Source organism: Gopherus flavomarginatus, chromosome 3 (genome assembly GCF_025201925.1).
Source record: "Gopherus flavomarginatus isolate rGopFla2 chromosome 3, rGopFla2.mat.asm, whole genome shotgun sequence".
Classification (NCBI taxonomy): Eukaryota; Metazoa; Chordata; order Testudines; family Testudinidae; genus Gopherus; species Gopherus flavomarginatus.
This window is the reverse complement of record NC_066619.1, coordinates 287,536,561-287,671,876: the sequence shown is the minus strand read 5'-3', so window position 1 is coordinate 287,671,876 and position 135,316 is coordinate 287,536,561. Positions and strand designations below refer to the sequence as shown.

The 135,316-nt window shown below is 64.3% G+C and overlaps 6 protein-coding genes across 11 annotated transcripts; 3 read left to right on the top strand and 3 right to left on the bottom strand.

The window, feature by feature from the left end:
• Nucleotides 1-24,533: 24,533 nt before the first annotated feature.
• TTC31 (tetratricopeptide repeat domain 31) lies at nt 24,534-49,414 on the bottom strand. The gene is made up of 18 exons (XM_050944907.1): nt 49,299-49,414; nt 41,233-41,315; nt 39,610-39,700; nt 37,258-37,511; nt 35,562-35,645; nt 34,400-34,468; nt 33,969-34,148; nt 33,609-33,740; nt 30,819-30,873; nt 30,323-30,413; nt 29,775-29,916; nt 29,508-29,612; nt 28,866-28,953; nt 28,256-28,448; nt 27,671-27,745; nt 27,044-27,146; nt 26,484-26,593; nt 24,534-26,117 (listed from the first exon to the last, which is right to left on the bottom strand). Exons 1-18 carry the CDS (start codon nt 49,348-49,350, stop codon nt 25,985-25,987), a joined length of 2,040 nt encoding a protein of 679 aa, XP_050800864.1. The 5' UTR covers nt 49,351-49,414; the 3' UTR covers nt 24,534-25,984.
• Nucleotides 49,415-50,764: 1,350 nt separating this feature from the next.
• CCDC142 (coiled-coil domain containing 142) lies at nt 50,765-97,722 on the top strand. The gene is given in 14 exon segments (XM_050944955.1): nt 50,765-51,223; nt 51,395-51,481; nt 87,986-88,151; nt 88,326-88,330; nt 88,934-88,990; nt 88,993-90,523; nt 91,678-91,764; nt 92,011-92,172; nt 93,178-93,338; nt 93,620-93,772; nt 94,367-94,481; nt 95,693-95,870; nt 96,183-96,391; nt 97,387-97,722. Coding segments are annotated over 13 exon segments (3,132 nt in total). The 5' UTR covers nt 50,765-51,223; nt 51,395-51,430; the 3' UTR covers nt 97,644-97,722.
• A 7,385-nt stretch (nt 97,723-105,107) lies between these two features.
• LOC127047058 (programmed cell death protein 4-like) lies at nt 105,108-111,680 on the top strand. The gene is made up of 10 exons (XM_050944926.1): nt 105,108-105,925; nt 107,242-107,339; nt 107,569-107,682; nt 107,902-108,123; nt 108,455-108,552; nt 108,991-109,105; nt 109,213-109,320; nt 109,531-109,641; nt 109,917-110,056; nt 110,522-111,680. The coding sequence occupies exons 1-10, from the start codon at nt 105,700-105,702 to the stop codon at nt 110,571-110,573; spliced, it is 1,284 nt and encodes a 427-aa protein (XP_050800883.1). The 5' UTR covers nt 105,108-105,699; the 3' UTR covers nt 110,574-111,680.
• Nucleotides 111,681-112,567: 887 nt separating this feature from the next.
• Nucleotides 112,568-119,000, top strand: MOGS (mannosyl-oligosaccharide glucosidase). Of its 4 annotated transcripts, none has more exons than XM_050944901.1 (4): nt 112,568-112,585; nt 116,229-116,449; nt 116,861-117,051; nt 117,195-119,000. In XM_050944901.1, exons 2-4 carry the CDS (start codon nt 116,234-116,236, stop codon nt 118,930-118,932), a joined length of 2,145 nt encoding a protein of 714 aa, XP_050800858.1. In that variant the 5' UTR covers nt 112,568-112,585; nt 116,229-116,233; the 3' UTR covers nt 118,933-119,000. The 4 variants fall into 4 exon arrangements, with proteins under 4 accessions (XP_050800858.1, XP_050800857.1, XP_050800860.1 ...); XM_050944900.1 differs by lacking the exon at nt 112,568-112,585 and adding an exon at nt 112,735-112,752; XM_050944903.1 differs by lacking the exon at nt 112,568-112,585 and adding an exon at nt 112,944-113,133.
• A 1,444-nt stretch (nt 119,001-120,444) lies between these two features.
• Nucleotides 120,445-124,309, bottom strand: WBP1 (WW domain binding protein 1). The gene is made up of 4 exons (XM_050944934.1): nt 124,200-124,309; nt 122,314-122,416; nt 121,850-122,011; nt 120,445-121,335 (listed from the first exon to the last, which is right to left on the bottom strand). Exons 1-4 carry the CDS (start codon nt 124,260-124,262, stop codon nt 120,653-120,655), a joined length of 1,011 nt encoding a protein of 336 aa, XP_050800891.1. The 5' UTR covers nt 124,263-124,309; the 3' UTR covers nt 120,445-120,652.
• Nucleotides 124,310-126,447: 2,138 nt separating this feature from the next.
• Nucleotides 126,448-135,099, bottom strand: INO80B (INO80 complex subunit B). Of its 3 annotated transcripts, none has more exons than XM_050944932.1 (7): nt 134,909-135,099; nt 133,902-134,100; nt 133,425-133,543; nt 132,677-132,852; nt 131,618-132,283; nt 127,580-129,814; nt 126,448-126,762 (listed from the first exon to the last, which is right to left on the bottom strand). In XM_050944932.1, exons 1-5 carry the CDS (start codon nt 134,967-134,969, stop codon nt 131,819-131,821), a joined length of 1,020 nt encoding a protein of 339 aa, XP_050800889.1. In that variant the 5' UTR covers nt 134,970-135,099; the 3' UTR covers nt 126,448-126,762; nt 127,580-129,814; nt 131,618-131,818. The 3 variants fall into 3 exon arrangements, with proteins under 3 accessions (XP_050800889.1, XP_050800890.1, XP_050800888.1); XM_050944933.1 differs by having other exon boundaries at nt 126,448-128,128; nt 129,168-129,814; XM_050944931.1 differs by having other exon boundaries at nt 126,448-129,814.
• Nucleotides 135,100-135,316: the final 217 nt, after the last annotated feature.

The window sequence follows — 135,316 nt, the reverse complement described above, 5'->3', positions numbered from 1 at the left end:
TACAACCCCTCCCTGCCCAGCGCTACCCCCCAGCTCCTCATTGCTACCCCTCCCTCCTCAGCGCTACCCCCTGAGTTCCTCATCGCTACCCCTCCCTCCCCAGTGCTACCCCCCAGCTCATCGCTACCCCTCCCTCCTCAGCGCTACCCCCCCAGCTCCTCACCACAACCCCTCCCTCCCCAGCGCTACCTCCCAGCTCCTCACCACAACCCCTCCCTCCCCACCGCTACCCCCAGCTCCTCACCGCAACCCCTCCCTCCTCAGCGCTACCCCCCCCGCTCCTCACCGCAACCCCTCCCTCCCCAGCGCTACCCCCCAGCTCCTCACCGCAACCCCTCCCTCCTCAGCGCTACCCCCCCCGCTCCTCACCGCAACCCCTCCCTCCCCAGCGCTACCCCCCCAGCTACTCACTACAACCCCTCCCTGCCCAGCGCTACCCCCCAGCTCCTCACCACTACCCCTCCCTCCCCAGCGCTACCCCGCAGCTCCTCACCGCTACCCCTCCCTCCCCAGCGCTACCCCCCCGCTCCTCATCGTAACCCCTCCCTCCCCAGCGCTACCCCCCAGCTCCTCACCACTACCCCTCCCTCCTCAGCACTACCCCCCAGCTCCTCACCACTACCCCTCCCTCCCCAGCGCTACCCCCCAGCTCCTCACCACTACCCCTCCCTCCTCAGCACTACCCCCCAGCTCCTCACCACTACCCCTCCCTCCTCAGCACTACCCCCCAGCTCCTCAACACAACCCCTCCCTCCCCAGCGCTACCCCCCCAGCTCCTCACCACTACCCCTCCCTCCTCAGCTCCTCATCGCAACCCCTCCCACCACAGCTCCACACCGCTACCCCTCCCTCCCCAGCGCTACCCCCCCAGCTACTCACTACAACCCCTCCCTGCCCAGCGCTACCCCCCCAGCTCCTCACCACTACCCCTCCCTCCCCAGCGCTACCCCCCAGCTCCTCACCACTACTCCTCCCTCCCCAGCGCTACCCCCTGAGCTCATCGCTACCCCTCCCTCCCCAGCGCTACCCCCCAGCTCCTCATCGCTACCCCTCCCTCCCCAGCGCTACCCCCTGAGCTCCTCATCGCTACCCCTCCCTCCCCAGCGCTACCGCCCCAGCTCACCACTACCCCTCCCTCTCCAGCGCTACCCCCCCGGCTACTCACCACAACCCCTCCCTCCCCAGCGCTACCCCCCCAGCTCCTCACCACTACCCCTCCCTCCCCAGTGCTACCCCCCAGCTCCTCACCACTACCCCTTCCTCCTCAGCGCTACCCCCCAGCTCCTCATCGCTACCCCTCCCTCCCCAGCGCTACCCCCCAGCTCCTCACCGCAACCCCTCCCTCCCCAGCGCTACCCCCCAGCTCCTCACCACAACCCCTCCCTCCCCAGTGCTACCCCCCAGCTCCTCATCACTACCCCTTCCTCCTCAGCGCTACCCCCCAGCTCCTAACCACTACCCCTCCCTCCTCAGCGCTACCCCCTGAGCTCCTCATCGCTACCCCTCCCTCCCCAGCGCTACCCCCCAGCTCCTCATCGCAACCCCTCCCACCACAGCTCCACACCGCTACCCCTCCCTCCCCAGCGCTACCCCCCCAGCTACTCACTACAACCCCTCCCTCCCCAGCGCTACCCCCCCCAGCTCCTCAACACTACCCCTCCCTCCCCAGCACTACCCCCCCGCTCCTCATCGCAACCCCTCCCTCCCCAGCGCTACCCCCAGCTCCTCACGCTACCCTCCCTCCCCAGCGCTACCCCCTGAGCTCCTCATCGCTACCCCTCCCTCCCCAGCGCTACCCCCCCGCTCCTCATCGCAACCCCTCCCTCCTCAGCGCTACCGCCCCAGCTCACCACTACCCCCTCCCTCTCCAGCGCTACCCCCCCAGCTACTCACCACAACCCCTCCCTCCCCAGCGCTACCCCCCCAGCTCCTCACCACTACCCCTCCCTCCCCAGTGCTACCCCCCAGCTCCTCACCACAACCCCTCCCTCCCCAGCGCTACCCCCCCAGCTCCTCACCACTACCCCTCCCTCCCCAGTGCTACCCCCCAGCTCCTCACCACAACCCCTCCCTCCCCAGCGCTACCCCCCAGCTCCTCACCACTACCCCTTCCTCCTCAGCGCTACCCCCTGAGCTCCTCATCGCTACCCCTCCCTCCCCAGCGCTACCCCCCAGCTCCTCACCACTACCCCTTCCTCCTCAGCGCTACCCCCTGAGCTCCTCATCGCTACCCCTCCCTCCTCAGCGCTACCCCCCCAGCTCCTCATCGCAACCCCTCCCACCACAGCTCAACACCGCTACCCCTCCCTCCCCTGCGCTACCCCCCCAGCTACTCACCACAACCCCTCCCTCCCCTGCGCTACCCCCCAGCTCCTCATCACTACCCCTCCCTCCCCAGCTCCTCATCGCAACCCCTCCCACCACAGCTCCACACCGCTACCCCTCCCTCCCCAGCGCTACCCCCCCAGCTACTCACCACAACCCCTCCCTCCCCAGCGCTACCCCCCAGCTCCTCACCACTACTCCTCCCTCCCCAGCGCTACCCCCAGCTCCTCACCGCTACCCCTCCCTCCCCAGCGCTACCCCCCAGCTCCTCACCGCTACCCCTCCCTCCTCAGCGCTACCCCTCAGCTCCTCACCACTACCCCTCCCTCCTCAGCGCTACCGCCCCAGCTCACCACTACCCCTTCCTCTCCAGCGCTACCCCCCCCGGCTACTCACCACAACCCCTCCCTCCCCAGCGCTACCCCCCCCAGCTACTCACTACAACCCCTCCCTCCCCAGCGCTACCCCCCAGCTCACCACTACTCCTCCCTCCCCAGCGCTACCCCCTGAGCTCATCGCTACCCCTCCCTCCCCAGCGCTACCCCCCAGCTCCTCATCGCTACCCCTCCCTCCCCAGCGCTACCCCCTGAGCTCCTCATCGCTACCCCTCCCTCCCCAGCGCTACCCCCCAGCTCCTCACCACTACTCCTCCCTCCCCAGCGCTACCCCCCAGCTCCTCACCACTACCCCTCCCTCCCCAGCGCTACCCCCCAGCTCCTCACCACAACCCCTCCCTCCCCAGTGCTACCCCCCAGCTCCTCAACACTACCCCTCCCTCCCCAGCGCTACCCCCCAGCTCCTCATCGCTACCCCTCCCTCCCCAGCGCTACCCCCCCGCTCCTCATCGCAACCCCTCCCTCCTCAGCGCTACCGCCCCAGCTCACCACTACCCCTCCCTCTCCAGCGCTACCCCCCCGGCTACTCACCACAACCCCTCCCTCCCCAGCGCTACCCCCCCAGCTCCTCACCACTACCCCTCCCTCCCCAGTGCTACCCCCCAGCTCCTCACCACTACCCCTTCCTCCTCAGCGCTACCCCTGAGCTCCTCATCGCTACCCCTCCCTCCCCAGCGCTACCCCCCAGCTCCTCAACACTACCCCTCCCTCCTCAGCGCTACCCCCCCAGCTCCTCATCGCTACCCCTCCCTCCCCAGCGCTACCCCCCAGCTCCTCACCACTACCCCTCCCTCCCCAGCGCTACCCCCTGAGCTCTTCATCACTACCCCTCCCTCCCCAGCTCCTCATCGCAACCCCTCCCACCACAGCTCCACACCGCTACCCCTCCCTCCCCTGCGCTACCCCCCCAGCTACTCACCACAACCCCTCCCTCCCCTGCGCTACCCCCCAGCTCCTCATCACTACCCCTCCCTCCCCAGCTCCTCATCGCAACCCCTCCCACCACAGCTCCACACCGCTACCCCTCCCTCCCCAGCGCTACCCCCCCAGCTACTCACCACAACCCCTCCCTCCCCAGCGCTACCCCCCAGCTCCTCACCACTACTCCTCCCTCCCCAGCGCTACCCCCAGCTCCTCACCGCTACCCCTCCCTCCCCAGCGCTACCCCCTGAGCTCCTCATCGCTACCCCTCCCTCCTCAGCGCTACCCCCAGCTCCTCACCGCTACCCCTCCCTCCCCAGCGCTACCCCCAACTCCTCACCGCTACCCCTCCCTCCTCAGCGATACCGCCCCAGCTCACCACTACCCCTTCCTCTCCAGCGCTACCCCCCCCCGGCTACTCACCACAACCCCTCCCTCCCCAGCGCTACCCCCCCAGCTCCTCACCACTACCCCTCCATCCCCAGTGCTACCCCCCAGCTCCTCACCACAACCCCTCCCTCCCCAGCGCTACCCCCCCAGCTACTCACTACAACCCCTCCCTCCCCAGCGCTACCCCCCCAGCTCCTCACCACTACCCCTCCCTCCTCAGCGCTACCCCCTGAGCTCCTCATCGCTACCCCTCCCTCCCCAGCGCTACCCCCCAGCTCCTCAACACAACCCCTCCCTCCCCAGCTCCTCATCGCAACCCCTCCCACCACAGCTCCACACCGCTACCCCTCCCTCCGCAGCGCTACCCCCCCAGCTACTCACCACAACCCCTCCCTCCCCAGCGCTACCCCCCAGCTCCTCACCACTACTCCTCCCTCCCCAGCGCTACCCCCAGCTCCTCACCGCTACCCCTCCCTCCCCAGCGCTACCCCCAGCTCCTCACCGCTACCCCTCCCTCCCCAGCGCTACCCCCTGAGCTCCTCATCGCTACCCCTCCCTCCTCAGCGCTACCCCCAGCTCCTCACCGCTACCCCTCCCTCCCCAGCGCTACCCCCAACTCCTCACCGCTACCCCTCCCTCCTCAGCGATACCGCCCCAGCTCACCACTACCCCTTCCTCTCCAGCGCTACCCCCCCCCGGCTACTCACCACAACCCCTCCCTCCCCAGCGCTACCCCCCCAGCTCCTCACCACTACCCCTCCCTCCTCAGCGCTACCCCCTGAGCTCCTCATCGCTACCCCTCCCTCCCCAGCGCTACCCCCCAGCTCCTCAACACAACCCCTCCCTCCCCAGCTCCTCATCGCAACCCCTCCCACCACAGCTCCACACCGCTACCCCTCCCTCCGCAGCGCTACCCCCCCAGCTACTCACCACAACCCCTCCCTCCCCAGCGCTACCCCCCAGCTCCTCACCACTACTCCTCCCTCCCCAGCGCTACCCCCCAGCTCCTCACCACAACCCCTCCCTCCCCAGCGCTACCCCCCAGCTCCTCACCACTACCCCTCCCTCCCCAGCGCTACCCCCTGAGCTCCTCATCGCTACCCCTCCCTCCCCAGCGCTACCCCCCAGCTCCTCACCGCTACCCCTCCCTCCCCAGCGCTACCCCCTGAGCTCCTCATCGCTACCCCCTCCCTCCTCAGCGCTACCCCCAGCTCCTCACCGCTACCCCTCCCTCCTCAGCGCTACCGCCCCAGCTCACCACTACCCCTTCCTCTCCAGCGCTACCCCCCCCGGCTACTCACCACTACCCCTCCCTCCTCAGCGCTACCCCCTGAGCTCCTCATCGCTACCCCTCCCTCCCCAGCGCTACCCCCCAGCTCCTCAACACAACCCCTCCCTCCCCAGTGCTACCCCCCAGCTCCTCACCACAACCCCTCCCTCCCCAGCGCTACCCCCCAGCTCCTCACCACAACCCCTCCCTCCCCAGCGCTACCTCCCAGCTCCTCATCGCTACCCCTCCCTCCCCAGCGCTACCCCCCAGCTACTCACCACTACCCCTCCCTCCCCAGCGCTACCCCCAGCTCCTCATCGCTACCCCTCCCTCCTCAGCGCTACCGCCCCAGCTCACCACTACCCCTTCCTCTCCAGCGCTACCCCCCCCGGCTACTCACCACAACCCCTCCCTCCCCAGCGCTACCCCCCCAGCTACTCACTACAACCCCTCCCTCCCCAGCGCTACCCCCCAGCTCACCACTACTCCTCCCTCCCCAGCGCTACCCCCTGAGCTCATCGCTACCCCTCCCTCCCCAGCGCTACCCCCCAGCTCCTCATCGCTACCCCTCCCTCCCCAGCGCTACCCCCCCGCTCCTCATCGCAACCCCTCCCTCCCCAGTGCTACCCCCCAGCTCACCACTACCCCTTCCTCCTCAGCGCTACCCCCCAGCTCCTCACCACTACCCCTCCCTCCCCAGCGCTACCCCCCAGCTCCTCATCGCTACCCCTCCCTCCCCAGCGCTACCCCCTGAGCTCCTCATCGCTACCCCTCCCTCCCCAGCGCTACCCCCCAGCTCCTCACCACTACCCTCCCTCCCCAGCGCTACCCCCCCGCTCCTCACCACAACCCCTCCCTCCCCAGTGCTACCCCCCAGCTCCTCAACACTACCCCTCCCTCCCCAGCGCTACCCCCCAGCTCCTCATCGCTACCCCTCCCTCCCCAGCGCTACCCCCCCGCTCCTCATCGCAACCCCTCCCTCCTCAGCGCTACCGCCCCAGCTCACCACTACCCCTCCCTCTCCAGCGCTACCCCCCCAGCTCCTCACCACAACCCCTCCCTCCCCAGCGCTACCCCCCCCGCTCCTCACCACTACCCCTCCCTCCCCAGTGCTACCCCCCAGCTCCTCACCACAACCCCTCCCTCCCCAGCGCTACCCCCCCAGCTCCTCACAACAACCCCTCCCTCCCCAGCGCTACCCCCCCAGCTCCTCACCACTACCCCTCCCTCCCCAGCGCTACCCCCCCAGCTCCTCACAACAACCCCTCCCTCCCCAGCGCTACCCCCCCAGCTCCTCACCACTACCCCTCCCTCCCCAGTGCTACCCCCCAGCTCCTCACCACAACCCCTCCCTCCCCAGCGCTACCCCCTGAGCTCCTCATCGCTACCCCTCCCTCCCCAGCGCTACCCCCCCAGCTCCTCACCACTACCCCTCCCTCCCCAGCGCTACCCCCCCAGCTCCTCACAACAACCCCTCCCTCCCCAGCGCTACCCCCCCCGCTCCTCACCACTACCCCTCCCTCCCCAGTGCTACCCCCCAGCTCCTCACCACAACCCCTCCCTCCTCAGCGCTACCCCCTGAGCTCCTCATCGCTACCCCTCCCTCCCCAGCTCCTCATCGCAACCCCTCCCACCACAGCTCCACACCGCTACCCCTCCCTCCCCAGCGCTACCCCCCCAGCTACTCACCACAACCCCTCCCTCCTCAGCGCTACCCCCCCAGCTACTCACCACAACCCCTCCCTCCCCAGCGCTACCCCCCCAGCTACTCACCACTACTCCTCCCTCCCCAGCGCTACCCCCTGAGCTCCTCATCGCTACCCCTCCCTCCCCAGCGCTACCCCCCAGCTCCTCAACACAACCCCTCCCTCCCCAGCTCCTCATCGCAACCCCTCCCACCACAGCTCCACACCGCTACCCCTCCCTCCCCAGCGCTACCCCCCCCGCTACTCACCACAACCCCTCCCTCCTCAGCGCTACCCCCCCAGCTACTCACTACAACCCCTCCCTCCCCAGCGTTCCCCCTCAGCTCACCACAACCCCTCCCTCCTCAGCGCTACCCCCTGAGCTCCTCATCGCTACCCCTCCCTCCCCAGCTCCTCAACACAACCCCTCCCTCCCCAGCTCCTCATCGCAACCCCTCCCACCACAGCTCCACACCGCTACCCCTCCCTCCCCAGCGCTACCCCCCAGCTCCTCACCACTACTCCTCCCTCCCCAGCGCTACCCCCTGAGCTCCTCATCGCTACCCCTCCCTCCCCAGCGCTACCCCCCAGCTCCTCACCACTACTCCTCCCTCCCCAGCGCTACCCCCAGCTCCTCACCGCTACCCCTCCCTCCCCAGCGCTACCCCCCAGCTCCTCACCGCTACCCCTCCCTCCTCAGCGCTACCCCCTGAGCTCCTCATCGCTACCCCTCCCTCCTCAGCGCTACCCCCCAGCTCCTCACCGCTACCCCTCCCTCCTCAGCGCTACCGCCCCAGCTCACCACTACCCCTTCCTCTCCAGCGCTACCCCCCCCCGGCTACTCACCACAACCCCTCCCTCCCCAGCGCTACCCCCCCAGCTCCTCACCACTACCCCTCCCTCCTCAGCGCTACCCCCCTGAGCTCCTCATCGCTACCCCTCCCTCCCCAGCGCTACCCCCCAGCTCCTCAACACAACCCCTCCCTCCCCAGCTCCTCATCGCAACCCCTCCCACCACAGCTCCACACCGCTACCCCTCCCTCCGCAGCGCTACCCCCCCCAGCTACTCACCACAACCCCTCCCTCCCCAGCGCTACCCCCCAGCTCCTCACCACAACCCCTCCCTCCCCACCGCTACCCCCAGCTCCTCACCGCAACCCCTCCCTCCCCAGCGCTACCCCCCAGCTCCTCACCACTACTCCTCCCTCCCCAGCGCTACCCCCAGCTCCTCACCGCTACCCCTCCCTCCCCAGCGCTACCCCCTGAGCTCCTCATCGCTACCCCTCCCTCCTCAGCGCTACCCCCAGCTCCTCACCGCTACCCCTCCCTCCTCAGCGCTACCGCCCCAGCTCACCACTACCCCTTCCTCTCCAGCGCTACCCCCCAGCTCCTCACCACTACCCCTCCCTCCTCAGCGCTACCCCCTGAGCTCCTCATCGCTACCCCTCCCTCCCCAGCGCTACCCCCCAGCTCCTCAACACAACCCCTCCCTCCCCAGCTCCTCATCGCAACCCCTCCCACCACAGCTCCACACCGCTACCCCTCCCTCCCCAGCGCTACCCCCCCAGCTACTCACCACAACCCCTCCCTCCCCAGCTCCTCATCGCAACCCCTCCCACCACAGCTCCACACCGCTACCCCTCCCTCCCCAGCGCTACCCCCCCAGCTACTCACCACAACCCCTCCCTCCCCAGCGCTACCTCCCAGCTCCTCATCGCTACCCCTCCCTCCCCAGCGCTACCCCCAGCTCCTCATCGCTACCCCTCCCTCCTCAGCGCTACCTCCCCAGCTCACCACTACCCCTTCCTCTCCAGCGCTACCCCCCCCGGCTACTCACCACAACCCCTCCCTCCCCAGCGCTACCCCCCCAGCTACTCACTACAACCCCTCCCTCCCCAGCGCTACCCCCCAGCTCACCACTACTCCTCCCTCCCCAGCGCTACCCCCTGAGCTCATCGCTACCCCTCCCTCCCCAGCGCTACCCCCCAGCTCCTCATCGCTACCCCTCCCTCCCCAGCGCTACCCCCCCGCTCCTCATCGCAACCCCTCCCTCCCCAGTGCTACCCCCCAGCTCACCACTACCCCTTCCTCCTCAGCGCTACCCCCCAGCTCCTCACCACTACCCCTCCCTCCCCAGCGCTACCCCCCAGCTCCTCATCGCTACCCCTCCCTCCCCAGCGCTACCCCCTGAGCTCCTCATCGCTACCCCTCCCTCCCCAGCGCTACCCCCCAGCTCCTCACCACTACTCCTCCCTCCCCAGCGCTACCCCCCAGCTCCTCACCACTACCCCTCCCTCCCCAGCGCTACCCCCCAGCTCCTCACCGCAACCCCTCCCTCCCCAGTGCTACCCCCCAGCTCCTCAACACTACCCCTCCCTCCCCAGCGCTACCCCCCAGCTCCTCATCGCTACCCCTCCCTCCCCAGCGCTACCCCCCCGCTCCTCATCGCAACCCCTCCCTCCTCAGCGCTACCGCCCCAGCTCACCACTACCCCTCCCTCTCCAGCGCTACCCCCCCGGCTACTCACCACAACCCCTCCCTCCCCAGCGCTGCCCCCCCAGCTCCTCACCACTACCCCTCCCTCCCCAGTGCTACCCCCCAGCTCCTCACCACAACCCCTCCCTCCCCAGCGCTACCCCCCCAGCTCCTCACAACAACCCCTCCCTCCCCAGCGCTACCCCCCCAGCTCCTCACCACTACCCCTCCCTCCCCAGCGCTACCCCCCCAGCTCCTCACCACAACCCCTCCCTCCCCAGCGCTACCCCCCCAGCTCCTCACCACTACCCCTCCCTCCCCAGTGCTACCCCCCAGCTCCTCACCACAACCCCTTCCTCCTCAGCGCTACCCCCTGAGCTCCTCATCGCTACCCCTCCCTCCCCAGCGCTACCCCCAGCTCCTCAACACAACCCCTCCCTCCCCAGCTCCTCATCGCAACCCCTCCCACCACAGCTCCACACCGCTACCCCTCCCTCCCCAGCGCTACCCCCCCAGCTACTCACCACTACTCCTCCCTCCCCAGCGCTACCCCCTGAGCTCCTCATCGCTACCCCTCCCTCCCCAGCGCTACCCCCCAGCTCCTCAACACAACCCCTCCCTCCCCAGCTCCTCATCGCAACCCCTCCCACCACAGCTCCACACCGCTACCCCTCCCTCCCCAGCGCTACCCCCCCAGCTACTCACCACAACCCCTCCCTCCTCAGCGCTACCCCCCCAGCTACTCACTACAACCCCTCCCTCCCCAGCGTTCCCCCTCAGCTCACCACTACCCCTCCCTCCCCTGCGCTACCCCCTGAGCTCCTCATCGCTACCCCTCCCTCCCCAGCGCTACCCCCAGCTCCTCACCACTACCCCTCCCTCCTCAGCGCTACCCCCAGCTCCTCACCGCTACCCCTCCCTCCCCAGCGCTACCCCCCAGCTCATCGCTACCTCTCCCTCCCCAGCGCTACCCCCCTGAGCTCCTCATCGCTACCCCTCCCTCCCCAGCGCTACCCCCCAGCTCATCGCTACCCCTCCCTCCTCAGCGCTACCCCTCAGCTCCTCACCACTACCCCTCCCTCCCCAGCGCTACCCCCCCAGCTACTCACTACAACCCCTCCCTGCCCAGCGCTACCCCCCCAGCTCCTCACCACTACTCCTCCCTCCCCAGCGCTACCCCCTGAGCTCATCGCTACCCCTCCCTCCCCAGCGCTACCCCCTGAGCTCATCGCTACCCCTCCCTCCCCAGCGCTACCCCCCAGCTCCTCATCGCTACCCCTCCCTCCCCAGCGCTACCCCCTGAGCTCCTCATCGCTACCCCTCCCTCCCCAGCGCTACCCCCCAGCTCACCACTACCCCTCCCTCTCCAGCGCTACCCCCCCGGCTACTCACCACAACCCCTCCCTCCCCAGCGCTACCCCCCCAGCTCCTCACCACTACCCCTCCCTCCCCAGTGCTACCCCCCAGCTCCTCACCACTACCCCTTCCTCCTCAGCGCTACCCCCTGAGCTCCTCATCGCTACCCCTCCCTCCCCAGCGCTACCCCCCAGCTCCTCACCACTACCCCTCCCTCCCCAGCGCTACCCCCCAGCTCCTCACCACAACCCCTCCCTCCCCAGTGCTACCCCCCAGCTCCTCATCACTACCCCTTCCTCCTCAGCGCTACCCCCTGAGCTCCTCATCGCTACCCCTCCCTCCCCAGCGCTACCCCCCCAGCTCCTCAACACTACCCCTCCCTCCCCAGCGCTACCCCCCAGCTCCTCATCGCTACCCCTCCCTCCCCAGCGCTACCCCCCCGCTCCTCATCGCAACCCCTCCCTCCTCAGCGCTACCGCCCCAGCTCACCACTACCCCTCCCTCTCCAGCGCTACCCCCCCGGCTACTCACCACAACCCCTCCCTCCCCAGCGCTACCCCCCCAGCTCCTCACCACTACCCCTCCCTCCCCAGTGCTACCCCCCAGCTCCTCACCACAACCCCTCCCTCCCCAGCGCTACCCCCCCAGCTCCTCACCACTACCCCTCGCTCCCCAGTGCTACCCCCCAGCTCCTCACCACAACCCCTCCCTCCCCAGCGCTACCCCCCAGCTCCTCACCACAACCCCTCCCTCCTCAGCGCTACCCCCCCAGCTCCTCATCGCTACCCCTCCCTCCCCAGCGCTACCCCCCAGCTCCTCAACACAACCCCTCCCTCCCCAGCTCCTCATCGCAACCCCTCCCACCACAGCTCCACACCGCTACCCCTCCCTCCCCAGCGCTACCCCCCCAGCTACTCACAACCCCTCCCTCCCCAGCGCTACCCCCCAGCTCCTCACCACTACTCCTCCCTCCCCAGCGCTACCCCCAGCTCCTCATCGCTACCCCTCCCTCCTCAGCGCTACCGCCCCAGCTCACCACTACCCCTTCCTCTCCAGCGCTACCCCCCCGGCTACTCACCACAACCCCTCCCTCCCCAGCGCTACCCCCCCAGCTCCTCACCACTACCCCTCCCTCCTCAGCGCTACCCCCTGAGCTCCTCATCGCTACCCCTCCCTCCCCAGCGCTACCCCCCAGCTCAACACAACCCCTCCCTCTCCAGCTCCTCATCGCAACCCCTCCCACCACAGCTCCACACCGCTACCCCTCCCTCCCCAGCGCTACCCCCCCAGCTACTCACCACAACCCCTCCCTCCCCAGCGTTCTCCCTCAGCTCACCACTACCCCTCCCTCCCCAGCGCTACCCCCCAGCTCCTCACCACTACCCCTCCCTCCCCAGCGCTACCCCCTGAGCTCCTCATCGCTACCCCTCCCTCCCCAGCGCTACCCCCCAGCTCCTCACCGCAACCCCTCCCTCCTCAGCGCTACCCCCCCGCTCCTCACCGCAACCCCTCCCTCCCCAGCGCTACCCCCCAGCTCACTACTACCCCTTCCTCCCCAGCGCTACCCCCCAGCTCCTCACCACTACCCCTCCCTCCTCAGTGCTAACCACCCAGCTCCTCACCGCTACCCCTCCCTTCCCAGCGCTACCCCCTCACCCACTCCCCACAGAAATCCCTCCACTCTCTCTCCTGGTTCTGTCCATTGAATGACTCCACAACTGTACCTCCACTGGGAGAGGGGTGCAGAGTTGTGGCTGGGGGGCAGTGTGGGGAGGAGGAGGGGTGCAGAGTTGCAGCTGGGGGGTCAATGTGGGGTGGGGGAGGGGTGCAGGGTTGCGGCTGGGGGGTCAATGTGGGGTGTCGGAGGCGTGCAGGGTTGCGGCTGGGGAGGTCAGTTTGGGGCTGGGGGGGTTCAGAGTTGCAACTAGGCGGTCAATGTGGGGTGGGGGAGGCGTGCCAGGTTGTGGCTCGGGGGTCAATTTGGGGCTGGGGGAGGGGTGCAGAGTTGCAGCCGGGGGGTCAATGTGGGGTGGGGGAGGGGTGCAGAGTTGTGGCTGAGGGGGGTCAATGTGGGGTGGGGGAGGGGTGCAGAGTTGTGGCTGAGGGGGGTCAATGTGGGGTGGGGGAGGGGTGCAGAGTTGTGGCTGAGGGGGTCAATGTGGGGTGGGGGAAGGGTGCAGAGTTGTGGCTGGGGGGTCAATGTGGGGTGGGGGAGGGGTGCAGAGTTGTGGCTGAGGGGGTCTATGTGGGGTGGAGGAGGGGTGCAGAGTTGCAGCCGGGGGGTCAATGTGGTGTGGGGGAGGGGTGCGGAGTTGTGGCTGGGGGGGGTCAATGTGAGGTGGAGGAGGGGTGCAGAGTTGTGGCTGGGGGGGGGTCAATGTGAGGTGGAGGAGGGGTGCAGAGTTGTGGCTGGGGGGTCAATGTGGGGTGGGGGAGGGGTGCAGAGTTGCAGCCGGGGGGTCAATGTGGTGTGGGGGAGGGGTGCGGAGTTGTGGCTGGGGGGGGTCAATGTGAGGTGGAGGAGGGGTGCAGAGTTGTGGCTGGGGGGGGGTCAATGTGAGGTGGAGGAGGGGTGCAGAGTTGTGGCTGGGGGGTCAATGTGGGGTGGGGGAGAGGTGCAGAGTTGCAGCCAGGGGGTCAATGTGGGGTGGGGGAGGGGTGCAGAGTTGTGGCTGAGGGGGTCAATGTGGGGTGGGGGAGGGGTGCAGAGTTGTGGCTGGAGGGTCAATGTGGGGTGGGGGAGGGGTGCAGAGTTGTGGCTGTGGGGGTCAATGTGGGGTGGGAGAGGGCTGCAGAGTTGCAGCCGGGGGGTCAATGTGGGGTGGGGGAGGGGTGCAGAGTTGTGGCTGGGGGGGTCAATGTGGGGTGGGGGAGGGGTGCAGAGTTGTGGCTGGGGTCAATGTGGGGTGGGGGAGGAGTGCAGAGTTGCAGCCGGGGGGTCAATGTGGGGTGGGGGAGGGGTGCAGAGTTGTGGCTGGGGGGGTCAATGTGGGGTGGGGGAGGGGTGCAGAGTTGTGGCTGGAGGGGTCAATGTGGGGTGGGGGAGGGGTGCAGAGTTGCAGCCGGGGGGTCAATGTGGGGTGGGGGAGGGGTGCAGAGTTGCAGCCGGGGGGTCAATGTGGGGTGGGGGAGGGGTGCAGAGTTGCAGCCGGGGGGTCAATGTGGGGTGGGGGAGGGGTGCAGAGTTGCAGCCGGGGGGTCAATGTGGGGTGGGGGAGGGGTGCAGAGTTGTGGCTGGGGTGTCAATGTGGGGTGGGAGAGGGGTGCAGAGTTGCAGCCGGGGGGTCAATGTGGGGTGGGGGAGGGGTGCAGAGTTGCAGCCGGGGGGGTCAATGTGGGGTGGGGGAGGGGTGCACAACTGTAGTTTAGGGGATTGAGCTGGGCCACAGCATTAACGACTGTCAGGGGTGGTCGTGCCCAACACTCTGGGGAAGAAGTGGGCAAATCGGAGAGAGTCCAGAGAAGAGCGACAAGATGCTGACAGGTCTGGAGAACAGGGGCTGTGAGGGGAGCCGGAAAACACGGGGGCTGTTCAGGCTGGAGAAGAGAAGGCAGAAGGGGCCATGAGAAGTGTTTCAAGGGTGTAAAAGGTTGTTCTGAAGGAGGGTGAGAAATGGTTCTCCTTAGTCACTGAGGGCAGGACAAGGAGCAATGGGCTCAAAGCGCAGCAGGGCCGGTTTGGGTTGGACACTAGGAGAAGTTCCTCACTGGCCGGGTGGTTAAGTGCCAGGATAAATTGCCCAGGGAGGCTGTGGAGTCTCCGGCCGGGGGCAGGGGCGGGGGTGTTTAAGAGCAGGTCAGACAAACCTGCCAGGGCTGCTCTAGGTAATATGGGGTCATAGGACTGGAAGGGACCTTGCGAGGTCACATAGTCCCGTCCTACCACGAGTGCAAACGCTGGCCTAGATGCCCTGCATTTCTAGGACTGTTTCACACCGTACAGGCAGGGCTAATTCTCACAGCAGCAGGGGGACCTCACCCCCCTCATCTTTAATGCATTTTGGATTTCCTCCCTTTCGGGTTGCTGGGATTGGCAGCACAGCCCCACCCCCCACCACCACCCCCCAGCTGTACCCACTCATGCCTTGCAATGCTGAATCCAAGCCCCATCCTTTCTGGAGGTCACAGCCACTGTCAGATCCCCAGCCGATGTTTGGGTTGGTTTCTCGGCTGCTGCCCGCTCTGGGGCTGTGTGGCCCATTCCACACCTCAGAAGGAGATGCAGCTCTCCTAGGAAGGCAGCTGGGTTACTGGGGTGCAGCACCTCCCAACTCCTCCCTATGTTGGAGGAGCCCCCAACTTGCCTGAGGTGAAGAGGAGCAGCAGCCCCACCTCATGCTCTACAGAGCCACTGAGGCAGAGCAATGGCTCACCTGATGGAGACCTGGTTGCTTGGCTTCTTCTCCTCAAGGTCTGCGGGCCTGGCACCTGAGATAAGCCTGGGTGCTGGCCCCAGGTACCCTTTCCCTCTCCAGCTAACGGAACCCAGGGCCCCCCAACCAAGGGTGTTTTTAATGGAGCAGATTGCAGCCACCTTATGGAGGTGCAGCCCTTGGACACTCCAAGCACCGGGCAGGAGACCCCAGCATGCCATGCTTCACCAGCCAGACTGCTCAGATCCAGCCTGAGCCCGCCCTCTCCTTAAACATCACTCAGCCAAGCCAGTCACATTTGGTTCCTTTAAATCTCTACCCAAAGTTGAGCCCCGCAGGCCCCCAGAGCATCTCTGGAGCTGCTCTAACCCTCCTCTGCCTTGTCCACACTGTCCCAGCAAGGAGGGGCCCAGGACCAAACGTTGTACCCAGCTGCAGTCATGCCAGATCAGGGCAGAGAGGAGGTCTCCCCTCGCTGCTGCTCCAAGATGGGAACCTCGGGGCTCAGAGTTGAGGAACTTCCTCCTCCCTCACAGCTGCCAACCAGTGGCCTATTCCCCACCCTCTCCTATTACATAGGTAGGTCCCACTGCTGTGCCCTCCACCCTCCCATGGCCTTGGCCATCCCTGTTCCCTCATGCAGGGTGTCTGGTTATTTCCCCCACGTGGATTAGCTGCATTTTTCTTGCTGGGTTCTGCCCTGCCCCTGGGTAGTTCTCTGTCCTGACGGAGCCTGGGGCCTTCTCCCACTCTGACTTCACTGAGAAGTTCATCCACGTGCCCTGCTCGCCTCTTTCACTTCCTTAAAAAGGACAGGAAACCCAACAGGGGCTCTCAGGGCCCCGCGTGGCTCCCCCAGCTCACGCTAAGGCCGGTCGGGAGTGTGAAAGCCACATCCCCCCGAGCGAGGACGCTCCGCTCAGCTCCCCCGGCAGATGGCAGGATTCTTCTGTTGCCCCCGCGAGTCCCGCTCGGGGAGGAGGCTGAACCCCAGCGCTGGAGCGAGTGGCTTTGCTGAAGCGCTGCAGCTCTGCCGCAGGTCAAGTGGAGACGTAGCCCAGTCGCCCCTTCGTTCACACCCCGTCAGCCTGCTGTCAGCACACACAACGAGGGCACGACCAAGCCACGGCAATGAATGTTTGTTACAATTCCAGGAGCCGCAGCATCAGCTCGGTTACTGAACTCCAGCTCCCCGCCCTCGCCTGCGAGCCCTGTGGCCTCTCATCTCATTGTTTGACTTTCCGAGGCCCGGCTGTCTGCCGAGATCGACTCTTTCACACGGTGCCTGAGCTGCGACGGCTCACGCCCATTACCATTCAAGAGAGCGAATGGGATTTTCCACTTCTTCAGCCGGCTCTGCACACGCTGCTGCAGCAGCTTTGCACGTAAAGGTGCGAGGTGGGACCGGCTGAAGTGCAGCTCTACATGAACAGGTGCAAGCGAACCCCCCTCTCCCTGCCCCAGCCTGGTTTTGCACTGGCGGAAGAGCATCCATGCACGTTTCACTGGAACATCACCCCTCTGCGTAAACCAGCCCCACCTGTGTGACCAGCCAGTGGCAGCTGCTGGCCGGTTTCCAAGGAGGGGCTGGGCAGCTGGGTTAGCAACTACCAAGGTCAATTCTTTTCAGGGCAGACTCCAAAAGCAGGGAACTGCCAGAGCTTTCCGACGCCTCGTCCCGTCCCCTCCTACCCTGGACCCACTCTAGTCTCCGCTTTGAAGGCCAGAAGTGACCACTGTGACCATTGACTCTGACTCCACTACACTGCAGGCCAGTGTGCCGGAGCAGGGAGCAGGGCGGGTTTGACCTGGGAAGGTTGCAGGGGGGTTACATTGGAGAGGGGAAGGAAGCTCCCTGAGCTGTAACCTGAGCCAGGAGGGGGGGTGGGGAGAAGTGACACCTCCTGCCCCAGAGACTGAACAAAGGGGAGGAGGAGCTGGGGGAGGGGGAAGAGAGCTGCTGGAGGAGGTTTTGTTGCCAGTCTTGGGCTCGGGGGTGCAACGCAGGGAACTGGGGTCTAAGCTCCTTGCCCCCCCACCGAGGGGCCTGGCTGAGGGGTCCTGGTTGTACCTACACGCTCCGCTTGGGACTGTGCTCCTGTCGACTAATAAACCTTCTGTGTTACCGGCTGGCTGAGAATCCCGGGGAATCGCAGGAAGAGGGGTGCCGGGCCCGGACTCCCCCACACTGCGTGACAGCCAGCGACCCTCCCACAGGGACACCAGCCAGCCCAGAAGAGCAGGTTCAGCTAGAGCAGAGCTGCCAGACTCCCAGTCTGGCCAGAAACACTCCACGGGATGGAGCCTCCACCACCGCCCCAGTTCAGCCAGTCAAATGGTGAACCCAGGACCCAGCACCTCCTCCCCCTACTCAGGAGCTCCGGGACAGCCGTCCTCCCCCCGGCTCCCAGTCCTGTGGGAGAAGGGTGTAAGCTGGGTGGTTTGGGGGCCCTGCACAGGGACACCCATCCATCCGCACTGAAATCAGTCTCCCCTTCCAGCAGCCTGGGGAGAGCCAGGTGCCGGCAGTTCACTTCCTGAGGAGACCCAGGAACCAGAGGGGAGCCACGGCTCGGCCAACTACACACGGGGTGGGAGACAGGCTATAGGCAGCACCCCAGTGCCCCCCAGAGACCAGCTGACCATGCTGCTGGGGCAGAGCCAACCCCAGGCCCATTCATGCCTTAGCTCAGGGGAGTGGGGGGTGGATGGGGCAGGCAGCTGCACAACTAGCGCTGCTGACACCCAAAGCTGCTGCCTGCAGCCACTACAGCTCCTAGCCCGCCATGGGGCCCTGCACGCTAGACCCAGGGCCAGCTCCAGGCACCAGATGAGAAAAGCACATGCCTGGGGCAGCACATTGTAAGGGGCGGCATTCCAGCCAGTCTTGGGGCGGCCAGCCCAGCCCTGCAGGGACACGAACCCTGGGCTGGGGGTGAGGGCAGGAACTAGCACTCCCTGCCACTCATCGTGCCGCCGGGCTCCCCGGGATGCGGACGGGTGCTGCCCTTCACCCCCCTGCGAGCCACCTTGACCTCCCTCCACAAGCTCCCTGCGGCCACTTTTTTTTTTTGCCTGGGTCGGCAAAAAAGCTAGACACGGCCCTGGCTGGGCCCCGCAGCATCCTGGAGCTCCCTGGCCCCCTGCTCCATTTCACATGCACGGGGTGCAACCCTCCTGTCCCCTCACTCAGGAACTCCACCTCCCCCTTCAGCTTTGCCCTGGCTGCTATGGAGACTCTCCTGAGGCAGACCAGCCGCTCACGCAGGCAGAGCCCCTGGGGACCTGCTCAGCTCTAGAGCCGGAGTAGTGAAAAGCTGGCTGCACCCCCACAACCCCAGGAAGCAAGGTAGAGACATGCGGAGGTAGGGTAAGAGCTCCTGCTGGCTGCCCTCCCCCTCCCCCCGGAAGGAAGAGACACGTGGGGGTAGGGTAAGAGATCCTGGCATGGCTGGTGGTAGTGGGGGGGGGTAGTTCCTGGCTCCCGGGGCCAGGGGCAGATTGGCCAGGCGTTGCCGTTACAGGAGACGGGTCATCCTAGGGTCTCTGAAGGAATCAAGGAGTTTCACTGGAACCACAAACTCAGCTCTCGGCCCCTGCCTGCCTCGCTGGAACTGGGGGGGCAGGTGGGTGTCAGCTGCAAAGCAGGGGCCTCATAGGACAGCTACCAGAACGGGAAAGGAGCTGTGGGCAGGGGGTGGCCCCACAGAGAAGGCCCTGCTCGGATAGCTCACAGAACAATGGCCCGAGTCCAGGATGTTATCACCCATGGGGCTGGGAGGGATGAAGGGCAGGCCCAGCCGCATGGGGTGCACGTGATGCTCTGGCCCAGACCAGGGGAAGTGGGGCTCTGTGATGGCGGACCAGACAGTAAGTGTGAAAATTCATGATGGGGGTGGGGAGTAATAGGAGCCTATATAAGAAAAAGACCCCAAAATTGGGACTGTCTCTATAAAATCAGGACCTCTGGTCACCCTACTCTGTGGTGTCGGGGAACAGTCACTTCTGAAAGAGATTTTCTTTCACACCACAGGCCAGCGCGAGTCTGGTGGTGTGTGAGCCAGACCTGAAACGGAGGGGCAAGAACGTGGGGGCCTCTTCCCCCATCAGAAAAGACACTTGGTGGGATACCAAGCGCACAAGGCAGCAGAGCTGCTGCAGGAACCGGCTGTTAACTGCCTTCAAGGCCAAGCCCTTTGCAGAGCCAGCGAAACGCAGCGCTGGTCTCGCAGTCCCCAGCCCAGCCACACTGGGGATGCAGCCAGGTGGGGACCACTCCAACGATGCTTTTGATTTCCCATGTGGGGGGAGGCCCACAGGGCGGGAGCCGCAAAGGAGACAAACGTTGCGCCCGAGCCCCCAGCGAGGTGCAGGCTCCCTAGAGCACACCGGGAGCTCCCAAACCGCAGCGGGGAGCTGCCTGAACCAGCCAAGAGGAAACGCTGATGACAGTAAAGGGCAGAGCCTTGCGAGGGAGTTGGGGGCCCATGTCTGGGCCGCCCTCTGCTCAGGAACCACTCCTGTGAGCCTGGCCAATGGGTCTCAGCCTGGCACAGCCCCTCCGCTGCTTACCACCGCTCCCTGCAACTCCGGCTAGGGCTGTGCGCCTTCCCGGTGCTGGGGGAGCGGGAGGCCGTGCCCCGCCTGCCCTCCCAGTCCCAGTAGCTTGGCCTGGGCCTAGGCTGGTGGGGGACAGAAGGCACAGGATAGGAACAAGCCTTCCCTTGCCGGTGGGTCACACATGGCCCATGCCCATGAACCTGATCTTGGAGCCAGACCAGCCTGTTCTCACAGCCACCATGGCAGCCTGTGGTTGGAGCCTCAGGCTGTGGGTGGAAGAGAAGGGTCACATCCTCTTCTGCCTGATTCACAGCAGGACGGGGGGTCTGCCCCAGCCACGAGGCTAGTGTATGGGGGAGGAGGGTTCTCCAGCCCCCTTGCTGAACATGTGCCGCTGGATAAAATACTTCAGCCGGCATCTCCCATCAGCCTCTTTCTTGCCCCGGGGATTCCTGCCCAGCTGCTCTGGCCTACAGATCCCTCCCCAACCCGAGTGGCTGGGTAGGAAACCCACTACCCCCCACAGGGAGAAGGGCCTGGCCCCATTGCTGGGAAGACTCCAAGCCCCACACTGGCGATGTCCCCATGGTACCTGGAACGCTGCCGGAAGGGTCTGTATTGGGCTATGGAGAGGACAAGATGGGAGCTGCGGGGTCCATTCCAGCTACACATTTGGCACCAAAGTCAGCAGGGATACCCTACGGTGCCCAGCCCTGGGCGTCTGAAGGGAAAGAGGGAGGGGGGTACAACCCATGGAGCTGGGGCCAGAACAGACAGGCAGGTGCACATACACAGGGCGGAGAGAGAGATACAGGAAGGGGGGTATGACCCATGGAGCTGGGGCCAGAAGAGACAGGCAGGTGCACACACACAGGGCGGAGAGAGAGATACAGGGGGGGGGGGGGAAGAGACAGGCAGACACAGGGACAGATGCTGCCTGCAATGATCATTGCATCCATAATGTTGTCATGGCAACAAGCAATCCCAGCTGGTGTGGGAGGGGGAGAGCACTGAGCCTTGTGCTGGGGTGGGGTAGGGGAGGGGAGGGCCCCATGTTTGTTCCCCTTGGTTAACTGCTCTATGCCTGGGGCAGGATCAGTCTCTCGCTCGGCCCCCATGGGTCCAGCCCCACCTCTCCCCGGCCAGCACAGAGCTGGCCCTGCTGGAGCCCTCTCCTCGGCGATGCAGGACAGCCGCAGCTACCCCGGTCCTGGCACAAGCAGGTCCCACCAGTTACCGCTTCCCCCAACCCCATACCCATCTCTCAGTCTGAGCCCCTATGAGTTCACATGGCTCTGAGCTCAGCGGCGGGCACTAGCCAGCCAGGCTTTCTCGCTGGGCTGGTGCTGCAGGAATGGGAGGGGCCCGGAGCCTGAGGCAGATGTGACCCCAGAAGGGGGAGTGAGTTACTCCTTGTCTAAGTGTGTGGAAAGAGAAGTTGTGGTGCTCTGGTGGATTTCAATCTGAGGGAGACAGGCTGGAGATCTCATGCAGCCAGCAGTTAATTTTCAAAACTCTAATGATGATTTTAGAAAACTTTTTACCACAAGGAGCATTACATCCAACACGGGGAAATGTTGGACCTCATTATGATGGATAAAGCTGAACTGCAGATAATTGATCACAGAAGCTAAAAACACCAGGGGAAAAATCTCTGGCTGGCAGGGCTAAGTACATAAAGAAGTTTTAAAGTATATTAGGAGCAAACAAAATCCTAGCAATGGTACAGGGTCCCTGCTCGATGGAAATGCTCCAAGTGTTGTAAGGATGCAGAAAAGGCAGCTGCGTTCAGTAACTAGCTGTTTGTGTTTGTAAAGATGCAGGAAGAGCTGGGTAACTATAGGCTGGTTTGCCTGACATCAATCATAGCCAAAATCACGGAAAAGCGAAGGAAGACAGGCCAGGCGCATCACTAAGGCCAGTCAAGGTGATTTCATGGAAAACAGGGCTCGTCAACAAACCGAATTTCATTTTCTGATGAGATCACAGATTTGGTTGATGAAGGTGACTGCCTAAATGCAGTATCTTTAAACATCTGTAAGGCATTTGTCTTAGTATTGCATAGTATTCGGTCTGAAAAATCAGCTCTATCCCCTCTGAACAGAGCCCATGTTGACTGGTTTAAGAACTGGCTGACGTCTCTGTCACGGAGTCCCCGGCCGATGCTCTGGAACTGCTCCCCACCAAGCCAGTCAGGACTTTAGGGAGCCTCCTCTCCCTTGGAGCAGACTTGTTCAAGGCAAGCAGCTCACACGTTTTCACCTCCTGTGTCTCTCCTTGGAGCATTCAGCATCCTCTGCCCCTCCGTGCGCTTCCCACAGCGAGCCCGCCTCAGTGGGGTCCTGGGGAAGCCACAGGGTCCTGCACCCCCACTTCGCAGTCAGACGTGACTCTCAGCCAGCCAGTAAAACAGAGGTTTATTCGATAACAGGAACAGGGTCTAAAACAGAGCTTGTAGGTACAGAGAACCGGACCCCTCGGCCGGGTCCATTCTGGGGGGCAGTGAGCCAGACCCCCACGTCTGCCCTCAGCCAGCTCCAGACTAACCACCCCTTCCAGCCCCTCCTCTCTGCTCAGCTCCTTTCCCGGGCCAGGTCACCTGATCTCTTTGTCTCCAACACCTTCAGCTGGCACCTTTGCAGGGGAGGGGCCCAGGCCATCAGTTGCCAGGAGACAGAGGGTCAGGCATTTAGGTGCACTGGCCCTTGCTCTGCCAGACACTTAAGAACTGCCGTGGGGACACTGAGGCACCAACACAGTATTCAGAGAAAACATTAAGAACATTCCCAGTTCGTCACAGTCTCCAACAGCAGTCGGCCCTGGGGACTCCTCGCCGAGCGGGGGAGCAGTCAGTGCAGCAGCACAAGGGTTGGTAGCAGGCCCGAGACGTCAACACCTTCACCGATGATGTCGAAGTAAATATCAACTCTGCATGCGACACAGATTGGGGGAGCCGGGAATAACGAGGACTGTGTGGTCTGGATTGCTTGGTAAGCTGGGCCCATTCAACCAGAACATTTTCATACAGCAGCATTACCCACTTAGGAGCAAGGCAGGCACACCACACGGCCCGAGTAGGGGCTGGCTCCTGGAAAGCAGCGACAGAGAAAGATCCTGGGGTCCCTGCGGACAAGCAGCTCCAAAGAGGGATCCATGGGCGGATTTGCAGAGTGGGGGTGAGCAACAGCAGGGAGGTGATTTTCCCTCTGGTCCGGCACTGGGGAGAGAGACACCAGAATCCTGCATCCGGTCTGGTATCCACATTTTCAAAGGAAGGTGCACCAGAGGGTGCAGAAAAGGGCCACCAGCGTGACTCAAGAGCTGGAGAAAACACCTGCCAGCAGAAGTGCAACCTGCTTAGCTTGTCAGAAGGACACCTGAGGCGACCTGATCCATCGCAGAGGTACCGTCATGGGGAGAAAAGGCTGCAGAACAAGCCCTCCACGCTACTCCACAGGCACACTGTCCCCATGCACAAGTCAGCTGGCGCCAGCTCACAGCCCAGGCTGGACTCGACCTCATGCCCTAGCATCCTAGTTCAGAGGGGAAGGGGCAGGGCAGGGCCCTGGGGCCAGCCAGGTCACAATTACTCGCTTCGTCGTGGAACTCAGGACTGCCTCACGTTCACACTGCTGCTCAGTACTTCACCTCATCACTGCCTGTGGCCATGAGTTCCACAGGCTCCTCCCAGCTGAGGAGAAGCAGTTTCCCCTTTCTAAGCCTTGGCACCCCTCTAGCACATGGCTGGCTGCGCCCTAAGAGTTAGTGCCTCAGCCCCACCTCTGACCCTGGGGAGGGGCATTTCCTAAGGTCTCCACGCTTTTGCTCAGGATTACAGCTGTAGCCTGGTCTCCGCCCACCCCGCACAGCCGCAGCTGCCCTTGCCTCCTTCCTGTGGGTCTTGCCCCCAGGGGGCAGCAGTGCCTGGAAACACCTGTACCCCAGGTGGTGCCTGCTCCTCAGATGCAACCCAGCTGATCCAGGCCAGCGGTGCAGATCCATCTAGCACTGACCCCTCACCCAGCACAGCTCCATCTCCTGTGCAGAGCAGGGAGACAGGAGCGCTGCTTGGGGGCCCTGCACCAAGCTTGCCACGCAAGGCGGGCACCAAGCCAAGGGCCATGCTCACCAGTGCAATGGGAGAAGGCTCCTGGTGCAAGAGGTCCCAGCTGTGGGGCTCACAATGGCATGGGGCAGCAGGGGAGCCATGGGACTGAGCCACCAGGACTCTCGGGTTCCTTGCCCCACTCGTCCTCCAGACACGTCCCCATGGTGGGCAGCACCTGCAGACACTGCACCATAAGGGTTAAACAGCCCTACCCCACACTGGAGCTCGGGGGTCAGGACTGGAAGTGGAGTGCGCCCAGACTCCACCGCTTTGGGGAGACCGTGTTCAGAGTGCGGGGAAGCTCCTGGGAGACACCCTAGAGGCCGTTCCAGCCTATCCCGTTATTACTTTTGTCCCTTTTCACTTTGCTGTGGCGAGGGGGGAGGGCCGGGTGGGGGGGGGGGAGGCTGGTCCCCTGTGCTGGCTGCACCGTCCACAGCTCCTTCCACCAGGAGCACAGGAGAGGCAAACAGCCAGGGCAGGCTGCACCAGCTCTCCAGGAAGAGGTGCGGCTGGCTCTGCCATGCGTGCCATGGAGAACAGCGGCACCTGCTGGCACAACCCACACAGCATGCAGGGCGGCTCCACACACATACAGCTGCAGGAGGGCGCTGGGAGGCCGTGGTGGGGGAAGCCAGCAGGGCCAGAGTGGGAAGGCAGAAGGGAGAGGGTGGGTTCTTCCATGAGTTTTATTAAGAACAATCTGTAAATCTCCAGGCAGGTACAAATCCCTGAACAAATTCCCACTGGGTGCCGAGGCCACTGCAAACCTGGGGCAGGCCGGGGGAAGAGTCTGCAGAGCCCCACCAGGGCAGCGGCTCCCCTCCCCACAGCCCGGGAGCAAGGCCCACCCACTGAACACTCTCAGGGCCATAAGAGGTTAATTCGCATCATCTCCCGCAGGCAGATCCTGGCCCCTCAGCCACGCACAGCCCAGCACCTGCCCCCAGCAGCCAGCCGGTCTCTGATCAGCAAGGCAAGGCCGGGTCTTGGTACCCAGCTGGCTTTGCACTCAGGGCTGTGGGAGATAGGTGAGGCAGAGGACAGCCAGACTGGGCCAGAGTCGAAGAACAGAGCCGGCACTAGGGCAGAGCGCCCCAGGGACAGTGCTGCACATGAGCGAATGGGGATCGGGGACCTGCCTGCCTGGTGCCGAGAGCACCACGTGGCAGGGGAGCAAGGGCCTGGCCCAGGCCTGTGGGGCTCTGCATGGGGCGGCCCACGTTAGCCCCGAGGGCAGAGGGATGTTCCATGAACAAAAGGAACATGTTAAAAGCCCGAGTACGTGGAACCGGGGGCGGCTCTACGGACAGGCGCCACACTCCCCACCCAGCCAGCCCCCGCAAAGAGCTACAAAAGAGTGGGCAGACTGGGTCAGGCCAATGTCCATCTAGCCCAGTGTCCTGTCTGCCAACAGGGGCCAGTGCCCAGTGCTTTAGAGAGCGCAAAGCATCGCAGCACAGACAGGCCCGAGCTGGGCAGAGTCCGTGTAACAGGCCCGGGGCTCAGGCAATCAGAAGGCAGGAAGCAGAGAGCATGGCTGAGGGAGGAACCTGACCCGGGACAATTTTTGGTATGAAATAGCCATAGAAGTGCAGCCTGGGGGGTGCAGACTACAACTCCCAGCATGCCACACTGCCCTCATCCCAACAGCTTGGCTTCAGGGCATGCTGGGAGTCGTAGTACCCATAGGCCTCACTCCATAATAAGGCAAAGGGGGCTGCAGCCACCTCCAGTGCCCCCATAGGTGTGGGGCACAGAGCCCCCACTGGGCAATTCCAGCCCTCCATGTCAGGAGAGGCCCAGCAACCCCGAGGCTGCCCTACCCAGCTTGCATGGCTCCTTCCTAGGGGAGGGAAACCTGCAGCCCAGCCCAGCCCAGCCAGCCAGGGTCCCGATCCACAGAGCAGCGAGTCCAGCCCTACCCTGCGGGGTGATGCCTACTGGCTGGTGCTGGGTCATGGGGAGGCACCAGGCAGCAGCTGGAGGGACCTCGGGAAGGCCCAGCACCGTGGCCGTCCAGTCACTCGTGTGCCCACAAGGCAGCATGGCCAGGTGGGAGCCAGCTGTCAGCCTGGGGACATCTGGCCTCCAGGCTCCTGCAACGACGGGGCCAGGGCAGGGCGCTAGTGTTGAGCCAGCTTCTTGTCCAGCCCCTTGCTGTGGGGCAGGTGGCGGAAACGGCAGTCGGCCCCGTAGCTGCAGCCGGCGTTCCGCCAGAAGTGGCACTCCAGGGTGGGGGGCACTCGCACCGGCTCCCTGCGGGGGCACACAGAGGGTCCAGAGCCTGCACACACCTCACCAGCCCATCCCCCAAACATGCACAGCCCAGAGCTCCAGCCCCCCACCGGCAGACCTGGGGCTGGGGTGCCACTGGTGAAGGCATCATGACAAGCCAGTACCAGGCCACGGCTCCAAAGGGAAATAATCCAAGCTGGCACTGGAGGGGTGGGGTAGTTCCTCCGAGCCAGAGCCAAGCAGGGCCAGGGCACCTGGAGGGCGCTGGGCAGACCCCTCCTCAGGCCTGGGGACAGCCTTGTTTCGGCTCCTCAGCTCCACATCTCAGCAGTCCCACTCCTGCCCGCTGCAGGCCTCAGCACTCTCGTTCCCAAGGGCAGCACCTACCTCCCCACAGGCCACAGGGCGCTGCCAGGGCCAGCCCTACCAGGGGCCGGGGTGGCATGGTCAGGGTGCTTCAGCTGCAGCACAAACTTGGTTCCTTCCACTTCAGCACCCTGGGGAGAAAGGGGCTGGTCAGTACAGGCCACCCCATGGGCCGGGGCACTCGCAGGGAGGGCACCACGGCACAGCAGGAGACAGTCCAGCGAGGCAGGGGTCTGGGAGAACAAGGAGGCCCCAGGCTGCGGTGCAGAGGGGCCTGGGGAAAGCAGACAAGCCCAGGCTGGTGTCACCAAGCTGGTGTCGCTGTGCAGATGGCCCGGCCCGGCCCGAGCGCGGGGCACTGAGGGAAGGTTCTGCTCTGCCAGAGAGAGGCAGGATGAGTGGGTCCCTGGGCACAGCAGACCAGGCCCTAGGAGAGCCGAGCGCCTGCCATGACCGGTCCTGCCTGCTGCCCACCAGGCTGCATTGATGGCTGGCAGCAGTGGGGCCCTGCCAGCGCAGAGCAGCCTCTGCCAAGCCACATGGGCCAGTGCCCCCAGAGCCTCTCCCAGGCCTGGCCTGACCTGCAGGGCTGCGTAGGCCGCCTCCGCCGCCTCCTTCTTGGTGTAGTTGATGAAGGCGCAGTACTTCTCCGGGAGCATCCGCACCGAGTGGATGGGACCAAACCTGCCAAGCAGACAGGGGGCTCAGCCCTAGGCTCAGGGCAGCCGACAAGAACGGCTCTTGTGTCGGTAGGAGGGAGACAGCCAGCGAGGGGGCTGTGAATGGCCGGGTTTCTCCAGGGAGGGGAGGCTGACGTGCCTCAAGGCAGGCCTGGCTGCCGGCCCCACGCTGCAGGAAGGTGCAGCCAGAGCCAGACAGGAGAGGCTCTACTCCAGAAGGCAGCGCTCCTTGGATTGGGCAGCCCCCAGGCTGGCCCCGTGGCAACTCCAGAAACATGGCGCTTGCTAGCTAGGCAACGTGAGGGGGCACCAGTGGGACTGGGGCGAAGGGCCTGGAGGGGCAACAGTGTAGGAGCGGGGCCAGGGGACAAAGAGCCCCAGCAGGGGACGGATGGGCTGGCAGGAGACCCAAAGCAACAGGGCAGGGCAAGGTTTATGCCGCAGGGACCAGGCTCCAGCCCAGCCCCACTGTGCCCTGCCCCAGACAGCCAGGAGGATGGGTGTGTGTGGGAGTGGGGAATCACTCACTCCTCAAAACAGCGGCGCAGCAACTTCTGGGTGATCCTGGGGGTGACGTTCCCGACCCACACAGCGTACCACTCCCTGCCGAAGGCACACAGCACAGAGTCACCTAGTGAGCCAACAAGAGTATCGCCCCCACCCCACCACCCACTCCCCCACTGCACCCCCAGGCCCAGCGCCTGCCCCTCCCCACCTCCAGGCCCAACACCTGCTCCCCCGCTGCACCCCCAGGCCCAGCGCCTGCCCCTCCCCACCTCCAGGCCCAACACCTGCTCCCCCGCTGCACCCCCAGGCCCAGCGCCTGCCCCTCCCCGCCTCCAGGCCCAACATCTGCTCCCCCACTGCACCCTCAAGCTCACACCCCTGCCCCCCCAGCCACAGAGCCTCTCCGCCCCCACCCCCAATCCAGTATCTGCCCCCTTCCTGCCCCAGACCTCCACACCCCCAGGTCCATCTGGCTCTTTGCCCAGGGCCCAGCGCCTGCCCCACCCGCAGGCCCAAGTCCCAGATTGCTCCTCAAGCATAGCCAGAGATGCACCCAGGAGACTAGCCTGTTTCCCCCCACAGCCCATCTTCCAGGCGCCCCATTACCTGGCCTGATGCGCAGTGGCTACAGGGTGTCTGGTGCTAGCTGCGATCTCCCTGCCGCTAGCCCGTAGCTCCTGCTGGCCTGGGCCTTTCCCTCTGCTCCGTGAGTTAGTGATGGTCACAAACCCACTCTCCCCATCCTCGTCCCCCTCGCCACAGCCACTGCTGCCTGGGGACCAGCTCCTGGCCTGCTCACCTGGGGGGGACAGGCAGGCTGAGCACCCCCCGCTACGCAGGCACAGCGACGGTCGGTCAGAGACAGGGACAAGCGGGAGGCTGCTCACAAGCTGCACAGAAGACTCACCCCCCAGCACGGACACTGCAGAGGGGGCAAACAGGGCTGGGGGACTGGCAGTTCAACCCCGAGCTGCCCTTCAAGCCCAACCCGCAGCCCCCCTGCTATCCCAGACCTGGGCTCCCCATCCCCCCACAGCTCTGCCAGTGCCCCTCACTCCTGACCCGTAGCTCCTGCTCCCCCACCCAAGCTTTGCCAGTGCCCCTCAGTCCCAGCCTGCAGCATTACTGGTTCCCCAAGGAAGACGGGGCCCAAGCCAGGTCTCCGCAGGGAAGCAGAGCTCTGCACCCAGTGGTCCCCATGTCCCTGTGCCCTTACCAGAGCCTGCCGGCTGAGACTCCATGGCTCCCAGCGACGGCTCCGTGGGCAGGCTCCTCTCACCGCTAAAGCTGCTGAAGCCGTTCTCCTGTCGGGAGGGGAGCAGGTCAGCAGCCCAGCCCCACTCCCCTTTCCCCAGCCAGTGAGCTAGGGCTCTGATTCTGCTGACCATCACCCTGGTATCTGGGCACCTGCACATCAAATCAACCCGGGCTGGTGCAGGCGGCCTCGCAGGGAGAGGCCCCGGCACAGTTTTCCAGCCTTGCCAGACCCCCTCGGGGATCTCCTCCTGCAGCTGGGCTCCTGGCTGCCCTGGGCTGTCGCCAGGGGTCAGAGCACGGAGCCCCTTGCCTGGGGGGCAGATTGGACACCAGGGGCTCAGGGCACAGGCAGCTTAGAGCACGGAGGGTCCCAGCCTGAGAGGGGTGATCCTCGCAGAGATGACGCTGAGCCCCAGTGATGTCCCAGCATGCCCAGCAGGCAGAGATTATTCCTGCCTCACGCTCTGTGCCCGGCTGCTCCTGCCGTGTCCCGTGCAGGGTCCAAGCCAGCCAGCCCATCCCACACTCACTCAGGCCGTGCTGTGCCCATGGCTGGAGGGCCTGTCTCCCCACATCCCACATCAGCAGCAGGGCCACTCACCAGGAGGAGCTGCACCTGGCAGATTTCCAGCTGGGCGGCTGCGTCGGCATGGGAGCTGTCCAGCCGCAGCAGCTCCAGGAAGGTGCTTTTGGCCTCCGCATAGCGCTGGGGAAAGCCGGACAGACAGAGTCACTCACTGACACCCCCACCAGGCCCAGAGCCTCCCCACACCCCGTCACCCCCACCACCAGGGCTAGGCTCCCCCCTGCCCCACAGGGCCAGGCACCTGCCCCCTTCCCCCGGCTCCCACCCCCCACATCCAGGTACCTTCAGCCCCAAGAGGGCCTTGCCCTTGCGGAAAAAGCCTTTGGGCCAGCCGGGCAGGAGGCTCAAGGCCACGTGAGCATCACTCAGGGCCCTGTCGTACTGCTGCATCCTCTCATAGCAGTATGAGCGGTTCCCGAAGAGCCTGCAGAGAGAGCGCGGTCAGCGAGCCTGCCCCAGCTCTGGCTGCCTGCTCCTGCCCCAGCCCCAAAGCGCCCGGCAGCGCTGGGCCAGTCACACAGCCTGCACCAGAGCCTGCTGCCCACTCCTGCCCCTGCCCTGAAGCGCCCGGCAGCGCTGGGCCTGCGTGGGGCTGAGGCTGCAGCACACCCTGCAGGCCCAGAGGGAGTCAGGCTGGGGATACAGAGCCAGGGCTGGGAGGGAGCTACACGGGCTGCCAAAGAGAGCCCCCCACCACTCCCAATGAGAGAAACTCCCCCCAGCCCTGCCCCAAAGAGCACTCCCCAGAGAGAAACAAACACACTCCTCCCAGCTCCCCCGCCCCGAGAAACACTCCTCCCCCTGGCCAGAGAGCCCCTGAGCACTCCTACCTGTGCTCCCGAGGGTTGAGTTTGACAGCCTCAGTGAAGAAGAGCACGGCCTCCTGGAAGTAGCCCCGCGCCGCCGCCTCGTTCCCATAGCCTGTGAGAAGGAAACAGGGCCACCACGATAGGAGCTGCGTCGCTGCCCCCTGGCCAGCTCAGCCAGGCCTGCAGGGTGCCTACCAGAGATCATACTCCCCGCGAGACTAGCGGGCTGCAGCAGGGAATGGGCCATTTGCTCAGGGGCAGAGGTGGGAAAACAAGGCTGGGAAGCAAAGGGTTAATGCAGCCCTGATGTCAGGGCCCTGGGAAGGACTACGCCTGCTCAGGGCTCGGCTGTGGGTCGGGAGTGAGGGGCCAGTATACACAGCGAGACCAGCAGTGAGTGGGAGGGCAGGGCAGAGCCAGGCTGGCACAGGGAAGGCGGGGCCCTTTTCTGGCCTCGCAGCCCCGACCCCTTCTTTCTGGTGTGGGAAGGCCGGGCCTCTGAGGGGCGGACACTGACCTGCTAGCACTGTGCTGGGATCCACTGCGCTCACATCCTGCCCAGGCCTCGGCACCTGCACAGGGAGCCAAGTAACAGGGTGAGGGCCGGGGCTGTCGGGGCCAGGGCAGCTGGGCTCATGCCCCGCCCGAGAGCCCTGGCAGGAGGCGAGCGTGGTGATGGGGTCCTGCAGGGGAAGAGGCAGCAGCACACCTGCGGAGCTGCCAGGCCAGCCTCCCCTGGGAGCTGTGGGCAGTCTGGGAACCCACGCTCACCTGAGAGCCCAGTGGATGGGCTGGAGCTGGGCACAGACCATGTGGGAACTCAGCCCCTGGCGAGAGCAGGGACAGTTGCACCGTCCCAGCAGCACACGCTCCCCCAGGCCCAAGTCACCTGGCCCACCACTGCCACTGCACCACGCCTCAGGCCACGGCTGCTGACAGCGACTGGCACTGCCCATTGCCCTGGCCTCGCCCCCGGGAGGCTGCTTTCTTCTGGCACAGGCAGGGCAGCGGGAACTTTACAGCTCCTCCTGGGGACGCACCAGCTCCAGTTCAGACTGCAGCGATGGGGACCAGGTTACACCAACGCCCCCCTGCTGGTACCGGCCCCAGCATTCAAGGAACCCCTCTGACCAGTCAGTCTGAGGCTCCCCACCCACCTGCCCCAGGGAGCTCTCAGGCCGAGCAGTGCTGACCACCTTGGGGTGCAGCAGTGGGAGGAGGCGGGGGCCCTTCGGAGACCTGTCTCTGCCCGGCGAACGCAGGTGGTACCAGGCACCTCCAGGATGTTCTCAATGTCTCCAGCCCATGGCCGGAGAGCTGCCCGGGGTTGGGACACACAGCAAAGAACTGCTGTGCTCCCTACCAGGGACAGGAACAACGCAGGGGGACCCGCAAGGCTGGGGTACTGCAACTGCCACCCCCAGCAGGGCTGCCCCAGCAGAGCTTCTGGCTTGCAGGGGAAAACCTGAAGCCGGCTACTCCCCCTGCCCACACAGGCTGCCCGGCTCACCATGACCAGCCCGGGCAGCAGGGGACACAGACAGGGCTCTGAAGGGCAGTGTGGCTCTGGCCAGACTTGCGCCCACTGCCATGGCAGCTGTGGGCAGCAGGCTCACACCCTGGCCTTTCCCCTCAGCCAGAAGGGGAAGAGGATATTTCCTGCCCAAGCTGAAGGCTTTGTGCCCCATGCCCTGCTCCCCGGGGGACGACCCACCAAGCCCTTCCCCTACCTCTGGGCCTGTGACTCACACAGGGCCCCCACCTCTGAAAACCGGCAGTTCCCTGTACCCGCCACTTGAATGGCCGGCAGTTCCAGCCTCCCACCCCAGGCAGCCAGCAGGGACCAGCCAGCCCAGCCCGGTTCTGCTTCCAGAGCATGGGGGTGTCTGTGTGGGCAAGGTGGTGCCTCACAGCGGCCAGGGCCCCCCCAGGCAGGACAGCTCTGGGGAAGCGCGGGGCTGTGGCCACAAGGTGCCTTTAGAAGTCGTTCAGCTGTCACTTTCCAGCGCATCGCTACCCCATGCCGGACATCATGCAAACACACCAGCGGCTCCAGTGCTGTGCTGGGAGTCCCGGGGGTGGGGACACACGCTCACCCAGCTAGCCCAGCCCGCCCCCGAAGGCACAGTTTAGCCACCGAGTGAGATCAGCCAGGACACAATGCACACGACAGCCCAGCCCTTCCCGCCTCACCCAGCCCGCACCCAAAGCTCCCGTGCTGGGATTCTCGGCTGGCACCTGGGTACTGAGCCCAACATCACAGTACCCGGGCTGCTCTGGCACAGCGCTGCCAGCTCTGCTAACCATTCCCCACACGCCCACTGGCCGGGGCCGTCCCTCTGTGAATCCCTCCACTCGGATTGCCTGACCGGGATCTGCACACTCAATAGTTCTCACTCAGTCTCGGGCCCTTGCCATGAGGGGGGTGCCATGCGCCAGAACTAGGCACCTGTACAATTACATGCCACGGGACTGGCACCTTCCAGAGAGACACACAGACAGACCTGCTTCCCTCAGCCGCCACAGCGCTGCCAAGGACAACAGGCGCAGCCGGAACTGGCCCCTCCTCTCCCCCGGGGGGCGCCGCTACCCCAGCTGGGAGCCAAGCCCAGGAGGCTGCAGGACGAGGTGTCTGAGTGTGCTGGCCAGGGTGGGGACCCACCTTCTCCTTGGGCCAACAGAGCCAGCAACTGAGCAGCCTCCTGCCTACGCAGGGCCTCTGGCCTGTTCACTAGCCCAGGCTGCAGGCCGGGCTTAGAGCGACGCTGCCCCGTTAGCCTGCTCTTAGCGTTAGCCAGACTCCCCTGAGCCTTGGGTCTGCAGGGAGGTGTGGCTTGCTTGCATAGCAGCTTGCTATGGGGCTGCCTCACACCTTCCCCCATTCACTCTGCAGCCTGACGCCCCATCCTAGGCACACGTCCGTCGAGCCGCTCGCTGCTCCCAGCAGCAGCCCCGGCACACTCCAGCCTGGCCTTGACCCTGGCACAGGCCCCGGGAAGCTGCACGCCACCCAGGGTTCTGTCGGGGCACAGATGTCCTAGGCCAGGGTCCACACTGTGGATCACTCGCCTCTTTTCCCCGCTGGCTCCCTTGCGGTGCTCCCAGCTGGGTCATTGGGCAGAGCCTGCCCTGCCGCTGCTCCACCAGGCTAGGGGCAGATTACCTGCGCTTGTCCTGCTTTCCTTGCTCCTCCCTCTAGCCAGGGAGCTCCCTCCTCCCCTCCCTCCCATGGTTGAGGCATGCTAGGGGAGGCGCAGTCACCCGGCCCGCTCAGAGGGAGGCGTCAGCCCAGGACCCCAACACTCACCTCCTGCTGGGGCTTCCTGTCCGGCTCCTTGTGCTCAGCTCTGGGTGCCTTCTCCTTCCTGGGCGTCAGCGGCTTCAGACCCACCTTCCGCTGAGCTTTGCAGACAAAGGTGCTGCTCAAGTCCAGCTCGTCCTGGGGGAGGGGCACAGGTGGGCAGGGAGATCAATCCAACAGCACGCCTGCCCAGCGCCCTGTCGGGTGCATGACCAGCAGACACCTGGCCCCAGAGGCAGCGGGTCCCTGGCCCCCAGCCAACACCAAGCCAGCTGACCCCAACCATTCCATCTAGGCAGGCTGGGTGAGCGCCGGGCCCTGCACAAAAGCAGGACAGGGCCACAGCCCAGCACACCGAAGCCTCACCTCCATCTCCTCCTCGGTGCTCATGTGTTCACTCCTGACCTGGACCCTGACTCCCTCCCCTCTCCTAGGAGCTGAGGCCTTGCTGGGATCTCTCTGGGAGGGGCTGGAGTCCAGGGGCCCCTTCCGCAATGACATCACGGCACCTTCCTCCTCCGCGTCACCATTCAGACAAGGTTCATTCTGCAAGGAGAGCACCGGCCTGTGAGATCAGAGCTCCACTGGCAGCTTCCCCAGGATGGCAGGGCTCTGCCACCTGGCACCCGCCCACCCGACTCCCCTGGGAGGGGAGAGCCCAGCCCAGCACTTGCAGGTTACAGCCCCTCCTCTTCTCGGACACACAGGAACCAAGAACGCTGCCTCTCCAAGTCCCGCTCCCAAGCCCAGGGCGGCAGGGCAGGCTGCCCGGACAGCAAGGCACCCCAGCCACTTACCGACTTCATCTCGGGCTTGGGCTTCAATTTTTGTTCTAGTTTTTCTTGCCTCTTCCGGTCTTTCTGCCTCTGGAAGCCACAGAGCAACGAGTGAGCTCCAGAGAGGTGGCGCTTTCCCCAGCCAGGGGCTCTGGCCCCGCTCCCTCCTGGGGCAGGCTGCACCAGCTTCCAAATCACCGTGGACACAGCCACCCAGCAGCCACCCCCCCACCCCAGGGCAGGTTCTGCGGGGAGCAGGGCAGCCAGCCAGGGCAGCTCCTCTGGCAAGGGGAACGGGGCTGAGACAGGCTCTCCTGCAGAGGCTGGATGCAGGGCGGGCTGAGCTCCTGGCTTGGCAGCCTGGAGCTAGGAGCCTGGGCGTGAGAGGACGCCAGGGAAGGGAGTGCACGGTTACAGCCTGGCCAGCACTCCCTGTCCCACACTGACCAGAGAGTCCCTCCAATGCGCGCGATTGCTGCATGATCCGAGAGAGACTCCCCGCCCTGGCTCCTTAGCCCAGACCCCGTTCAATCTGCCCGCTCCAGCCGCCCCTCTCCTATGAGGCTGCTTGACACGAACCTCCTCAAGGAGTATAAGGAGGGGACTGCGCTCGACATGGCCCCTTCCCACAGGCTGAGAGATGGAGCTTGAGAGCTCAAAACACAGGGCAACTGGGTAGCAGAGAACCAGAAGTTTGCCCTCCAGAAGATCCATCAGGCTGTGCAGCACAGCTGGTTGGCTGGACAGGGAACAAGGAGAAGGTCTCCCCACAGCTGGAATCCCTGCACCCCCAGTCTGTCACGAGTCAGGCTGGGAGATCCCGGATTTGAGTGCCAGCGGAGGGCCCTTGCCTCGCTGACATGACAGAGGCTGAGTTTGCTGTCACGTCCATTTTGCCAACAGAGCTGGTATGGGCCCCAAACAAACCCATCTCCAGGCCACAGCCTCCCTGCCCGGGGGTGAGAGAACAGCACGTGCATTGCTGGGGGGAGGCAAGTGCTGTCACTGGTGTGGTGGGGTCTGTGCCACTGGCACTGTGGGTGAGATGCCCACCCTATCCCCTGGGGTCACTGGCCAGGAGAAGAACGCAGAGGAGGAAGCAGGCACGCCAGGCGGGCGGGAGAACGCAGAGGAGGAAGCAGGCACGCCAGGCGGGCAGGAGAATGCAGCCCTGGGCACTCACCTTCTTCTTAAGTCTTTTCTTCTCTGCTTTCCTTTTAACTCGCTCCTCCTCAGCTACCAGCTCCTTGGCGTTCTTCTCCGCTTCCTGGGGAGAGAACCACACCAGCTGGGCACAGCCCCACCCCAGCCAGCCCTGCCCAACTGGGGGTAGGGGCACACTGCTGGAACCCAGAGTTTCTACCCCCAAGGAGGTCACAGGTGATAATGAGAAGGACCCCTTCCCCCACAGGAAATCACACTGCAGGGACAGCAGAACCAAGGTCCAGAGCAGGGAGCCGTGGCAGATAGGCAGCTGAGCATGTGCTCCTGGTAGTGCCGTGCTGGATCTAATAGGGGAGCGTGGCCTGTAGCTGGGCAGGCAGAGGGGTGGTGAGCAGGAGCCAGGCGGTGTTAACACCTCTGTCTGCAGCATCAGTGCAACCTTCGCTGGGACAGCGGCTTATGGCTGGGTGACAAACTGGAAAGAGCTCTGAGGATGCTCTGAGCACTGACCTTCAGGAGAGGCTCAAGCAGCTCCGTCTATTCAGCTGAACCAAGAGCGAGCCCTGAGGGGACGAGGAGTACGTCCTCCCCAGGGAGGAGACTTCTGAGGACCCAAGGCGAGCACACAAGGGCAGGACCAATGGCTAGGAGCCAAAGCAAGCCCAGTTCAGACTAGCACCACGTGGGACGTGTTTCAGCAGGGATTTGGTGCACTCTGTGTTCTACGGGCACATCTATACTACCCGCCGGGTAGTGTTTTATGTATCGGGGATTGAGTCATCACGGCTCGTGTAGAAGCGATAAATCGATCCCCGAATTGACGCCTGTACTCCACCTCGGCAAGAGGAGTAAGCGGAGTCGACGGGGGAGCCGCAGCGGTCAACTCGCAGCCATGAGGACGGCCAGGTAAGTCGAACTAAGATACTTCGACTTCAGCTATGCAAATAGCATAGCCGAAGTTGCGTATCTTAGTTCGAACCCCCCTGATCCCCTCCTCCACCAGTGTAGCCCAGGCCAAAGAGAGGCTGCTGCTCAAATGCACAAATGCCTGGGGCTGGATGCAGGAATCCCTGGGTGGTTCTCAGGGCTGGATGGGCCAATGCTCCCCAAGTTCTGTCCACTCTGCTCTGCAGCCAGGATACTGCCAGCAGGTCCTCCTTGGCAGAGATACAGGAGAGACCACAGTGGACACAGCCCTTAGCAAATGCGTGGAGGGCCCCATCCTGCCCTGGCCAGAGTGGGTCTTCCAGGGGACTGTGACGGGGTGCTAGGCAGGAACTCCTAAGCCAGCCCTCTGCCACTAAGGTAGGTAAATTGGAGCTGGCTAGAGAAACCTGTGCATGACTGGCAAAGGGAAAACAACGGCCAGCTTGACTAGCCTGGGGCTGCACAAAAGCCTCAGAGGAAGGAAGCCAATGGGGGGGCAGACAAAAAGGGGGAAAGCCAGAGAGTGGACGCTCTTCTCTTTTGGCTGCAAAGGCTGGGGAGTCCTTCAGACTGAACCCCCAAGCTGTATATGGTGAGAAGGTGAGGGGTGGTGTCACACTGTAAATAAACTGCATCGGTGATTGCTGAGCCAGGTGGTCTCGGAGTGGTTTTTGGAGCAGAGCAGGGGCAGGAGCAAAGGGGTCCCTGTTACACGGACCCACTGCAGGAGAGGACAGACAGCCCAGGGGAACGGAAGGGAAAGAGGATGACCTTGGGGCTCTGCTCACCTCTGCGGTCACCCGCTGCCTCTGGGGCAGTTTCAGGTCCAGCAGTTGATAGTCCAGCGAGCTCTGGCGCGGGGGAGCTGGTGAAGTGTCCTTGCACAGGAAGGATTTCCTGAAGCCACAGAAGGTGCCAGGGACTGAGTCCTCGTCAGTCTTTGCATCGCATTCCTTGCTGGAATCATCCCATTTCTCATCATCATCATCCTCGTAATACTCCCCATCGTTGTCATAGTAATAGCAGAGCTCTTCGTCCGAGTCTGCATAGGGAGAGCACGGCAGGCGCTCACCCCCATGCAGCAATGGCCTGTGCTGTACCACCCCCCACCAGGTTCCAGCAACACTCCAGAGAGGGTCCCCAGTGCATGACTCCACCAGCCTATACCTCCCAGGGAGTGGGGTTCTCGATGCGCCCCCTCACTCCAAACCCCTTAGTCCCCAGCACTCCCCAAGCCTCGAGTGATCAGGACAGAGCAGCCCCATCCCAAAACCAAAACACGGAAATAAACCAACTCACCCCAAACCCCTCCCTGCCGAGGGAGGAGCCTGAGATTCCACAGACCCCCAAGGCCTTCCCTACTTCTGTCAATCTGCCATGGGAGCTGCCCAGACTCTGTGGTGAAGGACAGGGGGTGGGCTTGTCAGGATGGGGCCGGAGGGGATGGGAGATTCCTGGCAGTTCAAAATCCCAGCCTAGGAGGGGCTCTCACTCTGGGGAAACTTCGTTCACAAGTCCCCCAGGGGACCGCGGCACTGCAAAGAGAAACCTGCAAGGCCACATCACAGAGCCCAGTCAAAGGAGTCAGACTCGCAAGGCTAAAAATAGCAGTGCAAAGCTTCCCACTAGGGCTCTGAAACCCAGCCACTGGCTCGGATCCCAGCCTCCAGCCCAAGCAGGAACGTCTACATTGCTGGTTTCAGCCCTGTAGTGCAAGCCCAAATCAGTTGAGTTGGGCTCTGAGACTGGGTGCTGTGGGTTTTCTCTGGAGTGTAGACCTACTCCTAGAATGTGGATGAATTTCCTCCACCACTGGGTTTAGCAGGGACGGGATGATCTGCTGACAGGATCCTGCCCCATACATGCCTCCAGCCCATAGCTCTGGTCCTCTGTCTGTCTACCTCTTGTCCTGTACTTCAACTGTGAGGTCTCTGGGGCTGCGACTGGGGCTGTACGTACACAGTGCCCAGCGCAACCAAGTCCTGAGCCACAACTGGGGCTGCTCGGCTCTGCCGCGATACAGGTAATGTCATGATGCACGTGGCTGGGGAATGTCCAGGTCAGGGCGCTGACTAACAGGTCTTTGGATGGGTATTCACTCCCCAGCCCCACTCAGATTCGAACCACGACGGGATTGGTCACAAACTGAGAGGGGAAAGAGCACCCAGCTGAGTCCTCTGTCTGTACCCTGCCGCAGTGGCCCCAGAGGCTACTCTCCCAGCATGCAGTGCTCCAAGCAGCGTGAATTGCACACTGGGAAGTATAGTCTTCCAGGGCCTTGTGTACTGGAGAATTGAAAAAAAGCTACAACAGGTGCCCTTGTGGCAGCCTCATCAGAGGCAAAGGACTTCTCAGCCCATGGAGTCTGAACCCCACCCTCCACCGCAAACCTGATTCTCCCAGGGCAGGGTGAGGCACTTGGCAGAAGGCAGGGTGCATCGTTCGGAAAGAGCTTCTGGGCCAGGGCTGTGGGACTGGCCCCTCTCGGCAGCGCTGGCTTGTCCCCACGGGGTTCCTGAGCACTTTACCAAGAACATAAGACTGGCCAGACTGGGTCAGACCAAAGGTCCATCTAGCCCAGTATCCTGTCTGCCAACAGTGCCCAGTACCAGATGCCCCAGAGGGAATGAACAGAACAGGGAATCATCAAGTGATCCATCCCCTAACTGCTCATTCCCAGCTTCTGGCAACCAGAGGCTGAGGTCACCATCCCTGCCCATCCTGGCTATTAGCCATCGATAGACCCGTCCTCAATGAACTTATCCAGTTCTTTTCTGAAACCTGTTATGGTCTTGGCCTTCACATCATCCTCAGGCAAGGAGTTCCCCAGGTTCACTGTGCGTTGTGTGAAGCAAACAGGGCTCGCGAAGCAGGGGTGAGAACAAGTGAGGGGCGTGAAGCCTGCCTGCAGCAGGTATACACCAGGGCCCCAAGCCCTGGGCACGGCAGCGCCTCATACAAGCACCAGAAGCAGGTGGACTGTTAGCACCGCAAGGGTGGAGCCAGGAGGGGCTGGGGATTGCTCTGCCTGAGGAGACAGGCTGATTCCACAGGAACAGGAGACACGCTGCCTCCAAGAGCTTCTGATCCAACAAGGTCCACCCAGGAAAGCCTCTGGTCTCCCCTTCCACCCCGCATACCGGCTATCTCCTTGGCTTTACACTTCATGGCACTGTTGGGGGAGCCGTACAAGTTCTCCATCATCAGCTTCTCCATTAAGTTGTTGAGATCCTAGAAGAAGGAACACATTTAGTGACTCAAGGTCCCCAGCAGCCCCCACTGGGTCCCTTAGCAGCTCATTGGACTCACTGCTGCGCCCTCCAGTTACAACGGGACCCAGTGGGTCCCTTAGCTCAGCGCCGCGCACCCCTGTTACAGCAGCCCCTGCTGGGTCCCTAAGCACCTCCCCGGGCTCACTGCCGCCCCCCCATCTCCCCTGGTTACAGCAGCCCCCGCAGGGTCCCTTAGCACTGCCTCAGGCTCACTGCCGCGCCCCCCTGTTACAGCAGCCCCTGCCAGGTCCCTTAGTCCGCCTCCAGGCTCACTGCTGCGCGCACCCTCCCCATTACAGAAGCCCCCACCAGGTCCCTTAGCGCCGCCACGGGCTCACTGTCGCGCCCCCCCGGTTACAGCAGCCCCCGCCGGGTCCCTTAGTGCCGCCCCGGGCTCACTGCCTCACCCTCCCATTACAGCAGCCCACGCAGGGTCCCTTAGCGCCACCCTGGGATCATTGCCGCGCCGCCCCCCCCCCCCGTTACAGCAGCCCCCGCAAGGTCCCTTAGCCCCCGTCCAGGCTCACTGCCAAGCACCCCCGGTTACAGCAGCCCCCACCGGGTCCCTTAGCACCTCACTGAACTCACTGCTGCTCGTCCCCCCCCTTATAGCAGCCCCCTCTGGGTCCCTTAGCGCCGCCCCAGGCTCACTGCCATGTCCCCCCCATTACAGCAGCCCCCGCAGGGTCCCTTAGCACTGCCTCAGGCTCACTGCCGTGCTTCCCCCCATTACAGCAGCCCCCACTGGGTCCCTTAGCGCCGCCTCAGGCTCACTGCTGCGCCCCCCTGTTACAGCAGCCCCCGCAGGGTCCCTTAGCGCCCCCCCAGGCTCACAGCTGTGCCCCCCCGAGCGCACGGCGGCACCTCCCCATTACAGCAGCCCCCACCATGTTCCTTGGCACCTCACTGAACTCACTGCCGTGCTGCTGTTACAGCAGTCCCCACTGGGTCCCTCAGCGCCGCTCCTGGCTCACCACCGTGCCCCCCCCACTGTTTCAGCAGGCCTCCGCCGGGTCCCTTAGCACCACCCCGGGCTCACTGCCGCGCTCCCCCCCGTTACAGGAGCCCCCACCGGGTCCCTTAGCACCTCACTGAACTCACTGCCGCACGCCCCCCCCCCCTTATAGCAGCCCCCTCCAGGTCCCTTAGCGCTGCCCCGGGCTCACTGCCACGCCCTCCTGTTACAGCTGCCCCCGCAGGGTCCCTAAGCGCCTCCCCAAACTCACTGCCGCACACAACTTGAAGCTCTGGTCAAACCAGACAAAAGAGGCAGGAGTGAGATTCTCTCATAGCCCTGGCTCAGGCTCCCCATCCCCTCCTGCAAACCAGGCAGCCAGAGCACAGATGCCTTCCAGCCCAAGAGACTCAGCAGCCATGTCCAGTGGCCGTCCCCCACCTCAGGGTCTGGCTGGGAAGGTGGGAGCCCCATGATCCCCTTGCGGGATGCACCCCACGCACTCCCTTGAAGGCAAAGGGACAGCAGACACATACCTCTTCCTTGTGGTGCTCTGAGCTGGGGTCCCAGCCATACCTGGGGAGCAGGCTCTGGGGGAAGTGACCCGGCGGGAAGGGCCCTGTAAGACAGCAGCCAAGCGGGCCAGAACCGAAAGTGAATGCGCACAGAGTCAGGAAGGCAGGTAACACACCAACCCACCAGCTCCGCAGAGAGCTGCAGCCCAAGCACCCCCGTCCCCTGCAGCCTGGGCAAAGATCCCCATAACACCCCTGAATCAGGCCCAAACCATCTCCTCACCGCTCACTCACTGGGGGGAGCACCCCAGGTAGGCCAAGCCCCCAGGCAGCGGGGGCAACACTTCCTCCTCCCCACGCAGAGGGTGGGTGCTCTCTCCCACGCCCCCAGCAGAACAGCCTGGGGCTCGGGAGTTACTTTCTTCCTGCATGTCCCCAGACTCCCCACACCTCCCAACCCGCCCCTGCGCCCAGCCCATCGGACAGACTGCCCACTGCCTCAACCCGCCGTCCTCGTCCAGCCCCTCAGACCCCCCACACCTCCCCGCTGCACCCAGCCCCTCAGACCCCCCCCACCTCAACCCGCCCTCCTCGTCCAGCCCCTCAGACCCCCCGACACCTCCCCGCTGCACCCAGCCCCTCAGACCCCCCCACTGCCTCAACCCGCCCTCCTCGTCCAGCCCCTCAGACCCCCCGACACCTCCCCGCTGCACCCAGCCCCTCAGACCCCCCACTGCCTCAACCCGCCCTCCTCGTCCAGCCCCTCAGACCCCCCACACCTCCCCGCTGCACCCAGCCCCTCAGACCCCCCCCACCTCAACCCGCCCTCCTCGTCCAGCCCCTCAGACCCCCCGACACCTCCCCGCTGCACCCAGCCCCTCAGACCCCCCCACTGCCTCAACCCGCCCTCCTCGTCCAGCCCCTCAGACCCCCCAACACCTCCCCGCTGCACCCAGCCCCTCAGACCCCCCCACTGCCTCAACCCGCCCTCCTCGTCCAGCCCCTCAGACCCCCCGACACCTCCCCGCTGCACCCAGCCCCTCAGACCCCCCCACTGCCTCAACCCGCCCTCCTCGTCCAGCCCCTCAGACCCCTCCACACCTCCCCGCTGCACCCAGCCCCTCAGACCCCCCCCACCTCAACCCGCCGTCCTCGTCCAGCCCCTCAGACCCCCCACACCTCCCCGCTGCACCCAGCCCCTCAGACCCCCCCCCGCCTCAACCCGCCCTCCTCGTCCAGCCCCTCAGACCCCCCGACACCTCCCCCGCTGCAACCCAGCCCCTCAGACCCCCCCCGCCTCAACCCGCCCTCCTCGTCCAGCCCCTCAGACCCCCCGACACCTCCCCGCTGCACCCAGCCCCTCAGACCCCCCCCGCCTCAACCCGCCGTCCTCGTCCAGCCCCTCAGACCCCCCGACACCTCCCCGCTGCACCCAGCCCCTCAGACCCCCCCGCCTCAACCCGCCCTCCTCGTCCAGCCCCTCAGACCCCCCGACACCTCCCCGCTGCACCCAGCCCCTCAGACCCCCCCACTGCCTCAACCCGTCGTCCTCGTCCAGCCCCTCAGACCCCCCACACCTCCCCGCTGCACCCAGCCCCTCAGACCCCCCCACTGCCTCAACCCGCCGTCCTCGTCCAGCCCCTCAGACCCCCCGACACCTCCCCGCTGCACCCAGCCCCTCAGACCCCCCCCCTGCCTCAACCCGCCCTCCTCGTCCAGCCCCTCAGACCCCCCGACACCTCCCCGCTGCACCCAGCCCCTCAGACCCCCCCCGCCTCAACCCGCCCTCCTCGTCCAGCCCCTCAGACCCCCCGACACCTCCCCCCTGCACCCAGCCCCTCAGACCCCCCCACTGCCTCAACCCGCCCTCCTCGTCCAGCCCCTCAGACCCCCCGACACCTCCCCGCTGCACCCAGCCCCTCAGACCCCCCCACTGCCTCAACCCGCCCTCCTCGTCCAGCCCCTCAGACCCCCCGACACCTCCCCGCTGCACCCAGCCCCTGAGGACCCCCCCACCTCAACCCGCCCTCCTCATCCAGCCCCTCAGACCCCCCGACACCTCCCCGCTGCACCCAGCCCCTCAGACCCCCCCACTGCCTCAACCCGCCCTCCTCGTCCAGCCCCTCAGACCCCCCAACACCTCCCCGCTGCACCCAGCCCCTCAGACCCCCCCGCCTCAACCCGCCCTCCTCGTCCAGCCCCTCAGACCCCCCGACACCTCCCCGCTGCACCCAGCCCCTCAGACCCCCCCACCTCAACCCGCCCTCCTCGTCCAGCCCCTCAGACCCCCCGACACCTCCCCGCTGCACCCAGCCCCTCAGACCCCCCCCGCCTCAACCCGCCCTCCTCGTCCAGCCCCTCAGACCCCCCGACACCTCCCCGCTGCACCCAGCCCCTCAGACCCCCCCACTGCCTCAACCCGCCCTCCTCGTCCAGCCCCTCAGACCCCCCGACACCTCCCCGCTGCACCCAGCCCCTCAGACCCCCCCACTGCCTCAACCCGCCCTCCTCGTCCAGCCCCTCAGACCCCCCCGACACCTCCCCGCTGCACCCAGCCCCTCAGACCCCCCCACTGCCTCAACCCGCCCTCCTCGTCCAGCCCCTCAGACCCCCCGACACGTCCCCGCTGCACCCAGCCCCTCAGACCCCCCCACTGCCTCAACCCGCCCTCCTCGTCCAGCCCCTCAGACCCCCCGACACGTCCCCGCTGCACCCAGCCCCTCAGACCCCCCCACTGCCTCAACCCGCCCTCCTCGTCCAGCCCCTCAGACCCCCCGACACGTCCCCAGCTGCACCCAGCCCCTCAGACCCCCCCACTGCCTCAACCCGCCCTCCTCGTCCAGCCCCTCAGACCCCCCGACACCTCCCCGCTGCACCCAGCCCCTCAGACACCCCCACTGCCTCAACCCGCCCTCCTCATCCAGCCCCTCAGACCCCCCGACACCTCCCCGCTGCACCCAGCCCCTCAGACCCCCCCCACCTCAACCCGCCCTCCTCGTCCAGCCCCTCAGATCCCCCGACACCTCCCCGCTGCACCCAGCCCCTCAGACCCCCCCACTGCCTCAACCCGTCGTCCTCGTCCAGCCCCTCAGACCCCCCGACACCTCCCCGCTGCACTCAGCCCCTCAGACCCCCCCACTGCCTCAACCCGCCCTCCTCGTCCAGCCCCTCAGACCCCTCAACGCCTCCCCGCTGCACTCAGCCCCTCAGACCCCCCACTGCCTCAACCCGCCCTCCTCGTCCAGCCCCTCAGACCCCTCAACGCCTCCCCGCTGCACCCAGCCCCTCAGACCCCCCCACTGCCTCAACCCGTCGTCCTCGTCCAGCCCCTCAGACCCCCGACACCTCCCCCGCTGCACCCAGCCCCTCAGACCCCCCCCACCTCAACCCGCCCTCCTCGTCCAGCCCCTCAGACCCCCCGACACCTCCCCGCTGCACCCAGCCCCTCAGACCCCCCCCCCGCCTCAACCCGCCCTCCTCGTCCAGCCCCTCAGACCCCCCGACACCTCCCCGCTGCACCCAGCCCCTCAGACCCCCCACTGCCTCAACCCGCCCTCCTCGTCCAGCCCCTCTGACCCCCCCAACACCTCCCCGCTGCACCCAGCCCCTCAGACCCCCCCACTGCCTCAACCCGCCCTCCTCATCCAGCCCCTCAGACCCCCCGACACCTCCCCGCTGCACCCAGCCCCTCAGACCCCCCACTGCCTCAACCCGCCCTCCTCGTCCAGCCCCTCAGACCCCCCCGACACCTCCCCGCTGCACCCAGCCCCTCAGACCCCCCCACTGCCTCAACCCGCCCTCCTCGTCCAGCCCCTCAGACCCCCCGACACCTCCCCGCTGCACCCAGCCCCTCAGACCCCCCCACCTCAACCCGCCCTCCTCGTCCAGCCCCTCAGACCCCCCGACACCTCCCCGCTGCACTCAGCACCTCAGACCCCCCACTGCCTCAACCCGCCCTCCTCGTCCAGCCCCTCAGACCCCCCGACACCTCCCCGCTGCACCCAGCCCCTCAGACCCCCCCACTGCCTCAACCCCGCCCTCCTCGTCCAGCCCCTCAGACCCCTCAACACCTCCCCGCTGCACCCAGCCCCTCAGACCCCCCCACTGCCTCAACCCGTCGTCCTCGTCCAGCCCCTCAGACCCCCCGACACCTCCCTGCTGCACCCAGCCCCTCAGACCCCCCCACTGCCTCAACCCGCCCTCCTCGTCCAGCCCTCAGACCCCCCCGACACCTCCCCGCTGCACCCAGCCCCTCAGACCCCCCACTGCCTCAACCCGTCCGTCCTCGTCCAGCCCCTCAGACCCCCCGACACCTCCCCGCTGCACCCAGCCCCTCAGACCCCCCCACTGCCTCAACCCGTCGTCCTCGTCCAGCCCCTCAGACCCCCCGACACCTCCCCGCTGCACCCAGCCCCTCAGACCCCCCCACTGCCTCAACCCGCCCTCCTCGTCCAGCCCCTCAGACCCCTCAACGACTCCCCGCTGCACCCAGCCCCTCTGACCCCCCCACTGCCTCAACCCGCCGTCCTCGTTCAGCCCCTCAGACCCCCCGACACCTCCCCGCTGCACCCAGCCCCTCAGACCCCCCCCGCCTCAACCCGCCCTCCTCGTCCAGCCCCTCAGACCCCCGACACCTCCCCGCTGCACCCAGCCCCTCAGACCCCCCCCGCCTCAACGCGCCCTCCTCGTCCAGCTCCTCAGACCCCCCGACACCTCCCTGCTGCACCCAGCCCCTCAGACCCCCCCACTGCCTCAACCCGCCCTCCTCGTCCAGCTCCTCAGACCCCCCGACACCTCCCCGCTGCACCCAGCCCCTCAGACCCCCCCACTGCCTCAACCCGTCGTCCTCGTCCAGCCCCTCAGACCCCCCGACACCTCCCCGCTGCACCCAGCCCCTCAGACCCCCCACTGCCTCAACCCGCCCTCCTCGTCCAGCCCCTCAGACCCCCCGACACCTCCCGCTGCACTCAGCCCCTCAGACCCCCCCACTGCCTCAACCCGCCCTCCTCGTCCAGCCCCTCAGACCCCCCCACACCCTCCCCGCTGCACCCAGCCCCTCAGACCCCCCCACTGCCTCAACCCGCCCTCCTCGTCCAGCCCCTCAGACCCCCAACACCTCCCCGCTGCACCCAGCCCCTCAGACCCCCCCACTGCCTCAACCCGTCGTCCTCGTCCAGCCCCTCAGACCCCCCGACACCTCCCTGCTGCACCCAGCCCCTCAGACCCCCCCACTGCCTCAACCCGCCCTCCTCGTCCAACCCCTCAGACCCCCCGACACCTCCCCACTGTACCCAGCCCCTCAGACCCCCCCACTGCCTCAACCCGCCCTCCTCGTCCAGCCCCTCAGACCCCCCGACACCTCCCCGCTGCACTCAGCCCCTCAGACCCCCACCACTGCCTCAACCCCGCCCTCCTCGTCCAGCCCTCAGACCCCTCAACACCTCCCCGCTGCACCCAGCCCCTCTGACCCCCCCACTGCCTCAACCCGCCCTCCTCGTCCAGCCCCTCAGACCACCCGACACCTCCCCGCTGCACCCAGCCCCTCTGACCCCCCCCCCCTCAACCCGCCCTCCTCGTCCAGCCCCTCAGACCCCCCGACACCTCCCCGCTGCACCCAGCCCCTCAGACCCCCCCACTGCCTCAACCCGCCCTCCTCGTCCAGCCCCTCAGACCCCCCGACACCTCCCCGCTGCACCCAGCCCCTCAGACCCCCCCACTGCCTCAACCCCGCCCCTCCTCGTCCAGCCCCTCAGACCCCCCGACACCTCCCCGCTGCACCCAGCCCCTCTGACCCCCCCACTGCCTCAACCCGCCCTCCTCGTCCAGCCCCTCAGACCCCCCGACACCTCCCCGCTGCACCCAGCCCCTCAGACCCCCCCACTGCCTCAACCCGCCCTCCTCGTCCAGCCCCTCAGACCCCCCGACACCTCCCTGCTGCACCCAGCCCCTCAGACCCCCCACTGCCTCAACCTGCCCTCCTCGTCCAGCCCCTCAGACCCCCCGACACCTCCCCGCTGCACCCAGCCCCTCTGACCCCCCCCGCCTCAACCCGCCCTCCTCATCCAGCCCCTCAGACCCCCCGACACCTCCCTGCTGCACCCAGCCCCTCAGACCCCCCCACCTCAACCCGCCGTCCTCGTCCAGCCCCTCAGACCCCCCGACACCTCCCCGCTGCACCCAGCCCCTCAGACCCCCCCACTGCCTCAACCCGCCCTCCTCGTCCAGCCCCTCAGACCCCCCCCGACACCTCCCCGCTGCACCCAGCCCCTCTGACCCCCCCCGCCTCAACCCGCCCTCCTCATCCAGCCCCTCAGACCCCCCGACACCTCCCTGCTGCACCCAGCCCCTCAGACCCCCCCACCTCAACCCGCCCTCCTCGTCCAGCCCCTCAGACCCCTCAACACCTCCCCACTGCACCCAGCCCCTCAGACCCCCCCCCCCGCCTCAACCCGCCCTCCTCGTCCAGCCCCTCAGACCCCTCAACACCTCCCCGCTGCACCCAGCCCCTCTGACCCCCCCACTGCCTCAACCCGCCCTCCTCGTCCAGCCCCTCAGACCCCCCGACACCTCCCCGCTGCACCCAGCCCCTCAGACCCCCCCCACCTCAACCCGCCCTCCTCGTCCAGCCCCTCAGACCCCCCGACACCTCCCCGCTGCACCCAGCCCCTCAGACCCCCCCCACCTCAACCCGCCCTCCTCGTCCAGCTCCTCAGACCCCCCGACACCTCCCCGCTGCACCCAGCCCCTCAGACCCCCCCCGCCTCAACCCGCCCTCCTCGTCCAGCCCCTCAGACCCCCCCGCCTCAACCCGCCGTCCTCGTCCAGCCCCTCAGACCCCCCCGACACCTCCCCGCTGCACCCAGCCCCTCAGACCCCCCCCACCTCAACCCGCCCTCCTCGTCCAGCTCCTCAGACCCCCCGACACCTCCCCGCTGCACCCAGCCCCTCTGACCCCCCCACTGCCTCAACCCGCCCTCCTCGTCCAGCCCCTCAGACCCCTCAACGCCTCCCCGCTGCACCCAGCCCCTCAGACCCCCCCCACCTCAACCCGCCCTCCTCGTCCAGCTCCTCAGACCCCCCGACACCTCCCCGCTGCACCCAGCCCCTCAGACCCCCCCACTGCCTCAACCCGCCCTCCTCGTCCAGCCCCTCAGACCCCCCGACACCTCCCCGCTGCACCCAGCCCCTCTGACCCCCCCACTGCCTCAACCCGCCCTCCTCGTCCAGCCCCTCAGACCCCCCGACACCTCCCCGCTGCACCCAGCCCCTCAGACCCCCCCCACCTCAACCCGCCCTCCTCGTCCAGCCCCTCAGACCCCCCGACACCTCCCTGCTGCACCCAGCCCCTCAGACCCCCCCACCTCAACCCGCCGTCCTCGTCCAGCCCCTCAGACCCCCCGACACCTCCCCGCTGCACCCAGCCCCTCAGACCCCCCCACTGCCTCAACCCGCCCTCCTCGTCCAGCCCCTCAGACCCCCCGACACCTCCCCGCTGCACCCAGCCCCTCTGACCCCCCCACTGCCTCAACCCGCCCTCCTCGTCCAGCCCCTCAGACCCCCCCGACACCTCCCCGCTGCACCCAGCCCCTCAGACCCCCCCACTGCCTCAACCCGCCCTCCTCGTCCAACCCCTCTGACCCCCCCAACACCTCCCCGCTGCACCCAGCCCCTCAGACCCCCCCACTGCCTCAACCCGTCGTCCTCGTCCAGCCCCTCAGACCCCCCGACACCTCCCCGCTGCACCCAGCCCCTCAGACCCCCCCCACCTCAACCCGCCCTCCTCGTCCAGCCCCTCAGACCCCCCGACACCTCCCCGCTGCACCCAGCCCCTCTGACCCCCCCACTGCCTCAACCCGTCGTCCTCGTCCAGCCCCTCAGACCCCCCGACACCTCCCCGCTGCACCCAGCCCCTCAGACCCCCCCACTGCCTCAACCCGCCCTCCTCGTCCAGCCCCTCAGACCCCCCGACACCTCCCCGCTGCACCCAGCCCCTCAGACCCCCCCGCCTCAACCCGCCCTCCTCGTCCAGCCCCTCAGACCCCCCGACACCTCCCCGCTGCACCCAGCCCCTCAGACCCCCCACTGACCCTGCTCCGGCCCCCCGGGGGCTCCCGCCTCTCCGAGTCCCGCGTTCGGCATCAGCCCAAGGAGGGGTGGCCTCCCTCCCACACCGGAAACACCCCCCTCAGCGCACCCCACAATCCTCTGCGCCGCGCCCTGAACGGGAACAGCCACAGGACTCCGCCCTGCCAGCGGACCGGAATCTGTCATCTGCTGACGCCATCTTTGTTCGGGGCACGACGGCCCGTGAGCCCGGAGCCCGCCATCTTTGTTCGGGGCACGACGGCCCGTGAGCCCGGAGCCCGCCATGTTTGTTCGGGGCACGACGGCCCGTGAGCCCGGAGCCCGCCATCTTTGTTCGGGGCACGACGGCCCGTGAGCCCGGAGCCCGCCATCTTTGTTCGGGGCACGACGGCCCGTGAGCCCGGAGCCCGCCATCTTTGTTCGGGGCACGCGAGCACGCTGGTTCCTGGGGCTCCACGTGCGTTTGCCAACGGGCAGCCGAGGCTCCCGCAGCAGCGCTCACTGGCTCAGAGACCCCAATCCGCCAAGCTGCCAGGGCTCCCTGCAATGACAGGGCGAGTGGCCAGGCTGGGTCAGCCCCAGGGCCCATCCAGCCCAGCGCCCAGGGCATGAACTGAGCCAGCAATCCTCGAGTGATCCGGCTCCTGGCACACCGAGGCCAGGCCAGCGGTGCCCCAACGTTTCCTATGGGCCTATGGATTATTTCTAAATGGGCTTTTGGCAACTACAAGCTCACCTCTGCTATGTATCTGAACCTCAAGAATTGAATTCAAGTCTGTCTGTATATTGATCTTTTAACCAACACTCTCTCTCTTTTCTTTTTGAATAAATTTTAGCTTAGTTAATAAGAACTGGCTGTAGTGTGTATTTTGGGTAAGAGCTAAGTTATAATTAAACCTGGGTATGTGGCTGATCCTTTGGGATTGGAAGACCTTTTCTGTTATATGATGAAGTAAGATTTTCAGGAATCATCATCATATCTGACAGGTGTGTCTGGACGGAGGCCTGAGGCTGGGTACTTTAAGGGAACTGCGGTGTTTGAACATCTAAGTAACCAGTGAGGTGCTACAGAAGCTGTTCTGTGCTGGTTGGTAAATCTAAGTATTGGAATAACCACCAGCGTTTGGAGTTTATCTGTTTTGTTTGCAGTTCACCCTAACTGAGTGGCCTCAGCAGGCTCCCACGGGCAGCACCATCACAGTGAGTAGTTGTGCTAGAGCTAGAGATGCAGCTGGCCTGGGGCCGAGAGGGGCTGGGTGGTTCTCCCTCCCCACCCTCTATGGGGGCTGGCCTAGGTACTGTAGCGTATTCCGCATCCCCCATGTTTGGGGCATGCCCCACAGTTTGGGGACCACTGGACTAGGGACATTCAGAGCATGGGATTGCATCCCTGATGGCTAACAGCCATTGATGGACCCATCCTCCATTAACATATCTAGTTCTTTTTTGAACCCAGTTATACTTTTGTCCTTCACAGCATCCCCTGGCAAGGAGTTCCACAGGTTGACACTGTGTTGTGTGAAGAAATACTCTCTTTGGTTTGTTTTAAACCTGCTGCCTGTTAATGTCATTGGGTGACCCTGGTTCTTGTGTTCTGCCAAGGAGTAAATAACACTTCCTGATTTACTATCTCCATACCAGCTGTGATTTTATAGCCCTCTAATGTATCCCCCCTTAGTCATCTCTCTTCTAAGATGAACTGTCCCCGTCTGTTTAATCACCTGTCATATAGAAGCTGTTCCATCCCCACAATCACTTCGTTGCCCTCTGTACTTTCTCCCATTGTAATATTTTTTTTTCAGATGGTGTGGCCAAAACAGCACACAGTATTCAAGGTGTGGGCGAGCCCGGTGCCCGGGGGAACCCTACAATCATACACGGGATGGGGAACTGAGGACAACGCTGTGACTGCAGGCAGGAAGCTAATGTGGGTTTGCGGTTCCCCAGTACCCTGGCGGGATCCCCAGAGGGCTGGATGTGCTCAGAGGGCTGCTCCAGAGAGGAGGACTGCCTGCCTGCCCGCCCACCCCCTCTCCAGGACTGCCTGGATTAGTAGCTAATTAGAGCTGCTCTTAAGATCATTTCTCTCTGGCTTTAGCAGCAGGCAGCTGCGTGGGGCCATTGCTGACCCACCATGGACAAGGAGAGCAGCATGGAGAGAAGTCACAGGAAGGCCTACCTTGAGGTGAGGACTGCGGGGAGCACTGCGTCTGCGCTGGGTGTTTTTGGGGTGCCAGTGGGAGCAGGGGACTTAGGCCAGTCACTGGGGATTGGAGGGAAGGCTGAGCTAACCCCACAGCAGCCCTGTTACATGGGGCCCCAGCTGGCACACGGAGTTCTCCCCCTTGGGGGCTGAGTGTTTCTCAGGCCAGGCAAGGGGGTGAATGTCTCCAACACACCACAGCCCTATGGGTGGAATCATTGGTGAGCCCCAGGCACTGAGCTGACTATGGAGCCAAGAGGGTCCTTCCCCAGGGACAGACACATCTCTGACTGGACTTCAAGTAGCTTGACTTGCCATATAAGTAACTGTGGGGGACCCCAGGCTGGGACAACATGAACAAGGGAGAGTGGATTCCCAGCATCCTCCCCCCCAACCCTTCATCTGCCCAGGCACCCCCTGAAACTCTCCCCCCAACCCAGCAAGAGGAGACACAAGTCACTGTAGCCCGTCGCCAGCCCCAGCTGGCAATGGCTGTACGGGCAGAATGCCAGCCACCCAGAGAAGCAGTGTCCTCTGGAGAGAGGGGTGGGCTGGGAGCTAAGCCCTGGCGCTGGGATTCCAATGCACACCAATGGGCCTGGCCTGCGGCAGGCCAGCCCCCTGCCCCATGCCTCAGTTTCCCTCTGTAAAGTGGGAACAGTGCTGTTACCCTGGAGGTGGGAGGTTAGTTTGTTACCCTGGATTAACTGGTCTGCAAAGAGCTTTGAGAACTGCCACATGGGGCACATGGCCGGGGTTAGGGTTCTAATGGAGACAGACGCCCATGCCAAGCTCCGCAGAGCAGAGCGGCACTGAGTCACGACCAAAGCTGCGAGGAGTCCTGGCCCCCAGCCCGTGTGCACTATGCCCCTTTGGGGAACAGCTCCCCACAAGTGCCAGGAAAGCCAGGTGCAGCACCAGGTTCACCTCCATCCTGCCACAAACCCACCGTTCCTGCGCCTCCACACCGCCAGGGAAGGGACAGGGAGTGCGCAGCGAGGTCGTGCACCGGCCCATCTCCCCCAGCCCAAGTTGGGACCCAGGCTTCACACAGGTGTGTGCATGCGGGGGAGAGGGAGCACTAGGTGTGTGTGTGGCGGGGAGAGATGGATAATGGGGAAAGCCCAGCAGTTGGCCTCAGGGCTGAGCGACTGACTCCTGGCCCTCGCTGCCCAGCTGTGGAACCCAGTTCTCTGGCTCCCTGTTTGGTGCCCCCTACTCCCCTGCCAGGGGGAGCGCGGCCTGTCCTGGTTCCCTTGTTTCTTCTGACCAATAAGAAACTGCTTTCCTGTGCCCCTCCTCCCTGCTCCTCCTTTGCTGCACCCCTCTGTCCCTTCTCTGCTCCCCATCCCTTCTACCCTCCCTCATTGCAGCACCCCTCCACCCCCTTTCACTGCATCCCTCTGCCCCCTCTCCCCTCATCGCTGTATCCCTGTGCCCCTTCCCTGCACCCCTCGGCCCCTTCTCCCCTCCATTGCTGCACCCCTCCACCCCCTTTCACTGCCCCCCTCTGCCCCCCTCCCCTCATCGCTGTATCCCTGTGCCTCCCTGTGATGGAGTAGGGACTGTCTGTGTGGGGGATGGGAAAGCCGGGGAGGGCTTTAGGTGAGGGACAGGACCTAGGCCTGTAACCTGAGCCTGGCCAGGTGGGGGCGGGGGGGTCAGCACCTTTGCCCGGGAAGCTGGACAAAGGAAGGGGCTGTAGGAAGTGCAGTTCAGTTTCAGTTCTGGGCTGGGTGGTTGGAATTCAGGGAATCCTAAGCTGGGATCCAAAGACCCTGAACCCCCAGAAGGACTTGATTGAGGGGTCCTGGTTGGGCCTTCAAGCTCTGCTGTAGCCTGTGTTCCTGTTGTCCAATAAACCTTCTGTTTTACTGGCTGGCTGAGAGCCACTGTGAGTCCCAGGAAGAGGGGTGCAGGGCCGGACTCCCCCACACTCCGTGATGCCCCCTTCCCTGTGCGCCCTTTGCTGCACCCCTACTGTGGCACCCTTCCATCCCCTTTCACTGCACCCCTCTGCCCCTTCTCCCCCCATCGCTTTACCCCTGTGCCCCTTCCCTGCACCCTCTGCCCCCTCTCCCCACATCGCTGTACCCCTGTGCCCCCTTCCCTGCACCCTGCCTCTTCTCCCCTCCCCCATCGCTGTACCCTTCACCCCCTCTCACTGCATCCCTCAGCTCCCTCTCCCCCCATCACTGTACTGCTGTGCCCCTTCCCTGCAACCTGCCTCTTCTCCCCTCCTTCATCGCTGTACCCCTCCCCACTTCCCTGTGCCCCCTTTGCTGCACCCCCACTGCGGCACCCTTCCATCCCCTTTCACTGCACCCCTCTGTCCCCTCTTCCCCCATCGCTGTACCCCTGTGCCCCTTCCCTGCACCCCTCGGCCCCTTCTCCCCCCCATCGCTGTACCCCTCCCCCTTCCCTGTGCTCCCTTTGCTGCACCCCCACTGCGGCACCCTTGCATCCCCTTTCACTGCACCCCTCTCCCTCCATCGCTGTACGGCTATGCCCCCTTCCCTGCACCCTCTGCACCCTCTCCCCCCATCGCTGTACGGCTATGCCCCTTTCCCTGCACCCTCTGCCCCTCTCCCCGCATCGCTGTACCCCTGTGCCCCCTTCCCTGCACCCCTCTGTCCCCTCTCCCCGCATTGCTGCATCCCTCTGCCCCCTCTCCCCCATCGCTGTACCCCTGTGCCCCCTTCCCTGCACCCCTCTGCCCTCTCTCCCCACATCACTGTACCCCTGTGCCCCCTTCCCTGCACCCCTCTGCACCCTCTCCCCCCATCGCTGTACGGCTATGCCCCTTTCCCTGCACCCTCTGCCCCTCTCCCCGCATCACTGTACCCCTGTGCCCCTTCCCTGCATCCCTCGGCCCCTTCTCCCTTCCATTGCTGCACCCCTCCACCCTCCTCCACTGCACCCTTCTCCCCTCCCCCATTGTGGCACTCTCCCATCCCCCTTCACTGCACCCCACCCCTTCTCCTGTTCCCTAACCCCCCCCTTTCACTCTCTGCCCCTTCTCCTCTCCCCCATTGCTGTACCCCTCCGCCCCCCCTTCCCTGCACCTCTCTACCCCGTTCTCCCTGCTGCTCCCCTCTGCTCTCCTCCTGCATCCTGCCGAGCAGCCCCCTGAGCTCCAGCCAGGCCTGTGGGTTACACAAGCACCTTGAAGCACTGGGGTGGCTTCCCTAGGCGACAGGGTGAGTGCGCAGCCCTGTCCCTGGGCCGGATGCGCTCTGGGCTCAGGCAGGGAGACGTGCAGGCAGAGTGCAGCTGGCTGGCTTGTGGGAATGTGCCAGACCTGAAATCGGCAGCCAGGCCTGTTGTGCTGGCTGGAGGGGTGGGGGGGCACCAAACTAGGGAGCCAGAGAACTGGGTTCCGCAGCGAGGGCCAGGAGTCAGTTGCTCAGCCCTGGGGCCAGCTGCTGGGCTTTCCTCATTACCATCTCTCCTCCCCCATTAAAGCCAGGTTGGTCCCAGCTGAGGCGCTTCCCCCAGGGGGCAGCTGATAGACTGCAGCCCAGCAGGGACCAGTGTCACCTCTGTGGCCTCCTAGCAAAGTGCAGGTCTCTGACCTCTTCAGCTTCCTCGCCCGCTTCCCGGCCTGCCTGCCCCTTGCTGACGGGAAGGGGCAGGGAGAGTTCAGTTAGAAATTGGCAGAGTCCAGGCGTTTGCTGCTCCTGGGGAGCTGCGGGAGGGCAGTGCCGATGAAGCCAAGCCCGTCCAGCAGCTTTTCCTGGTGCAGGAGATGAGCGATCCCAGCACATGCACACCTGCCCTACCCCCACCCCGTTCTGCACGCACAAGCACCCACCCATGTGTGCATACACCCCAAGGCGCAGTGCATGCACCACCCCCGCCCAGCCTAGCATAGCCTTGACCACACCTTCCTATGCGTGCACCCCGCGCCCATCCTCCAATGTGCACGTGGACCCCCGACACACACGGCCGCTGGACCCCGCACTGCTTTGGAGAACTTCCCCAAAGAGCATAAAGCAAATCTTGTCAAGAACACGTCAGAAGCCCCAGCAGACCCAAGGCATGGCCCAACCCCGCTCGGGCTCTCTCTCCTTTCATCATTAGCCCCCTGTGCCAGCTGCCCCCCACACCCCAGCGCCTACTGAGTTCAGTACTAACTCAAGGGGAGGGTCAGCAACACTGAGCCTGGAGCCGGCTTGGGAGCAGGGGAGACTCAGGAATCCGTTCTTCCAGAACAATGCCCGGCTGGGGTTCCCAGGCGCCCCTGCTCTCTCAGAGGGTGGATCCTGTGTGTGTTCAGGGAGGCCTGGCTGGCTGGGCGAAGGAGGCCAAGCAACTGACCCAGTGGCACACACTAAACGAGGAGATTGGCAGGGATTAGACCTCAGGATACTCTTGGCTTTCAGTCCACTCCCTTCATGCATAAAGCAGCTGCTGAGACAAGGGGCCTGGGAGACCACTGGGCTCGGGTCAGCCCTCAGCCACATTAGAATGGGGAGCAGAAGTATAGACAGAGAGACACTCCTGTGCCAGATAAATCTGGGGGCCCTGCTAGCCTGATGCTCCCCCAGGCTGTGCTGGAGCAGATGAGTGGGCACCTACGTGGCAGGCCTGCCACCTGGTTGCCCCACATCAGGCTACTTGGCAAAGTGTAAAGGTCCCATAACACAGGCTGTGCAGGGAGGGAGGGGAGAGCCCCAGCTGAGGGCCAGCCCAGCCAACCTGACTTTTCGCCTCCCTCCCTGCTAAGTCCTTACCCAGCCCTTGGATGAGTTGTTTCTGGAAGGGCCTGGGGCATGCTAGGCAGAGAAGGCCTGACTGGTCTCTGCCCCAAAGAGCACACTATGGGGCAGGTAGCAGCACGGCTCCAGCACTCACTGGCTATACCAGCTTATCCAGGGGGCCCAGGCACAGATTCCGCCCAGCACCTTCTGCAGGGGGCATCAAAATTTATGGGGAACATGGGGTCCCTACCAGGGTGCTGCAGAGAGTTCTTCACGGGGAATCGGGGGTTTAGCCAGAGGCATCACAGGGGGAGCTGTACAGAGGGTGTTGCAGGGAGCTCTGTAGGGGGCATCATGGGGCTCTGTGGGGGGGGCATCGCAGGGGGTTCGGCTGGGGGTGATGCAGAGAGCTCTGTAGGGAGCTCTCTGGTGGGTGTCATGGGGGGCTCTAGGAAGTGTCGCAGGAGGCTCATGGGGACTGTTGTAGGGGGTTCAGTTGGAGTGTCATGGGGGCATTGTAGGCGCTCTGTAGGGAGTGTTGTGGAGACAACACGGGGTTTCAGTCAGGAGTGACACTGGGGGTGCACGGGAGCTCTGCGGGGGTGTCACAGGTTCAGTGGGGGTGTCATGGAGGATTCACTCAGGAGTGACATGGAGAGTTCATGGGGGGCTCTGCAGGGGCATCATAGGGGGTTCAGTGGGGGTGATATAGAGGGTTAATGGGGGCTCCGTGGGGGTGTCACAGGGGTTCAGTGGGGGTGACATAGGGGGTTCATGGGAGGTTCAGTGGGGATGACATAGGGCAGGCCTGCACAACTCGTAAAGCGGCAAGGGCCGCATTACTCCAGAGAAAACAGCTGAGGGCTGAAATCCCCCAGCCCCGTGGAATCACCCTGCCCCAGCACTGCCCAGCCCTGCAGAAACAAACCCTCCTTCCCCAGCGCCGCCCCACCAAAATAGCAGTGGGCCAAAAAGGAAGGTTGGGGGTGGGGAGGTGATACTTGATTTTAAATCAGCCAGGGGCTCCCAGCAGAAGAGGCAACTGGGAGCTGTCAGGGGCAAATTAAAGGGCCCAGGGCTCCGGCAGCTGGGGGAACTCGGAGCTTCGTGGGGCTGGGGCAGGGATTTAAAGGGCCCAGAGCTCCTGCTGCTGAGGGGAGCCGAAGCCCTTTAAATCCCAGCCACAGCCCATCTGCTGGAGCCGCGGCCGGGATTCAAAGGGCTCTGGGCTGCCCATGGCGGCGGGGAGCCCTGAGCCCTTTAAATCTCAGCTGTGGCCGGGAATCTCTGTGGGCAGCCCAGAGCCTTTTGAATCCCAGCTGCAGCTGAGATTTAAAGGGCTCAGGGCTCCGCGCCACTGCGGGCAGACCAGAGCCCTTTGAATCCTGGTCGCGGCTGGGATTTAAAGGGCTCTGGGCTGCCCGGCCCGCGGGCCGTATATTGTGTAGGCCTGTGTCATAAACAGATAGCTAAGGGTTAATGTCTCTTTCACCTGAAGCACCTGACCAGAGGACCAATCAGGAAACTGGATTTTGTCTATCTCCCACCGCTGCTACTCATATAATAACCTTAGTCCCAGATTTGGACCTTAGCGTCCAAAATATGGGGGTTAGCATGAAAACCTCCAAGCTTAGTTACCAGCTTGGACCTGGTACCTGCTGCCACCACCCAAAAAATTAAAGTGTTTTGGGGCACTCTGGTCCCCCTGAAAAACCTTCCCTGGGGACCCCAAGACCCAAATCCCTTGAGTCTCACAACAAAGGGAAATAATCCTTTTTCCCTTCCCCCCTTCAGGTGCTCCTGGAGAGATACACAGACACAAGCTCTGTGAATCCAAACAGAGTGAATCTCCCTCTCTGTTCCCAATCCTGGAAACAAAAAGTACTTTCCTCTTCACCCAGAGGGAATGCAAAATCAGGCTAGCCACTTCAACACACACAGATCTCCCCTGATTTCTTCCTCCCACCAATTCCCTGGTGAGTACAGACTCAATTTCCCTGCAGTAAAAAAAAACTCCAACAGGTCTTAAAAGAAAGCTTTATATAAAAAGAAAGAAAAATAAGTACAAATGTTCTCTCTGTATTTAGATGATACAACACAGGGTCAATTGCTTAAAAGAATATTGAATAAACAGCCTTATTCAAAAAGAATACAAATCAAAGCACTTCAGCACTTATATTCATGCAAATACCAAAAAAAAGAAACCATATAACTTACTATCTGATCTCTTTGTCCTTACACTTGGAAACAAAAGACTAGAAAATAGAACTACTTCTCCAAAGCTCAGAGAAAGCAGGCAGGCAGACAAAAAAAAAAAAAACAAAGACACAGACACTCAATTCCCTCCACCCAAAGTTAAAAAAATCCAGTTTCCTAATTGGTCCTCTGGTCAGGTGCTTCAGGTGAAAGAGACATTAACCCTTACCTGGGGCACCAGGTGGGTCGAGGAACCATAAACCCCCTACAGGCCAAGGGGGATGCTATCCAAAAGTGGCCTGTCCCACGGTCCAAGAAGCAGGTCCAATCCTTCTTAGGCTTGGCCGGATACTACAGGCGATTTGTACCCCACTACAGCCAAATCGCTGCCCCACTGACCGACCTGACCAAAAAGACCCAGCCAAATGCAGTTAAGTGGACTGATGAGTGTCAAAAGGCCTTTACCCAACTTAAGGCAATGCTCATGTCTGACCCTGTGCTCAGGGCCCCGGATTTTGACAAGCCATTCCTAGTAACCACAGATGCATCTGAGCGTGGTATAGGAGCAGTGCTCATGCAGGAAGCAACAGATCACAACTTCCATCCTGTCGTGTTTCTCAGCAAGAAACTGTCTGAGAGGGAAAGTCACTGGTCAGTCAGTGAAAAAGGAATGCTATGCCATTGTGTACGCCCTGGAAAAGCTACGCCCATATGTTTGGGGACGGCGGTTCCAACTACAAACTGACCATGCTGCACTAAAGTGGCTTCATACTGCCAAGGGGAACAACAAGAAACTTCTTCGTTGGAGTTTAGCTCTCCAAGATTTTGATTTTGAAATTCAACACATCACAGGAGCTTCTAACAAAGTAGCTGATGCACTCTCCCGTGAGAGTTTCCCAGAATTCAGTAGTTAAAAAGTTTTCTTAAAATGTACAAGTCTGTTAGTTATATACTTAGTAGTATATGTAAAGGTGCATGTGTTGTATTAATCTGTTTATTTTCAAGTTCTAGAAGGAAATCGCCGCCAGTGAGCTTCCCCACTGTCTGCAATTTGGGGGGCGTGTCATAAACAGATAGCTAAGGGTTAATGTCTCTTTCACCTGAAGCACCTGACCAGAGGACCAATCAGGAAACTGGATTTTTTCAACTTTGGGTGGAGGGAATTGAGTGTCTGTGTCTTTGTTTTTTTTCTTTTGTCTGCCTGCCTGCTTTCTCTGAGCTTTGGAGAAGTAGTTCTATTTTCTAGTCTTCTGTTTCCAAGTGTAAGGACAAAGAGATCAGATAGTAAGTTATATGGTTTCTTTTCTTTGGTATTTGCATGAATATAAGTGCTGAAGTGCTTTGATTTGTATTCTTTTTGAATAAGGCTGTTTATTCAATATTCTTTTAAGCAATTGACCCTGTGTTGTATCATCTAAATACAGAGAGAACATTTGTACTTATTTTTCTTTCTTTTTATATAAAGCTTTCTTTTAAGACCTGTTGGAGTTTTTCTTTACTGCAGGGAAATTGAGTCTGTACTCACCAGGGAATTGGTGGGAGGAAGAAATCAGGGGAGATCTGTGTGTGTTGAAGTGGCTAGCCTGATTTTGCATTCCCTCTGGGTGAAGAGGAAAGTACTTTTTGTTTCCAGGATTGGGAACAGAGAGGGAGATTCACTCTGTTTGGATTCACAGAGCTTGTGTCTGTGTATCTCTCCAGGAGCACCTGAAGGGGGGAAGGGAAAAAGGATTATTTCCCTTTGTTGTGAGACTCAAGGGATTTGGGTCTTGGGGTCCCCAGGGAAGGTTTTTCAGGGGGACCAGAGTGCCCCAAAACACTCTAATTTTTTGGGTGGTGGCAGCAGGTACCAGGTCCAAGCTGGTAACTAAGCTTGGAGGTTTTCATGCTAACCCCCATATTTTGGACGCTAAGGTCCAAATCTGGGACTAAGGTTATTATAGCCTGACATAGGGGGTTTATGGGGGCTCTGTGGGGGTGTCACAGGGTTTCAGTGGGGATGACATGGGGGGCTCTGTGGGGGTGTCAGGGGTTCAGTGGGGGCGACTTAGGAGGTTCATGGGGGTTCAGTGGGGATGACATAGGGGGTTAATGCGGGCTCTGTGGGGGTGTCACGGGTTCAGTGCGGATGACAGAGGGGGTTCATGGAGGCTCTGTGAGGGTGTCACAGGGGTTCAGTGGTGGTGACATAGGGGGTTCATGGGGGTTCAGTGGGGATGACATAGGGGGTTCATGGGGGCTCTGTGGAGAAGTCACAGGGGGTTCAGTGGTGGTGACATAGGGGGTTCATGGGGGTTCAGTGGGGGTGACATAGGGGGTTCATGGGGGGCTCTGTGTAGGTGTCAGAGGGGTTCAGTGGGGGTGACATAGGGGGTTCATGGGGGTTCAGTGGGGGTTACATGGGGTTCATGGGGGCCTCTGTGGGGGTGACATAGGGGGCTCATGGGGGGCTCTGTGGGGGTGTCACGGGTGTTCAGTCGGGGTGACATAGGGTGTTCATGGGCGGTTCAGTGGGGGTGACAGAGGGGGTTCATGGGGGCTCTGTGGGGGTGTCACGGGTTCAGTGGGGGTGACAGGGGGTTCAGGGGGGCTCTGTGGGGGTGACAGAGGGGGTTCATGGGGGGCTCTGTGGGGGTGTCACGGGTTCAGTGGGGGTGAAAGAGGCGGTTCATGGGGGTTCAGTGGGGGTGACAGAGGGGGTTCATGGGGGGCTCTGTGGGGGTGTCACAGGTTCAGTGGGGGTGACAGAGGGGGTTTGGGGGGGCTCTGGGAGGCTGACAGATGGGGTTCGGGGGGCTCTGTGGGGGTGAAAGAGGGGGGTCTGTGGGGGTGTCACGGGTTCAGTGGGGGTGACAGAGAGGGTTCGGGGGGCTCTGTGGGGGTGTCATGGGTTCAGTGGGGGTGACAGAGGTGGTTCATGGGGGTTCAGTGGGGGTGCCAGAGGGGGTTCTATGGGGGTGTCACAGGTTCAGTGGGGGTGACAGAGGGGGTTCATGGGGGTTCAGTGGGGGTGACAGAGGGGGTTCATGGGGGGCTTTCTGGGGGTGACAGAGGGGGCTCTGTGGGGGTGTCACGGGTTCAGTGGGGTGACAGAGGGGGTTCATGGGGGGCTCTGTGGGGATGTCTCAGGTTCAGTGGGGGTGACAGAGGGGGTTCATGGGGGCTCTGTGGGGGTGTCACGGGTTCAGTGGGGGTGACAGAGGTGGTTCATGGGGGTTCAGTGGGGGTGACAGAGGGGGTTCTATGGGGGTGTCACAGGTTCAGTCGGGGTGACAGAGGGGGTTCATGGGGGTTCAGTGGGGGTGACAGAGGGGGTTCATGGGGGGCTCTGTGGGGGTGTCACAGGTTCAGTGGAGGTGACAGAGAGGGTTCATGGGGGGCTCTGTGGGGGTGTCACATGTTCAGTAGGGGTGACAGAGGGAGTTCATGGGGGTTCAGTGGGGGTGACAGAGGGGGTTCATGGGGGGCTCTGTGGGGGTGACAGAGGAGGCTCTGTGGGGGTGTCACAGGTTCAGTGGGGGTGACAGAGGGAGTTCATGGGGGGCCCTGTGAGGGTGTCACGGGTTCAGTGGGGGTGACAGAGGGTGTTTGGGGGGGCTCTGTGGGGGTGACAGAGGAGGCTCTGTTGGGGTGTCACAGGTTCAGTGGGGGTGACAGAGGGAGTTCATGGGGGGCTCTGTGGGGATGTCTCAGGTTCAGTGGGGGTGACAGAGGGGGTTCATGGGGGCTCTGTGGGGGTGTCTCGGGTTCAGTGGGGGTGACAGAGGGGATTCATGGGGGGCTCTGTGGGGGTGTCACAGGTTCAGTGGAGGTGACAGAGAGGGTTCATGGGGGGCTCTGTGGGGGTGTCACGTGTTCAGTGGGGGTGACAGGGGGTTCATGGGGGGCTCTGTGGGGGTGTCACAGGTTCAGTGTGGGTGACAGAGGGGGTTCATGGGGGGCTCTGTGGGGGTGTCACGGGTTCAGTGGGGGTGACAGAGGTGGTTCATGGGGGTTCAGTGGGGGTGTCACGGGTTCAGTGGGGTGACAGAGGGGATTCATGGGGGGCTCTGTGGGGGTGACAGAGCAGGCTCTGTGGGGGTGTCACAGGTTCAGTGGGGGTAACAGAGGGTGTTTGGGGGGGGCTCTGTGGGGGTGACAGTGGAGGCTCTGTGGGGGTGTCACAGGTTCAGTGTGGGTGACAGAGGGGGTTCATGGGGGGCTCTGTGGGGGTGTCACGGGTTCAGTGGGGTGACAGAGGCAGTTCATGGGGGGCTCTGTGGGGTGTCACGGGTTCAGTGGGGTGACAGAGGGGGTTCATGGGGGGCTCTGTGGGGGTGTCACGGGTTCAGTGGGGTGACAGAGGGGGTTCATGGGGGGCTCTGTGGGGGTAACAGAGGGGGCTCTGTGGGGGTGTCACAGGTTCAGTGTGGGTGACAGAGGGGGTTCAGGGGGCTCTGTGGGGGTGTCACGGGTTCAGTGGGGGGTGACAGAGGTGGTTCATGGGGGTTCAGTCGGGGTGACAGAGGGGGTACATGGGGGGCTCTGTGGGGGTGTCACAGGTTCAGTGGAGGTGACAGAGAGGGTTCATGGGGGGCTCTGTGGGGGTGTCGCATGTTCAGTAGGGGTGAAAGAGGTAGTTCATGGGGGTTCAGTGGGGGTGACAGAGGGGGTTCATGGGGGGCTCTGTGGGGGTGACAGAGGAGGCTCTGTGGGGGTGTCACAGGTTCAGTGGGGGTGACAGAGGGAGTTCACGGGGGGCTCTGTGAGGGTGTCACGGGTTCAGTGGGGGTGACAGAGGGTGTTTGGGGAGGCTCTGTGGGGGTGACAGAGGGCGTTCTGTGGGGGGTGTCACAGGTTCAGTGGGGGTGAGAGAGGGGATTCATGGGGGGCTCTGTGGGGGTGACAGAGGGGGCTCTGTGGGGGTGTCACAGGTTCAGTGGGGGTGACAGAGGGGGTTCATGGGGGGCTCTGTGAGGGTGTCGCGGGTTCAGTGGGTGTGACAGAGGGTGTTCGGGGGGGCTCTCTGGGGGTAACAGAGGGGGCTCTGTGGGAGTGTCACAGGTTCAGTGGGGGTGACAGAGGGGGTTCATGGGGGTTCAGTGGGGTGACAGAGGGAGTTCATGGGGGGCTCTGTGGGGGTGTCACAGGTTCAGTGGGGGTGACAGGGGGTTCATGGGGGTTCAGTGGGGTGACAGAGGGGGTTCATGGGGGGCTCTGTGGGGGTGTCACGAGTTCAGTGGCGGTGACAGAGGGGGTTCATGGGGGTTCAGTGGGGTGACAGAGGGGGTTCATGGGGGGCTCTGTGGGGGAGTCACGGGTTCAGTGGGGGTGACAGAGGGTGTTTGGGGGGGCTCTGTGGGGGTGACAGAGGAGGCTCTGTAGGGGTGTCACAGGTTCAGTGGGGGTGACAGAGGGGGTTCATGGGGGGCTCTGTGGGGATGTCTCAGGTTCAGTGGGGGTGACTGAGAGGGTTCATGGGGGGCTCTGTGGGGGTGTCATGGGTTCAGTGGGGTGACAGAGGGGATTCATGGGGGGCTCTGTGGGGGTGTCACAGGTTCAGTGGAGGTGACAGAGAGGGTTCATGGGGGGCTCTGTGGGGGTGTCACGGGTTCAGTGGGGTGACAGAGGGGGTTCATGGGGGGCTCTGTGGGGGTGACAGAGGGGGCTCTGTGGGGGTGTCACAGGTTCAGTGAGGGTGACAGAGGGGGTTCAGGGGGCTCTGTGGGGGTGTCACGGGTTCAGTGGGGGTGACAGAGGTGGTTCATGGGGGTTCAGTCGGGGTGACAGAGGGGGTACATGGGGGGCTCTGTGGGGGTGTCACAGGTTCAGTGGAGGTGACAGAGAGGGTTCATGGGGGGCTCTGTGGGGGTGTCACATGTTCAGTAGGGGTGAAAGAGGTAGTTCATGGGGGTTCAGTGGGGGTGACAGAGGGGGTTCATGGGGGGCTCTGTGGGGGTGACAGAGGAGGCTCTGTGGGGGTGTCACAGGTTCAGTGGGGGTGACAGAGGGAGTTCACGGGGGGCTCTGTGAGGGTGTCACGGGTTCAGTGGGGGTGACAGAGGGTGTTTGGGGAGGCTCTGTGGGGGTGACAGAGGGCGTTCTGTGGGGGTGTCACAGGTTCAGTGGGGGTGACAGAGGGGATTCATGGGGGGCTCTGTGGGGGGTGACAGAGGGGGCTCTGTGGGGGTGTCACAGGTTCAGTGGGGGTGACAGAGGGGGTTCATGGGGGGCTCTGTGAGGGTGTGGCGGGTTCAGTGGTTGTGACAGAGGGTGTTCGGGGGGCTCTGTGGGGGTGACAGAGGGGGCTCTGTGGGGGTGTCACAGGTTCAGTGGGGTGACAGAGGGAGTTCATGGGGGGCTCTGTGGGGGTGTCACAGGTTCAGTGGGGGTGACAGAGGGGGTTCATGGGGGTTCAGTGGGGTGACAGAGGGGGTTCATGGCGGGCTCTGTGGGGGTGTCACGGGTTCAGTGGCGGTGACAGAGGGGGTTCATGGGGGTTCAGTGGGGTGACAGAGGGGGTTCATGGGGGCTCTGTGGGGGAGTCACGGGTTCAGTGGGGGTGACAGAGGGGGTTCATGGGGGGCTCTGTGGGGGTGACAGAGGGGGCTCTGTGGGAGTTTCACGGGTTCAGTGGGGGTGACAGAGGGGGTTCATGGGGGGCTCTGTGGGGGTGACAGAGGGGGCTCTGTGGGGTTCTCACGGGTTCAGTGGGCGTGACAGAGGGGATTCATGGGGGTTCAGTGGGGGTGACAGAGGGAGTTCATGGGGGGCTCTGTGGGGGTGACAGAGGGGGCTCTGTGGGGGTGTCACAGGTTCAGTGGTGTGACACAGGGGGTTCATGGGGGGCTCTGTGAGGGTGTCACAGGTTTAGTGGGGGTGACAGAGGGAGTTCATGGGGGGCTCTGTGGCCGTGACAGAGGGGGCTCTGTGGAGGTGTCATGGGTTCAGTGAGGGTGACAGAGGGGGTTCATGGGGGGCTCTGTGGGGGTGACAGAGGGGGCTCTGTGGGGGTGTCACGGGTTCAGTGGGGGTGACAGAGGAGGTTTATGGGGGGCTCTGTGGCGGTGACAGAGGGGGCTCTGTGGGGGTGTCATGGGTTCAGTGGGGGTGACAGAGAGGGTTGATGTGGGGCTCTGTGGGGGTGACACGGGTTCAGTGGGGGTGACAGAGGATGTTCATGGGGGGCTCTGTGGGGTTGAAAAAGGGGGCTCTGTGGGGTGTCACGGGTTCAGTGGGGTGATTGAGGGGGTTCATGGGGGGCTCTCTGGCGGTGACAGAGGGGGCTCTGTGGGGGTGTCACGGGTTCAGTGGGGGTGACAGAGGGTGTTCAGGGGGGGCTCTGTGGGGGTGACAGAGGGGGCTCTGTGGGGGTGTCACGGGTTCAGTGGGGGTGACAGAGTGGGTTCATGGGGGGCTCTGTGGCGGTGACAGAGGGGGCTCTGTGGGGGTGTCACGGGTTCAGTGGGGGTGACAGAGGGGGTTCATGGGGGGCTCTGTGGGGGTGTCATGAGTTCAGTGGGGGTGACAGAGGGGGTTCATGGGGGTTCAGTGGGGGTGACAGAGGGAGTTCATGGGGGGCTCTGTGGGGGTGTCACGGGTTCAGTGGGGGTGACAAAGGGGGTTCATGGGGGTTCAGTGGGGGTGACAGAGGGGGTTCATGGGGGGCTCTGTGGGGGTGACAGAGGGGGCTCTCTGGGGGTGTCACAGGTTCAGTGATGTGACAGAGGGGGTTCATGGGGGGCTCTGTGGGGGTGTCACGGGTTCAGTGGGGTGACAGAGAGGGTTCATGAGGGTCTGTGGGGGTTTCACAGGTTCAGTGGGGGTGACAGAGGGGGATCATGGGGGTTCAGTGGGGGTGACAGAGAGGGTTCATGGGGGTCTCTGTGGGGGTGTCACGGGTTCAGTGGGGTGACAGAGGGGGTTCATAGGGGGCTCTGTGGGGGTGTCACGGGTTCAATGGGGTGACAGAGGGGGTTCATGGGGGGCTCTGTGGGGGTGACAGAGGGGGCTCTGTGGGGGTGTCACAGGTTCAGTGGTGTGACAGAGGGAGTTCATGGGGGGCTCTGTGGGGGTGTCACGGGTTCAGTGGGGTGACAGAGGGGGTTCATGGGGGGCTCTGTGGGGGTGTCACGGGTTCAGCGGGGTGACAGAGGGGGTTCATGGGGGACTCTGTGGGGGTGTCACGGGTTTAGTGGGGTGACAGAGGGGGTTCATGGGGGTTCAGTGGGGTGACAGAGGGGATTCATGGGGGCTCTGTGGGGGTGTCACGGGTTCAGTGGGGGTGACAGAGGGGTTCATGGGGGTTCAGTGGGGGTGACAGAGGGGGTTCATGGGGGGCTCTGTGGGGGTGTCACGGGTTCAGTGGGATGACAGAGGGGGTTCATGGGGGTTCAGTGGGGTGACAGAGGGGGTTCATGGGGGGCTCTCTGGGGCTGTCACAGGTTCAGTGGTGTGACAGAGGGGGTTCATGGGGGGCTCTGTGGGGGTGTCACGGGTTCAGTGGGGTGACAGAGGGGGTTCATGGGAGGCTCTGTGGGGGTGTCGCGGGTTCAGTGGGGTGACAGAGGGGGTTCATGGGGGTTCAGTGGGGTGACAGAGGGGGTTCATAGGGGGCTCTGTGGGGGTGTCACGGGTTCAGTGGGGGTGACAGAGGGGGCTCATGGGGGGCTCTGTGGGGGTGTCACGGGTTCAGTGGGGTGACAGAGGGGGTTCATGGGGGCTCTGTGGGGGTGTCTCAGGTTCAGTGGGCTGACAGAGGGGGTTCATGGGGGCTCTGTGGGGGTGTCACGGGTTCAGTGGGGTGACAGAGGGGGTTCATGGGGGGCTCTGTGGGGGTGTCACGGGTTCAGTGGGGTGACAGAGGGGGTTCATGGGGGGCTCTATGGGGGTGTCACGGGTTCAGTGGGGTGACAGAGGGGGTTCATGGGTGTTCAGTTGGGGTGACAGAGGGGGTTCATGGGGGGCTCTGTGGGGGTGTCTGAGGTTCAGTGGGGTGACAGAGGGGGTTCATGGGGGCTCTGTGGGGGTGTCTTAGGTTCAGTGGGGGTGACAGAGGGGGTTCATGGGGGCTCTGTGGGGGTGTCACGGGTTCAGTGGGGTGACAGAGGGGATTCATGGGAGTTCAGTGGGGTGACAGAGGGGGTTCATGGGGGGCTCTGTGGGGGTGACAGAGGGGGTTCATAGGGGGCTCTGTGGGGGTGTCACGGGTTCAGTGGGTGACAGAGGGGGTTCATGGGGGACTCTGTGGGGGTGTCACGGGTTCAGTGGGTGTGACAGAGGGGGTTCATGGGGGGCTCTGTGGTGGTGTCATGGGTTCAGTGGGGTGACAGAGGGGGTTCATGGGGGTTCAGTGGGGTGACAGAGGGAGTTCATGGAGGGCTCTGTGGGGGTGTCACGGGTTCAGTGGGGGTGACAGAGGGGGTTCATGGGGGGCTCTGTGGGCGTGTCACGGGTTCAGTGGGGTGACAGAGGGGGTTCATGGGGGGCTCTGTGCGGGTGTCACAGGTTCAGTGGTGTGACAGAGGGGGTTGATGGGAGGCTCTGTGGGGGTGTCACGGGTTCAGTGGGGTGACAGAGGGGGTTCATGGGAGGCTCTGTGGGGGTGTCACGGGTTCAGTGGGGTGACAGAGGGGGTTCATGGGGGTTCAGTCGGGTGACAGAGGGGGTTCATAGGGGGCTCTGTGGGGGTGTCACGGGTTCAGTGGGGGTGACAGAGGGGGTTCATGGGGGCTCTGTGGGGGTGTCTCAGGTTCAGTGGGGGTGACAGAGGGGGTTCATGGGGGCTGTGTGGGGGTGTCACGGGTTCAGTGGGGGTGACAGAGGGGATTCATGGGTGGCTCTGTGGGGGTGTCACAGGTTCAGTGGAGGTGACAGAGAGGGTTCATGGGGGGCTCAGTGGGGGTGACAGAGGGGGCTCTGTGGGGGTGTCACGGGTTCAGTGGGGGTGACAGAGGGGGTTCATGGGGGGCTCTGTGGGGGTGACAGAGGGGGCTCTGTGGGGGTGTCACAGGTTCAGTGGTGTGACAGAGGGGGTTCATGGGGGGCTCTGTGGGGGTGTCACGGGTTCAGTGGGGTGACAGAGAGGGTTCATGGGGGCTCTGTGGGGGTGTCACAGGTTCTGTGGGGGTGACAGAGGGGGATCATGGGGGTTCAGTGGGGTGACAGAGGGGGTTCATGGGGGGCTCGGTGGGGGTGTCACGGGTTCAGTGGGGTGACAGAGGGGGTCCATGGGGGTTCAGTGTGGGTGACAGAGGTGGTTCATGGGGGGCTCTGTGGGGGTGTCACAGGTTCAGTGGAGGTGACACAGAGGGTTCATGGGGGGCTCTGTGGGGGTGTCACATGTTCAGTAGGGGTGACAGAGGGAGTTCATGGGGGTTCAGTGGGGGTGACAGAGGAGGTTCATGGGGGGCTCTGTGGGGGTGACAGAGCAGGCTCTGTGGGGGTGTCACAGGTTCAGTGGGGGTGACAGAGGGGGTTCATGGGGGGCTCTGTGGGGGTAACAGAGGGGGCTCTGTGGGGTTGTCACAGGTTCAGTGTGGGTGACAGAGGGGGTTCAGGGGGCTCTGTGGGGGTGTCACGGGTTCAGTGGGGGTGACAGAGGTGGTTCATGGGGGTTCAGTCGGGGTGACAGAGGGGGTACATGGGGGGCTCTGTGGGGGTGACAGAGGGGGCTCTGTGGGGGTGTCACAGGTTCAGTGGGGGTGACAGAGGGGATTCATGGGGGGCTCTGTGAGGGTGTCGCGGGTTCAGTGGGTGTGACAGAGGGTGTTCGGGGGGCTCTCTGGGGTAACAGAGGGGGCTCTGTGGGAGTGTCACAGGTTCAGTGGGGGTGACAGGGGGTTCATGGGGGTTCAGTGGGGTGACAGAGGGGGTTCATGGGGGGCTCTGTGGGGGTGTCACGAGTTCAGTGGCGGTGACAGAGGGGGTTCATGGGGGTTCAGTGGGGTGACAGAGGGGGTTCATGGGGGGCTCTGTGGGGGTGTCACGGGTTCAGTGGGGGTGACAGAGGGTGTTTGGGGGGGGCTCTGTGGGGGGTGACAGAGGAGGCTCTGTAGGGGTGTCACAGGTTCAGTGGGGGTGACAGAGGGGGTTCATGGGGGGCTCTGTGGGGATGTCTCAGGTTCAGTGGGGGTGACAGAGAGGGTTCATGGGGGGCTCTGTGGGGGTGTCATGGGTTCAGTGGGGTGACAGAGGGGATTCATGGGGGGCTCTGTGGGGGTGTCACAGGTTCAGTGGAGGTGACAGAGAGGGTTCATGGGGGGCTCTGTGGGGGTGTCACGGGTTCAGTGGGGTGACAGAGGGGGTTCATGGGGGGCTCTGTGGGGGTGACGGAGGGGGCTCTGTGGGGGTGTCACAGGTTCAGTGTGGGTGACAGAGGGGGTTCAGGGGGCTCTGTGGGGGTGTCACGGGTTCAGTGGGGGTGACAGAGGTGGTTCATGGGGGTTCAGTCGGGGTGACAGAGGGGGTACATGGGGGGCTCTGTGGGGGGTGTCACAGGTTCAGTGGAGGTGACAGAGAGGGTTCATGGGGGGCTCTGTGGGGGTGTCACATGTTCAGTAGGGTGAAAGAGGTAGTTCATGGGGGTTCAGTGGGGGTGACAGAGGGGGTTCATGGGGGGCTCTGTGGGGGTGACAGAGGAGGCTCTGTGGGGGTGTCACGGGTTCAGTGGGGGTGACAGAGGGTGTTTGGGGAGGCTCTGTGGGGGTGACAGAGGGCGTTCTGTGGGGGTGTCACAGGTTCAGTGGGGGTGACAGAGGGGATTCATGGGGGGCTCTGTGGGGGTGACAGAGGGGGCCTCTGTGGGGGTGTCACAGGTTCAGTGGGGGTGACAGAGGGGGTTCATGGGGGGCTCTGTGAGGGTGTGACGGGTTCAGTGGTTGTGACAGAGGGTGTTCGGGGGGCTCTGTGGGGGTGACAGAGGGGGCTCTGTGGGGGTGTCACAGGTTCAGTGGGGTGACAGAGGGAGTTCATGGGGGGCTCTGTGGGGGTGTCACAGGTTCAGTGGGGGTGACAGAGGGGGTTCGTGGGGGTTCAGTGGGGTGACAGAGGGGGTTCATGGCGGGCTCTGTGGGGGTGTCACGGGTTCAGTGGCGGTGACAGAGGGGGTTCATGGGGGTTCAGTGGGGTGACAGAGGGGGTTCATGGGGGCTCTGTGGGGGAGTCACGGGTTCAGTGGGGGTGACAGAGGGGGTTCATGGGGGGCTCTGTGGGGGTGACAGAGGGGGCTCTGTGGGAGTTTCACGGGTTCAGTGGGGGTGACAGAGGGGGTTCATGGGGGCTCTGTGGGGGTGACAGAGGGGGCTCTGTGGGGTTCTCACGGGTTCAGTGGGCATGACAGAGGGGGTTCATGGGGGTTCAGTGGGGGTGACAGAGGGAGTTCATGGGGGGCTCTGTGGTTGTGACAGAGGGGGCTCTGTGGGGGTGTCACAGGTTCAGTGGTGTGACAGAGGGGGTTCATGGGGGGCTCTGTGGGGGTGACAGAGGGGGCTCTGTGGGGGTGTCACAGGTTCAGTGGTGTGACACAGGGGGTTCATGGGGGGCTCTGTGAGGGTGTCACAGGTTTAGTGGGGGTGACAGAGGGAGTTCATGGGGGGCTCTGTGGCCGTGACAGAGGGGGCTCTGTGGAGGTGTCATGGGTTCAGTGAGGGTGACAGAGGGGTTCATGGGGGGCTCTGTGGGGGTGACAGAGGGGGCTCTGTGGGGGTGTCACGGGTTCAGTGGGGGTGACAGAGGAGGTTTATGGGGGGCTCTGTGGCGGTGACAGAGGGGGCTCTGTGGGGGTGTCATGGGTTCAGTGGGGGTGACAGAGAGGGGTGATAGGGGGCTCTGTGGGGGTGACACGGGTTCAGTGGGGGTGACAGAGGATGTTCATGGGGGGCTCTGTGGGGGTGAAAAAGGGGGCTCTGTGGGGTGTCACGGGTTCAGTGGGGGTGATTGAGGGGGTTCCTGGGGGGCTCTCTGGCGGTGACAGAGGGGGCTCTGTGGGGGTGTCACGGGTTCAGTGGGGGTGACAGAGGGTGTTCAGGGGGGGCTCTGTGGGGGTGACAGAGGGGGCTCTGTGGGGGTGTCACGGGTTCAGTGGGGGTGACAGAGTGGGTTCATGGGGGGCTGTGTGGCGGTGACAGAGGGGGCTCTGTGGGGGTGTCACGGGTTCAGTGGGGGTGACAGAGGGGGTTCATGGGGGGCTCTGTGGGGGTGTCACGAGTTCAGTGGGGGTGACAGAGGGGGTTCATGGGGGTTCAGTGGGGGTGACAGAGGGAGTTCATGGGGGGCTCTGTGGGGGTGTCACGGGTTCAGTGGGGGTGACAGAGGGGGTTCATGGGGGTTCAGTGGGGGTGACAGGGGGTTCATGGGGGGCTCTGTGGGGGTGACAGAGGGGGCTCTCTGGGGGTGTCACAGGTTCAGTGATGTGACAGAGGGGGTTCATGGGGGGCTCTGTGCGGGTGTCACGGGTTCAGTGGGGTGACAGAGAGGGTTCATGGGGGTCTGTGGGGGTTTCACAGGTTCACTGGGGGTGACAGAGGGGGATCATGTGGGTTCAGTGGGGGTGACAGAGAGGGTTCATGGGGGTCTCTGTGGGGGTGTCACGGGTTCAGTGGGGTGACAGAGGGGGTTCATAGGGGGCTCTGTGGGGGTGTCACGGGTTCAATGGGGTGACAGAGGGGGTTCATGGGGGGCTCTGTGGGGGTGACAGAGGGGGCTCTGTGGGGGTGTCACAGGTTCAGTGGTGTGACAGAGGGAGTTCATGGGGGGCTCTGTGGGGGTGTCACGGGTTCAGTGGGGTGACAGAGGGGTTCATGGGGGGCTCTGTGGGGGTGTCACGGGTTCAGCGGGGTGACAGAGGGGGTTCATGGGGGACTCTGTGGGGGTGTCACGGGTTTAGTGAGGTGACAGAGGGGGTTCATGGGGGTTCAGTGGGGTGACAGAGGGGGTTCATGGGGGCTCTGTGGGGGTGTCACGGGTTCAGTGGGGGTGACAGAGGGGTTCATGGGGGTTCAGTGGGGGTGACAGAGGGGGTTCATGGGGGGCTCTGTGGGGGTGTCACGGGTTCAGTGGGGTGACAGAGGGGGTTCATGGGGGTTCAGTGGGGTGACAGAGGGGGTTCATGGGGGCTCTCTGGGGGTGTCACAGGTTCAGTGGTGTGACAGAGGGGGTTCATGGGGGGCTCTGTGGGGGTGTCACGGGTTCAGTGGGGTGACAGAGGGGGTTCATGGGAGGCTCTGTGGGGGTGTCACGGGTTCAGTGGGGTGTCAGAGGGGGTTCATGGGGGTTCAGTGGGGTGACAGAGGGGGTTCATAGGGGCTCTGTGGGGGTGTCACGGGTTCAGTGGGGGTGACAGAGGGGGCTCATGGGGGACTCTGTGGGGGTGTCACGGGTTCAGTGGGGTGACAGAGGGGGTTCATGGGGGCTCTGTGGGGGTGTTTCAGGTTCAGTGGGCTGCCAGAGGGGGTTCATGGGGGCTCTGTGGGGGTGTCACGGGTTCAGTGGGGTGACAGAGGGGGTTCATGGGGGGCTCTGTGGGGGTGTCACGGGTTCAGTGGGGTGACAGAGGGCGTTCATGGGGGGCTCTATGGGGGTGTCACGGGTTCAGTGGGGTGACAGAGGGGGTTCATGGGTGTTCAGTTGGGGTGACAGAGGGGGTTCATGGGGGGCTCTGTGGGGGTGTCTCAGGTTCAGTGGGGTGACAGAGGGGGTTCATGGGGGCTCTGTGGGGGTGTCTTAGGTTCAGTGGGGGTGACAGAGGGGGTTCATGGGGGCTCTGTGGGGGTGTCACGGTTTCAGTGGGGTGACAGAGGGGGTTCATGGGGGGCTCTGTGGGGGTGTCACGGGTTCAGTGGGGTGACAGAGGGGGTTCATGGGGGGCTCTGTGGGGGTGACAGAGGGGGTTCATGGGGGGCTCTGTGGGGGTGTCACGGGTTCAGTGGGTGACAGAGGGGGTTCATGGGGGACTCTGTGGGGGTGTCACGGGTTCAGTGGGTGTGACAGAGGGGGTTCATGGGGGGCTCTGTGGGGGTGTCATGGGTTCAGTGGGGTGACAGAGGGGGTTCATGGGGGTTCAGTGAGGTGACAGAGGGAGTTGATGGAGGGCTCTGTGGGGGTGTCACGGGTTCAGTGGGGGTGACAGAGGGGGTTCATGGGGGGCTCTGTGGGTGTGTCACGGGTTCAGTGGGGTGACAGAGGGGGTTCATGGGGGGCTCTGTGGGGGTGTCACAGGTTCAGTGGTGTGACAGAGGGGGTTCATGGGAGGCTCTGTGGGGGTGTCACGGGTTCAGTGGGGTGACAGAGGGGGTTCATGGGAGGCTCTGTGGGGGTGTCACGGGTTCAGTGGGGTGACAGAGGGGGTTCATGGGGGTTCAGTCGGGTGACAGAGGGGGTTCATAGGGGGCTCTTTGGGGGTGTCACGGGTTCAGTGGGGGTGACAGAGGGGGTTCATGGGGGTTCAGTGGGGGTGACAGAGGGGGTTCATGGGGGGCTCTGTGGAGGTGTCACGGGTTCAGTGGGGTGACAGAGGGGGTTCATGGGGGCTCTGTGGGGGTGTCTCAGGTTCAGTGGGGGTGACAGAGGGGGTTCATGGGGGCTGTGTGGGGGTGTCACGGGTTCAGTGGGGGTGACAGAGGGGATTCATGGGTGGCTCTGTGGGGGTGTCACAGGTTCAGTGGAGGTGACAGAGAGGGTTCATGGGGGGCTCAGTGGGGGTGACAGAGGGGGCTCTGTGGGGGTGTCACGGGTTCAGTGGGGGTGACAGAGGGGGTTCATGGGGGGCTCTGTGGGGGTGACAGAGGGGGCTCTGTGGGGGTGTCACAGGTTCAGTGGTGTGACAGAGGGGGTTCATGGGGGGCTCTTGTGGGGGTGTCACGGGTTCAGTGGGGTGACAGAGAGGGTTCATGGGGGCTCTGTGGGGGTGTCACAGGTTCTGTGGGGGTGACAGAGGGGGATCATGGGGGTTCAGTGGGGTGACAGAGGGGGTTCATGGGGGGCTCGGTTGGGGTGTCACGGGTTCGGTGGAGGTGACACAGAGGGTTCATGGGGGGCTCTGTGGGGGTGTCACATGTTCAGTAGGGGTGACAGAGGGAGTTCATGGGGGTTCAGTGGGGGTGACAGAGGAGGTTCATGGGGGCTCTGTGGGGGTGACAGAGCAGGCTCTGTGGGGGTGTCACAGGTTCAGTGGGGGTGACAGAGGGAGTTCATGGGGGCTCTGTGGGGGTGTCACGGGTTCAGTGGGGGTGACAGAGGGTGTTTGGGGGGGCTCTGTGGGGGTGACAGAGGGGGCTCTGTGGGGATGTCACAGGTTCAGTGGGGGTGACAGAGGGGGTTCATGGGGGGCTCTGTGGGGGTGTCACGGGTTCAGTGGGGTGACAGAGGCAGTTCGTGGGGGGCTCTGTGGGGGTGTCACGGGTTCAGTGGGGTGACAGAGGGGGTTCATGGGGTCTCTGTGGGGGTGTCACGGGTTCAGTGGGGTGAGAGAGGGGGTTCATGGGGGGCTCTGTGGCGGTAACAGAGGGGGCTCTGTGGGGATGTCACAGGTTCAGTGTGGGTGACAGAGCGGGTTCAGGGGGCTCTGTGGGGGTGTCACGGGTTCAGTGGGGGTGACAGAGGTGGTTCATGGGGGTTCAGTCGGGGTGACAGAGGGGGTACATGGGGGGCTCTGTGGTGGGTGTCACAGGTTCAGTGGAGGTGACAGAGAGGGTTCATGGGGGGCTCTGTGGGGGTGTCACATGTTCAGTAGGGGTGAAAGAGGTAGTTCATGGGGGTTCAGTGGGGTGACAGAGGGTGTTCATGGGGGGCTCTGTGGGGGTGACAGAGGAGGCTCTGTGGGGGTGTCACAGGTTCAGTGGGGGTGACAGAGGGAGTTCACGGGGGGCTCTGTGAGGGTGTCACGGGTTCAGTGGGTGTGACAGAGGGTGTTCCGGGGGGCTCTGTGGGGGTGTCACAGGTTCAGTGGGGGTGACGGAAGGGGTTCATGGGGGTTCAGTGGGGTGACAGAGAGAGTTCATGGGGGGCTCTGTGGGGGTGTCACAGGTTCAGTGGGGGTGACAGAGGGGGTTCATGGGGGTTCAGTGGGGTGACAGAGGGAGTTCATGGGGGGCTCTGTGGGGGTGTCACGAGTTCAGTGTCGGTGACAGAGGGGGTTCATGGGGGTTCAGTGGGGTGACAGAGGGGGTTCATGGGGGGCTCTGTGGGAGAGTCACGGGTTCAGTGGGGGTGACAGAGGGTGTTTGGGGGGGCTCTGTGGGGGTGACAGAGGAGGCTCTGTGGGGGTGTCACAGGTTCAGTGGGGGTGACAGAGGGGGTTCATGGGGGGCTCTGTGGGGATGTCTCATGTTCAGTGGGGGTGACAGAGAGGGTTCATGGGGGGCTCTGTGGGGGTGTCACGGGTTCAGTGGGGTGACAGAGGGGATTCATGGGGGGCTCTGTGGGGGTGTCACAGGTTCAGTGGAGGTGACAGAGAGGGTTCATGGGGGGCTCTGTGGGGGTGTCACGGGTTCAGTGGTGTGACAGAGGCAGTTCATGGGGGGCTCTGTGGGGGTGTCACGGGTTCAGTGGGGTGACAGAGGGGGTTCATGGGGGGCTCTGTGGGGGTGTCACGGGTTCAGTGGGGTGACAGAGGGGGTTCATGGGGGGCTCTGTGGGGGTGACAGAGGGGGATCTGTGGGGTGTCACAGGTTCAGTGTGGGTGACAGAGGGGGTTCAGGGGGCTCTGTGCGGGTGTCACGGGTTCAGTGGGGGTGACAGAGGTGGTTCATGGGGGTTCAGTCGGGATGACAGAGGGGGTACATGGGGGGCTCTGTGGGGGTGTCACAGGTTCAGTGGAGGTTACAGAGAGGGTTCATGGGGGGCTCTGTGGGGGTGTCACATGTTCAGTAGGGGTGAAAGAGGTAGTTCATGGGGGTTCAGTGCGGGTGACACAGGTTCAGTGGGGGTGACAGAGCGGGTTCATGGGGGGCTCTGTGGGGGTGACAGAGGAGGCTCTGTGGCGGTGTCACAGGTTCAGTGGGGGTGACAGAGGGAGTTCACGGGGGGCTCTGTGAGGGTGTCACGGGTTCAGTGGGGGTGACAGAGGGTGTTTGGGGAGGCTCTGTGGGGGTGACAGAGGGCGTTCTGTGGGGGTGTCACAGGTTCAGTGGGGGTGACAGAGGGGATTCATGGGGGGCTCTGTGGGGGTGACAGAGGGGGCTCTGTGGGGGTGTCACAGGTTCAGTAGGGGTGACAGAGGGGGTTCATGGGGGGCTCTGTGAGTGTGTCGCGGGTTCAGTGGGTGTGACGGGTTCAGTGGGTGTGACAGAGGGTGTTCGGGGGGCTCTGTGGGGGTGACAGAGGGGGCTCTGTAGGGGTGTCACAGGTTCAGTGGGGGTGACAGAGGGGGTTCATGGGGGTTCAGTGGGGTGACAGAGGGAGTTCATGGGGGGCTCTGTGGGGGTGTCACAGGTTCAGTGGGGGTGACAGAGGGGGTTCATGGGGGTTCAGTGGGGTGACAGAGGGGGTTCATGGGGGGCTCTGTGGGGGTGTCACGGGTTCAGTGGCGGTGACAGAGGGGGTTCATGGGGGTTCAGTGGGGTGACAGAGGGGGTTCATGGGGGGCTCTGTGGGGGAGTCACGGGTTCAGTGGGGGTGACAGAGGGTGTTTGGGGGGGCTCTGTGGGGGTGACAGAGGAGGCTCTGTGGGGGTGTCACAGGTTCAGTGGGGGTGACAGAGGGGGTTCATGGGGGGGCTCTGTGGGGATGTCTCAGGTTCAGTGGGGGTGACAGAGAGGGTTCATGGGGGGCTCTGTGGGGGTGTCACGGGTTCAGTGGGGTGACAGAGGGGATTCATGTGGGGCTCTGTGGGGGTGTCACAGGTTCAGTGGAGGTGACAGAGAGGGTTCATGGGGGGCTCTGTGGGGGTGTCACGGGTTCAGTGGGGTGACAGAGGGGGTTCATGGGGGGCTCTGTGGGGGTGACAGAGGGCACTCTGTGGGGGTGTCACAGGTTCAGTGTGGGTGACAGAGGGGGTTCAGGGGGCTCTGTGGGGGTGTCACGGGTTCAGTGGGGGTGACAGAAGTGGTTCATGGGGGTTCAGTCGGGGTGACAGAGGGGGTACATGGGGGGCTCTGTGGGGGTGTCACAGGTTCAGTGGAGGTGACAGAGAGGGTTCATGGGGGCCTCTGTGGGGGTGTCACATGTTCAGTAGGTGTGAAAGAGATAGTTCATGGGGGTTCAGTGGGGGTGACACAGGTTCAGTGGGGGTGACAGAGGGGGTTCATGGGGGGCTCTGTGGGAGTGACAGAGGAGATTCTGTGGGGGTGTCACAGGTTCAGTGGGGGTGACAGAGGGAGTTCACGGGGGGCTCTGTGAGGGTGTCACGGGTTCAGTGGGGGTGACAGAGGGTGTTTGGGGAGGCTCTGTGGGGGTGACAGACGGCGTTCTGTGGGGGTGTCACAGGTTCAGTGGGGGTGACAGAGGGGATTCATGGGGGACTCTGTGGGGGTGACAGAGGGGGCTCTGTGGGGGTGTCACAGGTTCAGTAGGGGTGGCAGAGGGGGTTCCTGCGGGGCTCTGTGAGGGTGTCGCGGGTTCAGTGGGTGTGACAGAGGGTGTTCGGGGGGCTCTGTGGGGGTAACAGAGGGGGCTCTGTGGGGGTGTTACAGGTTCAGTGGGGGTGACAGAGGGGATTCATGGGGGTTCAGTGGGGTGATAGAGGGAGTTCATGGGGGCTCTGTGGGGGTGTCACAGGTTCAGTGGGGGTGACAGAGGGTGTTCATGGGGGTTCAGTGGGGTGACAGAGGGGGTTCATGGGGGCTCTGTGGGGGTGTCACGGGTTCAGTGGCGGTGACAGAGGGGGTTCATGGGGGTTCAGTGGGGTGACAGAGGGGGTTCATGGGGGTTCTGTGGGGGAATCACGGGTTCAGTGGGGGTGACAGAGGGGGTTCATGGGGGGCTCTGTGGGGGTGACAGAGGGGGCTCTGTGGGAGTGTCACGGGTTCAGTGGGGGTGACAGAGGGGGTTCATGGGGGGCTCTGTGGGGGTGACAGAGGGGGCTCTGTGGGGGTGTCACGGGTTCAGTGGGGGTGACAGAGGGGGTTCATGGGGGTTCAGTGGGGGTGACAGAGGGAGTTCATGGGGGGTTCTTTGGGGGTGACAGAGAGGGCTCTGTGGGGGTGTCACAGGTTCAGTGGTGTGACACAGGGGGTTCATGGGGGGCTCTGTGAGGGTATCACAGGTTTAGTGGGGGTGACAGAGGGGGTTCATGGGGGGCTCTGTGGCCGTGACAGAGGGGGCTCTGTGGGGGTGTCACGGGTTCAGTGGGGGTGACAGAGGGGGTTCATGGGGGGCTCTGTGGGGGTGACAGAGGGGGCTCTGCAGGGGTGTCACGGGTTCAGTGGGGGTGACAGAGGAGGTTTATGGGGGGCTCTGTGGCGGTGACAGAGGGGGCTCTGTGGGGGTGTCATGGGTTCAGTGGGGGTGACAGAGAGGGTTGATGGGGGGCTCTGTGGGGGTGACACGGGTTCAGTGGGGGTGACAGAGGAGGATCATGGGGGGCTCTGTGGGGGTGAAAAAGGGGGCTCTGTGGGGTGTCACGGGTTCAGTGGGGGTGATTGAGGGGGTTCATGGGGGGCTCTGTGGCGGTGACAGAGGGGGCTCTGTGGGGGTGTCACGGGTTCAGTGGGGGTGACAGAGGGTGTTCAGGGGGGGCTCTGTGGGGGTGACAGAGGGGTCTCTGTGGGGGTGTCACGGGTTCAGTGGGGGTGACAGAGTGGGTTCATGGGGGGCTCTGTGGCGGTGACAGAGGGGGCTCTGTGGGGGTGTCACGGGTTCAGTGGGGTGACAGAGGGGGTTCATGGGGGGCTCTGTGGGTGTGTCACGAGTTCAGTGGGGGTGATAGAGGGGGTTCATGGGGGTTCAGTGGGGGTGACAGAGGGGGTTCATGGGGGGCTCTGTGGGGTGTCACGGGTTCAGTGGGGGTCACAGAGGGGGTTCATGGGGGTTCAGTGGGGGTGACAGAGGGGGTTCATGGGGGGCTCTGTGGGGGTGACAGAGGGGGCTCTGTGGGGTGTCACAGGTTCAGTGATGTGACAGAGGGGGATCATGGGGGGCTCTGTGGGGGTGTCACGGGTTCAGTGGGGTGACAGAGAGGATTCATGGGGGTCTGTGGGGGTTTCACAGGTTCAGTGGGGGTGACAGAGGGGGATCATGGGGGTTCAGTGGGGGTGACAGAGAGGGTTCATGGGGGGCTCTGTGGGGCTGTCACGGGTTCAGTGGGGTGACAGAGGGGGTTCATGGGGGCTCTGTGGGGGTGTCACGGGTTCAATGGGGTGACAGAGGGGGTTCATGGGGGGCTCTGTGGGGGTGACAGAGGGGGCTCTGTGGGGGTGTCACGGGTTTAGTAGGGTGACAGAGGGGGTTCATGGGAGTTCAGTGGGGGTGACAGAGGGGGTTCATGGGGGGCTCTGTGGGGGTGTCACAGGTTCAGTGGTGTGACAGAGGGAGTTCATGGGGGGCTCTGTGGGGGTGTCACGGGTTCAGTGGGGTGACAGAGGGGGTTCATGGGGGGCTCTGTGTGGGTGTCACGGGTTCAGTGGGGTGACAGAGGGGGTTCATGGGGGTTCAGTGGGGTGACAGAGGGGGTTCATGGGGGCTCTGTGGGGTGTCACAGGTTCAGTGGGGGTGACAGAGGGGTTCATGGGGGTTCAGTGGGGGTGACAGAGGGGGTTCATGTGGGGCTCTGTGGGGGTGTCACGGGTTCAGTGGGATGACAGAGGGGGTTCATGGGGGTTCAGTGGGGTGACAGAGGGGGTTCATGGGGGGCTCTGTGGGGGTGTCACAGGTTCAGTGGTGTGACAGAGGGGGTTCATGGGGGGCTCTGTGGGGGTGTCACGGGTTCAGTGGGGTGACAGAGGGGGTTCATGGGAGGCTCTGTGGGGGTGTCACGGGTTCAGTGGGGTGACAGAGGGGGTTCATGGGGGTTCAGTGGGGTGACAGAGGGGGTTCATAGGGGGCTCTGTGGGGGTGTCACGGGTTCAGTGGGGGTGACAGAGGGGGTTCATGGGGGTTCAGTGGGGGTGACAGAGGGTGTTCATGGGGGGCTCTGTGGGGGTGTCACGGGTTCAGTGGGGTGACAGAGGGGGTTCATGGGGGCTCTGTGGGGGTGTCTCAGGTTCAGTGGGCTGACAGAGGGGGTTCATGGGGGCTCTGTGGGGGTGTCACGGGTTCAGTGGGGTGACAGAGGGGGTTCATGGGGGGCTCTGTGGGGGTGTCACGGGTTCAGTGGGGTGACAGAGGGGGTTCATGGGGGGCTGTGTGGGGGTGTCACGGGTTCAGTGGGGTGACAGAGGGGGTTCATGTGTGTTCAGTTGGGGTGACAGAGGGGGTTCATGGGGGCTCTGTGGGGGTGTCTCAGGTTCAGTGGGGTGACAGAGGGGGTTCATGGGGCTCTGTGGGGGTGTCTTAGGTTCAGTGGGGGTGACAGAGGGGGTTCATGGGGGCTCTGTGGGGGTGTCACGGGTTCAGTGGGGTGACAGAGGGGGTTCATGGGGAGCTCTGTGGGGGTGTCACGGGTTCAGTGGGGTGACAGAGGGGGTTCATGGGGGTTCAGTGGGGTGACAGAGGGAGTTCATGGGGGGCTCTGTGGGGGTGTCACGGGGGTTCAGTGGGGTGACAGAGGGGGTTCATGGGGGGCTCTGTGGGGGTGATAGAGGGGGTTCATGGGGGGCTCTGTGGGGGTGTCACGGGTTCAGTGGGTGACAGAGGGGGTTCATGGGGGGCTCTGTGGGGGTGTCACGGGTTCAGTGGGTGTGACAGAGGGGGTTCATGGGGGGCTCTGTGGGGGTGTCATGGGTTCAGTGTGGTGACAGAGGGGGTTCATGGGGGTTCAGTGGGGTGACAGAGGGAGTTCATGGAGGGCTCTGTGGGGGTGTCACGGGTTCAGTAGGGGTGACAGAGGGGGTTCATGGGGGCTCTGTGGGCGTGTCACGGGTTCAGTGGGGTGACAGAGGGGGTTCATGGGGGGCTCTGTGGGGGTGTCACAGGTTCAGTGGTGTGACAGAGGGGGTTTATGGGGGGCTCTTTGGGGGTGTCACGGGTTCAGTGGGGTGACAGAGGGGGTTCATGGGGGTTCAGTCGGGTGACAGAGGGGGTTCATAGGGGGCTCTGTGGGGGTGTCACGGGTTCAGTGGGGGTAACAGAGGGGGTTCATGGGGGTTCAGTGGGGGTGACAGAGGGGGTTCATGGGGGCTCTGTGGGGGTGTCTCAGGTTCAGTGGGGTGACAGAGGGGGTTCATGTGGGCTCTGTGGGGGTGTCACGGGTTCAGTTGGGTGACAGAGGGGGCTCATGGGGGGCTCTGTGGGGGTGTCACGGGTTCAGTGGGGTGACAGAGGGGGTTCATGGGGGGCTCTGTGGGGGTGTCACGGGTTCAGTGGCGGTGACAGAGGGGGTTTATGGGGGTTCAGTGGGGTGACAGAGGGGGTTCATGGGGGGCTCTGTGGGGGAGTCACGGGTTCAGTGGGGGTGACAGAGGGGGTTCATGGGGGGCTCTGTGGGGGTGTCTCAGGTTCAGTGGGGGTGACAGAGGGGGTTCATGGGGGCTGTGTGGGGGTGTCACGGGTTCAGTGGGGTGACAGAGGGGGTTCATGGGGGTTCAGTGGGGTGACAGAGGGGGTTCATGGGGGGCTCTGTGGGGGTATCACGGGTTTAGTGGGGTGACAGAGGGGGTTCATGGGGGTTCAGTGGGGTGACAGAGGGGGTTCATGGGGGGCTCTGTGGGGGTGTCACGGGGGTTCAGTGGGGTGACAGAGGGGGTTCATGGGGGGCTCTGTGGGGGTGACAGAGGGGGTTCATGGGGGGCTCTGTGGGGGTGTCACGGGTTCAGTGGGTGACAGAGGGGGTTCATGGGGGGCTCTGTAGGGGTGTCACGGGTTCAGTGGGAGTGACAGAGGGGGTTCATGGGGGCTCTGTGGGGGTGTCACGGGTTCAGTGGGTGACAGAGGGGGTTCATGGGGGTTCAGTGGGGTGACAGAGGGGGTTCATGGAGGGCTCTGTGGGGCTGTCACGGTTTCAGTGGGGGTGACAGAGGGGGTTCATGGGGGGCTCTGTGGGCCTGTCACGGGTTCAGTGGGGTGACAGAGGGGGTTCATGGGGGTTCAGTGGGGTGACAGAGGGGGTTCATGGGGGGCTCTGTGGGGGTGTCACGGGTTCAGTGGGGTGACAGAGGGGGTTCATGGGGGTTCAGTGGGGTGACAGAGGGGGTTCGGTGGGGGCTCTGTGGGGGTGTCACAGGTTCAGTGGGGTGACAGAGGGGGTTCATGGGGGGCTCTGTGGGGGTGTCACGGGTTCAGTGGGGTGACAGAGGGGGTTCATGGGAGGCTCTGTGGGGGTGTCACGGGTTCAGTGGGGTGACAGAGGGGGTTCATGGGGGTTCAGTGGGGTGACAGAGGGGTTCATAGGGGGCTCTGTGGGGGTGTCACGGGTTCAGTGGGGGTGACAGAGGGGTTCATGGGGGTTCAGTGGGGGTGACAGAGGGGTTCATGGGGGGTCTGTGGGGGTGTCACGGGTTCAGTGGGGTGACAGTGGGGGTTCATGGGGGCTCTGTGGGGGTGTCTCAGTTTCAGTGGGGTGACAGAGGGGGTTCATGGGGGGCTCTGTGGGGGTGTCACGGGTTCAGTGGGGTGACAGAGGGGGTTCATGGGGGCTCTGTGGGGGTGTCTCAGGTTCAGTGGGCTGACAGAGGGGGTTCATGGGGGCTCTGTGGGGGTGTCACGGGTTCAGTGGGGTGACAGAGGGGGTTCATGGGGGGCTCTGTGGGGGTGTCACGGTTCAGTGGGGTGACAGAGGGGGTTCATGGGTGTTCAGTTGGGGTGACAGAGGGGGTTCATGGGGGCTCTGTGGGGGTGTCTCAGGTTCAGTGGGGGTGACAGAGGGAGTTCATGGGGGCTGTGTGGGGGTGTCATGGGTTCAGTGGGGTGACAGAGGGGGTTCATGCGGGTTCAGTGGGGTGACAGAGGGGGTTCATGGGGGGCTCTGTGGGGGTGTCACGGGTTCAGTGGGGTGACAGAGGGGGTTCACGGGGGTTCAGTGGGGTGACAGAGGCCGTTCATGGGGGGCTCTGTGGGGGTGTCACGGGGGTTCAGTGGGGTGACAGAGGGGGTTCATGGGGGGCTCTGTGGGGGTGTCACAGGGGTTCAGTGGGGTGACAGAGGGGGTTCTATGGGGGTGTCACAGGTTCAGTGGGGTGACAGAGGGGGTTCATGGGGGGCTCTGTGGGGGTGTCACAGGTTCAGTGGGGTGACCGAGGGGGTTCATGGGGGTTCAGTGGGGTGACAGAGGGGGTTCATGGGGGCTCTGTGGGGGTGTCACGGGTTCAGTGGGGTGACAGAGGGGGTTCATGGGGGTTCAGTGGGGTGACAGAGGGGGTTCAGGAGGGTTCAGTGGGGGTGACAGAGGGGGTTCATGGGGGGCTCTGTGGCGGTGTCACAGGTTCAGTGGGGTGACAGAGGGGGTTCATGGGGGTTCAGTGGGGTGACAGAGGGGGTTCAGGAGGGTTCAGTGGGGGTGACAGAGGGGGTTCATGGGGGCTCTGTGGCGGTGTCACAGGTTCAGTGGGGTGACAGAGGGGGTTCATGGGGCGCTCTGTGGGGGTGTCACGGGTTCAGTGGGGTGACAGAGGGGGTTCAGGGGGGTTCAGTGGGGTGACAGAGAGGGTTCATGGGGGGCTCTGTGGGGGTGTCACGGTTTCAGTGGGGTGACACAGGGGGTTCATGGGGGGCTCTGTGGGGGTGTCACGGTTTCAGTGGGGTGACAGAGCGGGTTCATGGGGGTTCAGTGGGGTGACAGAGGGGGTTCATGGGGGCTCTGTGGGGGTGTCACGGGTTCAGTGGGGTGACAGAGGGGGTTCATGGGGGTTCAGTGGGGTGACAGAGGGAGTTCATGGGGGGCTCTGTGGGGGTGTCACAGGGGTTCAGTGGAGTGACAGAGGGGGTTCAGGAGGGTTCAGTGGGGTGACAGAGGGGGTTCATGGGGCGCTCTGTGGGGGTGTCACGGGTTCAGTGGGGTGACAGAGGGGGTTCAGGGGGGTTCAGTGGGGTGACAGAGAGGGTTCATGGGGGGCTCTGTGGGGGTGTCACGGTTTCAGTGGGGTGACACAGGGGGTTCATGGGGGGCTCTGTGGGGGTGTCACGGTTTCAGTGGGGTGACAGAGCGGGTTCATGGGGGTTCAGTGGGGTGACAGAGGGGGTTCATGGGGGCTCTGTGGGGGTGTCACGGGTTCAGTGGGGTGACAGAGGGGGTTCATGGGGGTTCAGTGGGGTGACAGAGGGGGTTCATGGGGGGCTCTGTGGGGGTGTCACAGGGGTTCAGTGGAGTGACAGAGGGGGTTCAGGAGGGTTCAGTGGGGTGACAGAGGGGGTTCATGGGGGGCTCTGTGGGGGTGTCACGGGTTCAGTGGGGTGACAGAGGGGTTTCAGGGGGGCTCTGTGGGGTGACAGAGGGGGTTCAGGAGGGTTCAGTGGGGTGACAGAGGGGGTTCGGGGGGGCTCTGTGGGGGTGTCACAGGGGTTCAGTGGGGGTGACAGAGGGGTTCATGGGGGTTCAGTGGGGGTGACAGAGGGGGTTCATGGGGGGCTCTGTGGGGGTGTCACGGGTTCAGTGGGGTGACAGAGGGGGTTCGGGGGGGTTCAGTGGGGTGACAGAGGGGGTTCGGGGGGGCTCTGTGGGGGTGTCACGGGTTCAGTGGGGTGACAGAGGGGGTTCGGGGGGCTCTGTGGGGGTGTCACGGGTTCAGTGGGGTGACAGAGGGGGTTCGGGGGGGCTCTGCAGGGATCACTGGGGTGACCCAGGGCAGTCAGGCGGACTCCCGGGGTGTGACGGGGGCTCATGGCAGGGCAGTGTCCTGCTGGCTGCCGAGGGCGCAGCGGGCAGTTCCGGAGGTGGCGATGGCGGGGAGCGGTGGGGCCCGCCCCGCCCCCTGCGCCCTGGGGCACCCCGGCGGGGGAGGGGCAGAGCCCACTTCTCGGCCCCGCCCATCATCGTCCTGACGTGGCGAGACCCCGACTTCCCTTATCACGTGACAGAGCGGGCGGGAACTGAAGCGCGGGATCCCCATCACGTGCCAGTTCCTAGTTCGCTGATTGGCTCTAAGCTCCCAGCGCCCTGTCCTGAGCTGGAGGCGGTTGGGCGCGCGGCGGTGGCCGGTGAGTGTCGGGGCCGGGGTGGGGCGGGGCTGGCGCGGCCGGCGCTCCGCGGCCACCAGAGCCGCCGGCACCAGGAGCCTCCGGGCGGCCTCGGAGGTGCCGGTTACCATGGCTACCGCGGGGCGTCCTGTGCCCGCTGAAGTGCCCGGATGGACACGGAGGTGTCCCGTGGGGGCGGGGCCAATCCCGATCGAGCCACGCCCCCTGCCGACGCCACGGCCCCTGGCCTCCCCCCGGGGCCCCCAGCGGGGAAGGGGGAGCCAGGCCGGTGCTGAAGGGGCTGACGGCCCCCCGCACCCCCAAAGTCTGGGATCTGCAGCCCCCCCCCGCCCTGCTCACCCCTCGGCATCAGCCCCTGCTGCCCCGGCCGGGCTGAGCCCGTGTGGGGACGTGTGTCCCTGCGCTGCCCCCCCCTCGTGCCCTGGGGGGCCCGTTCTGGGTCTGTCTCCACTGCAGCGTCAGCTCAGGTTCACACACCCTGGCCTTGAGCGTCTACACTCGTCCCTAAGCCCCGGTGTGGAGCTCTTACACCCTGGCCTTGAGCGTCTACACTCGTCCCTAAGCCCCGGTGTGGAGCTCTTACACCCTGGCCTTGAGCGTCTACACTCGTCCCTAAGCCCCGGTGTGGAGCTCTTACACCCTGGCCTTGAGCGTCTACACTCGTCCCTAAGCCCCGGTGTGGAGCTCTTACACCCTGGCCTTGAGCGTCTACACTCGTCCCTAAGCCCCGGTGTGGAGCTCTTACACCCTGGCCTTGAGCGTCTACACTCGTCCCTAAGCCCCGGTGTGGAGCTCTTGCACCCTGGCCTTGAGCGTCTACACTCGTCCCTAAGCCCCGGTGTGGAGCTCTTACACCCTGGCCTTGAGCGTCTACACTCGTCCCTAAGCCCCGGTGTGGAGCTCTTACACCCTGGCCTTGAGCGTCTACACTCGTCCCTAAGCCCCGGTGTGGAGCTCTTACACCCTGGCCTTGAGCGTCTACACTCGTCCCTAAGCCCCGGTGTGGAGCTCTTACACCCTGGCCTTGAGCGTCTACACTCGTCCCTAAGCCCCGGTGTGGAGCTCTTACACCCTGGCCTTGAGCGTCTACACTCGTCCCTAAGCCCCGGTGTGGAGCTCTTACACCCTGGCCTTGAGCGTCTACACTCGTCCCTAAGCCCCGGTGTGGAGCTCTTGCACCCTGGCCTTGAGCGTCTACACTCGTCCCTAAGCCCCGGTGTGGAGCTCTTACACCCTGGCCTTGAGCGTCTACACTCGTCCCTAAGCCCCGGTGTGGAGCTCTTACACCCTGGCCTTGAGCGTCTACACTCGTCCCTAAGCCCCGGTGTGGAGCTCTTACACCCTGGCCTTGAGCGTCTACACTCGTCCCTAAGCCCCGGTGTGGAGCTCTTACACCCTGGCCTTGAGCGTCTACACTCGTCCCTAAGCCCCGGTGTGGAGCTCTTGCACCCTGGCCTTGAGCGTCTACACTCGTCCCTAAGCCCCGGTGTGGAGCTCTTGCACCCTGGCCTTGAGCGTCTACACTCGTCCCTAAGCCCCGGTGTGGAGCTCTTGCACCCTGGCCTTGAGCGTCTACACTCGTCCCTAAGCCCCGGTGTGGAGCTCTTACACCCTGGTCTTGAGCGTCTACACTCGTCCCTAAGCCCCGGTGTGGAGCTCTTACACCCTGGCCTTGAGCGTCTACACTCGTCCCTAAGCCCGGTGTGGAGCTCTTACACCCTGGTCTTGAGCGTCTACACTCGTCCCTAAGCCCGGTGTGGAGCTCTTACACCCTGGTCTTGAGCGTCTACACTCGTCCCTAAGCCCGGTGTGGAGCTCTTACACCCTGGCCCCGCCTGCGGCTGCAGCATCTACACTGCGTTATGCGGGCCTGAGTCCAACCACCCAGAGCCCCGAGTTCTTGCACCCTCCCAAAGCGGGGCCACTCCAGTCCCTGTTCCTGGTGCAAGGTGGGGAAACCTGACTGGCCGCTCAAGCTGCCTGTCCGGAAGACAAAGAAAGTCAGGACTTGGGATTGTGGCTACGTTGGGCAGACTGCCAGAGCACAAGTTCACTGGGGCTGATGCATCTACATTGGGCTTGAACCCTGGCTCCAAGCTTGACTGAGGCTCAGGTTCTCCACCACCCCATGCCCCATGGGGCCCTGGGTCCAAACCCTGGGTTAGCTAGTGTGATTTGTGTGTAGGCAGAAGGGGGTTAGTCTTGAGGCTGAGTTCAAACCCTGGGCTCACACTGCAATGTGGACACCCTCTCAGTTTCTGGGTGCCTGTCCCCTGCACGTGGAGGTTGGGGGTTGGGGCACTGCTCTAAGGTGGCAGCTGAGGTCCGTGTGACTAGGCCTGTCGGTGCTGCTGTCCTCAGGAGGGGTCAGGGTCAGGGGTAACTAAGCTGGCAGCTGCCACTGCGAGCAATGCTGCGGTTGACCCTCCAGCCTTGTCTCTTGCAGATGATCGAAGTAGATGGCATTGGCCTGAACACTGTCTTCATCCTCATCATGTCGCGCATGTCGCAGGCCTCAGGCTCCATCCTGCCGCCGCTGAGCTCACTGGTGGGGCCCAAGAAGGTGTCTCCCACTGTTGGGCAAGGGGAGCAAGAGGAGTCAGCAGACTCAGGTGAGGACAGAAACTCGGTGGGGCTGGGCAGCACCGGTTCGGGCAGGAGGAGAGCTGGACACCAGAGCCTCCCATTGAAGGCAGAGACCGTGAGCCCCAATCGAGGGCTGTGACGACAACTCACTGGTGGCACAGGCTGCTTGCTGCGGGCCAGGGCATGCGTGGCTGCTGCAGCTCAGGTAGACACCTGGGGCTTGGGTGGCTGCTCTTTTTAGTCCCTTGATCCTTTAATTGCATTTGTGCCTCCTTCCTGCAGCTCCTTTTGTTCAGTCTGGGCCATTTAATCCATGGGAATTACAGGCAGGGGAAGGGCAGCTGAGGTCCCAGCGCAGCAGAGACAGGGATGGGGGAGGGTAAGAAGCAGGGCAGGCTGAGGAAGTGCAGGGAGCTGCAGATGGCAGAGGGGGACCTCCAGTCCCATGTCACAGCTCTGAGAGCAGCGGGAGGCAGGGGAGACAGAGCTATGCTGGAGCTGCTCCCTTGTCCCTCTGCAGCACAGGCACCATAGTGCTGGGGCCTCCAGCGAGGGGTCTCGCTCCTTTCCCCAGGGCAGGGCTGGCGGGGGGTCCCCGAAGAAGAGTGTGAGAGTGGTGGGTTGAGGGTGGGGTAATTATGGGGGGTCCAGGGGCTATAAAGCAGGTCCCCTGTGGTTCCCCACACCCCAGGCCACTGGAGCTGGGAGTGCCTAGGGAATGTTGGAGGCACAGCTGCAAGGGCATGACGGGCTGTGGGAGGGCATATCTCTGCTCCCCTACAGATTGTGCCCTCTCCGTTCAACCCAGTCTGGCTCTGCTTTCGCTGCTGGAGGAGGTTACAGGGGGCTCCCTGGGGCTGCAGCCGCCTCCTCCCTGAGACTCTGTGCCTTGCAGGCTGCAGCTCCCTGAGTGGCTTTGCCAAGTCTCTGCAGAAGGCGGAGGCCCTGCTGTGGAACTGTGTGAACCCCAGTGTGCGGCGCCTCCTGCAGCAGCATGCCAGCGCCAGTGCCTACAACAGCGACGAGGAGGACTCGCCCGGCGCCCTTGCCCGCCTGGCCCAGGTGGAGCACAGCTTCCTGGGACTCAGCCGCTGCCTCTGTGTGCAGGAGAACCCCCGCACGGAGACCTTCCAAGGCCACGTCAAGCCGGCGGCCAGTGACACGGCCCAGGGCACCTTCTCCTACCACCCTGTCCACCCCTGTGTAGCCAAGCACTGTGCCACCTTGCACGCCCTGCTGCAGCACCGCCACCGCCTCCGCCTCTCCCGTGAGTACAGCCACCGCCTCAAAGGGGCCTCGGATTTCGTCCGTCAGCTCCTGGCTCTCTTGGCGCTGAAGGACCGGGGAGGGGACCCTGGGGGGAGCAGGCAGCTCAGGGGACTCTGTGAGGAGCTGCGGACTCATACCAGCCACTGGAGCGGGCTGCAGCGCAAGATGCGCAGTGACCCCTGGCTGCGGGAGCTGCTGCTGCAGCCTCACGAGTCAGTGACACACATGAAGCAAGCACTGGATCTGCTGGCCCTGCACGCCATCCGCCTGGTAGAGCGCTACGTAGAGGTGCAGCTGCACTGCTTGGCACGAGCCAGCCCCGCCGCCGTCTCCCCTGCCCAGCTCTCCGACCTGTTCCAGGGCTTGGAGATCTACAACCACCTGCTGAGCGATCAGGCCCTGGAGCGAGCCTCTGGCGAGCCAGGGACTGATCCTGCCACTCCACTCCGGCGCAAAGGAGAGGTGGGGGTTGGCGCTCAGGCCTATCCCATTGGTCGGGTGTTGGGCGTGCTGGCAGCTGAGAGAGGCAGGCTGGCTGCCCACCGACTCCACCAGCTCCTCCTGCATCGGGCACAGGGGAACAGCCTGGAACAAGGGCACTGGGAGAATGCTGTGGTGCCTTGGTCCATGGACCACAGCAGCAGCGAGACAGATGTGGGGTCCCGTGGGCCTCCCACAGTGGAGGGGCTCCCGAGCCTCCCTGAGGAGCTGCAGGTGCTGTGCAGGGAGGACAAGGAGCTCCTGGACCTTGTTCTGGGAGTCTTGGTGGCCTCCAATGACACGCTCTGGCACCATGTGCTCAAGAGGCCCAAGCAGGAGAAGCCCCCGGCAGAGGAGGACCAGGAGCCCCTCATGGCGCCGGCCGCCAGCCTGGACCTGGACGAGAGGCTGAGCCCGGCCTCCCTGCCCAGCTGGAAGTCTGTGCGCTGGCTGGACGCGTTCTACTCGGAGGCTGCCGAGGTTCTGTATGCACAGTACCGCCCGCTCTTCTGGGAGGCCACCGCCACCTTGCTGGCCCATCACCTGGAGCTGCGGCAGGACCAGGCACAGCCCTGTGGAGGCCTGCCCCAGTGCACAGAAAGGGCAGCAGCTGCGCTGGCACAGGAGCTGAGCCAGGCACTGAGTCAGGGTGAGTGCAGTGGGGTGGGGACTGGGACGTGGGGCCTATCCCCTCTAGGGGGCGCTGGCTCCAATCCCGTCTCAGGGTGGTGGCCTGGTTGGTAATGGGGGGTGGGAATGGGGCACAGGGTCTTTTCTCTCCAGGGGGTGCTGGCTCTGATCCAGCCCTGGGGCAGGGATTGACTGGATCGGGGGGCAGGTAATAGGACATGAGGTCTTTCCTCTCCAAGGGATGCTGGCTCTGATCCGGACCCAGCTCAGGGACTGGCTGGCTCTTGGGGGAGGGTTTGGGACACGGTGTGTCTCCCCTCTGAGGGCGCTGGCTCCCATCCAGGTTAAGGTTTTGGTGCCCAGATATCCTTCCCATCAGGGCTGCGTCATGGTTCCTGGTGCAGGAGTTGGGGTCTCAGGCCAGGGGTCTGCCCTGGCCTGGCAGTATCTGGCTCCCTGGTTGGCACCAGCAGTGGGAAGCCAAAGGCTGACTGGCCTGATTCCCTCCTCCTCCGCCAGGGGCAGGGCCCGTCCTCAGGGCCAGCTTTAGGAAGTGCGGGGCCCCGACAGGGATCACTAAAAAAAAACAAAACGTAAAAAAAGTGCCTTTCACTTCTTCCATGTATTATTTACTTTCCATAACTATATAAATAATAACAAAATTATATATTACGTACATTGTGTCATATATTATAAATATCGAGTTGGTTAAGAGGAACTTTATTGTACACCTCAGGCAGGGCAGGGGGTGTGGGGCTGGCTGGAGACAGGCTGGCTGTGGGCCGGGCAAGGGGTGCAGCAGGGGCTGGCTGTGGGCAGGGGGTGTGGGTACAGGGGGTATAGCCCACCCTATATGGTGAGTGCTCCTCCACCTCCCTCCCTCCCCCACCAGGGTAGTAGCAGCAGCCATGGGCTTGGGGGCTATTTAAAGGGCCCTGCTTCCATTGCCCCAGCCCTTTAAATAGCCGTGGGAGCCCTGGGGAAGCGGTGGGGCTCAGATGGCTATTTAAAGGATCGGGGCAGCAGAGGCAGCTGGAACAGCAGCTGAGCCTGGGGCTCTTGCCCGTACGCCATACCGGGGCTTGGGCGTGGGGCCCGATTTAGGGGAATCAGGCGAATCAGCCTAAAGCCGGCCCTCCCTGTCGTGGTGCTCACCCCTGTGTTTGCTTGCAGCCCATGTGCCCCCGGAGTGCGAAGCGGCGCTACAGCGCCTGTGCCTGTGTCTGATCTCTCAGGCTGTCTTCCAGAGCTGGGACCGAGGTAAGGCCCAGGGGCTGCTGGCCTGGAGGCCCTGAGGCCGGCAGGAGTGCTGTGGGGAGACCTGGCTGCTGGCACTGGGACTGGAGGGGCTCTGGGAACAGGGAGCCCTGCGTGGGGTACTTTGGGGGCACGCTGGGAGTGGGGAGGCTCTGCGGTGACCTCGGGGGGACAGGGGTAGGGTGTTTCAGGGCCCCAGGTGGTGGCAGCATCTCCCTCCCCCACCGTGGTGCTCTCCCCTCTCCGCAGGGTTCTGCCAGGCCCTGGGTTCCAGCCTCAGCGATAAGTGCGTGCCTGGGCCTAGGACAGTGGGCACGGCGCACAGCAGGACTGCCCAGCTGCTCCGGGAGCTCCACCCTCCCCTGGCCTTCGCCCTCAAATGCCTGGAGCCTCCGCTCACTGCAAGGACTGGTGAGTGAGGGCTCTCTCGGCTGCAGGGCTGGAGACTCAGGGAGCCGGAGCAGGGTTCTGTATCAGCCAGAGGGGGCGCTCACCGTGGGGGCGGTTCCTCGTGGGGACATGTGCCCCAGTGCTCTGCTGAGAAATCAGCTTCTAGGGCCCTGGCACTGCCTGTTCCCCCCACCCCCAGGCCACCCCGGGTGCTGCCCGGCCCCACTTCCATGCCCCTAAGGCTGCCCCTGGCACTTCCCAGCTCTGAATCCCCACACCATCCCCCTTGCACCCCCAGGCCGCCCCTGGCACTGCCTGTTCCCCCCACCCCCAGCCCACCCCGGGTGCTGCCCGGCCCCACTCCCATGCCCCTAAGGCTGCCCCTGGCACTTCCCAGCTCCGAATCCCCACACCATCCCCCTTGCACCCCCAGGCCACCCCTGGCACTGCCTGTTCCCCCCACCCCCAGGCCACCCCGGGTGCTGCCCGGCCCCACTCCCATGCCCCTAAGGCTGCCCCTAGCACTTCCCGGCCCTGAATCCTCACACTATCCCCCTCGCACCCCCAGGCCGCCCCGTCACTGCCTGTTCTCCCCACCCCCAGGCCACCCCAGGTGCTGCCCAGCCCCACTGCCATGCCCCTAAGGCTGCCCCTGGCACTTCCAGCTCCGAATCCCCACACCATCCCCCTTGCACCTCCAGGCTGCCCCTGGCACTGCCTGTTCCCCCCACCCCCAGGCCACCCCGTGTGCTGCCCGGCCCCACTCCCATGCCCCTAAGGCTGCCCCTGGCACTTCCCGGCCCTGAATTCTCACACCATCCCCCTCGTGCCCCCAGGCCACCCCTGGCACTGCCCGACCCCACCACCCCAGCGCCAACCCCCGCACCCCCTCCAGGGCCACCCCTGGCACTGCCTTCCTCCCCCCCCCCGCGAGTCCTCATCCTGCTGGGCTGTCCCCTGTGCCAGCTCACTCTGTACCACGGGGTCTCCTGGCTTTGCCCATTAACCCATTGTCCCTCCTTGCAGCGAGCAGCAACCTCGTCTCCCCGAGCCTCCGGCTGGAGCTGCTGACTCGCTGTCTGGCCACGGGGCAGGCCTCCTGCTCCTGGCTCATGGCCAAGGCCTATCAGCACCTTGCGGCCTGGTCCCTCTGCCCATTCCTGCTCGTCACCCAGGGAGATCTCCAGGCAAGTATGGCTCCTGGGACACTTCCTCGGGCCGGGACCCGCAGCCAGGGAGCTGCTGGCTGGGCCTGCGGCCTCTCCCTCCGCCAGCCATAGGGAGTCATGGAGACAACCGACCCCCAGCACCAGCTGCTCCCAAGCCAGAGTCCCTCCCTGTAGTGTGCCGAGGCACAGCGGGGGTGGGGCTGGGATCCCAGGCCCGGGGGGGGCTGCAGCTGGCCCCCAGCCAGGCTCTCTTTGCCCATGGCTGAGCTCAGGGCTTCACGTCTTCCTCTCCTCGGCAGTTGTTAAAGGCAGAGACCACCAGGTTGGCGGAGCTTGTGAGTGGGGCCTTCCCTGAGGTGGGGGACAGCCCCAGGTGGGTGCGGCCGGCCCTTGGCTCCCACCAGGAGCGGCAACTGTGCCTACAGATCCACTCCACTGCTGCCAGAATCCAGGTAGGGGACCCTTCCCTGCCTCACGGTGGCTGCATAGGGTTCGGGTTTCAGGGCTTCAGGGGAGGGTCCCTGCCTTAGGCCAGCCCCTTCCTCTGTGAGCCGCAGCCCTTCTGGGAGAAGGGGCCAGGCTTGGCCGCACTCCTCTGGCGAGCCCGGGGAGCTGGGCCACAGAGCTGGGCCCGGGCTGGAAACCCCTGCACTTTCCTGTCCCTTGCCCTGTTCTGGGCCGCAGGGCAGGGCTGCGGGGGCGGGAGGGGACTGGCTGTGATCCAGGTGGGCAGGTTGTAGGGGGAACGGCTGGTGGCAGCTCTAGTCAGATGGGTGGTGTGGAGTGTGCGGTGCTGGGTAGGCAGGGGCGGGGCCGGCCGCATGGTGGCAGCGCTGGACGGAGGCTGGGAGTGGGGCCGGCTCCACATTGGCGGCGCTGAATGGAGGCTGGCTCTGTTCCATCTCCTGGCACACGTGCCCAGGACCCTGCTGCGTCCTGGCAGGGCGCTGTCGTGCTTGCTGGACTAAGCTGCCAGTTCCCAAGGGTGGGGGTGCCAAGCCGGGCTCTCCCGGGGGTGCCAGCCCAGCTCCCCCTCTGTTCCCCAGAGCTTCTCACAGGACGTGCTGCGGATGTTCTCCACAAACTGCAAGCGGATGTCGGCAGAGATCTTCGGCCAGACCATGCCGCTGGGCAAGCACTGGAGAGCAGGCCTCCGTGCAGGTACGTCCCTCCGTGTCCTGTGCCCAGCCCCTGCCTGACAACAGATCCAGTGGGCAGAGCTGCTCATAGCTGGCATGTCAAGCTGACAGCACCTTCCTTCTTGCCCAGGTCTGTCCTGGCCCGGCCCTGCCCTGCCCTGCCAAGGCAGCCCGGAGCACTGGCTCTGGGTCCAGCCCCTGCTAGCAGGCCGCTGACCCGGCTCTCCCTGCAGGGATCACTAACCCCAGCATGCTGGGCTGGCTGCAGCCTGAGTCTCTGGGCCTGGTGCTGCCCCACAAGGCCCAGGCCAGTCTTCCCCACTGGTCCCAGTGAGAACTGGAGGTACCTGCTGCTGGGGGCGTAGTGTGAGTGCTGCCCTCCTCCATCCCGCCCCTCCCTCCAGTGGGCAAGCGATTCGGCAGCCAGCGCCTTCTGGGGGCCGAGCTGGCACAGCAGGCTCTTTGGGGCCACAGTGGGTCACTGTAAAGTGTTGCCCTTCGGGGGTGGAGCGCAGGGGCGGCTCCAGGCCCCAGCACGCCAAGCGTGTGCTTGGGGCGGCATGCTGTGGGGGGCACTCTGCCGGTCACCAGGAGGGCGGCAGGCGGGTTGCCTTCGGCGGCATGCCTGCAGAGGGTCCGCTGGTCCCGCCTGCGGAAGGTCTACCGAAGCCACGGGACCGGTGACCGGCAGAGCGCCCACCGTGCTTGGGGCGGCGAAATGTCTAGAGCCGCCCCCGGCGGAGCGTCCCACAAACGGTCCATCGGCCTCACACTGAGTCCTTCCTCCCTCTCCCCAGGATTTGCCCACCTCCTTGCCGGCCCCACCCTCCTCTGGGCTCCAGCCGGGGACCTGGCAGGGTCTGCTTAGTCATACCCCCTCCCTGCTCTGCCTGTCAGCAGGCCCTTCCCACAGCTCCGGATCTGCTCCAGGCTCCCCAAGGTGGGAATTGAACTCCCTGCTGCCGCCCTCGTGTGGCCCTCTCAGCGCTCGCCTGGGAGATCTGGGCCCGGCCCCCTGGCCAGTGCTGCCAGCTCTCCCTGGGCACCTCCTGCCTGCAGCTGCCCAGCTGGCTGTCTGCATTGGGCCTACCACGCTGTGGAGTTGCACCTGGGTGCCCCGAAGAGCTCCCCAGCTCCCTGTAACCCTTGCAGTGCCAGTGTGGGGCATACACCCCTCACAGCTCCTTCCAGCCATGGCAGGGGTAATGTTGCCCCCTTCCCCACCTCTTTCAGACCTGCCCAGCACCCCAGGTGAGTACGCCTTGGCCGCCGCCCAGAGTGTCCTGGGCCAGGTCCTGCAGGGCATCCAGCTGCTCCCGCGCGAGTCCCAGGTGCCCGCGCTCACCCATGTCATGACAGCCTTCGTGGAAGCCTGGATGGATCACATCCTCACCCAGAAAATCAAGTTCAGGTAATGAAGCTCACGGGGTGGGGGGCTGCGAGTCCGGATTTGGGGGCACTAGCAGAGCTGGGGGGAGCCCAGGGCTGGGCTAGCAGGGGCTGCAGGTCAGGACTGAGGGGCACTAGCGGAGCTGGAGGGAGCCCAGGGCTGGGGTCCCAGGGGACTGTGGGTCGGGATTGGGGGACGCCCAGAGCTGGGGTACCAGGGGGCTGTGGGTCGGAATTGGGGGCGCCCAGGGCTCGGGTCCCAGGGGGCTGTGGGTCGGGATTGGGGGCGCCCAGGGCTGCGATCTCTTCCCCACTCTCACCCGGGGCTCCCCAGCCTGCAGGGTGCCTTGCAGCTGAAGCAGGACTTCGACACAGTGCGGCAGCTGGTGCAGTCGGAGTCCGGCCTGTCGCCTGAGATCAAGCAGTCGGTGCTGTCGCTGCGCATCTTCCAGCAGATGGACAACGCCATCGTCTGCCTCTTGCAGCAGCCCAGCAGCAAGGCCTGCCTGCCCTCCCACACCTGGGAGTCCTTCCGCAAGTGCTGTGAGTGCTGTGGGGCTGGGCTGCCCCAGCCAGGTGCCTGAGGGCGGGTCAGAGATCGGAGCCCGGACGTGCCCAGAGATGGGCTCTGTTGGGTGCTGTTCCCGGCACACAATCAGTGTGCATGTGCTGAGCACATGGAGTCCTGCTCCCAGGCCCGGGGACCAGCTGGACTTGCTCAGCTCTGCACCGGCTGGGGGGGAGCACTGGGGGGGACCGGCTCCACCCTGCACGGCACCCCTGGGCCCAGCGGTGGCAGGGAGGCTAGCAGGCGCCCGTCGAAGTGGAGGTGCCTGTCCTTGGCCCTTTCCCCAGCAGCCTGCTGACAGCCTTCCGTCCTGGACCAGCTGGGCACAGGGGAGCAGTATCCCCTGACTGAGGCCCTCCCGTAGGTGGTGGGGCTGGGTATGGGTGGCTGGGAGACAACCTGGGGTGGCTCAGCCAAGCTGAGGGCTACTCAGCCAGGGGGCAGTGGGCTGGGATCCCCCATGCTACTGGGTTTGGGCTCCTCCACAGATGGTAAGAGCCTGTCCAAGGGGCCACTGCCCAGCTCCCCAGATGAGCTCGCCCCAGACCCCTGCGCATGCGCTGAGTGATTCCAGGGGGAGCAGCTGTTCGTACGGAGCGGGCAGGAGTCTGCATGGTGCACCGCCTCCCCCGGCCTGGGGCATCACCTCCCCCAGCTCTGATCAGCCCCAGCAGGGCGGGGGACCAGGGCAGTCAGAGGATGGCCCAGGCTAACCACCCCTCACGACCCCCCCCCAACTAACCTCCCCTCACAAACCCCCACAGGCTAACTACCCCGACGAGCCCCCTGCCCCACAGCTAACCTCCCCTCTGCCCCTTGTCCCACAGCTAACCTGCCCTTGCCCCCCTCACCCCCCCCGGCTAACCTCTCCTAGCTTCGCCCCCCCGGCTAACCTCTCCTAGCCCCCCCCCCCCAACTAGCCTCCCCTCATGCCACCCCCCCCAGCTGACATCTCCTCTCCTTGGCCCAGGCTCACACAATGGCGTCCGCACTCAGGACTTCCCCACGGGCAGCCTGAACAGCCTGGAGAGCCTGGACGTGCAGGCCTTGCGCAACAGCACCGCCCTGGAGACCCAGAGCTCCGACCTCCTCAGCCACCTGCAAGGCAGCTGCACCCCGGAGTCCTACCTCCCGAGCACCCAGCAAGAGTGGCTCTCCCTGCGGCTGCACGGCACGCGGCGCTGGAAGGTGCCCAGCCTGCCCTGCACCAAGAGCGCAGAGCCCTGAGCGGCTGGGCTCCCCAGCTTGGGGATGGAGCCCAGCCACGTATTCGTGGTTAGAAACAGAGCAGCCAAGTAGCCTCAAAGCTCCATGGCTCTGTGGTTCTGTTCTACCCCCCCCCCCCCCGGCCTGGCCAGCCAAGGCGTGCCTGGCAGCAGGAGCGGCGCCAGGGGTTTTGGCACCCTAGGTGGGGGTCCTTCCGTGCTCCCAGTCTTCGGGGCACTTCAGTGGCGGGTCCCGGAGCGAGTGAAGGACCTGCCGCAGAATTGCCGCTGAAGACCCGGAGCGCAGAAGGACCCCCTGCTGCCGAATTGCCGCCGAGGGCGGCAAAATGCCCACCCCCAAATCCTGGTGCCCCGTTGCCTAAATGGAAGCACCGGCCCTGCCTGGCAGGATGGCACATTCCCTGACCTGCGTCCTGGAGCAAACCACAGCCAGTCTCCCCTTGGGACTACAGATCCCAGCATGCAGTGTGCCTCTGCGAGGACAGCTGGGCGCAGAACTCCCTGAGACAAGGCCCCCACAGCCATCAGCAGGAGAGGGCTGGGCCAGGCTCGGGCAGGTTGGCGGACAGCCTATGTGTTCTGGGGGGAGTCGCTGCCCCCCACAAACAGCTCAGCCCAGTGACTTTGGCCTGGCTGCATGGACCAGGCCCCTGCAGACTATGAACAGCCCCGTGCCCCTGGCCTGGCACTGGGGTCAGTGCCCCTACTGAGCCCCCACCCTGCTCCCTGCAGCACAGACCTTCTAGCACCATGCCGGGGCATTAGCACCCCCTACAGCCACCAGCCCTGCCGAGCTCCTGGGATCTGAGCTGGTAAGACACACCGGTGCTGTGGCTGCATGGAGCAGCTTTGACAGGCCTCACTTCATTGGGTGGTCTGGCTGTGGGCTCCAGGTGCTGGGGAGTCCTGGAAAGGGAACGGCCCTGGGGCTCTGAGCTGTGTTCTGCTCGCTGTGGGCACGCACAGGGCAGAAGTTGGTTCCTCAGTCCCACCTCCTTACAACTAAATCAGTGGCAGAGACCAGTGTGAGTTCACCAAAGGCACGTGCCTGGGTGTGGTGATGACTCCTTTCCATTTGGGGTTTGGTGGGTTGTACATGACACCCCGAGTGACAGCTCCCCACCACCGCCCAGCTGCCTGCCCACCTGCAGCTTCCTTCCTGAGCAGTAGGCTCTTACGGGGCACCCCCACCCCACTGCTACTTTGGTCGTGGAGTTTGACTAAGGAGCTGGGTTTTCACTGGCTCCGCATGACAGGATAAATCTCCCCACGCACCGCGTCTCTTCACCCTCTCAGCTGCTCTGATGTGGCTGAGCTGTGGAACTCCCAGACTTGCAAAGAAAAATGTTCACAAATCGGTGGCTCCTCCCCCAAAACACCCCCTTGGAAAGGTTCGGGAGTGGAAACGGGGTGTCAGTGAGCCCATGGGCTTGCAGGTAAAGGGACTTGGAAGTGTTGGTCGGTTGTTCTCTGTGAGGGCTGCATGGCTGGGCTGTGAGCCCTGGACTGACGAGAACATAAGAACAGCCAGACTGGGTCAGACCAATGCTCCTCTAGCCCAGTGTCCTGTCAGCCGTCTGGCCAGTGCCAGGCGCCCCAGAGGGAGTGAACAGAACAGGGAATCATCCAGTGATCCATCCCCTGTTGCCCACTCCCAGCTGCTAGCAAACAGGGAGAGGGGAGACAGGTCTGTATCTCAGGGAAGGCCCTTGTTGCTGGGACCCCTGGGGCTTTGAACAACACTTGTGTTTGACTCTGTGTATTCCTGCCCTGTTTGCGAGGGAGAGAGCTGAGCAGTGAGGCTTAATCCAGGTCACCTGCCAGGTAAACAGGAGGGGCAAACTGGGGAGAGGTCAGAGAGGCAGCTTGATCCTGTCTAAGGTGTGGCTCTATACCACGGATGAGGGAACTGCTGCTCTGCCCTGCCCTGCCCTGGCTGTGCTGGTTTTGTCTGCCAGAGGACAGAACAGATTTCCAGCTACACCAGAGGAGAAGATACCTGGTCTGGTACTGTACGTCACACTGTCCAAGAAGCTTTTGTTTTCCTGCATGCTGCAGAGCCAGATTCAGACATCATTGTCCCGCCGCCCCAAGGGAAAGGATCAGCAACGAGGGAAGTGGAGTGAGGAGGAACCAAAGCAGCAGACTGGCAACGTATGACCGAGGGCACAGAGCCGGGAGGCTCTCAGCCCAGCTAGACCGATCAAAATGTTTTCAGATACTCAGGAAATCAAGGACAGGAGAACCTGGAACAAAAATATACAGAGGACACACCCGGGGCTGGGGGTCGTTGTGGTCTGAAATAAGCAGCTACGGCTAGAGTTCGTTCCACCATTGCAAGAATGCAACCAGTCGTCAGTGGTGACTCCAAGAGGAGTGGAAGAGAATTCAGGCAGGGACACAAGCCCACGGGACAGTGCTGTCTGCCCGCGTGAAAACAGGAGCTGTAACCACGGGATTCGGAGGCTGGCTGGCAGGTCTCCTCCAGGGCTGCTGACGCACATTGGAACCGATGACACAGCAGCCCATGGAACCACACAGATTATAGGAGGCCTCGGGCAGCTTGGAAGGGAACAGAAGTAAAGGGAAGTCCAAGTGAGCGTCTTTGAGAGTCCACCAGCCCCTGTGTGGAAAGGCAGAAAGTGCTGGAGGTGATCTCTTGGCTACATGACTGGTGTGCGGCGGAAGGCTTTGGGTTGGTTGAACATGGTGTCCCTGGCTTCTGTTTGCCAGAAGCTGGGACTGGGCGACAGGATGGATCACTTGATGATTCCCTGTTCTGCTCATTCCCTCTGGGGCACCTGGCACTGGCCAGTCGGCAGACAGGACACTGGGCTAGATGGACCATTGGTCTGACCCAGTCTGGCCGTTCTTATGTAAGATTGGGCCGTGTTCCAGTGGGAGAGCACAGGGAAGTTGAAGGAAAACAAGATGGATTTTGGTCGTCAGATCAAAGTAGTGACCTTGGTCTTTTCCAGTCCCATTCATTGACTGCAGACAAAAGTGAGATGCTCCCACACTGCACAACTAGCTTTCAGCTGCCCTCTCTGCTGCAAAGGAGACACGAGCCACAGCCGGTATCCTCTGACTCCCATTAAAGTGTACGAGGCCACATTGCTGCTGTCTTGAGTCTCACAGCATCACTGAAGCCATGAACTGGTTCAACTACCAGCGGCATATAGGGACAGGGTGGGTTCCTCAGAAGGGTGTGGGGGTTCTGCTGGTGGCCTCCTTTTCTGTGTTGGAAGCAAGGGGGAGCAGCAGTGTGCGTTAAGCTAGGCCTGGCACATCCGTGTAGAGTTAATACACCTGATTATTTGGGAGCCAGCTGCCATGGGACAGGGCACCGCCCACAGCCACCACCCGCTACCCCACAGCCGCCCGCCGCAGGGTAGGGCACTGCCTGCCAGGAGCCCACAACTGCCATGGGGCAGAGCACTGCCCATAGCCACCACCCGCTACCCCACAGCCACCCGCTGCAGGGTAGGGCACTGCCTGCCAGGAGCCCACAACTGCCATGGGGCAGAGCACTGCTCATAGCCACCACCCGCTACCCCACAGCCGCCCGCTGCAGGGTAGGGCACTGCTTGCCAGGAGCCCACAACTGCCATGGGACAGGGCACTGCCCACAGCCACCACCCGCTACCCCACAGCCACCCGCCGCAGGGTAGGGCACTGCCTGCCAGGAGCCCACAACCGCCATGGGGCAGGGCACTGCCCATAGCCACCACCCATGAGCCCATCGCAAGCCCACAGCCGCACCACAGGTCAGGGCACCGCTCGCTGCAAGCCCACAGCACCCAAGAGCCAGCGGATGGGTGATGGATCAGCACAATGAGAGAGGCAACCCCTCAACTGGGCCCCAGGGCCAGCCTCTTCTTGCTGGGCAGGGGGTGAGGGGCAACAGCCATTGCTGGGCTGCCCACACTGCTCTGACTGCACCCCAGAAACGCCCCCTCTGCCAGCCCTGCCCGATGCAGGAGCCTGCTTCCCGAGAGCTCCCCTGGGAGCAGGAGGGGGGAGTGGAGGGCAACTGGACAAGCTGCCTGGTGTCAGTGCTCCGAGCCCGCGTGGATGTGCAGGGCGGCTATGCCCGTACCCCCAGGTCCCCAAGGACCCAGGAACAGCCTGAGAAGGTGCAGCATGGTGCAGCATTACCCTGCAGCGCTCCTGGCTGGGTCCATGCAGCCGGGCTGGGTGGACAGTGAGGGGTGGCGGGGAAGCAGAAAGGTGGTGGTGTAGGATGGGGGAAGCCGGGCATAGGAACTGGGGCAGGGTGATGGAGGAGGGGCTGGCAGGCACAGAAGCGCTTACAAAGGAATCCCAGAGCTGAGCTCAGCAGCCTCCTTTCAGCTTGGGGCTGGGCAAGGCCTGAGCTCCCCCCTGTGGTGGGTTGGTCCCCCAAGGGTTTGCCATGCCCCCTATTCCTTTGTCTCTGAGGAAGGGTTCTTAGGCCACTGCTCCCTTGTCATCCAGCCAAGCCCCATGCCCAGCCTCCATCAGGGGTCCCAGCTCCCTCTGGCTCCGGCACATCCCTTCCAGTTCTAGGAGATAGGTATATCTCCATATATTATATTACCTTCACCACGGTGAATTGCAGAGAGAGCCAAGGGGCAGCCCAGCCATGGGGCCATCGGCCCATTGCACTGGTGGAGAGGCCCACAGCAAGGGAGGGAGCAGCCGCAGGTTCCTAGGCAGAGCCCCGGGGTCTCCTTTGCCCCCTGAGGTGGCTGGAAGTTGGGGCCATACTTCCCCCACACCCTGTCAGCCAGAGGTTGGGGCCAAGGCAGATGTGGCCTCCAGCCCTCTGGTCTCCCTGTCCCCTACCTCCTCCAACTCTCCCAGCATGGGGCCTGCAGTGTTCTTGCCCCTCTGTGTGAGTGGTGGGCTTTAGCTGACAGCGGGGGCCTTGCAGGCAGTTTCCATCATGGGGAGAAAGGGCTGATTCAAGTCAGCCGGTATTGCTGTGGCACAATCCAGTTCATTTACAAACACCACACTAGGTCCTGGTTCCCTGGACACAGCAGAAGCACGCAGGTAGTTCCCTTACTAGTCCCATGTCTGCCCCTCCTGCCAGCCCTGAGCCTCCCTCTCCAGGCCATGGCCACCACTGCTTCTCTCGCTGCCTGCTCCTTTCTCTGGGCTTTCTCACACCCAGACAGAAGAGCTGCACCAGCCCGTGTGGCAATCAGTTCCCAGGAAATTCCATCAGCCGCAGGGCTTACCTCTGGGTCTGGCCTTGCCAGTACCTTGCGTAGTGGCTTTCCTTTCTTTCAGCTCTCACAACACAACAGGGCATTTAATTGCCCCTTAATTTTGCCCACGTGACGGACAGTTAGCGCACTCCTCACCCAGATCTGTCACTCTGGCTGCCCCCTTCCAAGACAACCCTGGTCAGTGCAAGGACCACGGGGGTTGGGCACAAGAGAGAGCACTGGGGTGTGATATTGGGGTCTCACCCCCCACCCACTGCCTGGGCTGGTGGGGTCCCCAGAAGAACCATGACTGAGCCCAGTCCTTGCCCCATCCCCTTCCCAGATCCATGGGTCAGTCCGCTCCCTCCCTCCCCCCCGAGCCATGGGTCAGTCCGCTCCCTGCCCCCCCCCCGGGAGTCCTGGGTCAGTCCGCTCCCCCCCCCCAGCCATGGGTCAGTCCGCTCCCTCCCCCCCCCCGGGAGTCCTGGGTCAGTCCGCTCCCTCCCCCCCCCCCGGGAGTCCTGGGTCAGTCCGCTCCCTCCCCCCCCCAGCCATGGGTCAGTCCGGGGGTTGTGGTGCCGTTGCTCCGGGGGCGGTTAGGGGGAGGTGCAGAGCGCCCATTGGTCCGTGCATCGGCCCCGCCCCCCGCGTCCCCGCTGGCGTGGGCGGGGCATTGGGCGCGCGGCTGGGGGCGGGGCCGGCCTGGGCTCTGCGGCTGCCAGGAGTTGTTTGGCGTCCTCGCCCCCCGAGTGCGTCACTTCCGCAAGGGGCGGGCGCGCGGAGCAGCGAGGCGCAGTGGAGCTTCGGGATCGGGATCGGGGTCGGGATCGCGCCCGGCTCGGAGCTGCCACCTGCGGCCATGTCGGGTTCGGTTAGCCCCGCCCGCGGCTCGGCCGCCCCCGCCCCGGCAAGTACCGCGCGAGCCCCCCCGGCCCCGCCCCCAATCTCCTCCCGAGCCCCCCGGCCCCGCCCCCTCGCGAGCCCCCCCGGCCCCTCCCCCCAATCTCCTCCCGAGCCCCCCGGCCCCGCCCCCTCGCGAGCCCCCCCGGCCCCGCCCCCAATCTCCTCCCGAGCCCCCCGGCCCCGCCCCCTCGCGAGCCCCCCCGGCCCCTCCCCCTAATCTCCTCTCGAGCCCCCCCGGCCCCGCCCCCTCGGCCCCTCCCCCCAATCTCCCGAGCCCCCCCGGCCCCGCACCCTCCCGAGCCCCCCCGGCCCCTCCCCCTAATCTCCTCCCGAGCCCCCCCGGCCCCGCCCCCTCGGCCCCTCCCCCCAATCTCCCGAGCCCCCCCGGCCCCGCACCCTCCCGAGCCCCCCCGGCCCCTCCCCCTAATCTCCTCCCGAGCCCCCCCGGCCCCGCCACCAATCTCCTCCCGAGCCCCCCTGGCCCCCTCGCGAGTCTGCCCCCGCCCCCAATCCCCTCCCGAGTCCCCCCAGTCCCCGCCTGCCCCCCAATCTCCTTCCAACCCCCCTGTGCCTGCCCCTGTGACCCTCAGTCACCTCCCGAGCCCCCCCATCCCTGCTCGAGCCCCCCTAAACCCCCCCCAATCTGCTCCTCGCCAGTTCCTGCTGGCCATGCCGGCCCTGCCCCCCCCCGTGGCTCCATTCCCGGCCCCCAGTGCCCCCCGGGCATCTTCTGCCATGTCACCATGTGCGCTGGGCCGAGCGCCACGGGGCACGAGCTCCCCCTGTGCTTCTGTCCGTCCTGGGGGCACTGGCGGGGGCTGGGGAGCCCTCGGAGCTGCGGGTCGGGAGTGGGGGGCACTGGTGGGGGTTGGGGAGCCCAGGGGGCTGTGGGTCGGGAGTGCTGGGCACTAGAGGTTGTGGGTTTGGGAGCCCAGGGGGCTGTGGGTCGGGAGTGGGGGGCACTGGCAGGGGTTGGGGAGCCCAGGGGGCTGTGGGTTGGGAGTGGGGGGCACTGGTGGAGGTTGGGGAGCCCGGGGGGCTGCGGGTCGGGAGTGGGGGGCACTGGTGGGGCTATGGGTTGGGGAGCCCAGGGGGCTGTGGGTCGGGAGTGGGGGGCACTGGCAGGGGTTGGGGAGCCCAGGGGGCTGTGGGTTGGGAGTGGGGGGCACTGGTGGAGGTTGGGGAGCCCGGGGGGCTGCAGGTCAGGAGTGGGGGGCACTGGTGGGGGTTGGGGAGCCCAGGGGGCTGCAGGTCAGGAGTGGGGGGCACTGGTGGGGGTTGGGGAGCCCAGGGGGCTGTGGGTTGGGAGTGAGGGGCACTGGCGGGGCTGTGGGTATCGGGAGCCCGGAGGGCTGTGGATTGGGAGTCGGGGGCAGTGGTGGGGCTTGCCCGGTCCTGCCTGGCTCTAGCCCGATTCTCCGTATTCTCTCCCAGCGGCGACCTCGGCCGTTCACATGGCCTGGGATGCCAGGAGCCGGGCCTGTCTGAGCGACTCTGCCCTCAGCCTGGGGGTGCAGCAGGAGGGTGCTACCCCCCATAGTGAGGTTGAGGGCACAGACCGGTCCTGGAGCTGGCTGCATCCCTGGGGGCGAGGAATGGGCCAGCTCCTCAGCTGCCCTCCAGCCTGCCGGCAAGGCCCCAGGCTGCTCCCCTGCTTGGCGTGACATTTGCGGTTGGGCCTTGGCTCTTCCACTTCCCCCTGGTGTGGGAGGTTGTGTGGAGCTGTGTGAAGTCACAGCCAGCTGCTCCCTAGAGCGCCCCTTGCTGGGCAAGGCCGGGACTGGACTCGGGGTGGGTGTGCATAGGAAGGGCTCTGTGGGGCAGCCCCTGGCTCCTCTGCCTCCCAGCGGGGCTCTGGGGAGCGGGCGTGGGGAGTCCACGGGGCGGCTCTGACACCACCGTGCCTTGCAGGCCACGGGCCAGGCAGGCTCAGAGGACGAGACTCTGGAGGAGGAGCTGATGGATGGCGACGGGTCCCGCCCCTGGACCCCACAGGAGAAGGCCCTGCACGAAGCCCGGCTCAAGGCCAAGGCCAAGCAGCGCCTGCGGCGCACCTCGTCCCGGGACTCCACCCGGGAGCCAGCACCCGAGGGGGGGGAGCCCAGCCCCGACCCCAGCAGCCCCAAGGGCAAGACCAACGACAGGAAGTCACGCATGGGCAAGGGCCGTGGGCTCCCCAAGAAAGGTGAGGTGCAGCTGCCCAGTGCAGGCCCCCGGCCCCTCTGCTGCCTTGGGGCACCCCCCTGCCTCACAGTGCAGGCTCCCTGCCCCCCCACTTCCCTCCCCGCATCCCCCTGGCCCCTCCTGCTGCCTTGGGGCACCCCCCTGCCTCACAGTGCAGGCTCCCTGCCCCCCCACTTCCCTCCCCGCATCCCCCTGGCCCCTCCTGCTGCCTTGGGGCACCCCCCTGCCTCACAGTGCAGGCTCCCTGCCCCCCCACTTCCCTCCCCGCATCCCCCTGGCCCCTCCTGCTGCCTTGGGGCACCCCCCTGCCTCACAGTGCAGGCTCCCTGCCCCCCCACTTCCCTCCCCGCATCCCCCTGGCCCCTCCTGCTGCCTTGGGGCACCCCCCTGCCTCACAGTGCAGGCTCCCTGCCCCCCCACTTCCCTCCCCGCATCCCCCTGGCCCCTCCTGCTGCCTTGGGGCACCCCCCTGCCTCACAGTTCAGGCTCCCTGCCCCCCCACTTCCTTCCCCGCATCCCCCTGGCCCCTCTGCTGCCTTGGGGCACCCCCCTGCCTCACAGTGCAGGCTCCCTGCCCCCCCACTTCCCTCCCCGCATCCCCCTGGCCCCTTCTGCTGCCTTGGGGCACCCCCCTGCCTCACAGTGCAGGCTCCCTGCCCCCTCCCGACTTCCCTCCCCGCATCCCCCTGGCCCCTCCTGCTGCCTTGGGGCACCCCCCTGCCTCACAGTGCAGGCTCCCTGCCCCCTCCCCACTTCCCCCTGGCCCCTCATGCTGCCTTGGGGCACCCCCCTGCATCACAGTGCAGGCTCCCTGCCCCCTCCCCACTTCCCTCCCCGCATCCCCCTGGCCCCTCATGCTGCCTTGGGGCACACCCCTGCCCCACGGTGCAGCCTGCAGTCCCTCCTAGCTCACTGCTGCCCCACACTGCAGCTCCCCAGTCCCCCCACCCGGCACAGTGTAGCCCCTGCTCCCTCCCCAGCACTCCCGCTGCCCCAAAGACACAGGGATCCTCCCCTCTACCTCTCTCAATCCCCACGCAGTCCCCTGCTCTTCCTGTGCTGGGTGGGAGCCGCTCCTTCCACGTGCTGTGGGTTTGCTGGGCCCCACTGAACTCACTACACTTGTGACATAGTCATGCCTGGGCTGAGAGCCTGCTGCTCTGGTGCCCAGCTCTGCCCTGGCCTGGGGGTGCTGAGCAGTGCACTTCCCTTGTCCAGAGCCCCCTAGTCCGTTTTCTGTAGCAGGCAGAGCTGAGTTGGTGCCCAGCTGGGATGCTGTGGGCCATGGGGGTGGCTGAACCAGTGTGTCTCCTGCAGGTGGCGCTGGGGGCAAGGGCGTGTGGGGTGCACCTGGCCTGGTGTACGGGTACCAGGAGCCCGACGCGCGGGACCCCAACTACGACGAGTCATCTCAGGTACGTTCCCAAGGGCAGTGCAGTGTGGCACAGTCCCGGGCCCCTTCCTCCCTCCCCCCAGAGCCCAGTGTCACAGAGCTCGGCCCTCAGCACCCATCCACTGCTGCCCCTGGCCTGCCTGCCTGCCCCCACTCAGCCATGCCAGCCACTCTGGACTGGTGCTCGTGTGGGTGGGGCCTGTCCCACTGGGGGTGCCGCTGGCCATGAGCCCCTCTGCCCCTCTCTACAGGGCGACACGGTCTATGCCACAGTGACGCCGGAGCTGGAGGAGGGGGAGCTGGAGAAGAATGTGCACCCCATGGTGCTTGAGTACTTTGAGCATGGGGACACCCTTGAGGTGATGGTGAGTCTGGAGAGTCAACCCCCCGCCCCTCCCCGCGGGCTTTTGGTCTGGGAGGGTTTCAGGGGCCACATCCCTCTGGCTAGGCCTGGGGGCCCCTGCAGTACCAGGGAAGGGCGCTGGGAGCCGTTGAGAGAGGAAGAGGATGGCGTGGGGGTGGGCTGGGAGCGGTCGAGGGTGGAGGCCGGAGCGGGGCTGGGCTGACGTGCCGTGCTGGTACAGGAGCTGCTGAGGGAGCTGAACCTGGGCAGCAGGAAGCATGCCGTCCCCTCACTGGCTGTGGCGCTGGCGCTGGAGGGCAAGGCCAGCCACCGGGAGCTGACCTCCCGCCTGCTCTCGGACCTCGTGGGCAAGGTCATGACCTCAGAGGACATCGCCAGGGCCTTTGACAAGATGCTCAAGGACCTGCCTGACCTTATACTGGACACTCCTGAGGCTCCGCAGGTGGGGGTGGGAATACCTCTGGGGGGTGGGGGTGGGGCTGGGGAGACAAGGGGGGCAGCTGGCTGGGGGGCAGGGCCAGGAATGGCATGAGGGGGGAGCTGGGAGGGGGGAATGCCTGGGGTAGGACTGGGAATACCCGGGGGGGGGCGAGGCATGGGAAGGAAGGAGCTGGGTATGCCCTTGGGAGGGTGGGGCTAGGCTGGGAATGCCATGGTGATGGGGGGCTGGCTGGGGTTGGGTGTGGGCTCTAGGACCTGGCCCTGCCAGGCAGAGGAGGTGCTGTGCCAGGCCCTGCTGTCTGCGCCCTGACCACACGCTCGTGCCTCTGCAGATGCTGGGCCAGTTTATTGCCCGGGCCGTGGCTGACCATGCCCTGCCCCTGGACTTCCTGGACCGCTACAAGGGGCGCGTGGACTGTGAGCACGCCCGGTAAGAGTCCCTCCCCCCACTGCCTTGGTCAGAGTGCTCCTGCCCTGGCACCAGCCTGGTCTGCTCTGCCCCTGCCCTTCACTGTCTGCTCCTTGCAGGGTTGCCCTGCCCCCAGCCCGGTCTGCTCTGCCCCCAGCCAGGAGCCCCCTGCCCCTCACAGTCTGCTCCTTGCAGGGCTGCCCTGGCACCAGCTTGGTCTGCTCTGCCCCCAGCCAGGAGCCCCCTGCCCCTCACTGTCTGCTCCTTGCAGGGCTGCCCTGCCTCCAGCCAGGAGCCCCCTGCCTCTCACTGTCTGCTCCTTGCAGGGCTGCCCTGCCTCCAGCCAGGAGCCCCCTGCCTCTCACTGTCTGCTCCTTGCAGGGCTGCTCTGCCCCCAGCCTGGTCTGCTCTGCCCCCAGCCAGGAGCCCCCCCTGCCCCTCACTGTCTGCTCCTTGCAGGGCTGCCCTGGACCGTGCCGCAGTGCTGCTCCGTATCAAGCGGGACGTGAACCAGTTGGACAACGTGTGGGGAGTGGGGGGTGGCCAGAGGCCCGTGAAGCATCTCATCAGAGAGGTGAGCGCCTCGCGCCCCCAGATGGCCGGCTGGGCCCCAGGGCTAGGTGAGGCCTGGGCGGGCGCCTGCCCGTCCCCGTGCTGAGCCCTCAGTACCTCTCCCCACAGATGAACCTGCTGCTGCGCGAGTACCTGCTGTCCGGGGAGGTGTCGGAGGCAGAGCACTGCCTGCGGGAGCTGGAGGTCCCTCACTTCCATCATGAGCTGGTCTATGAGGTAGGGCGCAGGCCTGGCCTGGGGTGTCCGTTTGGGGCTGCGCTGTGATCACCAGCGCTGGCCGGGGGCAGTACCCGTGGCACCCCCAGTGGCTGCTGCAGCCCAGCCATGGGAGCTGTGCTCGCTACCTGGATCCTGGGGTGTGCCCGTGATGCCAGCAGTGGCTGGTTCTGCAAACCCCATGCTGATGCCCCTCCTCCACCCTCGCAGGCTGTAGTGATGGTGCTGGAGTCCACGGGTGAGACTCCTGTCGTCATGATGGTAAAACTGCTCAAAGTGCTGTGGGAGACGGGCCTGGTGACCTTGGACCAGATGAACCGGGTGAGTGCCGGAGCTGGGACAGGAGCCTGGGGAGCAAGGGGCTGGGTTGGTGCCATGAATAGGGTGGGGGTGCCAGCCGTGAAGTCTTGGCAGACTGGCCGGCTGCCGCAGAGGGCGAGGAGGCCCTTGTGGGAGCAGATTCAGCCTCTAGGATTGACTGCAGCACAGGCTGCCATTCCCAGCCCAGGAAGCGAGGTCTCCTGGGGGCATCATGGCCCCTCCCTGCTCTGCCCCAGCATTCCTGGCTCTGATCCCAGTTCTCCTGATCCCCCCAGGGCTTTCAGCGAGTCTATGACGAGCTTGGAGACATCAGCCTGGATGTGCCCCTTGCTCACCGTATCCTGGAGCGGCTGGTGGATCTCTGCTTCGAGGAGGGAGTTATCACCAAGCAGCTGAGAGACACCTGCCCAGCCAGGTACCTGCAGCATGGGGGGCTACGGGTCAGGACTGAGGAGTACCAGTAGAACTGCAGAGGAGCCCAGGGCTAGGATAGAAGGAGCTTGTGGGTTGGAGGTGGGGGGAAGCCCAGTGCTGGGATAGCTGGGGTCTGCAGGTCAGGACTGAGGGGCACCAGCAGAGCTGTGTGGGGAGCCCTGGGCTGAGATGGCAGAGCTGTGGGGCGGGAGTGAGGGGCACCGGCAGAGCTGTGGGTTGGGATTGAGGGGCACCGGCAGAGCTGTGTGAGGAATCCTGGGCTGAGGTAGCAGGGACTGCAGGTCAGGATTGAGGGGCACTGGCAGAGCTGTAGGGGACTGGGTTGGGCTGGCAGGGGCTGTGGGTCGGGAGTGAGGGGCACCAGCAGAACTGTATGCAGGGAGAGCCCAGGGCTGGGCTGTCTAGGGTCTGGCTCACTGACATTCCTGTCTTTCCTCTCTTCAAGGGGCCGGAAGCGATTTGTGAGCGAGGGTGATGGGGGGCAGATCAAGCAGTAACTGGCCATCTCATCCGCCCCAGCCCGACAGTCCCCTGGAGGTGATTGATGTCCCCCAGCTCTGGAGTTCCTCCTTGTCTGTCTCCAACTGGGAATGGTGCCAGGGAACCACCCAGCCCCCAGAGGGGGTGGTGCAGAGGCTGTGATGGATCTTGGGGGGAGGTGGGGGAGGTAAGGTGGGGTCCAGGAGCAGGGAGGGGGCTGGTGGGCTGATCTCCCAGCTGGGGCTGCCCTGGAGCAGGAAGGGAGGGCTGGGCGCAGCTGCAGGACTCTTGCCCCCTCCATCTCCCTGCAGCCCTAGCTGGAAGATGCCCCTCCCTCGCCTAGTGGGGCTGTGTCTTAACAACCATGCTGTGTCTGTGCCCCCCCCCGTTCCCAGCTTGGCTCCATGCAGTGGGGTTAGGAAGGGGGCATTTCCTCTCTCCCTCGCCCCAGTCTCTTATGCTGGCTAGTGCAGGAAAGGGCTTGCTTCTCACTCTACCCCCAGGGGGGCGGGGGGAGCTCAGCTTGGGGGCTTTGGGATTCCTTCCTTCCCCACAATGGAGCAACTGAGGTCACCCCACGTCAGTCCAGCTGAAGGGGCCTGGAGGCGCAGGCCTGGCTGTAACTCCATCTGCAGCATTCTCCCTGGCGCCCCCCTTCCCACCCCAGGGCGTGGACTGCAGACTGGGCTGGGTAAAACCAGCCTGTCTTAGGGGAAGGCAGTGTGTCCTTACGCTGCCCCGGGAGCGGAGCTGGGGGCTTGCAAGAGACATGTCCAGGCCTCTCCCCTGGGCTGGGCACCTGGCCACACAGGACAAGCTGCTTCCTTGTATCTTATGCCAAGGGCCAGGAACAATCTCCAGAGCAAAGGATTCTGGGTCACACTGATCAGCTTGCATCATGGGCAGTGATACAGGTAAGGGGGCCACACCCAGCTCCCCACATCTCAGCTCTGCTCCTCTTCTAGGCAGAGATCCTGCTCTCCCCCTGGACCCACATAAGCACTGCCCCAGAGACTAGGCTCAGCTCTGCCCCTAAGGGGATTGGCTGAGTATTACCCACAATCCACTGCCTTGTGCCACCCTACGACTCATGACAGTGGAGCTGCCCTGGGCTGCAGCAGTGGGGGTTCTGCCTGGCCTGAGAGGGCCAGCTGACAAAGGGCAGCTATTTGAAGGGTCTGGAGCTGGGGGGCCTGTAGGCCTAGGGTGGCTGGGGGTATTTCGGGGAGGTGACGGGCTGGGCCTCATCTCCCAGGGCAGGGGCCGTGAACCCCAGCGCGTGAGCAAGGTGGGACGGGGGGGGGGGGCTACCCCAGCTCTGCCTTCCAGCGCCCGCAGGGGGCTGTGGCCCCGGTCCCCGCTGCTGGGCTTGGCGCAGGGAGGCAGCAGCTGGGGGCGGGCGGGGCGGGGCGGGGCTGCTCATCCCCACAATAAAGATGTGTCCCAAGGAACCGCTGGTCCGCTGGGTTTCTCTTCCCCGGGGGGGGGGGGGGGCAGCCCACCCAGCGCGGCCCCCAGGGCCCTGCTGCCAGCCCATCAGGTCGGGCTCAGCCGCTCGCTGGGAGCGGGGCCTGGCTGTGTCCTGTGCCCCGGACTACAGCTCCCAGCGTGCAGCGCGGCGGGCTCCCAGCCACGCGAGAGTCGGGCTACGGTGGCCGGTGCGCACCGCGCGGGGCATGCCGGCCCTTCCAGCCGCGCGCTCCTCAGGATGGTGACGTGCGAGGGACATTAGCGAGCGTCGGTGGAGGAGGGAGCGCGGGGGCGTGGCCTGGTTTGCTGACGTGACGAGCTGGGGCTCGGAGAGCTGCTGGGGGCGGGACCTGGCGGGCAGGGGCGGGGCTCGGCGTTCTGACGTGAGGGGACGGGGCAGCTGGTCCCTGTCTCGGAGAGGCGGGGGGGCTGACGTGGGCGGGGGGCGGGGCCGGTGTCCTGCTGTGGAGGCTGGGGGCGGGGCCGCCGGGCTGACGTAGAGCTGGGGGCGGGGCCGGTGTCCTGCTGTGGAGGCTGGGGGCGGGGCCGGCGGGCTGACGTGGGCGCGGGGGGCGGGGCAGCTGTTCTGACGTGAGGTTGGGGGCGGGGCCTATGTCCTGCTGTGGAGGCTGGGGGCGGGGCCGGTGTCCTGCTGTGGAGGCTGGGGGCGGGGCCCGGGGCCGGTGTCCTGCTGTGGCGGCTGGGGGGCGGGGCCGGCGGGCTGACGTAGGCGCGGGGGGCGGGGCCGGCGGTCCCTGTCTCGGGCGGCGGGGGCCATGGCCCGGGAGCGCAGGCGGCGCGGCCCGGAGAAGGGCGGGCGGGGCCCGCAGGCGGCGCGGCGGGAGCGCGGGGCTCCTCCAGGCCGGGGCCGGGCCTGGGCCTGGGCCTGGGCCTTGGCGCTGCTGGCGCTGGGCGCTGCCGGCCTGGCCTACGGGCTCTACGGGCGCTGGCGGCTGGGCCGCCGCGTGGTCACCCCGCACCCGGCGCCGCGCGTCCTGCCCGCCGGCAGCAGCGGCCCCCGCGCCGCGCCCGAGCGCTTCTGGGGCTCCTACCGCCCGCACGTCTACTTCGGCATGCGGCCCCGCAGCGCGCGCCCGCCCGTGGCAGGTAGGGGGGGCCGGCCCGGGGGGCGGGGCGGGGCCGGGCCCGGGGGGGCGGGGCTGTGCCGTGGTAGGTAGGGGGGCGGGGCTGTGGCAGGTAGGGGCGGGGCTGGGCCGGGGGGCGGGGGGGCGGGGCTGTTCCGTGGTAGGTAGGGGACGCCGGGCCGGGGGGCGGGGCCGGGCCGGGGCAGGTAGGGGGGGCCGGGCCGTGGCAGGTAGGGGCGGGGCTGGGCCGGGCCGGGCCGGGGGGCGGGGCTGTTCCGTGGTAGGTAGGGGGGGCCGGGCCGGGGGGGCGGGGCTGTTCCGTGGTAGGTAGGCGGGGCCGGGCCGGGGGGCGGGGCTGCCCGTGGCAGGTAGGGGCGGGGCTGGGCCGGGCCGGGGGGCGGGGCTGTTCCGTGGTAGGTAGGGGGGGCCGGGCCGGGGGGCGGGGCTGTTCCGTGGTAGGTAGGCGGGGCCGGGCCGGGAGGCGGGGCTGCCCGTGGCAGGTAGGGGCGGGGCGGGGCCAGGCCGGGCCGGGGGGCGGGGCTGTTCCGTGGCAGGTAGGCGGGGCCGGGCCGGGGGGCGGGGCTGTTCCGTGGCAGGTAGGGGCTGGGCTGGGCCGGGCCGGGCCGGGGGGCGGGGCTGTTCCGTGGTAGGTAGGCGGGGCCGGGCCGGGGGGCGGGGCTGCCCGTGGCAGGTAGGGGCGGGGCGGGGCCGGTACGGGCGGTCGGGGGGCTCCCCCCAGGGCCGTCCTTAGGATTTATGGTGCCCTAGGCGGGATGATTAAACTGGCGCCCCTGAGCCTGACTGGCTCGGAGCGACACACACAGCAGCTGACACTGTTGGAGAAGGTGCCACATGCCGGCTGTGACCTGTAACTAGCGCTCAAGAGGCCGCACTGCAGAAAACGTTCTGATTTGACAGAATGAGGCAAATAACATCATGTTTGTAATTTGTCAGCGTTTTACTGGAAACTTCTATGAAGAGGTCTTGAAACAAGGATTTGTTTTTAATTAAAAGCAACCTTTCTGGCTTTTTGGGCTGCAAAAAAACAGTTATAATGTCATCGTATGACAAAAACAAAGTGATGTCTTGTTCGACTGCAAGAATAGCAAGACCAGCCAAGCGTTCCTGACTCATGGTAGAGCGGAGATAGTTTTTAATGAGCTTTAGTTTTGAGAAACTCCGTTCTCCTGATGCTGCAGTTACAGGAATTGTCAGTAGAATACGAGTGGCAGCGTACCCATTAGGATATATGTCAACAAGTTTGCGGATATGAGTGAACTGTACAATGTCCATCCATTTTGCATGTGGCAACACTGATGACAGTGTACTCAATTCTTCATACAGTTCAAGTCCATTTAAATCAAAACAATTGCCGTGTTTCAGGAGGCTCTCTAGGTCAGGGGTCCCCAACGCGGTGCCTGCAGGTGCCATGGCGCCTGCAGGGGCCTCTCAGTGCACCCACGTACTGGCTGGCGGACGAGCATCCACCAAAATGCTGCCAAAATTCGGTGGCATTTTGTCGGCGACGCCTCTGGATGACACCACTTGCCACCAATAAGCAGCGTCATCCAAAGGCGTCGCTGCTGAAATGCTGCCAAATTTTGGCGGCATTTCAGCAGATGCTCGTTCACTGCCACAGTCCTTCATTTGGCGCCTGCCAGATGAAAAAGGTTTGGGACCACTGCTCTAGGTTCTTGCACTTTGTCATTAGTTGCTCTTGTTTTCCTATTTTGTTGAATTTATTCCTGCTCAGCCCGCTACCAGCTGAGTGAATGGAACCCCAGGCCGACAGCGGGTTGAGTGGCTCAGCCAGGGTATCAGCCGCTGGCCTGCTCAGCCCACTGCCAGCCTGGGTTTCCTTGGGGGTCCCCAGGCCAGCAGCGGGTGCTGAGGGGGGCTGGCACCTGGGACCCCATGTGGCAATGGGGCAGCAGCCGGAACCTCAGAGCAGCAGCAGGCTGAGCCACTCAGCTCACTGCCACATCATCAAAAATCAGCTCGCGTGCCACCTTTGGCACGTGTGCCGTAGGTTGCTGACCCCTGCTTTATACACTAGTAAGGAGATGAGCATATTACAGTTGTTGGAAGGCTCTTATCAGGAGTAACAGGCTATAGGAAAGTCAGTCAACATTTTTTGTTTCTCTGATGAAAACTGGCCCACTCCCTGCCTCAAACGAAACCTGTCACTAATAATTGTCAACAACTTAATTTTCTGTTTTTGGCTAAGATATTGATTTAAAAAAAATTGAAATTGGATTCAGGATTGTTAGCAAGAATATTTGGCAAACAAAGTTGTTAAATGACAGTCTAAATGGCAGCACAGTACTGCTTTCATGCTTGGCTTACCCCCCAGGTTGCTAGTCCAACAGCTGCAGTAGAGGAGGAGATAGGTGGAAAACTGCAGAACCCCAAAATCCACCTCTTGGGGTGCAGAGTGGCAACAACAGCAGCAAAACCTCAGCTCTGATCACACGCCAATGGGCTCCACCGCCAGCCCAACAGACCATGGTGAAGTTAGCACAGCATCTGATCTCAGGGACGGGGCACCCATGGAGCCACAGCAGCTCATCCTGCCCTGTGCAGCTCCCCCCGGATGAGATGGATCGCTGGCAGCTGCCAGCCTGCGGGAGAGGCGCTCCCCAGCTAGGGTGGCCAGATCCAGATGTCCTGATTTTATAGGGCCAGTCCCGATATTTGGGGCATTGTCTTATATAGGTACCAATTACCCCCACCTAGGGTGACCAGACAGCAAGTGTGAAAAATCAGGACGGGGTGGGGAGGGAATAGGAGACTGTATAAGAGAGAGACCCAAAAATCAGGACTGTCCCTATAAAATCAGGACATCTGGTCACCCTACAGGTGAGTTCCTTTCCCCACCCCTTCCCAGAGACCCCAGCAGCCAATCCCACCCCCTCAGACTGTGCTGCATTCATCTCTCTCTAGGACTCAACAGCCCTGCTCTTACATGCCCCACTGCTTCCCATCTGTCCAGGCTCCCGGCAGAGCGGTGCCCCCAGACCTAGTGGTGCCCTAGGCAGCTGCCTATTCTGCCTGTGACTAAGGACGGCCCTGCTCCCCCAGCGCGGTCCACTCTCAGCCTCCCCCTCTCTTCCCCAGGCCTCATGTGGCTGCGGCAGGCGGCGGCAGAGGCCCGGCTGCGCCACACGTGCGAGCAGAGCGACGGGCTGCCCGGCTATGGCTGGCTGCTGCACGACGGGCTGCACTTTGGGGTGCAGGAGATCCGCGACCACGGCCTCACGCTGCGCACCGAGTTCGTGAAGCGGCTGGGCGGGGAGCACGGTGGAGACTGGAGCTGGCGGGTCACGGCCTGGCCGGAGGTGGGGCCGCGGGAATGAAGGAAGGGCCCTGCCCAGGGTCAGTGACAGCTGGGAAGGGAACCCACGAGTCCCGGGCTCCCCCCTCCCCCAAGTCTCTATTGTCACCCTCAGGCTGGGTGTCCTCCCAGAGCTAGGAGTCCTGGCTCCTTGCCTGCGCCAGGCCCTGGAGTGGGGACCCCCCGTTTGAGCCCCATGATGGATCGCACCACCCGGCCCCTGTTTGGTGGTGGTTCCTCTCCTGCCCCAGTCTCTGTCCCTAGGGAACACAGGGTGTTTCCTGCTGTGGGTGGATCCCTTGGTTGCCAGGGTCTCAGGGGGCTGCCCCCCGTGGCTGTGCAGGGGGGTCCTGCAGGCTCCAGCACAGAGAGCTGCAGGGTGAGTGAAGCCCAATGTCCATCTCCCTCTTTGCAGAGCATGGGCGACCAGACCTCCCTCGTCTCTCTGCTCTTCTACGTGGCCACAGACGGGCAGGGGACGCTGCAGCCGCACGTGGAGAACACGCGGTTGGTGTCTGTGACTGGGACATCGGAGGAACTTGGTCATTTCAACATCACCTTCCACAAGCCCACCACAGAGAGCGGGGAAGCCCTCGGCTATGCCAGGTATCGGGGGCTCGAAGCAGGGGGGAAGCCTAGCTGTGGGGGAAGTGCCTGGCTTTCCCAGGAGGGGGCGCTGTGGAGAGTGGGGCAGTAGCTCCGGCTGTGGGGTGTTCCTGGCTCCTGGCCTGACCCCTCCTCTCTTGCAGCTATAACCACCTGGATGCCAAGAGCCCGGGGCTGCACCGCCTGACAGACGTGGTGAAGAGCAGCCTCAGTAACCGCTTTGTTTACGCTGCGCCAGGCGGGCCCAGCCGCCGCTACTTTGCTGTGGACACGTACCGGGCGCTGCCCGGGGAGCCGGACCAAGCTCCCCAGAGCCACCTGCTGCTGCACCAGGTGACGCTGGCGCTGCCCTGCCGCGTGGAGGTGACCTTTGAGTCTGGCAGCTTTGCCGACCGCCCCGGCTCGCTGGTGGGGGCGGTGCTGAGCGAGGAGCTGGCCAGGCACGTGGCCGCCTTCGAGCGGCGCTTCGAGGAGACCTTCTCCCTGGCCCGCAAGGGCTTCTCGCCCCAGCAGCAGAGCTTTGCCAAGGCTGCCCTCAGCAACATGCTGGGTGGGATGGGCTACTTCCACGGGCACTCCATCGTGCAGTCTGCGCACAGCCAGCACCCCCTGCCCTACCCCGAGGGCCCCCTGTTCACCGCCGTGCCCTCCCGCTCCTTCTTCCCCCGCGGCTTCCTCTGGGATGAGGGATTCCACCAGCTGCTGCTGGCGCGCTGGGACCCAGCCCTGAGCCGCGAGGTCATCGCCCACTGGCTGGACCTGATGAACGTGGAGGGCTGGATCCCGCGGGAGCAGATCCTGGACGACGAGGCGCGAGCCAAGGTGCCTCCTGAATTCATCCTGCAGCACAACGAGGCTGCCAACCCGCCCACCTTGTTCCTGGTGCTGCAGCAGCTGCTGCGGGAGCCGGGCCAGGGCCCCACAGAGCTGTCCTACCTGCGGAGGCTCTTCCCCCGCCTGCGCACGTGGTACGAGTGGTACAACACCACACAGGTGGGGCCGCTGCCCTACACCTTCCGCTGGCGGGGCCGGGACCAGGACACCGACCTCTTCCTCAACCCCAAGACGCTGACCTCCGGGCTGGACGACTACCCTCGCGCCTCACACCCCTCGCCGGCCGAGCGCCACCTGGACCTGCGCTGCTGGATGGCCCTGGCCTCGGGAGTCATGGCCCAGGTGGCCGAGCGGCTGGGCGAGCCGGCTGCTGAGTACCGGCACATGCAGCAGGCGCTGAGTGACAACGCCCTGCTAGAGGAGCAGCACTGGGCCAAGCAGCTGAGCATGTTCGCCGACTACGGCAACCACAGCCAGGCCGTGGGGCTGGAGCGCCAGAAGGTGGCTGTGGGGCCGGGGCAGCCCCACCACCAGCTCCCTGCTCCGCGCCTGGTGCGGGTGGTCCGCAAGCCCCCCAAGCTGCAGTTCGTGGGGGCCCTGGGCTATGTCAGCCTCTTCCCCTTCCTGCTGCAGCTGCTGCGGCCCGACTCGCCCCGCCTGGGCAGCATCCTGGGGGACATGCGCAGCGAAGAGAAGCTCTGGAGCCCGTACGGCCTGCGCTCGCTCGCCCGCACCAGCCCCCTCTACATGAAACACAACACGGAGCACGACCCCCCCTACTGGAGGGGCCCCATCTGGATCAACATGAACTACCTGGCGGTGCGGGCGCTGCACCATTACGCCAGCCTGGAGGGGCCCTACCAGCAGCAGGCAGCGGCGCTCTACCAGGAGCTGCGCGCCAACCTCATTGCCAACCTGTACCGCCAGTACGTGGCGAGCGGCTACCTGTGGGAGCAGTACAGTGACATGACAGGCCAGGGCCGGGGCTGCTACCCCTTCACGGGCTGGTCTGCCCTGGTGGTGCTCATGATGGCCGAGGAGTATTAGGGGCCAGGAGCACCCCCACCTCTTAGTCTAACCCTGGTAGTTGGGACCCCGCAGCCACCGTTCGGGGTGGGGGCTGAGTGGAGCAGTGGCCTTGCTGCATTACAGGGATACCCCGCACTGCCCAGGCCTTTGCCCCTGTTCGTCTTTCTCAGGTGTTTTCATAAGAATGTGGGGGGGGGGGTTCTCTAATTCTTTTAAAGAATAAAGCTGAGTAGCTCTACCCTCTGCTGGCTGCTGCCATCTTTGGGACTCAGCAGCCTGGGAGGAGGTGGGCACAGCCAGCCATGGGGCACTGGGGGAGGAGCCTGTCATGTAGAGGGGTACAGCTCCCAGTGGGCACTGGGGCCTGGCAGACCACACTGCCTGGAGCTGAGGGGGGCTGCTGGCCACAGCCCTTTCCCCTGGAGGTGCCTCTCCTGCAGCCCCCATCACAATCCCAGGCCATGGCAGGGGTCTGTGGTGCTGCTCCACCATGTACCAGGCAGCCTGCTCTGGGGGGGGGGGGGAACCCAGCAGCTTCCATCCCCTCTCCAGGCTGGGCCAAAGCTTGAGCCCAGGCAGCTGTGAGGAGCAGGCTGCCTGCAGTCCCCATTTCCCACTGGTAGCTGGACCCCCCACCCCGCAGAGGTGCCCTGCTCTCCCCCTACCACCCACCCACCTGACAACCCAAGCAGCAGGGTATGCCTCTTCTTCCCCCCCCCCCCCCCACAGCTAAGAGCCCAAGCAGCAAGATGTGGGTTTGCCTCTCTTTCCTCCCCCCCACACAAACACTCACAGGCTGTAATTCCACATCTCTTTAATAATGAGAACTGTCCTGCCCCCTGGGAGCAGAGGCCACGTCTCTCACCCAGGCAGCCCCCACCCACTCCAAGCACCAGGGTGCCACGGGGAAGGTCTGCTAGCTGCCCCAGGCCAGCCACCCCCCACTCTCCCAGAGAAGCCCCTTGGGTGAGGGAGGGGGCACTGGGCAGGAATAATCTGATTCGTGCAATTCCACCGAAACCCAGTCCCAGTGGGAACTCTACGGGGAGGGGAAGGACCCAGCCGGGGGCATGGCCCCCGGCCAGACAGCGCTATGCATGGTACCCAACAAATGACAGTAGCACGCAGAGTGAGGGACACACATCGTCTACAGAGAGTCAGTCTGGGGTGACAGCCCCCCTTGGGCACGCTCTCCCTGGGGGCTCCATGCCAAGAGTCCACACCCCAGGGAGGGGTCAATCAGCCACATGGCGCCGCTGCAAACTGTCCCCGACCCAGCACACAGGGCAGAAGCAGAGCTGGAGGCAGGGCCCTGGGCCAGGAGGGGTTTGGGTAGGAGCCCCTCCCATTGCTGCAGCCAGGAGCTGCCTGCTGTCCTGCCCGCCAGAGGGGAAAGCCCATGCTGGGCAGCACAGAGCCCCAGTGCTCCCAGGTACAAGCACTCAGGAGAGGGAAGGGCTGAGAGGCAGCTGCCCAGCATGTGGGGCAGGAAGAAGCCAGGGTGCTGCCTCTCAGCCCCACGCAGTTCTACACACCCCACCCCACCGGGCAGGATTCCCAGGCAGCCTGCCAGGGTAAGGCATAGGACAGGGACCTCTGCCCCTCGGCCAGCAGCACAGAGGTGGGGGCTGATGGGAAGGGCCGCTCCAGAGCCCTGGAGGTGCCGGGCAGGGGAAGGGAGCTGGGGTCACAGGGCAGGACGCGGGGAGCTGCTGTCTGGGGCAGCACCCAGCTTGGCTCAGACAGGCAGGACAGGCGAGCCGGGCTCCTCACTGCCCCCGTCGCTCTGGGGCCCACAGAGGCTCTTGCGCTCCGATAGCTGGGGGGACTCAGGCCCCACCTTGCTGAGCAGGTGCGTCTCCTCCTCGCTGTCCTCCCCACCCTCCTCCTCCTGGCAGCGCCCCACCTCAATGCCTGAATCGCCCGTCAGGCGCCGGTGCCGGAAGTGCTCACTGCTGTCCCCCTGGGCCGCGCACTCCTCCTCCCCCACGCCCTCCTCCTCTTCCTCCTCGATGTCTGAGCAGCGGTGGTAGTCGGCCTCGAAGAAATCCACGTTGGAGGAGAAGAGGGTCTGCTTGGGTGGGGCCTCGCAGGGGGCTGGCTCCTCGGGCAGCTCCCAGCTGGTGCCAGTGCCCGTGCTGCTGCTGCCGCCTTCCTCGCTGGGCGTGCTGGCCTGGCTGCGCTCCGTCTCATCTGTGATCTGCACCGACAGTGACGTGCTGCTGGGGGAGGTGAGGCAGCTCGACTCGCAAGAGCAGCTGGTGAAATTCTCTGAGCTGGGAGACAGGGTCAGGGGACTGGAGCCCAGGCGGCTATGCGGCCCACCCAGCTGGGCCAGGATGGTGCTGTAGGGGGGAGGAGGGGTACTGGGATGATGAGCCACTTCCTCATAGGCGGGCAGCTTAAAGGAAGCCAGCATCCCTGGAGGGGGGGAAGAGAGAGAGAGAGAGAGTCACCTGGAAACCCGAAGGGGGCCAGCCACAACCACAGCCCCCTCCCTGGCAACCCCACTTGCTTCCCACCCTGTGAGCCCCGCTCACCTCCGAGCCCCGCTCACCTCCAGGCCTCTGGAGCTGCCCCTCCTGTCAGTCCCCCAGCTGCGTGCTCCTGGCATTGCCCCCTGCCCCAGACACAGCCCTGCCTGCCACCCTGCCCTCACTGTGCTTCCCAGGCTGACCGTCCCGTGGGGCCCAGAGCCACGCCACAGATCTTACACCTGAGCTGGTGAGGATGCAGCCTCAGACCAAGGCAGGGAGGGATCTGGTCCCATGCACGACTTTCCAGCAACAGCGGGGTAAGACCTAGGCTGGCTTTCCAGCTCCCGGATCTGAGAGCCTGCCTGGGGAGGGGGGGCCAGCGCCATGCACACGTGGCCAGACCGCCTGAGCTGTGCTGAGGACGGGAATCGGAGGGAGAGAGGCTGTGCAACACTCACTGAGATCCATCATGGAGGTGGGGTAGTTGCAGGCACCGTGGTAGGCGATGAGATTTATCTCACGCTGCCGCTGTTGCTGCTGCAGACGCAGTTTGGCGCGGCGGTGCCGGTAGGCGCAGCAGCAGCTGAAGAGGATGAGGATGGTCCAAAGGAGCCAGAACCCTGCAGACAGGAGAACACTTGAGAACAACCCTTCTCCAGGAGCCCCCAGAACAGCCCCGCCCCACAGCACCCCCTGCTGGAAGAGGCTGGGACTGGAGCAGCCGGGAACTCCCCCCAATCAGTGCCCCTGCCCTGTCCCCACCAGCACCCCCTGCTGGATTAGGCCAGGGCTGGAGCAGCTGGGAGCTCCCCCTGCCAGGAGAGGCTGAGAGCTCCTCCCATGGCAATAAGGATCCCCGAGAGGCAGGTGCTGGCCCCAAGACCTCGGCAGCCTAGTGCTGCGTCACCTCCTCCCCACTCACACCAGAGCTCGTAGTAGTAGGTGCAGCATCCAGTCTCTCCGCAGCAGTGGCCCGTCTCACACACATAGGGCTGGTTCTTCACCCCTGGGCAGTATTCCCGAGCCTGCAGGGAGAGGACCTGGCATGACACTCCACAGCCACCCCCCCAGTCCTCTTCCCACAGTGTGTGTTGCCCTCCCACCGCACCGGCACCCCATTAGGGGCACAGCCCTGCCAGGATGTCTGCAGGGTAGCCCGGGAGCCCCCTGTGTTGCAGGTTGGTTGGCAGCAGGCTGAATGAGCCCCACGCAGACCCTGCTGCGCTCCCTGCCCCACTGCAATGGCTGAGAGTCTCCTAGCCACACGATGCCCCCCAGCAGCGCTCCAGGACAAAGGCCGGGCATCCACGGAGCCTCTGGTGGAGACGCCTCATGCAAGTACGGGCAGGGCCAGGCCAAGCCCTGTAAGTGCACAGAGGGGTCAGGCTGACGCAGGTGAACCCGCCCCGCCGGGCCCTCACCCCCAACGCGCACACACTTCCCTATGGAGCCAGGGCTGCTGCTTAGCAACAACCTGCTTCAGCACCAGCTGCCACTGAGGGTGAAGTGCCCCTATCCGGCTAAAGGGATCCCAGCCACTGCAGCACCTGCTCTCCACAGCCAGGCACTCTCCCTTCACAGGCACCTGGCCTCCAAGGTCCCCACCGAGCCTCTCTCATCAACCCCCTCAGGGGGGCTGTCCCTAGGCCAGGGTCACGGCTGCCTCCCTCCCTTCCATGTGAGGAGTCTGCTCCAAGGCCCGAGACCTTGGCTACGCAGACCTGCTCCAGTTGGATTTGGAGTGTGATGTTACAGCGATATAGGCCCTGTCATGGGAAAGCTGCACCATTTGGACAGGTGTGATTGTAAACGGTTCGGTCCAGCCAGTGCACTGCCCTGTGTGAATGCTCTATTTTGCTTTAAATCGGGGTTATTGTGGTTTGGCTTAGGTCAGTCAGGACTCAATCACAGCGAAACAGACCCAGAGCGCCAGCGAGGAGGCACCAGGGGTTCCCAGGCTGGATTCAAACGCTGAGTGGAGCCAGGGGCGTTCTCTGAAACGGGCAAGACCCCGCACAGACGCCCCTCACTCGCTGGGCTGGATGTCGCTCCAGTCCTGTCTACACTAGGAAAGGTTTGCTGGGGAAGCCGCACTGGGGCAAACCCTGCCAGGGCAGCCAATGTCTCCTGGCAGACGGGCTGGCACCGCACAGGGGTCCCCCGATCCCATCGCTGCACGTGCTGCGGGACACGAGAGATCAGCCCCCAGCCCCGGCTGGTCCGCACTGCACACACGGAACCGCGCGCTGCGGCCGGGGGCTCGTGCGGACCCGGGGGGGAGCCGCGGGGGGGGCTTGTGCGGACCTGGGGACGGCAGAGGCTGATACGGGGGCGGAGCTCGTGCGGACCCGGAGGGGGGGGCGCGGAGGCCGGGACGGAGGTGGGGCTCGTGCGGACCCTGGGGAGGGCGAAGGGACTCGTGCTGACCGGGGGCGGAGACGGGGGGGGCTCGTGCGGACCCGGGGGGGGGAGGTCGGGATAGGGGCGGGGGGGGGCTCGTGCGGACCCGGGGGGGGGGCGGAGGTCGGGATAGAGGCGGGGGGGGGCTCGTGCGGACCCGGGGGGGGGCGGAGGTCGGGGCGGGGGCTCGTGCGGACCCGGGGGGGCGGGGGGGGCTCGTGCGGACCCGGGGGGGGGGCGGAGGTCGGGATAGAGGCGGGGGGGGCTCGTGCGGACCCGGGGGGGGGGCGGAGGTCGGGATAGGGGCGGGGGGGCTCGTGCGGACCCGGGGGGCGGGGGGCGGAGGTCGGGGCGGGGGGTGAACAGCGGCAGCGCCCGGGGAGCCCCGCCCGGCCCGGCCCGCGGTACCTGCTGCTGCTGCCGGCCCAGCAGCGCGGCCCAGGCCCCCTCGGAGCCCCCGGGCCGCTCCATGGCGCCGCCTACAGCCCCCCGCGGCCCCGCCCCCGCGCCGCCGCCCCGGCCCCCGCCCGCAGCAGCCGCCGCTCCCCCGGCCCCGAGGCCGCCGCCTCCATCGCGGCCGCCCGGCCCGTCTCCTCCGCCCCGGCCGCCGCCGCCGCCGCCGCCATCACGCCCGGGCCGCGACGCCCGCCCCCCGCTGCCGCTTCGGCCAATCCGCTCCCGAGCTGCGGCCAGCCGCCAATCCGCGCCGCTGCCCCCGCCCGCATCAGCCAATCATCGGCGACCTACCTGCGCCCTCACGCCCAACAACAGGAGACAAAGAGACCGAGACCCGGCCCCTACAATGACTGACAGGAGGCTTGGCCAATGGAGATCGCCTTCCCGCCTCTCAGTGACTGACTGCCAGCAGGTCTGGCCAAAGGCAGGGCTGATTTCGCTCTCGGTGAGAGACTGATAGATACGAAAACCAATGGAGGTTGGAAACCCGCCTTCTGGGCGGAATTTAACAGGTATCTGCCCAATGGAAGAAGAGATCCACACCAAGTTATTACTGATATGAGCTGTGACCAATGGAAACCAGACACTAGCCACTGTAAGCGTGACTGACAAGGGGGCCAGCCAATGGAACCACCGGGCAACTCTCTTGGGCACTAATTCTTACAGTCCGCCCTCTGCTGGCTGTTCCCAGCAGGCGGGGCTGGCAGGGCCCCTCTGCATGGGAGGGGGAGGGAGACTGAGCGGGGGCGGGGCGAGCTCCCGGGGTGCTGGGGGCGGGGCGGAGTGGGGGTCTGGACAGCACTGGGCAGGATGGGGTGGAGGTCTGGGTGCTGTGGGCGGGGCGGGGCGGAGTGGGGGTCTGAGTGCTGTGCGCAGGGCGGGGTGGAGTGGGGGTCTGAGTGCTGTGCGCAGGGCGGGGTGGCGGTCTGGACAGCACAGGGCAGGGTGGGGGTCTGGGTGCTGTGCACGAGGCTGGATGGGTTGGGGGTCTGGGTGCTGTGCGCAGGGCGGAGTGGGGTTCTGGACAGCACAGGGCAGGATGGGGTGGGGAGCTGGGTGCTTTGGGCAGGGTGGTGTGGAGTGGGGGTCTGGGTGCTGTGGGAAGGGCAGGGCGGAGTGGGGGTCTGAGTGCTGTGCGCAGGGCGGGGTGGCAGTCTGGACAGCACAGGGCAGGGTGGGGGTCTGGGTGCTGTGGGCAGGGCGGGGGTGGGATCTGGGTGCTGTGGGTGGGGCAAGGAAGTGGTGGTGCACAAGGACTCAGGGCATGTTTCCGATTGCCCAGGCTGCTCCATGCACAGGGCAGAACAGAGGATGGCCAGGCCCCCGTGTCCAGGGCAGAGGGTGGGGCTGTCCCTTGGTGTTAGCACTTGGCCAGTGCCCTCTGCGCAGCGGCGACTCTAGGTATTTTGCCACCCCAAGCACAGCAGGCAGGCTGCCTTCGGCGGCTTGCCTGCAGGAGGTCCCCGGTCCCATGAATTTAGCAACACGCCTGCAGGAGGTCCGCCGAAGCCATAGGACCAGTAGACACTCCGCAGGCATGCCACCGAAGGCAACCTGCCTGCTGCCCTCCCGGCAGCTTGCTGCCCCAAGCATGTGCTTGGCGTGCTGGGGCCTGGAGCCGCCCCTGCCTCTGTGCAGGCGCCAGGCTGCTGTGAGTGGAGTCACTCCCAGACATCCAACCACTTCCGAGCCAGCAGGGTCTGGCTACAGGCTAGTCCCTATTTCCACTTCTGGGGCCTTAGTGCAGGCACCCAAGCTTAGACCTCTTCTCTGACCCCCTTCCCTGGGATGTGGGGCCCAGCAGCCCTTGACTTCCAGAGGCTCTCCCCGAGTTCCTTCCAGCTCAGGGTGTGACGGTGCTGCCCGTGGGAGCCAGCTGAGGTCACTCAGGGTGACTCACAAACAAAACGGGGCAGACGAACCAAAGAAGCTGGTGGATATTCCAATACTTAGATTTACCAACCAGCACAGAACAGCTTCTGCAGCACCTCACTGGTTACTCAGGAGTTGAAACATCACAGTTCCCTTAAAGTGCCCAGCCTCAGGCCTCCATCCAGACACACCTGTCAGATAGGATGATGATTCCTGAAAATCTTACTTCATCATATAAAAGAAAAGGTTCTTCCAATCCCAAAGGATCAGCCACATACCCAGGTCCAATTGTAACTTAGATCTTACCCAAAATACATGCTATAGCCAATTATTAACTAAGCTAAAATTTATTAAAAAAAGAAGAGAGTGAGATTGTTGGTTAAAAGATCAATATACAGACAAACGTGAATTCAATTCTTGAGGTTCAGATATGTAGCAGAGATGAGCTTGTAGTTCCCAAAAATCCTTTTAGAAATAGTCCATAGGTTATAGTTCAATGTCCATATTCAGGGTGACTCCAGTCAGTGACTGGGGATCTCAATCCTTGTGGCTTAAGGTTTCCTCCTCTTGAAACCCAAAGCAGATCTGAGATGAAGAAGGATCCTGTCCCAGGGTCTTCATACATTTCCAGCAGCCTTTTGGCCTGAGAAAACAATAGGCTTAACTCTCCTTCTCCCAAAAATCCTGGTAATTAGCACAGGGTAATTTTTCCATTAAACAGTTCAGATACAGGTTACCACAACCTTCAAAGACACAGAGAGACAATACTACTATTTCCCTCAAGTACATTCCTAAATGTTAATATTCCTTTTTTTATCCTTGAATTAAAGCTACAGCAATAGACAAGACTTGTTTGCTTACATCACAAGACCTGAGCAAACACCTCTCCTTCTATCTCTAACAATGCAGACTTGCATTTCCAAGCTCTTAATTTACAGATCTTCCTAACCAGTCTTTAAAGTTTGGCCCTGGGTCAGGTCAGTCTGTGAGTTAATTAACACTTTCTGGCCCTGTCATCCTTCAGTGAGATATATCACACTCCTAACGTCACAGGGGGCACTTAGTTTGACCCCAGTGGGGCCAAAGGGCAGGAAAGCAAGGCGCACAGCCTCAGCAAAGGGATTTCTTTACCCAGAAAGCCCTGGAGTATTGAAATCAACAGAAGGCCTGAGACATCCGCCCCTTTTTCAGAGCTCACCCTGCTGGTTCATGAGCGAGTCCCGCTAGGCAGAGTCCCTTCTGCCCTCTCACGTGCAGTGGCCACAGCCTGCCAGCAGAACCCCTCTTAAACAGGACCACCAGCTCTGTGCCATGTGCTCCCATGCTGGGGTGCCCTCTCCCTTCTGGGCCCTTGTATGTTCCATGGGGGGGGGGCACTGGTTGGAATTATAGAGAGTGGATGCCCCCCCTCCATGCATTCTCCATGAGGGCTCTTCCTGCCGGTCCCTTTAAGGTGTTACCTGCGGTTCCCAGGCAGGGCAGCCATCGAGTCTAGACTGCACCACAACAGGTTGGGCAGGTCTGAAGTGCAGCCACAGTGCCAGTATTTCAGCCCAGGCCCAGAACACTTCACAAGTTGATACAGGCATATTCCCTGCTCCTGTCTGGGGACGTTCATGGCATAGTCAGGACTGGCCCCAGGAAAACGCTGGCTCCTGAACAGATGAGTTTTACCCTTACTGTAAAGAGGCCCATTGTGCCAGTGGAGCAGAGATCTCCTCCCAGGGACGCATGGGAGCTCTTACCAGACTGCACCCAGATCACTGAGTGCCTGTAAGACAAGGATTGACAACTTTGATCCACAGTCTATGGGAAGCCAGCGCAGAGCCAAGGATGGACCTGCTAGGCTCGCAGTGCGGGGGAGATGTCTTGTAGGGTTCTGGAGCAGGAGTTTCCTCAAGGGGTGGCTTCACACCCAGGGAGGTTGCGCTGCTGTAGTCCAGCTGGGAAGTGACACGGGCTTGTCTAACCGGGCCCAGTCACTGGCCGCCAGGCTGGGACAGCGTCTCCTAGCCAGCCAGAGGGAGGAGAAGGCGTTGTGAGTGCTCTTATGTGAGAGTTCAGATCCAAAGAGGAATCTGGGAGCCCCCTAAACTATAGACTGAACCAACCAATTGTGGGCATGAACTTTCCACTACCGGGGACTGTGCCATGGCTGCAAACTCTTCCAAGTGCTTCCCTCTGCCTGCCAGCGGCACCTCCGTCTTGTGGGTTTCAGCTTCCGCCAGCAGTTCCTCAGCCCTGAGCCCATCTCATCTCCGTCTGGGGCCGGTGTTGTGGTCGTGCGTGATGATGGGAAAATAACAGGGCTGTGTCTTGCCTGCCTAGTGCTGTGACCAGCTCCCATCCCATCCCCGGGGCCCCTCTGCAGCATTCGACACCATCACTCGTGGGACACAGCTGAGGGGGTCGGACTCAGGGTAAGGTACTAGAATGGTTTGAGTCCTTCCTGATGGGAATCTGCACCTCCATCGCTAGGCCCCTCCTCTGGGGAATCCCACAGGGATCAGTTCTCTTCCCACTCCTATTAATGTCCACCTGCAGCCAGTTGAATGGGCCAGACACGGAGCCAGGGTCAGTGATATGCAGGCGACAGCTCTTATTTACCCGTCCTCATGCACGACCACAGCATGTGCCCACTGCCTGGGTGGGCTCAGCTCCAGGCCAGGGAACCACTGGTGGAAGCTGAAACCAGGTTCTCTTGGGCTGTAATACAGCCTCAGCCATGGGGGGCAGGTATCACAGGCCAGGGAAGGCTGACTTTCCCCAACAGCCGCGTGGCCCCACCCACACTCCACCCTCAGGTCCCTTCTGCTGCCTGGGCTGGGGGCTTGTGGCTGGCCCAGGTAGATGGGGCCGGTGCTCACACCACCCAGCACTCTGGGCTGGAGATGCTCAGGTGGCCCAGGGCTGGGGAGGGCTAGTCTCCCTGAGTTCACACACCACCCATGGTCTCAGCAGAGGCATGGAGGAATTTGGTGAAGTCTTTGTGGTGAATTCAGAGCCATGGCTCTCATTACCGGGGAGCTGGGAGAGCGCTGGCCGTACCTTAGGGAGGGGATGGTCAGGGAAGTGGCTGTGCTGTGACGTCCTCGACCCTGACAGCTGAACCGCAGAACATGGCCCAGGCGTGACCGGCTGGTGGGTGGGAGCAGAGGCGACCTGCGAGAGTCCAAGGGAAAGGAGTGGGGAGACGGGGGCTTTTGCATCTGCGATCTTGTCACTGTGCATGGTGGTATTTCCCAGGACAGGTCTCGGCGATTGTCTCTGAACAGCTAGTGGAAAGCCTTTGCTCTGTGGTGGTCTTAACGAGCATAAAATCTGTTTGCGTTGGCTCTGGTTTCTGAGCTTAGATGACTTTGGTTTACCTGAGGTGCCTCTGTTGGATCTGATGATGTTTGTACCTGCTGCCTTGACCTGCCTGGGTCTCCAATGGGCCAAGCAGCCTGAAGGGGCGAGATGGGCACGCTATCATCCAGCCAGGGCTTGGAGCCAGGTCCCTGGAGCCCACCGAGGGACCCCCCTCAAACACACACACAGCCAGCTTGGGCCCAGCCCCTGGGTTACAGCCGCCAGAACCTGCAGGGGAAGCAGCTCTTTAGTTAGGAAAATTTCTGTCCTTCCTCTTTCCTCTTGAAACCAACATAAACTGCTGGAAGGGCCAGGCAGCCAGGCCACCCGATTGTGGTAGGAAGCTGTAGGACAGAGAGAAGCCCATGAGGAACTTGAGAGCCAGCCAGGGGAAGGAGCAGGACCTGGGATTCAAGGCTGACAGATGCCAAGGCCCATTGGTGGGTTTAATCTGACCTCCTCATGCACTTTCTGGGGGCTCAGTTCTCAGGGGCAGGACCCGCTGGCATCACAGGCAGCTCAGCTCAGAGTGCAGCAGCCAACAAGCTGTCAGGGTGCAGAGAGAAGCGGGGGCAATAACAGGCAAACAGGGCTAAGGGCATTCGATAAACTGAGGGGCCGCCCTGCCCTGGGGTCTGGTGTCCAGTTCTGGTCAGGCCAGCTTGGGGAAAGGACAGAGCAGAAGCCAAGGAGGTTCCCGATGGGGCCAGAGGCCCCTGTCTGAGAAGAAATGACAATGCAATCCAAGGACAAACCACTCCAAGGAAACACACACACCACCGTCGTCCTGGGGAACTCCCTGCCCCAGGGTGCCACTGAAAGCAGGAGCTCTGCAGGAAGATGACAAGAAGGAACAGCTGTGTCTATAGGCACCGGGCCCCTCCCCTGCTACTCCCGAGGGGATGAGGTGGGTTAGGAAGGACAGGCAGATGGCGGGGGGCAGGCGCGTGGGAGGTTCTAAAGATTGGAGAGGAGGCTGAGCTCAAGGTTAGCTCACGAACGTTAGGAGTCCACCCTGTTGACCTGCATCAGGAACAGGGTGGGGGCCGGGGTCAGCTCAGCCCCAGCCATCCCTGACCACTTTGAGACCCTAACCGCAGGACAGGAAGGCACTTCTCCTTTGAAGAGGTTGGTCCATAACGGTCCAATGGGGGGGGGGGCGGGGTACCCTCTCGCATCTTCCTGCGAAGAGCTGGCCTGGCACCCCGGAGACAGGAACCTGGGTGAGGGGGCCAGGTGATCTGCTGCTGAGTGGCCATTCCTAGAGGTGAAGGCCCCAAAGCCCCTGATCCCCCCACAGCTCCGCAGGCCGGACGTACATGAGGAAGGGAAGCCTGGTACGCTGGAGGGTAAAACCATTTGTTCTGAATGCTGCACACAGCTGTGTTATTGTAGGGTCCCCACTAGCACCAGGGCTGCCAGTCCTAAGCCCTAAAGCTACACCCCAGAAGTTAAATGGACTTCCCACACCGAGTGCTCTGCACAGGGTCGCTGGGTGCGGGGGAGCTGGGGGAGGCACTGCCAGCCCTGGGATTCCCACACCGAGTGCTCTGCACAGGGCTGCTGGGTGCAGGGGGAGGTGCTGCCAGCCCTGGGATTCCCACACCAAGTGCTCTGCACAGGGCCGCTGGGCCCGGCCAGGGGGCGGAGGCGCTCCCAGTCCTGGGATTCCCACACCGAGTGCTCTGCACAGGGCCGCTGGGCCCGGCCAGGGGGCGGAGGCGCCGCTGGCCCCGGCACAGGATGAGCAGAAGAGTGAGGAATTGCAGCTCTAGGACGATACGTCATGTGCACCCAAGAGCGCGACTCTCCTGGGACCCGGCTCCAGCCGAGGGAGCTCGGAGCATGTGGAGGGAGTCCCATTCTGGGCCACACACCAGGTCCTGCTTAGTGCTGGTCCCCTGCACTGGGGCAGAGGAGTGGAGGGGCCCGGCCAGCCCATCCACAGACAGCTGGAAGCTCCTCCCTCCCGCAAGCACAGCAGAGCTCAGCAGTGCACCCTGGAGACCTCACGCAGCCGAGCCCAGTCACCAGGGAGGGAGAGACATGAGGAGGCCAGGCTGCATGGAGTCACGTAAGCTGCTCTGGGGCCTCCGTGCCAGCCTGGGGCAGACAGGCCCAACCCTGCAGCAACTCTGGGCTCAGACCTGACTCAGCTCCCAGGGAATGAGCCAGTCCCAGCAGGGGTCTCGGACGCCAGGGTCCTCAGCTCGCCGTCACAAGGGCAGCAGCTGCATCCTGAGCTGATGGAGCGTGAACGTCCCCCGAGCCTCCCCAGAAGGACGCAGGGATCTTCAGCCAAGCCCTCGAAGAGGTGGAGCCTGGCAGCAGGGTCGGTGCCAGGAGCCCTAGCCGACCGCCTCCTGCAGCTGCAGGTTCTTCTGGTAGCAGGCGAAGCTGCAGAGGGGCACGCCGGTGCGTGAGCAGGAGTACCGCTTGCGGTTGGGGCAGCCGCTGACCCCGCAGGTGGTGGCTGCAGGCACGGGCGGCGGCGTGCCGGGCGGCAGTGGCAGCGTGACCCCGGGCGGGAAGGACACGGTGATCCGGTCTGCGGCGTTGCAGTAGCGGATCATGGGGCATGGGGCCTGCTTGGCCTTGCGCTCCCGCAGCGTCTTCACCTTGGCCTTGTTGGTCTTGGTGAGGCGTTCGATGGTCTGGTTCTTGTTCTCCTCTGCCTTCTTGGCCGCCTGCAGGCGCCGCTTCCGGGCTCGCTCCTCCCGCTTCACCAGCATCTCCTCCGTCATCTCCTTCGCCTTGTAGCCCATGGGCAGCTCCAGGAGTGGCTGGCTCTGCTGCTTGTGCAGGAGGGCTTTCTGCGGGGGGCACAGAGTGCAAGGGAGGTCAGACCCAATGCATGGGCTGAGGGGGCTTTCCCCGCTGGGGGAGGGGCTCCAATCCGGCCCCAGCTGGGGGGGATCGGCTGGCTCTGGGGACCGTGCGTGTGCCAGGGCCTCCTTGTCCAGTGAAGGCAGGGAGCCCAGCAGGACACAGGGGCTCTGAAGCCCCATGCATGGGAGAGTTTTGGGCACAGGGGATTCTGTGCTACCCCGGCTCCATTCTGCACCAAACAGGCCGCTGCAGCCAGACCCGCCGCACATGGGCCATTGGCATGGGGCAGCAGGCACCAGCCGCCCGCAGCCTTCCTAGGCCACATGGGAGGGAGGGAGGGAGGGACTGACCCCTGCAGGGCTCCCAGCCCCCCTCACCTGTCTGGCCGTGAGCAGCGACTCATCCACCTCCTTCTTGAGCTCGCCGTTGTCGTCCAGCTCGCCCTTCTCCAGCGCATCCAGCCAGCGCTCCTCCTCCTCGTCCTCGCGGGCAGGGAAGCAGCTCTCCGAGTCCAGGTCCGGCAGGGGCGATGGGTCCAGGTTACTGTCTTCATCTGCACAGTCCCGGCATGGGGAGACAGCGTTACAGGGGGCCCAGGAGAGGTGGTAACTCCCAGCGGCTGGCCTGCTCCCAAGGGACTGTTCTCTCCAGGGGCGGACATCCCAACAGACCCCGACTAGGACCTGGCTGCACACTTCCTCTGGCCCCTGGGCGTTGGATCTGTCTCTGGCTCCCACCAGGGGAAACCCGAGTACGGCAGAGCTCAGCTCTGGCTCCCCAGGCAGCACCCACAGCCTCACCAGCCAAGCTGGAACAGAGTCAAGGGAGCAGCTTCCGGCCTTCCAGAGCCAGGCAGTTGGGGCAACCCAACACGGGGGAGAAGCTGGGGTCCCCCAAAGCTGTTTACAGCTATTGTGTTACTGCCTATGAGAGGGAAACTAGAGCACTTAGAGCTTGGCTGGGTGAATGTGGGAACCCCGATACCTCCCTGCCCCAGGGGCTTCACTCCAGCCAAGCGGCCGCCCCAGGGGCCCCTCCCACTCCTTATTCAAGGGCTGGGCTTCCTTGACTGCTGTTTGGGAACGCTGCAGAGCTGCACAGCGAGGATCCCCCTTTAGCACTCACCCAGCCAGGCCCGATACTGCTCAATGGGGACCCCCTCCATGGGCTCGTCCTCGTCGTCCACAACCATGAGGGGGGAAGGCGAGCGCGGCACCTCGGGGATCACCGTGAAGGTCGGCACGCTGAAGAGACAGCCCAGAGCCTGCCCGTTAGGGTGCAGCCGAGCTCGCACCACGCAGAGCCGCACTAGGATCTGTGGGTGTGCGTCTTCCAGCGCAATGCCAGCACGGGCCAGTGCACAGCTCCAGGGCAGGGGGCCCACTGGCGCGTTCTGGGGAGGTGGGAGGCAGGGCGGGAACACAGGGCCAGAGGGGCCTGCTGCTCCTGGAGGGAGAGACCAGGCTGGTCTGATCCAGGCATGGATCCTGGCCACACCTCACCAGCACGGCGAGTCCTGTTTTGAAGTATAAGCCTTGGCCCTGAAACTGTCGCACGACCCTCCCACGCCCGTCCCCCAGAGCGGATGCTGGGCCCCCTTACCTCTTGGTGCCCAGGATCTGCCCGCCCAGCTTGATTTTCAGCTTGAGCTGGGGCTTGGGGAGCAGGGGGCCGGACTCCCGGGTCTCGGCGGAGAAGCTGGGCCCCACGTTCTCATGGTGATGCCTCTTCCTGTGCTTCTTCTTGTGCTTCTTGTGCTTCTTCTTGTGGGAGCCGTGCCCGCCGGCCTGGCCCTGCTCCCCTGGGACACGCGCAGACGCTCCGGTCACCTGGCGCCCCCGGGGGCACAGGGCGCCGGGCCTGGCGCATCCCAGGGGCGGGCACACGGCTGAAGGGACCTGCCCTGCTTCCCCAGGGCAGGGATGAGACCCAGCAGCCCCCCCAAGCTCCTATGCCCCCTGTCCTGCTCCCACCGCAGCTCTGCTTAGCAGGGGCTGGGCCCCCAAGGCTGGGCTGGGGAGCAAGTACGGGCCATATAGAACCCCTGCCCTGCCCCCCAGCTCCCCCTGCCCCCACGAGCCCCCCCGCCCCCGGCCCCCGTGCCCCCTCCCGCTTCCCCCACGAGCCCCCCCGCCCCCGGCCCCCTGCCCCCGTGCCCCCTCCCGCTTCCCCCACGAGCCCCCCCGCCCCCGGCCCCCTCCCGCTTCCCCCCGAGCCCCCCCCGCCCCCGGCCCCCGTGCCCCCTCCCGCTTCCCCCACGAGCTCCCCCCCGGCCGCTCCCGCTTCCCCCACGAGCCCCCCGGCCCCCGGGCCCCCTCCCGCTTCCCCCACGAGCCCCCCCGCCCCCGGCCCCCTGCCCCCGTGCCCCCTCCCGCTTCCCCCACGAGCTCCCCCCCGGCCGCTCCCGCTTCCCCCCCGAGCCCCCCCCAGCGGCCGCTCCCGCTTCCCCCCCGAGCCCCCTCCCGCTTCCCCCACAAGCCCCCCCCCCAGCGGCCACTCCCGCTCCCCCCCGCCCCCCGGCCGGTCCCAGCGGCCCGAGACGTTACGGGGGGGCGGGCCCCAGGTGTCGGCAGCGGCGGGGGGGTCTAGGGACCGCGCTCGCTCCTCACCCGCCTCGGCCCCCTCCATCCTGCCGCCGGGGGCGCCCCCCCTCCGCCACGCCTTGCTCATCGGGCCCAGACTCAGCTACGTGCCGGCAGCCCGGGGAGGGCTATTCCGGACGGACCCGGGCCCCGCTTCCGCCCCGCACGGAGCTCAGTGGCTGAATATTCCCCAGTGGCCAGCGGCCATCTTTGTTCTGGGCTCTGTCCGTTCTAAAAGGCTCCCTCCAGAAACACGGCTCCGGGCACTTTGTGACCGGGCTAGAGTTAAGGTCCGAGAGGAGCTGCCCAAGTGGGGTGCTTGGCCTGCACACTAGGGAGCAGCACCGGGGTCCTATAGCCCCCAACCCCAGTCAGGCTCTGATCCACTGGCAGCCAGTACAGAATTCCCCCTCCCACCCTGTCCCAGCCAGCAGG

Coding starts and splice junctions, on each gene's coding strand:
- TTC31 (XM_050944907.1), bottom strand. CDS start 49,350: ATGCCGAACGCGGGACTCGGAGAGGCGGGAGCCCCCGGGGGGCCGGAG. Junction 35,646..37,257: donor GGCAGCGGGTGACCGCAGAG/GTGAGCAGAGCC, acceptor TTCTCTCCCCAG/GAAGCGGAGAAGAACGCCAA. Junction 26,118..26,483: donor GCCCTGTGGCCTGTGGGGAG/GTAGGTGCTGCC, acceptor GTGCCCCCGCAG/GGAGCCGGTGCGAGTGCCCC.
- INO80B (XM_050944931.1), bottom strand. CDS start 134,969: ATGAGCAAGGCGTGGCGGAGGGGGGGCGCCCCCGGCGGCAGGATGGAG. Junction 134,101..134,908: donor GATGGAGGGGGCCGAGGCGG/GTGAGGAGCGAG, acceptor CGCGTGTCCCAG/GGGAGCAGGGCCAGGCCGGC. Junction 132,853..133,424: donor GCAGTATCGGGCCTGGCTGG/GTGAGTGCTAAA, acceptor GGGACTGTGCAG/ATGAAGACAGTAACCTGGAC.
- LOC127047058 (XM_050944926.1), top strand. CDS start 105,700: ATGGATGGCGACGGGTCCCGCCCCTGGACCCCACAGGAGAAGGCCCTG. Junction 109,321..109,530: donor ATCATGAGCTGGTCTATGAG/GTAGGGCGCAGG, acceptor CCACCCTCGCAG/GCTGTAGTGATGGTGCTGGA. Junction 110,057..110,521: donor AGAGACACCTGCCCAGCCAG/GTACCTGCAGCA, acceptor CCTCTCTTCAAG/GGGCCGGAAGCGATTTGTGA.
- MOGS (XM_050944903.1), top strand. CDS start 113,100: ATGCGGCCCCGCAGCGCGCGCCCGCCCGTGGCAG. Junction 113,134..116,228: donor CGCGCGCCCGCCCGTGGCAG/GTAGGGGGGGCC, acceptor TCTCTTCCCCAG/GCCTCATGTGGCTGCGGCAG. Junction 117,052..117,194: donor GAAGCCCTCGGCTATGCCAG/GTATCGGGGGCT, acceptor CCTCTCTTGCAG/CTATAACCACCTGGATGCCA.
- WBP1 (XM_050944934.1), bottom strand. CDS start 124,262: ATGGAGCGGCCCGGGGGCTCCGAGGGGGCCTGGGCCGCGCTGCTGGGC. Junction 122,417..124,199: donor TGGGCCGGCAGCAGCAGCAG/GTACCGCGGGCC, acceptor CTCTCCCTGCAG/GCTCGGGAATACTGCCCAGG. Junction 122,012..122,313: donor CTACTACTACGAGCTCTGGT/GTGAGTGGGGAG, acceptor TCCTGTCTGCAG/GGTTCTGGCTCCTTTGGACC.